Genomic DNA, 144,179 nt, shown 5'->3' with positions numbered 1-144,179 from the left:
CACCGATGTTTCGGTCGTCTTTGCAGTGGCCCTCTTCAAATTTACACTGGCTCACATTAGTGAGATATCCCTTTGGTTTGCCATTTTATTTCACTCTCTACATTTTCTTCCTCATCGTCACAGAAATGCTTTACACGTTATAATACACTTGTCCGTTACTTTAAACTATCAGTTCGTGTTCATTACATGATTTTTTTGTTTATAATTTCCTTTGCAAGACCTCAAGCTTTTACAGGCTGCAATTCATCGAAGCACATTCGTCGGTGTCGAGACATTTCGTATTATCGTGTCCTCTTTTTGGCGTTCCAAAAGACTCAGTTCTCATTGTTGTTAATATTTTTAAATCCGCCCTTTAGTACCGTCTTTATGTAATCCATTTTCCTGTATAGTCTAAATAAACGTCTTCAACTTCTTGATAGTTACAGTCCATTCAAGGAATTTTAGTCAGCGTTTGTTGTATGCTGTGAACTTGGTCTTTTCCAACGAAACACCAAACCTGTTCACATGACGATATATTCTTTTAAGTATTTAAGCAGTGGTTGTAGTAAGTTCAAATGCATTCTATTGAAGAAAGTATGATCTGTCCACAAACTTGAGTGCGAGCATGCGAGTTCCCACTCTCTCTACCCAACTTCGTCACCAGGGGTAACTACACGCTGCTTCACAAGTTATACCGGCCCACCCACAGCATGCCTTATACCATAAAATCAGTGGCGCCTGAGAGCGCAGACTCCCCAGAAGAGAGTTCATTTGCCAATAAATGCGTTAAATTACACGAAATACAGAACCTACGATAGCAAGCGACTACACCGCTGCATGGTAACCCAGTACTAGTAGCAGGCTGCCTATTTAACGGCTTCCAGGGGGCAAGAAAATTTTATTTTTGAATGTTTCGTGCAATTATGGAAGCAATTTAAAAATTTACAATGCTGGCGTAATGTTCCCTTAAGAGGCATAATCTTATGTTACAGGTTCGACACAGTAAAAAGCCTACTGTTACAGTTAGACATGTCTTCAGACAGCGCAGCTCACGGCGCACAAATACCTGGAATTTATTCATCCAGTATTTGGAAATGAGAGCACTTGGCGATTTCCAACAAAATTTAAGCATAATTTCAAATTCTTATGGAACTTTTACTCCCTGACATGCCCACCAAAATGATGAAAGGGAAAAAATTGATCGCTTACAACATTTTCGTGGTTTATGCTGTCAAACTTCGGCATCGGTTCAAAATGGTTCAAATGGCTCTAAGCACTATGGGACTTACATGTGAGGTCATCAGTCCCCTAGACTTAGAACTACTTAAACGTAACTAACCTAAGGACATCACACACATCCATGCCCGAGGCAGAATTCGAACCTTCGACTGTAGCAGCAGCGCGGTTCCGGACTGAAGCGCCTAGAACCGCTCGGCCACAGCGGCCTGCGGACCAGCAGTGCCTTGATGAACTTGTGGATAGTATGCCACGACGAATACAGGCATGCATCAATGCAAGAGGACATGCTACTGGGTATTAGAGGTACCGGTATCTACAGCAATCTGGAGCACCACGTATGAAGGTCTCGCTGTAGGGTGGTACAACATGCAAATTGTGGTTTTCATGAGCATTAAAAAGAGCGGAAATGATATTTATGTTGATCTCTATTCAAATTTTCTGTACAGGTTCCGGAACTCCAGGAACCGAGGTGATGCAAAACCTTTTTAAATGGGTGTATAAATAATACGCTCAACTACTTCTACTACTACAGAACGACATTAAACCCTTAACCAATTACCCAGCTACTAATCTGCTTTAAACACTTCCGAGTTTGTTCTCTTGTTGTTCATTTATTTTGGTGCATTTAACTTGTATATGTGTTGGCACCGCTACTGGATCCGCCCTCATACTACACCGGTCAACAGCCATAGTCTGCTGGATTTCTTGGGCGTCGGGCAGCACGTCAGCAGCATTTCCACTAGCAAGTAATTCCACGCACCACTGTTTCTTGCACCAGCGCGATGTAGATTCTAGGGACAGTACTTCACTCGGTGGTCGCTGACCGCAGCTATCCTCTCTCCATTTGCAGAGTATGTTGTCTAGCCTGGATGGCAGCGTGCTGGCTTAGCGCTAAATGCCTCGTGAAGTGTTCCTTGGCGTTCCTGGATACTGCGGCAGCAGTGTCGTCCAAGATGCGCTAGGTCGACTCGCTCCATAGCGCTGCTTTGGGATCCAATATCCTTAATACGTGACGTCCATTACCCGATGCATCTTTATAGAGCGTGCAGTCCAACAATGTGTGTTCTCGTGTGCCCACACTACCTCAGATATCATTCGTCTGCCTTCTGATTTTGTATAGATACGTGACATAAGGCCAGGGTCAGCCAGGTAATGTATGAATCCTCTCAGCGGGTTGAGAAATCTCATTTTTAATCCCTCCCTGATGTTGGGGAGAAATTCTTATGTTCTACTGCGTGTGCCTGAAGTGTCCCAGTCATTTTGCCACAGTTGTAATATAGGATCTGTTATTGCCTTTTTCAGATTGGCCTCAGTTCCTAGCAGCCTTCGTCCTTCCATTTTATTGCCTTTCTTTAACCAGTAGAGGTCTTTTTTTCTTTTTGACAACATAGTTGCGTGGAGATAGCAGCGATTGGTTTACTTATAATCAATCAAAATGACAGTCACAATCGCGTTATTTATTTTGTCGCCAACCGGTTTCAACCCGCGATGGGGTCATCTTCAGGGCAATTTACACTGTAAAGTTATAATATTAGTAGGTAATCATGTACGTAATCTACAAGCAATTAGTCAAAGTTACATAAATAAACAAATTTTTTTATACCCATTTGGTCGCTCGCTGGAGTCGTCACCCTGCCTGTGCACGGTTGGTAGCCATGCATGGTTGGCTCTCTGCATGAGCTTAAATAACGGCTAACACCACGTAATATCATGGATTGACAACAACATGGCGGAAGAATCGTTATGGTACGCCGTTACCATAACAACGAACGCCGCGCAAAGATGGTATTACAGCAGACTACCTATACGAAAATGGCTCTGAGCACTATGGGACTCAACTGCTGAAGTCATTAGTCCCCTAGAACTTAGAACTAGTTAAACCTAACTAACCTAAGGACATCACAAACATCCATGCCCGAGGCAGGATTCGAACCTGCTACCGTAGCGGTCTTGCGGTTCCAGACTGCAGCGCCTTTAACCGCACGGCCACTTCGGCCGGCACTACCTATACGAAGCGGCTACCATGACGACAGCGTTCCAACCACACAGGCTAGGGGGCGCTTGATATATGGTGCAGAGAACCAACCGTGCATAGCTACCAACCGTGCACAGGCAGGATGACAACTCCAGCGAGCGACCAAATGGGTATAAAAAAATTTGTTTATTTATGTAACTTTGACTAATTGCTTGTAGATTACGTAGATGATTACTTACTAATATTATAACTGTGCAGTGTAAAGTGCCCTGAAGATGACGCCATCGCGGGTTGAAATCGGTTGGCGACAAAATAAATAACGCGATTGTGACTGTCATTTTGATTGATTGATTATCAATAGAGGTCTCCCTTTTCCCTAATTTCCAACTCCAGTGGGCCTATTCCTAGAATTACCAACAAAGCGTCATTCGGGGAAGGGCAGTAGACGCCCGTTAATGTTAGTAGCACGCCTCGTTGAACTTTCTGACTTCAGTGGAAGCCGAAATTGCCTATTTGCAATGTTTATAATTTTATTCATCACGTTTGTACATTTTCTGCCTGCTTCCTCTACATCAGGGGTTCCCAAAAAAAATTTCTCGAGGACCCCCTCATCGAGCATGATTGGTACCTTGTCATATCACAGTATCAAGTACTTAAAAAGACAAGTTAAGAGTCTTTTTATACGTTTTCTATTTTTTGTTTTTAAAAAAAATTGACATTCATTATTGAAAAAATATTGAGCTTAAAACTTTTTCAATTTAGCAATCATTGTTATTGTTAAATTTTTGATTATTGCTCAAAATCTTTGTCTTCAGATCTGGGTGTTTAGTATACCAAACTCCTTAAAAAAATAAAAATTGAGTATGAACTGAAAATGACATGAAAAAATTAAAACTGAGTGTATTGGCCTCCAACTGTAGTACACTTGTGATTGCATTGAGTACACATGTGTGAAAAATAAGAAAACAGTAATTTTATACAAGGTATTATTTATTTGAAAAAATACAGTTACTACAGTTAGTTTTAATTTTCAATTCTTAATGGGATGAGTTCAATCTGACCTTTGAGTCAATTATTTCTGAAATATTAGGTTCCAAACTTGAAATTTACGCTCTGAAACCCTACAGCATGTCCAACCGATTCCTATATTTGTTTTTCATGAAATACATGGAAGAAAATGCTTGCTATCACCGATATGTGGTTGCAAATGGAAGGACCTTTTTCATTGCCTTACCTCCAAGTTTCTTGTAGTCCTTGCGTGCTGATGCGCTAGTGTGTGCTAGTGTCAGTTAGCGTTCGCTAAAGCTCTGCTCATGTAGGAAGCGGCCAAAACAAAAATCTGTTATCATACGAAATATATTTAATATATTTTTTATTCTAATAGCATCTTGCGGACCCCTCTGGCATAGCTCGCGGACCCCTGGGGGTCCGCGGACCCCCTGTTGGGAACCACTGCTCTACATGATCTGGTAAGCTACGACAATCGTCCAAAAATACCCAGAGATATCTCGCTACTGCGCGTCTCCTAATCGTTACATCATTTTACTTTATTTTAGGGTTTCTTATTGTCTATGTGTAAGGGAAATTTCTAAGTTGGCTTAGGAACGCTGAAAAACGGCATTTTTAAAGCTCACAAACAGTGACGTATGCCGTGTTCGAACCAGTCAGCATGGCCTTAGGTGTCAGCTTTGCCCTCCAGGGAGCAACATGAGAGTGGGCGTGGGGGAGGGGAGGGGGGCGAACTGTGGAAACTGGGACGTGTCGGAGGCAGACGGGGTCGTGGAGTGGAGTGGACTGGAGTGGAGTCCAGCAAGTGTGAGGCTTTGACAGCGGCGGCGGCTGCCCGCCACGTGGTGCTGGCGTATTGATCGCCAGCTTGCGCTGTGCGCTGCGCCCTGGCGCTCGGCCGGACACTGCAGCAGACGGCGCCGGCGGCTGCATTATTCACGGCGGCTCCCAGCCCTGCCCCTGCCCCTGCCCGTGTCTGCGTCTCTGTCTGCCCGTGTCTCTAATCTGGCCGCGAAGCCCACTCGCCGGCCTACCGCACCGCCACGGCCTAACCCCGCCCGCCTGTCCTACCGTAACCAGCCGAGCCGCCCGCGCTGTGCTCGCTTCCCGTGACTGCCGCAGTGCTACAGGGGCGTGTCGCTCGCTGTTCCCTAGTGGAGAGTGGCAGATGAACGTCACTTAAAAGGTGTAGTAAAATCCTCATTTACTCGAAAAAGGCCCAGACCGCACTGTGACTGGCAAGTAAAATTGGTGACGAGTTATCGAGAAAAATAATACGTCTATACAATAGGCTACAGACAGACATACCAGACAAAGGCACACACATCGAGACAATACAGATAATATACCGAGCGAGGTGGACGCCGACACGGTCAGAGGGTTTAGCTAGCCTCTGTAACAAACAAAAAAAAAAAAAAAAAAAAAAAAAAAAAAAAAAAAAAAAAAAAAAAAACACCCTGAGTGAACGAATCAACCTGAACAGGCGTCATCAAACGTCCGCCACGAACAAATTCAACGAACAATCTGGAACAAAATGAGATAAAAAAAAACGGTGGCGCAGTGGTTAGACACTGGACTCGCATTCGGGAGGACGACGGTTCAATCCCGCTTCCGGCCATCCTGATTTACGTTTTCCGTGATTTCCCTAAATCGCTCCAGGCAAATGCCGGGATGGTTCCTTTCAAAGGGCACGGCCGACTTCCTTCCCCGTCCTTCCCTAATCCGATGAGACCGATGACCTTGCTGTCTGGTCTCCTTCCCCCCAGCCGGCCGAAGTGGCCGTGCGGTTAAAGGCGCTGCAGTCTGGAACCGCAAGACCGCTACGGTCGCAGGTTCGAATCCTGCCTAGGGCATGGATGTTTGTGATGTCCTTAGGTTAGTTAGGTTTAATTAGTTCTAAGTTCTAGGGGACTAATGACCTCAGCAGTTGAGTCCCATAGTGCTCAGAGCCATTTGAACCATTTTGAATCCTTCCCCCAACAAACCAACCAATACAGATAATAAAGAAAGAAAGAAAGAAAACAGTCCGTATGCAATTTCATGGTAATACGTCCCAGCAAATCGGTAGGCATGCGATAGCGTGTTTACCAATGTGTTCGAAAACGCCGTGCGGAAAAACGTGATTTTCCGGTACTCATACCTCTGGTTCTGTTGGTGGTAGAAAGGTAGCATCAAATGTTTTGGTTACCTCTTTGGCAAGGGACCATTTGTATATCCAATAGAAAGATCGTCTTAGTGTCACCATCTTACAGTATAGGGTTAAAGTATGAATATTGTGTACGTTCTCCTGCTTAGGCAAATAGAGATAATCGGTTGGTCCTTTTTGTATCTGTTGGGACGTATCGAGGCACCATTAATTCATCTGCGGTTCCTCGAAAAACCCCACAAAACGATTTTTTACTATATTTTCTCCGTCACCAGGGGACCAAAATCCAGCCGAGGATTGCAAGACGGCTATGCATAGCAAATGGTTGAAATTTTTACGATGTGTTCCTAAGATCTCGGTCTCAAACAGCTTGAAAATTTTCTTAATATCTTCATCCGTTTCCGAAATACGGAGGTTCAAACTTATCTTACTCCTACACGTAAAATATAGTAAGAGACGAAATCTAATTAATAAATAACTGCAGCAAATAGCTGAAATTTTGATGGTATATTCTCTAGGAATTTATTCCTAAAATCCCAATCTCGAACAACCTTCAAAATTTTCTTCATATCTTTATCCGTTTCCGAAATACGAAGCGCCAGGCTTATCCAACTTCTACACGTAAAATATGGTAAGGGACGAAATCTAAATAATAAATAACTGCAGCAAATACCTCAAATTTTGACGATATATTCTCTAGAAATGTATCCCTAGAATCCCAATCTCGAACAACCTTGAAAATTTTCTTCATATCTTTATCCGTTTCTGAGACATAGAGGTTCCAATTTACGTTACTTGTACACTTAAAATACGCACGTAAAATCTGATGTGATGCATAAATGTAGTTTATAAAGTAACTTAACACGAAGAAATACGCTATCAAGTGTCCCCGTTATCATCTACAAACCCTGTTTTGATGTACTGAGGCACATGAAAAATTTTTTTGCACGTGAAATCTGGTCTGAGGTATACACTTAGTTTTGCTTTATTTAAATTTCACGTGAGTGGTACAAATGGTTCAAATGGCTCTAAGCACTATGGGACTTAACATCTGAGGTCATAAATACCCTAGACTTAGAACTACTTAAACTTAACTAACCTAAGGACATCACACACATCCACGCCCGAGGCAGGATTCGAACCTGCGACCGTAGCAGCAGCGCGGTTCCGGACTGAAGCGCCTAGAACCGCTCGGCCACAGCGGCCGGCTTCACGTAAGTAAAATGTCTACATTTTATTGACCAGTAAATTTCTTTTCATATGAGTTACATGCCCTGCTGCAGCAGGGAAAAGTAGAGAACCAGCGGAAACATGCTCCTATCTGACCACAAAAATAGCGATTATGTTCCTGTTTATTTAAAAGACACCGATTGAAATGTGGGGCTCCAGCTGTCTCATTCTACCGTCCTCACCACCTTTAAATATTTTCCCAGAAGTTTTAGCATGCGTATATACTCGTGCTTTTCTATGCTGACAGAGAAGAAGACAGCGGCAGTCTCAAAGAGACGGAAGAGTAATAAATACTAAAAGATAGTTAACAGTGGTTGTGTTATAGAAAGAGCGAAGGAGACAATAGCAGTATGAGAAAAAGAGAGGGATACATTGGCAGTAAAACGATGTTGACAGGGACATAACAGTGCTAGGACAAAAGTGAAGGAGACATTGCCTTTGGGGAGGAATAAAGAGAAAGAGAAAGTGGAAGTTGGCAAGAGCTAGTGATAATGAGAGGCAGAGTATATGAGAGCGACAAAGAAGAAGAGATAGTGACAGTGAGAAGAGGCATCAGCAGTAGGGAGGAATGAGATATTAGCAGTAAGAAAGACAGAGCAAGAGGGAGAGAGTGAGTCCGCAGCTTGTGGTTGTGCTTCGCACGCCCGGGTTCCCGGGTTCGATTCATGGTGGGGTCAGGGATTTTCTCTGCCTCGTGATGACTGGGTGTTGTGTGCTGTCCTTAGGTTAGTTAGGTTTAAGTAGTTCTAAGTTCTAGGGGACTGATGACCATAGATGTTAAGTCCCATAGTGCTCAGAGCCATTTTTGGAGAGAGTGACAGCGAGAGGTGACTGCAGCAGTAGGACAGAGCAAGTGGAACTGTGGCTATGACACAGGAGGCACTGATAGTGAGAGAGACACGGAGAGATAATGACAATGAGTTGCGCTCAATGAGTGAGTGAGTGAGAAATGGCACTGAGTACACTGTAAACGACTTACAGTGGTGGACTAGGTGGGGTGGGTTTGAGTCAGTAACAGATAGGGGAGCATGTTGGAGTTTTAGGCTGAGCCGCATGTTAAAAAAAAGCATAAGTATGTTCACATGCCAAAATCTTTCGGTAAATTTTTAAAGTTGTTAAGGAAGGTAGAATGAGGCAGCTGATACCCCACTTTTCCGTCAGTGTCTTTTAAATAAACAGGAATATATATATATATATATATATATATATATATATATATATATATATATATATATATGTATTCCTTTTTTTGCTCCAGTAGGAGAATTTTTCCTTTGGTAGAGAAATGTTTTAGAAACGCGTATGTTAGATATCGTTCCAAGTTAGCACTACACCGGCATTTCGAGCAGAAAGTAGGCAGTGAAGTGCAGATGACAAATTAGATGGATCTGTGGTATATACGGTTACTGTATTAACTGTGATAAGTATTACACCACATGACAAAAAAGTGAAGCATCCAAAAAGGAAGATGAAACGAACGTAACTTTCATGGGTGGAGAGGGTATATTACGTTATTTCAATGATTATAAAATAGAGTCGAATTGACAAAGAAATTGGTAGTATGGACCCACTTATTAGTTGACATCGCACATTTGTAGCCTGGATACATACCCTGATTCGATTGAGAAGCATGTCACAAAGCCGTTGAATTCTCTCCTGAGACAGACTGGACCACGTCTGTTGCAACTGGCTTGATATCATGGATACTGGCACTGGGACGGTTTTGAACTAGTGCCACACGTGTTCAGCCAGCGACAGGTCTGGGGGCTGGCCACAGGAATACTTCATCACGGCGCAGACAGTTCTTAAAGATTCCTGGCATATGTGGACGAGCATTGTCCTGTTGAGAAATGACATCATAATACTGTAGCTGGAGAGACAACATATTAGGACACTGGATGTCAGCATTATACCAATCAGCAATCACCGTTTGCTCAGCCACTACCACCCATAACCTGAAGTCATATTCAGTGGCTCCCCACACAATGATGCCAAGAGTAAAACTGCTGTTCCTCGAAAAGTTTGAAGATTGGGACCTCTCCACAGGTCGCCAAAATACTCGCCGAAACTAGTCATCCGAGATGGTGCAGAACTGCAACTCGTCGCTGAATACAGTGCGATGCCATTCGTTAACAGGCCATGCTTCTTACTCACGGCAACACTCCGAATGCAAAAATGGTTCAAATGGCTCTAAGCACTATGGGACTTAACATCTGAGGTCATCAGTCCCCTAGACTTAGAACTGCTTAAACTAATTAACCTAAGGACATCACACACATCCATGCCCGAGGCAGGATTCGAACCTGCGACCTTAGCAGCAGCGCGGTTCCCGACTGAAGCGCCTAGAATTGTAACTCTAATCATTTACATACCTGCCGAGGATGTATGCGTGTGTGACGTTACATTGACTGCTGACTGTCTTCTCTGTGCTTATTTTTTTTTTTTTTTTCCTTTGAGAGGTATTGTATATTGGCCACACTGGCCAATCTTTTAATGAAAGTTTAACGAACTACGCAACCATGTTATTAGACTGCCTCAGGGCTGCATTTGGTAGAGATCAGCCGTGCTTTAAATAACACTCCGTGTTCACCACAGAGTACCAAAAGGTCAAAGGCACAGTTTGTTGGAGGCGCTAAAAATTTACAAGTGTAAGAAGCAAGAGCCCGGTGCATCCATTACTTTGTTTGACAATCTCCTGCAATAACAGTTTAACATGTCTGTTTTCCATATACCTTCCTTGGTCATTACTTCGTGTAGAGCACATTATGTACATAATTCATTTTGTTATACTGCTCATTTCAGCCTCCTTTTTTATTGCTTCTTCTCCGTTTTACGATGTATTGCATTAGCTATGTGATCTCATTAATTGACTGGCACAGTAGTTTGTGACACTTCCCTTGACGCTATCTGTCTCGTGGTTTGAGAGGACCTCTGGCAGCTGCTCCTACAGTCAGTTCTTGCCTGTGATGCATTCTGGTAGCAATAACAACAGAAGTTGCTGATAACTTAGTTGACTCTCAAGTTTATTAATCTGCTATCTTTATTATTTGTTTTATCGTTTTTACGTAATCTATTAGTTCCTTAAATATAATGCATGGGTATATTATCACTATTAAATAAGTTACTCCTGTAGTTTTTCGACAACGTGTATTGTCACTCATCCTTTTCATTTTTAAACCATAATTTCATTTACCTCCTTTGATGTACCTCATTTTACCCTCTTCTTCAGAACCTTAACCGTTACCTGCGCAACTGTCTATGTCCAACCTAATTACCCCATCCCCTATGACTGCCACTGGTCTCAACATCCACACTAGATCCAGTGGTGGCGTCAGTTTACAGTCGCCGTCCATGGGTAGCATTAAATACACTACTGGCCATTAAAATTGCTACACCACGAAGATGACGTGCTACAGACGCGAAATTTAACCGACAGGAAGAAGATGCTGTGATATGCAAATGATTAGCTTTTCAGAGCATTCACACGAGGTTGGCGCCGGTGGCGACACCTACAACGTGCTGACATGAGGAAACTTTCCAACCGATTTCTCATACAAAAACAGCAGTTGACCGGCGTTGCCTGATGGAACGTTGTTGTGATTCCTCGTGTAAGGAGGAGAAATGCGTACCATCACTTTTCCAACTTTGATAAAGCTCGGATTGTAGCCTATCGCGGTTGCGGTTTATCGTATCGCGACATTGCTGCTCGCGTTGGTCGAGATCCAATGATTGTTAGCAGAATATGGAATCGGTGGGTTCAGGAGGGTAATACGGAACGCCGTGCTGGATCCCAACGGCCTCGTATCACTAGCAGTCGAGATGACAGGCATCTAATCCGCATGGCTGTAACGGATCGTGCAGCCACGTCTCGATCCCTGAGTCAACAGATGGGGATGTTTGCAAGACAACAACCACCTGCACGAACAGTTCGACGACGTTTGCAGCAGCATGGACTATCATCTCGGAGACCATGGCTGCGGTTACCCTTGACGCTGCATCACAGACAGGAGCGCCTGCGATGGTGTGCTCAACGACGAACCTGGGTGCACAAATGGCAAAACATCATTTTTTCGAATGAATCCAGGTTCTGTTTACAGCATCATCATAGTCGCATCCGTGTTTGGCGACATCGCGGTGAACGCACATTGGAAGTATGTATGCGTCATCGCCATACTGTCGTATCACCCGGCCTGATGGTATGGGGTGCCATTGGTTACACGTCTCGGTACCTCTTGTTCGCATTGACGGCACTTTGAACAATGGACGTTACATTTCAGATGTGTTACGACCCGTGGCTCTACCCTTCATTCGATCCCTGCGAAACCTTGCATTTCATCAGGATAATGGACGACCGCATTTTGCAGGTCCTGTACGGGCCTTTCTGGATACAGAAAATGTTCGACTGCTGCCCTGGCCAGTACATTCTCCAGATCTCTCACCAATTGAAAACGTCTGGTCAATGGTGGCCGAGCAACTGGCTCGTCACAATACGCCAGTACTACTCTTTATGAACTCTGGTATCGTGTTGAAGCTGTATGGGCAGCTGTACCTGTACGCGCCATCTAAGCTCTCTTTGACTCAATGCCCAGACGTGTCAAGGCCGTTATTACGGCCGGAGGTGATTGCTCTGGGTACTGATTTCTCAGGATCTATGCACCCAAATTGCGTGAAAATGTAATCACATGTCAGTTCTAGTATAATATATTTGTCCAATGCATACCCGTTTATCAACTGCATTTTTTCTTGGTGCAGCAATTTTAATGGCCGGTAGTGTATTACGGGTCGACGACTTGTTTGACGTGGCGTATTCTGTTTGTAGGCCAGTGCACGGAGTTAGGAATAAATGTCAGAGTACAACGTTAAGTAACTAAATGTCATCACTTTCATTACTTACGGGATGTAAGCGGTGCGCGGGAGGAAGTTTGTGTGAAAGCATGAATTTTTTGTGTTGCATGCTGAATTGGCGTCTGGAGTGATATCTCATGGCAATGATGGGACGGTATCGTGAAGTAAGTAGTATGTTTACAACCAGAGTTGATATTATGTTAGAACCATGGGTGTGCGTGTGTGCTGGCCGGGGTGGCCGAGGGGTTCTAGGCGCTACAGTCTGGAAACGCGCGACCGCTACGTTCGCAGGTTCGAATCCTGCCTCGGGCATGGATGTTGTGCTGTCTTTAGGTTAGTTAGGTTTAAGTAGTTCTAAGTTCTAGGGGACTGATGACCTCAGAAGTTAAGTCCCATAGTGCTCAGAGCCATTTGAACCGGTTTTTTTTTTTTTTTTTTTTTTTTTTTTTTTTTGTACGTGTGTGTGTGTGTGTGTGTGTGTGTGTGTGTGTGCGAGAGAGAGAGAGAGAGAGAGAGAGAGAGAGAGAGAGAGAGAGAGATGGAATTACTCAATATGTATCGAAGGCTGGGTGACGTGGCACAAATATAGGAAAAACACGGATTATGTACATTTGTAGCTCGTGTCACAGCACTCCTCTTGTGAAGCTTAGTACGCTCTATGATACGCTGCTGAGACTCGGTGCCGCAGTTCTTTGTCGTGGATTCTTTATGGTAGACTCTTTCGGTGTTCCACGTAAAGCATCGTGTCCACGTCTAGGTGTGTTTTCAGGAAGGCACGAAGCTGAAAGTTGATGATCTGCTGCGCTGTTGAAAGGACGTACTTTATTGAAACGAAACAAATGTGCTGAAGTAGTTTTTCTGATAAAGGTTTACTTGTAACGTAAAAAAAAATTGGTTTCACTTGTATTTTCGGTGTGCAATTGTTCTCAAACGACTGCCTGGGAATTATTGGTTAACAATATTTGATTATTTCAGTCTGAAAGTCTCACGTCACAGCTGGGTAGTGACACGGTTATCTTTCCGTTATTGGTCACATTTTTTGGGATACTTCAAAGCTGAGAGCAGTGAATTAAGAGTGCGAATTGTAATTGCTGATCTAAAGAAAGCAGAAATTTGCAGTCTGTAATCGTCGTCATATTTTGAAATGCATATCACCACACCATTGGGAGTTGAATTCTAGGTTAGAAGACAGAGTGGGGAAAAGTGACTCACACGGGACTGGATCCCACAACTGGTTGCCTTACGGCCACACACTCCTCTACTAGACCACCACACAGTTCCAAATAACATTCTGTTTGCTTCATTCTCGAGGTACTGCTACTCTCTTGATTTATGGCGGATGTTCGCTTGATGACCTTGGTATTGTTCCACATCTCAACTTTAATATACCATAATTCAAAAAAAATGTTACGAAATATTTGTAAGTTATATACAGAAACCTACCTCGTGGAACAGTGTGTGTGTTAGTCAAAACCACCTCAAAATCCCTATAGGGGTTGCTAAGATTAGACTGCAAATACAGAGGGACGTAAGCAAGCGACCTCAATTTATAGATGCAGAGATGAGTCGTTTTCTGTTTTAATCAGAGACCTTTCATAACATTTTTAAGCTCATATTTTCTATGTGTATGCAATTAGTACCTTTCATTATTTTATTTTATTGTTTTGGTATTTATTGTTTGCAAGATGTAGATTGTTTAGCGTTTGTATTTGGTTTCTCTCTTCCTGACAGATCTGAAGACGGTCATTATATTCCGACATCAGTAGTTTGACGGTAGTTTTCTTGAGTTCATTGACTGGAAATAAAGACAGAAATGCAGGAGCTGGTGGCTTGTATTAAAATTTTGATGAATTTTTTAAAATTAGTAATTCATTTAAATCATTTTATAGACTGATTTCGCGGCAAGTTGGAAGAATTAGAATTCGAGTAATCGTATCATAATGGTCCTGAGAAACCGGAGAACTATCTTCTCGGCTTCTAAGGAAATCATCTAAGATGGTGGACTGTTTATTTTAAAAGTTTTGTCAGTCTGGGACACGCCAGAGCACTCCCAAAAACTGTGTCGTGGAGGGATCTCCTAATGGTTTCTGTTGTAAAGAAAGCCGTGTGTGTCTCCCTAACAAACGCGTTTCTACTGCCGCCCGATCTCTTTCGTCGTTTCTACCATCCTCGGAAATCTGGGTCACTCCTGTTGTCCCTTAAGAAGAAATTAACTGTGCCACTTGTTACGACATGTTAGTTCTGATGACAATGGGGCATGGTGGAGGGGACGTCTTCTTAGTCAGTTAATAAAAGGGAGAATCTGATTTGATTCTTTCATTTGCTCGTTATCTCGTTAATCACTTGGGGCGCCGATAACATATATTCTGCGGACGTGATTTTGTCTTAGAACAGTATTAGACGCAAGGTCTTGGTGTTCCGAAATAGTAGAAGTAGCAGAAACGATCGTCGGTATCATATCGGAATGGTTTCCAGTTTATCACGATCGTGGTCTGCAGCTTTGGCCGCCGTACCCGAAATAATGCCGACGGATTCTTCAAGCCGGCCAAAGTGGCCGTGCGGTTAAAGGCGCTGCAGTCTGGAACCGCAAGACCGCTACGGTCGCAGGTTCGAATCCTGCCTCGGGCATGGATGTTTGTGATGTCCTTAGGTTAGTTAGGTTTAACTAGTTCTAAGTTCTAGGGGACTAATGACCTCAGCAGTTGAGTCCCATAGTGCTCAGAGCCATTTGAACCATTTTTGAATCTTCAAGAGGTAACAACACCGGCTTCTCTTTCTCTCGTAATTCTGTCTGCACAATCGCTTGCCCTTGTGGTTAATCGTTTGGTTTTCACACACTTTTTTCAGTTGCTCAGTGTATGTACGTATTGTACCAAATGTAATACCGAATCGGCAATGATGTATATTATCACATGTGTAATTAATATACAGGGTGTTACAAAAAGGTACGGCCAAACTTTCAGGAAACATTCCTCACACACAAATAAAGAAAAGATGTTATGTGGACATGTGTCCGGAAACGCTTAATTTCAATGTTAGAGCTCATTTTAGTTTCGTCAGTATGTACTGTACTTCCTCAATTCACCGCCAGTTGGCCCAATTGAAGGAAGGTACTGTTGACTTCGGTGCTTGTGTTGACATGCGACTCATTGCTCTACAGTACTAGCATCAAGCACATCAGTACGTAGCATCAACAGGTTAGTGTTCATCACGAACGTGATTTTGCAGTCAGTGCAATGTTTACAAATGCGGAGTTGGCAGATGCCCATTTGATGTATGGATTAGCACGGGGCAATAGCCGTGGCGCGGTACGTTTGTATCGAGAAAGATTTCCAGAACGAAGGTGTCCCGACAGGAAGACGTTCGAAGCAATTGATCGACGTCTTAGGGAGCACGGAACATTCCAGCCTATGACTCGCGACTGGGGAAGACCTAGAACGACGAGGACACCTGCAATGGACGAGGCAATTCTTCGTGCAGTTGACGATAACCCTAATGTCAGCGTCAGAGAAGTTGCTGCTGTACAAGGTAACGTTGACCACGTCACTGTATGGAGAGTGCTACGGGAGAACCAGTTGTTTCCGTACCATGTACAGCGTGTGCAGGCACTATCAGCGGCTGATTGGCCTCCACGGGTACACTTCTGCGAATGGTTCATCCAACAATGTGTCTGTTGTATCTAGACTAGACAGCCTAGACACAGTGAGAGGAAGCCGAAAGGCACGCGCTTAAACTCACGCAGGCTGGCGTGAGGTCTGAAACAGGATACGTAATGAATGCTATAAAGAAAAGTACGTAGCTTCTGGAATACTTAACTTTAATCCACATTTGTAGAACATCGCTCTTGATGATACATGTTATAACCACAATATATATAGCAAAGGATTATGGCGCCTTGCTAGGTCGTAGCAATTGTAGCTGAAGGCTATGCTAACTATCGTCTCGGCAAATGAGAGCGTAGTTGTCAGTGAACCATTGCTATGAACGTCGGCTGTACAACTGGGGCGAGTGCTAGTACGTCTCTCTAGACCTGCCGTGTGGTGGCGCTCGGTCTGCTATCACTGACAGTGGCGACACGCGGGTCCGACGTATACTAGCGGACCGCGGCCGATTTAAATGCTACCACCTAGCAAGTGTGGTGTCTGGCGGTGACACCACAGTGTCAATCTTCATTTCAGTGCAAATGTTCTCTTTACGGATGAGGCTTCATTCCAACGTGATTAAATTGTAAATTTTCACAATCAACATGTGTGGGCTGACGAGAATCCGCACGCAATTGAGCAATCACGTCATCAACACAGATTTTCTGTGAACGTTTGGGCAGGCATTGTTGGTGATGTCTTGATTGGGCCACCTACCCTCAATAGAGCACGTTATCGTGATTTCATACGGGATACTATACCTGTGCTGCTAGAACATGTGCCTTTACAAGTACGACACAACATGTGGTTCGTGCACGATGGAGCTCCTGCACATTTCAGTCGAAGTGTTCGTACGCTTCTCAACAACAGATTCGGTGACAGATGGATTCGTAGAGGCGGACCAATTCCATGGCCTCCGCGCTCTCCTGACCTCAACCCTCTTGACTTGCATTTGTGGGCGCATTTGAAAGCTCTTGTCTACGCAATCCCGGTACCAAATGTAGAGACTCTTCGTGCTCGTATTGTGGACGGCTGTGATACAATACGCCATTCTCCAGGGCTGCATCAGCGCATCAGGGATTCCATGCGACGGAGGGTGGATGCATGTATCCTCGCTAACGGAGGACATTTTGAACATTTCCTGTAACAAAGTGTTTGGAGTCACGCTGGTACGTTCTGTTGCTGTGTGTTTCCATTCCATGATTAATGTGATTTGAAGAGAAGTAATAAAATGAGCTCCAACATGGAAAGTAAGCGTTTCCGGACACATGTCCACGTAACATATTTTCTTTCTTTGTGTGTGAGGAATGTTTCCTGATAGTTTGGCCGTACTTTTATGTAACACCCTGTATATTCTTATTAATTCCTAACAACCCTGCAGTGTGTGATTTACAAGGAGACCACACAGCATTCTGATTTTTGTAATCTTTTATATTTGTGGTACGTGAAGTTCAGAATTCAAATGTCAGTCGCGCAAAGCCATTCGATGAAACTCTCAAAAATTCTCAGGAAAATCGACTTGGAAGTTCTCCAACTGTCTTTAACATGCTAAGGTAAGGTCAGATGCTCGACAAGCAGCGTGACTCTGTGGCAGAGTGCTCACGTGATACGAAGGGGCCCTTGGATCAATTTATGGCAGAATCAAATTTTTAAACAAAGGTGCTTGCTGGAAGAACACTTCCGTGAAGCGCAAAGTACATAAAGAGGGAAAGAAAAATCGGTGTCGCTCGAGACTGGTAATCGCTGGTTCGAGTCTCTTTTCGGTCATTATCTTATTCGTTTCTTCCGTTCAGTTTGAATATGGACTCATTTAGATATAAAATTCATCAAATATATTCGAACTCACATATAATTGTCATTTTTTAAACGCACTACTTATTTCTAGTTACACACAATATACAAGAATCCAGTTTTCGTTATCAGTGTAAATTCTTCATTACATTTCTTCTATAACAGATTGCTAAGAAATAGTGTTTAAATTGAAAAAAAAATTCCGTATCTACATATGTTACGCTTCATGGAAATGCTTGTAGAACAAACACCTTCGTTTAAAATTTTCATTCCGTCAGGAACCAAATCCAGACCCCCGCTTCTGCCAGGCGGTCCCTCACCAGAGAGCCACGCTGCTTGTCGAAAAATCGACCGTATTTTAGTATATTAAAGACAGTCGGAAAATTTCTAATTCGATTTTGTCTAGAATTTTTGAGAGTTGCGTCGATTTGGGAAACTGATATTTGAATTCTGAACTTCAAGTACCATAAATATAGAAAAATACTCAAATGTGATTGCCGTGCGGTTTCCTTTTTAGAGGTAATAGCTAACCTGTGTTCTCCGACTCACTGTAACGTAGGCTGTACTGAAACAAACAAACAAACAGCAATCAAAGAGATGTACTGGTGCCATTATTCGATTGTCGAGGTGTGATTTCCACCATCTGTATTTATTATATCCATTTCTGTTGTCACGGTTGCGGAACCAGTTTATTGACTTCTAACATCACGATCCCTTCCTGTTTCGGATTCGATGTCTAGTTTACCCTTGTATCAACTTCTGCATTGACTGACTACAATAATGCGATAATCACCCTTTTTCTAGCAACAAAGTCGATCCAAGGAGGGTCATAGTAGTTAATGGAGCTTGCCGTTAAACGATGCATGTTGACGGCTACCGGCCGTGCGTCCAACCGCATCCATGTGTGGTTCAAAAATAGCTCTGAGCACTGTGGGACTTAACTTCTGAGGTCATCAGTCCCCTAGAACTTAGAACTACTTAAACCTAACTAACCTAAGGACGTCACACACATCCATGCCCGAGGTAGGATTCAAACGTGCGACCGTAGCGGTCGCGCGGCTCCAGACCGCAGCGCCTAGAACCGTTCGGCTACTCCGGCCAGCCCATGTGTGGTTGCTGCAGGCCCAGACGCATGGGGTGGGGGGAGGTGTCCCGTACTCAGTATACCCAGCCATACAACGAAACATTTAGGTGCGACACGGCTGCTTCTGGGCTGTTTCGGAATAGAACAGAACAAAATAGAATCGATTCAAGATTAGTATCTTTGTTCGAAAGCTTGTGTGAAGTAGTTTACTTTGTAACCTTTTGTTACTTTCTTTGAATTTTTCGAGGTATTTGGCTTTCTACTGCGCGTACTGTGTGAGACTGATAGTTCAACAACACTGCTGTAAATCAGATAAATATTTATCTGGTAATTTTGTGGAAAATTGAGCTATTAAGACACCTATGTGTTATTTAAGGCAAATGAAAACACAAAATCAATTCTTGTCCGCCTGTCTGATTTTAAAAGCTTTAATCGAATCTGTTCTTATATTGTAATACAAAAAGTCACAGTACGTAAAACTGACTTTCCGATTGCCCCTCCCCCCGAAGTAGTGTATAATGCTGTGTGGGGGCGTGATCTCAGCGCGCACATGCTCAATGAATTTGCAGATTGCCCATGTTTCGGCTGTCCCTTGATGATAACTAGTGCATGGTAAACGGATACATTTATTAATGACGGACCGTGTTCCAGTAAATCAGTAATAACTTCCCAACTCCATTGACCGAAATAACTCGTCCATTTTCTCTTAAAACTTTACATGATCACATGGGATTTCCAAGGCGAGCTCGAGTACTTGACGATGCGCAGCCCTAGGCCGAAATATGTTATATGGACCTCACTTATAATTCCATTAGCATTTATAAATTTCATAGTGTATCTTCAATTAGACTACGAATTAGCGAAACTTTACGTTTGACGAAAGGAATAGCAGCGAATTGCATGAGGTACACACCCATAACATCATCTAAAGAAATTACAGCCTTCTCAGCAACAAAACTATGAAACTCATATGCACCAGGCTTCAATTACGATCAAAGCTGAAGTACTAAGTATCTCTTCTTGAAATCAACGACATCTTCGAGTAATATACATTAAAAAACAACTGCGCAGTAGCCTAATACTCAACGACCAATGCGCAAGCTTATCTTCCTGTCTGCAGCGCACAGCTCGGTGTCAACTCGTCCGTTCGTGACGAGGCTTCAAACCAGACTGCAATGTGGAATGCTTGAGCGTTTTGCATGCCTATCTTCTTTGCATCATTTCAGTGTTAGTATATATATCGCCGAAGCGTGAACAACACTGAGTCACTGTAGGTCTGCAGGTCAGCATAGTGTGTAGATACCAGAGCTTTTTGGTTAGCTTATTCGCATTCTGATGCCACCTAGTCTGTTGTTCATTTTGATACCTGTCAATTTTGTTTAGAATGTGTCTCTTGCTTTTTACTTCTAGTGGCTGAAAGTCCCTTTTATTTGCGTGAAATAAAGAAAAAAAACTGTAATATTTAGACAGTAAACATCTTTGATGAGAATACATTAACTCTTACGAAAGTTGCAACAACCGCAAAGAATGGCCCGAATGAATCATAACGCGAACAGTATACAAATTGGTGACCAGTAATGAATAATTAAGCTTATACGTGAATCGAGTAGCGTCCTCTCTTGTGGAACCAGGAAGGTCAATGTTAAGCCAGACTCAGCCGCCAAAGAGCCGTTAGACGACGCGGAAATGTCAGAGTAAATGCCAGTATGCTTCAGAGGGCGCAATGAGTTCTAACGAGGCGGAATAACAGGTTGCCAGGACACGGATTTATCGCACCATGGTATTTCGGCTAGTACAGAGCAGCGCTGTTACGACGGAGATACATGTGTAAAACTAATGAGTACATTAGGGTCATCCGTAGCAACAAAGGAGCATAGATGTTACAAAAAAGAACTTGTTTATAATGTGATTAAAGCAGTGGATGACCGCCACCTTGCTGCTTGATCGTTATGGACTTAACAGCGTAGCAGCCAGTGTTCGCACGATGATGGAACACTGATGTCTGCTTCGAGGGTACGATTCCGTCAGCTCCCAGTGTTCAGTTGTCTCAAACGCCTGAGACTGCAGTGCTCCCATGCACGCCTTTGGCCTTGTGGATGTACGGTGTGGCAAAATGTTGCTTATCTGGACGGTGCTCGTTTCCACCGTCTCTATTTGTATTTCATTACTGCATTTTGTTTTGAACGTCCACGTACTTTCCAGCAGCTGAACGCAATGTGCCGCACTTGAATACATCACGTTAATAATATATAATTAGTAAACAAACTTTTATGTTTTATAGCTACCTAAACAGCTACTGAATCGAATATATCTAGAGGAGTAATATATATATATATATATATATATATATATATATATTGTTAGAGTAATTATTACTTGCTAAAAAGAAGTCTGTTCCTTTTCTTTTCAGGAAACCACATTAATTCGCATATCAGCTTCTTTTCTACTACTATTTGTCCTTATCCAATATTCTTTCATCCTCATACTTTCATCCTTATTGGCCCTTCTGTCCTTGCTATTTTTTTTTCTGCGCCTAATTCTGTCGTGGACACCAATGGTAATTTGAAAGTCACTGTTTTTTAACCTCCTTAGTGCTGAGCTTTATATTTTATGAATGGATAGGTTGTGCTGGTAGCCGGCCGAAGTGGCCGTGCGGTTAAAGGCGCTGCAGTCTGGAACCGCAAGACCGCTACGGTCGCAGGTTCGAATCCTGCCTCGGGCATGGATGTTTGTGATGTCCTTAGGTTAGTTAGGTTTAACTAGTTCTAAGTTCTAGGGGACTAATGACCTCAGCAGTAGAGTCCCATAGTGCTCAGAGCCATTTGAGCCATTTTTGAGTTGTGCTGGTGGGCAATGCAATGTCGTGGGATAAAGTAAGCTAAAATAGAGTGGTACTGAGTACTATTTATGTTTGAGACTAATTGAAATCCGCGCAATATTCAGAAAACTCAATGTCAGTAACCTAAAAATTATGCGAAAAAACCACTTGAATGTGAAAGTGTATGTCGCTGCTGAATATAGACCCAGTGGCACGTCGAAGAAAACCAGCATATCACTGTTTTATTGTGACAAACTATAACTTATTCTGGACAGTATACTATATTTGCATATTACGGCGTATTGTAAACACATTCTAATCCAAAATTACGAAAGTGAAATAGAAATTTACTACTTTCTACAATCTACCCGTCTGGCAATAAGCCCACTCTGCCTTCCAAATTTAATTTTAGTCTTCATTACAATAATTACGTCTCCCACACCTGTCCATTCTCTGATCCAATTATGTTTTCCTATCTCTTCTAGTAATACCCAACACACACCTCACATCTCAATGATACACCCTCAGTTTTGTAATGGTTTCCGCATTAAATGTCCATGTTTAACCGCTGTAATTCAAAGCTGGTTATACACACTGATTGTAAACTTCGTTTCAGACACATCAAGATTTTGTCACTGTGTAAAGAAACGCCAGGGCAAGTAACAGACGAATGTAACAAATATTTAACCTAGACATCTTTGAAAGTCACATCCTGTACCTCAATGTTAACAATTTATGCTGTGATGACAAGTGACCACATGTACCTGTTCGAAGATTTCAATAGCTGGTTCATGAAGAAATAGATGATAAGGTTATTCAAGGGTTCGAGATGATGTGGACGTAAGATACGTCCTGTAAGTAGGCTTAATCTTTGCTAATAATTTGCTTGACAATCACTGACCGAGGTTACTTCCTATGCCACTGCCATTTCCCTCCTTTTTCTGTTCCAGTCGAGAATGATGCATTGAAAAAACGAATTTTGGTAAGCTCCCATATGATCTCCAGTTGCTTAATTTCACCCTGTTGGTCTTTTCGCAAGATAGACATAAGAGAAAGACAATTATCGGCTGAATCTTTTAGGAATGTTCACTCTCGGGATTTTCACAGGAAACAACATCGTGATGCACAGTGCCCCTCTTGCAATATCTGCCATTAGGATTCAATGCAGTTGTCCGTGACGCTTTCGCGGTTACTAAACGGAACTATAACGAAACGCGCTATTCTTCTTTGGATAATCCCTATTCCCTCTGCCAATCCTACCTGCTGCGAAAGCCAGACTGACGAACGGCATTCAAGTATTGGTCGAACGAGAGTTTTGTAAGCTACCTCGTTTGCAGGTGAACACGGCTTGAGGATTCTCTCAATGAGTCTCAGTCTGGCATCTGCCTTACCTGCGATTAGTTTTATGTAGTCATTCCACTTTAAATCGCTCCGTTCCTGTACTCCCAGATATTTAATTGGACCGATAGTTTTCAGTATTCAGCAAACGTGCGATAAATAAATAATAGATGTTTACGCCTATTTACGTACAACACGTTCCATTTGCTTATGCTGAGGATCGATAGCAAATACCCGCACAAAGCGTCTATTCTCTCCGAATCTTCCTGCATATCGCTACCATTTTCTAACGCAACGACTGCTCTATATTCAAGAGCATCGCCCGCGAACAGGCTAGTGGAGCTTCCACCATTATTACTACGGAATATATATGTACTGTCAAAAATAATGTTCCTTTAACATTACCTCGGAGCACGCCCGAAGTTACTGTTACGTATGAAAATTTCTATCCTTTCCTGGCTCGAAGATATATGTTTCTACAGAAAATCACAGTTTGTGGTCTCCGAGACTGAAACAGTACTTCAGATATTCGCTGTTTTCTTCCAAACTCTCCTGTCTATTCGCTGGGTTTGGTTCCAGTTTAGCATTCGATTTTACCTCCGGATAATTCGTCGCTTACCATCCAACAGATATGAGATTCACTGCAGGTACACTACTCCAGATTTATCAGCTCCTTACTGAGTCTCTCCTAACGCAAACAGATGACTGTCACGTCTTTCCGGTTATTAACCACTCATATAAGGGATGTCATAAGTATATGAACTTGTGTTGACACGTAGACTAATTTGTTATGAATGAGGTATCTGACCTTTTTTTTTTAAATCTTCAACCAAAAGAAAAGGTGTATTTCTGAAACTTTCTGTATTGACAGTACCAACAAAATCTGGTGACTTCCGTAGGACTGCCGGCCACCTTGATCCCTAATCTGATCAGACGCTCAATTTTTTTTCTTTTTCAGAGTTACCATATTGTATTTCCATCAGCAAAAGTTGTACACGCGTAGAAATGAATACCTAAACTACGGTAATTATTCTACTTTTTAGCTTACACAAAACGGAAGTGAACCCCCTAGGAATATGGAAGGACGTGCTTTTCAGAATTAACACAGCTCTTGTCGAAATGCCAGTCCGCAGCTTGTGGTCTGGTGGCTAGCGTTGCTACCTCCGGATCACGGGGTCCCGGGTTCGATTCCCGGCCGGGTTGGGGATTTTCTCTGCCCGGGGACTGTTTGCTTGTGTTGTCCTCATCCTTCCATCATCATTAATGAAAAGTGGCGTGATTGGACTGCGTTCAGATTAGGAATGTGTACGGGCGCTGATGATGGCGCAGTTGAGCTCCCCACAAACCAAACATCATCATCATCATCATCGAAATGCCACCATTTGCTATTGGTCGAGACGTAGTGAGAGAATCGAAACATTGCCTCATATCACTGAAGAAAATTCATACGCTACAAATTTTCTGTGTCATCACAGTACGAAGTGTGAAAAACAAGTTGGACATAGTGGCGAACATTGGCAATATGTCTTAGAGATTTGTGTCAGTTAATGTGCGTTGACCTCTGCCTTTACAATCTTGAAAACTGCCACTGATGTCCTGGAACCGCCAGAAAATTTTCTAGCGAGTTATCGTTCATTTCACAAATACAGAGGAGTAAACGGTGCTGCTTCAAAGAGTATTTTTTCTGCTCTTTTACACATGCCTGTTGTGCCTTTGTGGTTATTGTTCGGTGTCAGCAGCCAGAGTTGCCACTCACTGTCCAGGAAAAACAATTGCATGGCAGTATGCATCCAAGTTGTACACCCGAGCACAAATGATAAATGTCGGATGCGTCATTATTGGAAAACGTTATGAGACACTTTGCAGATGGTGCTGTTGCGTGCTCGAATGTGTTACTGCTGAGAGACTGGAGGCGGATGAATAATATAATTTCTGCTTGACGCGGTGAATGACAATTTCTTTCAGATATGGATAATCGGAAGTTACAGCATATAGTTAACAGAAACATTCTTGTAATTCTCGAATAAGATACTGGTGGCTGATTGATTCACGTTGGTCAAACATCTAGGAGTAAAGTTGTGAAACGACATTAAATGAAACGAACGCATAAAATCGATTTTCGGGAAGGTGCATAGTCGATCTACCTTTTTTTGGGGGTGAGGGATCTTGGGTAAGGGTAGTCCACCTACAAACAGAATGCTAAGGTGACTCATTCTTGAGTAGTGGTCTAGTGTTCCGGATTACCACCAAATCGGATTAGATGAAAACAACGAAGAAATGTAGGAGCGTGCTGCTATATTTGTTACCCGCCGATTTGATCAGTGCAAGAGTTTGAGCGTCTTTACCGGTTCACTGTCGATATGCCACCTTAATTGTTGTTACGACAACATTATCGGTCTTGTAATTCAGTGTTCGGAAAGGTTGATGAAATGAGTATTATGTTTAGGACAAGGAATGAACAATAAAGTAGTTTCAACGATAAGTGGAATGCTTTGCATATGATATTTGATTAGTAGAGGCACAAATTGAAATAAAGGCACACAAATAGATAATTTCAGCAATGATTAGAGAAAATCCGTAGATGCAGATTGTTCCCTTTGCGTCGCTTATTGTAGACCATCAAAAGGATTCTCGACTAGTGTGGATGGTATTGCAGACTCCTTGACACAATGAGACAATTAAAGAAGCATGATGCTGACGTATCAAGTTGAGCCGACGTGAATTGTGAGAAAGGAGAGAACGCACTGTGTAAAATTCGGTGCAAATAATCCATCTATTAAAAAGTGATATGAATATCAAAGATTCAGTAATCAACATTTTTTGAGATTCTCCCGTAAATTCCCAGTACGACGAGGACCAGCTTGCGTACTGAAAGTGATAGAACAAAATGCGAACATCAGGTAGTGATTTACAACGCTCCTTCAGAGGGACAACGGTGTCCAGACCCGGGCAATGGGCACTGCAACACTTGTCATTCAGAATATTATGATACACAGTAAACATTATGACTACCTATCCCCTGTAGAAATGAACACACCACATAACATCGATGGCACATGACGCAGTACGACAATGCAAAATACATACTGAGGATCCAAAGAAGTCATTTGGTACACGCCGTGTGTAGCTAAGTAGAGCGCTGTTCTATTGAGCAATCTTAAAGGACAGATCATGATGGTGGGCTCGAATATGACGACAGCACTGCCCGTCGCACATTATTGTAAATAACACACTGTAACGAAACTAAAATTACTTCGTAAGTGCAATGTTTTACCACTTTCTTGGGACTTAATAGAGGTATTACTATATAAAACTATACAGCGTTATCAGGAAAACTACTGTTATCTACTATCTCCAGGTTCCAAACATACGACTTTCCATCTTGTGGTTCACCGCTTCATTTCTCTTCCATAATTTTAATGAGATGTTCAGACAGACGATCCGACAAACCGCTTTCGGTAATGGTGCAATTTCGATCTAATCGATAGCAAAACTACACAAAAATTCGTGCGCGTTCTTGTCTGTGGTCAAAATTTCAGATATTTTTGTCATATAGCTAACATACCCAAAATTACAAGGTTTTTATAACATTAGCCAGAATACTATTCGATGGTAAAGATGAACAAAAGATTTGAGCAAAATAATGTTTACAGAATGATCTGCAAGCACCGTGAAAAATTATATGCAGCTCACTTGGGCAGACCTGTGGCAACTAAGATTGGTTCAATTTGAGAAGCTAGAGCCGTTATACATTTAACTTCTGCTATTGTTGTTCTGAATTTAGGCGAGCATCTAGAGCTCTATCGGCATCTACTGGCCCCCAAGAACCATAGAATTACTAATTTCACACCACGACTAACTGCAGCTACATTTCACGCAGAAAGCGGATCAACATGCTGTTCGGTGAGTGATCGGAAGTTTCGTGTTGGTGAAGTTAGAAATAACAGGAGATCACATAATCGTTAGAGACGGAGCACTAGCTCTGGGGGGACTGATGACCTTCGCTGTTTAGTCCCCCTTAAACATCCCAACAACCACCACCACTAGCTCTGGTTTGGGGGGAGGGGGGAGATTAGTACTGCCCCGCCTACCCACCTACTTAGAGGAACTACGGAAAACCTAGATCTGGATGACCGACGTCGATTTGACAAGCCTTCTCGAATGCGAGTCCAGTGTCCTTACTTCGCCCAGTTACAAATATGAGTCTCGAGGACATACCACTGAACGTTCGCAACTCCGTATACAGCATGGCGTATATGAACGTAAAGACCAGCTGTGTGGATCGACTAGATTGAAGATTATGCTTTCCTTCGTAATGCTGTCAACGATTGCTACAACATACTTCGGAAATTAACCAGACAACTTCGGGACCCAAATCACAGTTTTAGCAGTGCGTTTCTCCACAGACACGTGTGCTAGCCCAGTATATGAGTCAGCGCACGCCAAGAAAGTCGACAATAAATTGGTACCTGGCTACTACCTCCAACCTCAAATGAGCGTTCTATACAACCAGCCACTCCACGACGGAAACTCTGACACAGCTTCTCCAGATATATCGCATACCTCAAGGAATAAGGCACACATTGATTGTTGATGAAATTCAAAGGAACAGAGCTGGATCCTACCATTAGTAGAGCTCATAGTTGGATACAAGGAGAGTTGGACTACATGGAACTCTCTAAACCCACTTCGGTCTATATTGATAGATACAACGAAATCGGTACAACTCTGGTACCGATGACGTTTCAGCATCTTGCTAATATTATGCGACACAGACAGTTGAACATAATTACGTACGTCCTCTATGCAATGTTCCTGGAAAGACTTTTTATTTGCACTAAAAGTGTATAATGCGTGAAGCTATGGTCATACATTACTTGGAGTAATTAATTATAAAAAGCTTATTGCAATATGGCCTATCTCTCCATCCTCCTCGTAAGAATGTTCGTAATAAATACAGCTCGAAATAAAAAGTTCGTTCCTGTCAGTGTGAACTAGTTCTACAAGTTGCTTCCATAGCCGCTCTGAATTATCTGTAGTTTGTTAGAGTGGTAAGTAAATCTCATGTAGGTGCTGGCATCATTCTTTATAACCCAAGAGATTTTCATCTGAGAGACCCAGCTGAAGAGAGATGTTAGCGAACTGAGACTCGCCGCAAGAAGTGATGTAAAGGAAAGAAGAAGACCCGGCCATTTCACGACCTATAGTAGGCTTCGGAACTGAAGAACAGTCACAAAGTACGAAGCAAAATTGTACAAGATAATCGACCAAGTGAAAACATAAGCAAGTTAGAGGAGATTAAAAGGAGGAGTTCCAAGTGTGTTGGTACAGAAGGGTGTTATAACCAGAGAGCTCCGATAACGGACAAAATCTACATCTACATCTACATTTATACTCCGCAAGCCACCCAACGGTGTGTGGCGGAAAGCACTTTACGTGCCACTGTCATTACCTCCTTTTTCTGTTCCAGTCGCGTATGGTTCGCGGGAAGAACGACTGTCTGAAAGCCTCCGTGCGCGCTCGAATCTCTCTAATTTTACATTCGTGATCTCCTTGGGAGGTATAAGTAGGGGGAAGCAGTATATTCGATACCTCATCCAGAAACGCACTTTCTCGAAACCTGGCGAGGGCTATTGCAGGCAACAGGCATACGGAGAAAGATGTCGCTGTACTTTTGTATACAGTGCCCATTCGCTCCATCGAGGTCAACTTATAACTGCCACACGGTCTGGCCACCGCATTAATGCTGAGAGTTGTGGACAGAAATGGATCAGGTATGATTCCCCCTGGTTCTGTAATCTGGATTGCTGATCTACATATCTGGACTGCTGATCTACATCTCCATGGATACTCTGCAAATCACATTTAAGTGCCTGGCAGAGGGTTCATCGAACCACCTTACAATTCTCCATTATTCCACCCTCGTGTAGTGCGCGGAAAGAACGAACACCTATATCTTTCCGCACGAGCTTTGATTTCCCTTATTTTATCACGGTGATCGTTTCTTCCTATGTAGCTCGGCGTCAGCAAAATATTTTCGCATTCGGAGGAAACAGTAGGTGATTGGAATTTCGTGAGAAGATTCCTCCGCAACGGAAAACGCCATTGTCTTAATGGTGACCATCCCAAATCCTGTATCATTTCACTGACACTCTCTCCCCTATTTCGCTATAATACAAGACGTGCTGCCCTTCTTTGAACTTTTTCGATGTATTCCATCAATCCTATCCGGCAAGGATCCCACACCGCGCAGCAGTATTCTAAAAGAGGACGGACAAGCGTAGTGTTGGCAGTCTCCTTAGTAGATCTCTTACATTTTGTAAGTGTCCTGCCAATAAAACGCAATCTTTGGATAGCCTTCCCCACAACATTTTCTATGTGTTCTTTTCAATTTAAGTTGTTGGTAATTGTAATTCCTAGGTATTTAGTTGAATTTACGGCCTTTAGATGTGACTGATTTATCAAGTAATCAAAGTTTAACGGATTCCTTTTAGCACTCACACGGATGACCTCACAATTTTCGTTATTTAGTGTCAATTGCCATTTTTCGCACAATACAGATATATTTTCTAAATCGTTTTGCAATTTGTTTTGATCTTCTGATGACTTTACTAGTCGATAAAAGACAGCGTCATCTGCAAACAACCTAAGACGGCTGCTCAGATTGTCTCCCAAATCGTTTATATAGATAAGGAACAGCAAAGCGTCTGTAACAATATCTTGGGGAACGCCAGAAATCACTTTCCGTTAATTACTACGAACTGTGACCTCTCTGACAGGAAATCTCGAATCCAGTCACATAACTGAGAGGATATTCTATAAGCATGCAATTTCACTGCAAGACCCTTGTGTGGTACTGTGTCAAAAGCCTTCAGGAAATCCAGAAATACGGAATCAATTTGAAATCCCTTGTCAACAGCACTCAACACTTCATGTGAGGAAAGAGCTAGTTGTTTTTCACAAGAACGGTGTTTTCTAAATCCGTGTTGACTGTGTATCAAAAATGTTCAAATGTGTGTGAATTCCTAAGGGACCAAACTGCTGAGGTCATCGGTCCCTAGACTTACACACTACTTAAACTAACTTATGCTAAGAACAACACACATATCGATGCCTGAGGGAGGACTCGAGCCTCCGGCGGGAGGGACCGCGCAATCCGTGATATGGCGCCTCAAACCGCGCGGCCACTGTGTGTCAATTTTCTTCAAGGTAATTCATAATGTTCGAACGCAATATATGTTCCAAAATCCTGCTGCATATCGACTTTAATGATATGGGCCTGTAATTTGGTGGGTTACTCTTACTACCTTTTTTGAATATTGGTGTGACGTGTGCAACTTTCCACTCTTTGGTACGGATCTTTCTTCGAGCGAACGGCTGCATATAATTGTCAAGTATGGAGCTATTGCATCAGCACACTCTGAAAGGAACCTAGTTGGTATACAGTCTGTACCAGAAAACTTGAAGAAATGATTTAAGTTGCTTCACTACTCCGAGGATATCTACTTCTCCGTTACTCATGTTGGCAGCTCTTCTTGATTCAAATTCTGGAATATTTACTTCGTCTTCTTTTGTGAATGCATTTCGGAAGGCTGCGTCTGCTATCGCGCAGAGAAGGCATGATTGTGTCTTGCTGCTAGCATACTTCACATACGACGAGAATCTCTTTGGATTTTCTGCTAGGTTTCGAGACAAAGTTTCGTTGTGGAAAGTATTATAAGCTTCACGCATTGAAGTCCGCGCTAAATTTCGAGCTTCTGTAAAAGATCGCCAATTTTGGAGATTTTGCGTCTGTTTAAATTTGGCCTGTTTTTCTTTCGTTGATTCTGCAAGAGTGTCCTGACTTGTTTTGTGTTCCAAGGAGGATCAGCTCCATCGTTTGTTAATTTATTTGGTATAAATCTCTCAATTGCTGCCGATACTATTTCTTTGAATTGATGCCACACCTGGGCAGCACTTATATTATTAATTTGTAAGGAGTGGAGGTTGTCTCCCAGGAAAGTGTGAAGTGAATTTTTATCTGTTGTTTTGACTATGTGTATTTTTCGTTTATTTTTGGATGATTTGGGGTTACAACAACCGTTTACTGTTTGCGTGGGCTCAAGAACTAACTGCTCGAAATAATTCCCAGAGAATCCGCTTAGCAGAATTTCTGATGATGTTTTATGCGTACCTCCGGAATTAAACGTGTACTTTCGCTAACATATCGATGGTAAATTATAGTCAGCACCAAATGAGTCGGATACGTGTTGGAAACCCAAGTGAACTTTTCTTTGAACCCTCCAGCAATTGTATCATCTGAATTGGGAGTTCGGTAATAGGATCCATTATTATTTTCTTCCGATTGCCAGCAATGACCTTTGCCCATACTACTATGTACTTCAATTTCGTGACAAGAGAAACTAGTTCTAACAGCAAAAACATGCCACTGCCAACCGTGATTAGCCTGTCCTTTCGGTACACCGTTAGGTTCTTCGCAAAAATTTCGGCTGAGCTTATCTCCGGCTTTAGCCAGCTTTGAGCATCAATGCTTTCTTTTAGTGCTTGGAGCTGTGGTACTTTCCCAACACAGCTACGACAGTTTACAACTGTTATACCAATGGTTCCTGTATCTATGTTCTCTCTGTGTTTGGCTTGCACCTTTTGTGACTGAAGCCCTTTTTGTGTTTTCCCGAGACCCACTAACCTAGAAAACTGCCCAGTCCACACCACACTGCCCCTGCTACGCGTGTAGCCGCCTCCTGCATATAGTGGACTCCTGACCTATTCAGCGGAACCCGGAACCCAACCACCCTATGGCACAAGTCGAGGAATCTGCAGCCTACACGACCGCAGAACTGTCTGAGCCTCTGATTCAGTTCCTCCACTCGGCTCTGTACCAAAATCCGCAATCGGTCTTGCCGACTAAGCTGCTTTCATCTCGCAAGCAAGACTGGCAGCCTTGATCACTTCTGTTAGCTGCTCGAAACCAGAGAGAATCTCTTCCGATCGAAAGTGACACACATCATTGGTACCAACGTGAGCCACCACCTGCAGCTGGCTGCACCCTATGCCCCCTATGACATCTGGAATAACCCATTCCATGCATGGAATGACTCCACACTGTATGCACACAGAGTGCGCACTGGCTTTCTTCCCATTCTTGGCAGCCATGTCCCATGTCCCTAAAGGACACCATAAAGCGCCTAACGCTGGAGCTCCCAACTATCAATAATCCCACCCTCTATGATTTCCCGGATTTTGCAGGCTGAGAGATTTCCTCTGAAACAGGACAGGCGACGGCATCTGGCTGAGCGACAGTGTCAGCCACAGACAGCACCTGGAATCTGTTTGTCAGACTAACTGGGGAGGCCTTATGTGCGGCCCCCTGGGAAGTCTTTCTCTGCCTGCTATGCACTGTGGTGACCTCCTACTCAACCACAGGTGACGTGTCAATGGGGCTTGCCACTGGTGAGCACTGATCGGGGAACTCTCGCGTGCTGGGCGTCCGCTGGATCCCCACAGCTGGCCCCACAACAGTGGTGCCCATCCACTACAGCTTCAAGCTGTGTAACTGAAGCCAACACAGCCTGGAGCTGACAGCGGAGTGTCACCAACTTGGCTGGCATCCGCACACAATAATCACAGTCCCCATCCGTACATACTAAATACTGTGGAAAACTGCACTACCCAGACAAACGGGCTAGCAGCACGTGCTGCAGATCTCTACCGTAGACGCTGACGAAAACGCAGGAACTAAGTCTAATAACTTAGATTAATGTGCAGAGATTCAATAACCTAACTATCGAAGCACTCAGGTGAAACTAAATAATTCGCCCGCGATTAATTGTTACAAAATCGGTTTACTTTCCGAAGCAAACGAAAACGCGAGAATTGTGTTTATTAGACTCAAGAAACTAAACTACCAAAGCAGGCAGCTGATATTATACAATTCGCTTCTGGTTAGGATCTCATAAAAGTCACAAAATCGGTTTCTTCCATTGTTGCTGCGTCTGTCTCGGCCGGTTACTGCTGGCTGGCTGGCTGGCTGACTAACGCCAACAAACAGGCACAAGCTTTCAATACAAACAAACGACTATCGACTCGCGCTACGGAACTCTACTGTAGATGCTGATGGAAACGCAGGCACTGTGATAACACAGAAATGACGACAAAAATGTTTTAAAATGTGCTTAGGCAGGACGTAGTGCGCCTGGAAATTCTCTGACAGAGAATAATGCTAATATGACACTTTTCGTATATAATATATAGTGTAGTCAACTCTTCTCCTGTTTTCACCGAATGTAAATTACTCGGACTAACGAGAATTAATAACTAAATGAAATGACTCCCTGATTTCGATATAGAGTAGCCAAATATTGAATAAAAGTTGAATATAGACATAAGCGAAATAATACTCGTATTTTACATCCACCATCTAGTATCAAAACATTTGTGAAACGTGTGAATAAGCTTGAAGTTATCTCATCATTACTTCTCTGTATGCTTTTACGCCACCGACAAGATTTTTTCCTCCGTTCTGGTCTATACGTGACATTTTCATTACGTTTACAAGCTGTATTCTGCTAGAGCACATCGTTTATGGTGGCAATATTTCGGTATGAAATATCCAGTTTTAAAATTTGCTGCAAAATCAGTGAGCTGGGCGCCATAGATCCGCGATGCTGACACTAACATTTTACTTTTACAGTTTATAAACATACGATGATGTCTTTATGGCAAATTACATTTTTTTAACACACCATTTAAAAAATATTTTACAGCCTTCGTTTCTCTTTCCACTGTTTCTGAACACTTAAAGATCCTTTTCATGATTTAAAATGTTCATATTTTCGAACTTCTGCACTCCTTTATGTTGGAAAAGTATGTGGTTATCATTAGTAGGATGATGTAAGTAAAGTAAAGTCTCCACATAATTATATTTATAGTTTATCATGGCAGTTTGGATAAATATTACAATTTTGTTATAGACATAATTTCAACTGGCCAAATCTTATTTTTTTGTAACATGTACTTATTTGGAAATTTGGAACATCACAATGACTTAAGAATATTTTCTTTATAATGTTCAGAAAAAATGTCAACATGAGAGATGCAACTGAAGGAGCAGCAAATTACAGTTAACAGTGAAAATGGCGGCACATGCCAAAAAGCTGCATCTCTAGGAATTTGTATACTATTTCTTGATACAGATATTTCAATACATAGGAACATGGACTACATACCTATTCACAAAATAAAGGTTAGAATGTTTTGTACTACAGCACTGCAATAGATGCACATCACTGAAATTATTTGTTGTTCTTGAAAATATAAACATGTATCATAAAATATGTTTCGAAATTTTATCAAGTGGAGAGACTCCTATTCATTTAACTGATCTCCTTAGAGGATACTTATCATACGAGCGTCCCTTAACCAACTTTGCAGTACAAAATATATCACACAATTACTGGACAGCCTGGCCTTGCACACAGACGTTTACAATACAGCATTTAATGTTGGACAGCTTCTCTCCAGGCGGGTCTTTCTCGCAGCACTGGCAGATTTGTGTAGACGTGACTCAGTTTCTCGAAGCAGATTACAGGTACGTTATCAACCAGACTATTTTGGAATATTGTAATAGTTAAGCACATAACAGGTGTAGACAGAGTTTGCTATTCTGCAGAACGTTCCTTTACTTACTATAAGCAACAACACAGCAGATATAATAAATAAATGCAGGATAAGCCAAGACGGATTCATCACCACGATTTATAGTTTTTTTGGATGCGTTAGGCCGCTTTCAGACCAACGAGAGTGATTAGTGGGTAATATAGCATTATAAGCATGGAAGTATGCCAATGTAACCGTTTGTAGGCGCAAGAGATAGAGGTGGGGCAGTTGGAGAGTCTCGTATAATTTTAAAGACGAACACTGTGCTCGAGTATCTGGCCAGCTACACTCTTGGCAAGAATATGCGATTGTATTTCGCTTGTATAGCATAGAATAGTAACTCACACGTTACCTACACGTCGAATTCAGAGTTTTCGCGAAAAGGCTTTAGTGGCGTCGAGCCTCCCGGCTCGTACAGTGGTGCACCTGCAAGAGAACACGCACTGCATGCACGCTCCTCGCTGTCCACTCCCTGCCTACAGTCTTCAGCTTATTCTATATATTTATTTACACAAGCTATGTACACAATGTAATTATATTACAATCTGGGTGAATGGAGGACAACAACATCAAGTAGCGAAATGCACTCCTCTCAATTCGACCCGCGTCATCTGCATCCCAGATTTGCTTTTTTATACTCCGCAATAAATATTCGCGTTGTTCCGAATCCACTCGAAACTTTTGTTTGCTTTTGATGATAAGCGAAATTTTACCGCCTCTACTTTTGTCACTAGTTTAGTGTGGAACCCCGAATTTTCAGCCCCGTGCACTACGTAAGGCGCTGAATTAGACTAGCTCAAATTTTTTATGTATTCGTTTCCTGAGCTGTGTCTCCGAAAATGTTTTCCGCAGCGAAACTGTTTGAAGGCGCCACCGGCGGAAACGAGGACAAGTATTGATTCCGCGGACGTGTGACGCAGCAGAAATCCCCGCGTCATTGATTTATACGTTTGGAGGCGCAGATGCCGGCGTAGGGGATACACGTGGGAGGCAAGAAGCACCTCGTTAAGGTGTAGAGGACGACATGCCGCGAAGTTGCGGAGCGAGCTCGAAAAGTTTTGAGGCCCCTAGGACAGTAGAAGGAAAGGCGGACGCGTCACTAGAGGTGATCGTAGTCGCACAGCGCACGTATATGAGTGGCGACACAGCTATTCTGGTGAGGCTTAGAGAACGGGGCCGGTCTGGGATCACTGAAGAGACGAGAGGACACGGGCGGCAGCGGACGCCCAGCCGCCGGGAATGTATCGACCCGAGTAAGCCTATCGCTCGAGGGCGCGCCTGCACACCGCCGGCGGCAGGTACGTCGGAAGGGAAGGAAAGTGTCGGAGAAAAGGGAAGAGAGAGAGAGAGAGAGAGAGAGAGAGAGAGAGAGAGAGAGAGAGAGAGAGGTGCGAGTGGAGGCGAGCGTCCTGGAGAGGCGCCTATGTCGCTACTCGCTGCAGGGCGGCGGCTGCCGTCGCGACGACCAAGACGACGCTGGCGGCGGACGACCCGGCGGCGCTGCCTCCATCACCGTTGGAGGTTCCCTCCGCGCCGCGTCCCTTCTTGGCGCCCTCGGGCTCCTCCTCTTTCTTGAGCGACGACTGCGCGCCTCCGGCGGTTCCCTCGTCCGAAGGCCACTTGGCCACTTCGTTGTCCGCGGAGCCCTCCGGATCGTCCGGCTTGGGCTTCTTGCCCTTCTTCTCCGGCGCCGGGGTCGTCGTCGTGGTGGTTGTGGTGGTCGTGGTGGTGCTGGTGGTGGTCGTGGTGGTGGTGGGCACCAAGCTGTTGTTGGCCAGGAAGTAGACGTCGCTGAACTCCGCGCGCACGTCGCGCAGCTCGACGTCGCTCAGCACGCCCTGCAGAGGCCGCGCCAGCGTCTCGCCGTCGCTGTACGACGCCACCAGCGTCGCCTCGTACGGCGTCTCCTCCTCCGTCAGGTTGCCCAGCAGCGTCACGTTCACGGCCGTGCCCGGCTCCAGCTCGTACTCGGCGCTGCGGGCAAACGACACCGGCGCACAGTCAACACCACGCCATTCCAAATCGGCAACAGAGCCTTACCAAAAATGGGTTCCAGTGGCTCTGAGCACTTTGGGACTTAACTTCAGAGGTCATCAGTACCCTAGAACTTAGAACTACTTAAACCTAACTAACATAAGGACGTCACACACATCCGTGCCCGAGGCAGGATTCGAACCTGCGACCGTAGCGGTCGTGCGGTTCCAGACTGTAGCGCCTAGAACCGGTCGGCCAGAGCCTTACCCCAAGCGATATCGAGTGCACAAAAACGGTATCTGATTTAACATTGACACACTCTTTGCTGACTCATATGCGCAACTCTATCAGAGACAGCAACGGAATGGACAGTGTCTCGAAAAGAGGATATAAGATGAACATCAACAAAAGCAAAACGAGGATAACGGAATGTAGTCGAATTAAGCTGGGTGATGCTGAGGGAATTAGATTAGGAAATGAGACACTTAAAGTAGTAAAGGAGTTTTGCCATTTGGGGAGCAAAATAACTAATCATGGTAGAAATAGAGAGGACATCTTCAACTTTTGTAGACCTGTCTTCCTCAGTTGCGTGTAATATTACGGTATATTGATAGTTTTTACTTATGGACCGTCTGACAGCAACTGAATAAAACACAATTTTAGTGCCATACTCGTTTCGCCTTTATTTTCTGCAAGGCATCATCAGTGGCAGGTTGCGTGGACAATTTCTTACATATTACGCTCCTGTTGCATTTTTGGTGTTGTTCTTCTTCTTATGAATGCCAATTTGCGTTTTTTTTCCCCCCACATTCCACAGCACTATGAACTGAACTCTTGTTTGAAGTAGAGAGGATATAAAATGTGGACTGGCAATGGCAAGGAAAGCGTTTCTGAAGAAGACAAATTTGTTAACATCGAGTATAGATTTAAGTGTCAGGAAGTCGTTTCTGAAAGTATTTGTATGGAGTGTAGCCATGTATGGAAGTGAAACGTGGACGATAAATAGTTTGGACAAGAAGAGAATAGAAGCTTTCGAAATGTGGTGCTACAGAATAATGCTGAAGATTAGATGGGTAGATCACATAACTAATGAGGAGGTATTGAATAGAATTTGGGAGAAGAGGAGTTTGTGGCACAACTTGACAAGAAGAAAGGACCGGTTGGTAGGACATGTTCTGAGGCATCAAGGCATCACAATTTTAGCATTGGAGGGCAGCGTGGAGGTTAAAAATCGTAGAGGGAGACCAAGAGATGAATACACCAAGCAGATTCAGAAGGATGTAGGTTGCAGTAAGTACTGGGAGATGAAGAAGCTTGCACAGGGTAGAGTAGCATGGAGAGCTGCATCAAACCAGTCTCAGGACTGAAGACCCAATAATTTTTAGGGTTTCCTATCTCAGCTGGTAAAAATAGAAACCTTACAGGAGCACTTTGACGTCCATCTGTGTGCCTACCTGTCCGTCTGTTAACACATACACTGAAGCGCCAAAGAAACTCGTATATGAATGCGTATTCAAATACAGAGATATGTAAACAAGCAGAATACGACGCTGCGGTCGGCAAACCCTATGTAAGACAACAAGTGTTTGGCGCAGTTGTTAGATCGGTTACAGCTGCTACAATGGCAAGCTATCATTATTTGACTGAGTCTGATCGTGTTGGGTCACAGCGTTTCCGAGGCAGCGATGAAGAGTGGATTTTCCCGTGCGCCCATTTCAAGAATGTGCCGTGAATATGAGGAATCTGGCTAAACATCAAATCTCCGACATCGCTGCGGCCAGAAAAAGATACCGCAAGAATGGGACCAACGACACTGAAGAGCATCGTTCGTGGCGGAAGTGCAACCCTTCCGTAAATTGCTCCAGATTTCATTGCTGGGCCATCAACAAGTGTCAGCGCGCGAACCATTCAAAGAAACATCATCGGTATGGGCTTTCGGAGCCGAAGGCCCACTCGTGTACCCTTGATGGCTGCGCGGCACAGAGCTTTACGCCTCGCTGTGGCCCGTCAACACCGACATTGGACTGTTGACGACTCGGAACCTGTTGCCTGGTGGGACGAGTCTCGTTTCAAATAGTATGGAGCTGGTATGGAGACAGCCTCATGAATCCATGGGTCCTGCATGTCAGCAGGGAACTGTTCAAGCTGGTGGAGGTGTGTAATGGTGTGGAGCGAGTGCAATCGGAGTGATATGGGGCCCTGATACGTCTAGATACGCCTCTGACAGTTGTCACGTACGCAAGCATCCCGTCTGACCACCTTTATCCATTCATGTCCATTGTGGATTCCGACGGACTTGGACAATTCCGGCAGCATAATACGACATCCCACACTGCTACAGAGTGGCTGCAGGAACACTCTTCTGAGTTAAAACACTTCCGCTGGCCACCAAACTCCCCATACTTGAACATTATTGAGCATATCTGGGGATGCGTTGCAACGTGCTGTTCAGAAGAGATCTCTATCTCCTCGTACTCTTACGGATTAATGGGCAGCCCTGCAGGATTCAATTATTTCCAGCACTACTTCAGACATCAGCCTAGTCCATGCCACGTCGTGTTGCGGCACTTCTACGCGCCCACGGTGGCCCTACACTGTATTGGGCAGGTGTACCAGTTTCTTTGGCTCTTCAGTGTATTTTTCTCAGGACCAGGTAAGAGGTGTCTGGTTGACGTTTATGCCATGTACTAAGTAAATTCTCTGGTCCCGTGACGCTGTAAAAACTCTTAAGCTTCTAAGTCAATGCACTGAAAATATACGGCCGTTTATTTCATATGTTCTGATACACGCAAACTCACTATTCAAGACCTGAAAATGAACTTTCTATATACTTGTCGGGCCCCATGGCCTAGCGGGTTAGTGTTTGTGTGGAAACCGACAGGCCGCGATATCGAATGTTGGTCGGACTTCAGATTTTCGGTCTTCGTTCTTTCACCTCTCAACGATTTGAGCAGTCGTCAGACACAACACATTATTCAGCTTCCACGTCCCCTTTACCCGGTTGGATAATTGCGGTAGGTTAGGCAAACGCAAGTCGCCGAAGTGGCGCCCAATAGAAAGACTTGCACTAGGCCATTGAGCTACACGAAATTTTTGTTTTTATCTGTATACATCATTAAAGTTGATATCGCCACAGGCGGACCCGACAGTATAAAACGAGGCGAGGAGTATTGTGTTGTCAGTAGAGAAGCAGTAAGAAGAGTCGGTCCGAAGACCTCAGTGACTTCGAATGTGCGCAAGTTTGTGGATGTCACTTGACCAACAGATCCATCAGGGACATCAGAACTCTTTTATAGCTGCCCAAGTTGACTGGTGGTGATGAGAAGTAGTGCCAAAGTGAATATCCTATCCAGAGCCAGTAAAAGTATTACGACCGATCGAGAACTAATTCGATGTTTTTGTGGTCCGACATTTATTGAGTGAGTTGCTAAACCACGCTGGTACCTGATCGGTATTTCATTCGGCAGTTGAACTTAGGTAGACAGCATTATCGCTTACGAAATTCTTTTATTGTATATCTCAGCGTCGGGCGCACAAATAGTATCTTCTTAGGAAGACATCATCAAATGTTTTGATGTTTTTACATAGTATCTGAACAGGCCAAGAGAGGCGCTCACTGTGGGTAAATCTGTATCATTTTCATTAAGGCATCTTAACCAACATGTCACGCTTAGTAGCAGAGAAACGATGCTAACGTGTGGCACGCTTGATATGACCGTGAAGGAGAGAGAATGCGGGGGACACTGCAGAATAGATCAGGGAAAGGTGGGAAGAGGAGTTTGCTGCCTCTGTCTGCTGTCTGGCGTTCCTGGCGCCAACAGGTTGCAGCACGGCTCTTGCATTGCATTGTTGATGTGCCAAGAGGCGTGAAGTGCAAAGCGACACTCGGACGTTGCCAAGGTCACCGCGTCGCTTCGTAGTCGTTATAGTTGGTGCGCGGCTCGCCAGCGGAAGAGCTAACTGGTGCGTGACACTCTTCATTATTCAGTTAGGGAGAGTTGATTCAACCTCAAACTGAAAGAGACACCTAAGAATAAGGAAGGAGGCGTAAGGTACGCAAATAAAGTGTATTGTAAAACAAGATGGAGGACATTGCGAAAGCTTCCGCGGCCAGGATCAGTTGACATAAAAGTGTTGTACCGCGTCATAGTGTCCAGTAATCCCAGAAAAAGGCCACAGTAACCGTTGGCCGAAATGTTGGTTTCTCCAATATATTTTTTTCTATTATGCGCGGCACTAAGCTTAGAATTACGTTAAGATGAAGGGTAGTTACATTTTCAGATAGTGGACCCAGCTTCTTAGAAGCCTGTGGGACAGGGGAAGTAAAAAAGTTCAGAGAAACATAGATCCGTAAATGTTTAGTTACGGAATTACGGCTAATAAAAGATTTTGCCTGAAATTTAGCAACTGTACCTGGACAGACACATTGTCTTCGAGCTATATAGCAATTGTTTATGAGTTGTAATTGGATTTTTCAGTCACAGCTGTGAGAAGATATATACGTGATGAAGATCGTTTTCGACCGTAGGAGGCCATCCACACATCTCGACTCACTGGTTACAGTGTAACATCTGACATTCGCTGTCGCGGAACGGCGCTTACATACGGCAGTTGTGTACGCGTAACAATAAAAGGTGAGAGAAAACATCAGGAAACCTACTGCGACTTGGGGTCTCAAACAGAATAATTATCTTGAAACTACAATGAAATGAACAACCTTAGCTGCTTACAGGCGTTGACATACGTCAATGGGGACAGATGAAAATGTGTGCCCCGGCCGGGACTCGAACCCGGGATCTCCTGCTGACATGGCAGACGCTCTATCCATCTGAGCCACCGAGGACACAGAGGACAGCGCGACTGCAGGGATTTATCTCTGGCACGTCTCCCGCGAAACCCACATTCTCAACATATTGTCCCGCACTACATTCGTAGTGCCCCCGCCCATTATACTCATTACTCGCGGCGCGTTGCCGATTCCCGTAAGAGTTCGGGCACTGTTTGTGCATTCGCACAGAAGAAGAAGAAGATAGTCAAGTGGCCGGTGAGCCTTATATATATATATATATATATATATATATATATATATATATATATATATATATATATATATATATATATATATTAAGATGGTGTCTGTTCTTTCGGACATGTGCGGGACAATACGTTGAGAATGTGGGTTTCACGGGAGGCGTGCTAGAGATAAGTCCCTGCAGTCGCGCTATTCTCTGTGTCCTCGGTGGCTCAGATGGATAGAGCGTTTGCCATGTAAGCAGGAGATCCCCGTTCGAGTCCCGGTCGGGGCACACATTTTCATCTGTCCCCGTTGACATATGTCAACGCCTGTAAGCAGCTATGGGTGTTCATTTCATTGTAATTTCATTCTAACGAGCTGCATGGTTACCGATGGTATCTGTTCTTTCGGACATGTCCGAAAGAACAGATACCATCTTAGTATATATAGAATAATTATCACTCTTCGTGTAAGCATATTCCGAGACTGTGGGATGCCAGCTGTCACTAAGGTTTTACGATATTGAAGTGCCTATGATGTTTAGAAGGTCGGTTGCGAGCCACAGGAAATTGGCACTGCGACTACTACAGCCGGTATCAGAATACATAAAATGTATTCACAGTCGCGAATACCGACAACCATCAACTGTATAATGTTGACAACAACCAAAATTTGTGCTGGATAGGGAATCGAACCCGGATACATGGCTGACAACATATAGATATTTGGGGGTGACCGGGAACCCGCTCGCGATAAGCGGGAAATCCGGTGATGATGATGACGATGATGATGATGATTGGTCTGTGAGGCGCTCAACTGCGCGGTTATCAGCGCCCGTACAAATTCCGAACCTTTGCTCAGCCCAATCTCGCCAGTTCCATGATGATGATGAAATTATGACGACAACACAAACACCCAGTCATCTCGAGGCAGGTGAAAATCCCTGACCCCGCCAGGAATCGAACCCGGGACCCCGTGCTCGGGAAGCGAGAACGCAACCGCGAGACCACGAGCTGCGGACGGGAAATCCGGGTTTGGTTCCCGGTACGGCACAAATTTTCACTGTCGTCATTCCATTATTCAGCTGACAGTTGTCCGTATTCGCAACGGCGAATACGTCTCACTTTGGTTTTAGATGAGTATGAATGAATTCTTCAGTCGTATTTAAAGGTCTTACGGACATCGACTGTCGCCTGTCGAGATGCATTGGGCGGTTACCCCCGTCTTACGAATGACTGTCCGGTGTTTTCATAGAGGAGCTTGAAAATGGTGTATTGAGGGATTCATTCATACTCAAATAAAAAAAAAATAATTATCAAGTTTCCAGCAGCTGTATTTAATCGCTCACACGCGTGAGCTTTAGAGGTCCGCTAGAGTTGCTGGCAAGGTTAAACCGTAAAGAGACGTCCAGAGGGGACAGAAAATGTTGGACAGCAATGATAGGAAGAGAGATTTCAGCTCTGGCGACGCCGACGTCTGCGCAGCGCCTAGCGAGCTGGCGGCCAGGGGCGCTCGATACGGGAACGTGGTCACGCTTGACAGAGCAGTGCAGCGACTCAGCAAACACCTGCTCTGGGCGGCCGCACTCACTCCGAGAGCCAGTTCGTTTGATTTGCAAAGCAGGGTGCCGTGCTTTGCCTACCCTCCACGGGGGCGCGCCGCCTCCTAGGCACGTCGCCAACTAAAGGTGTCGCCGCGGCGCCAACTCGCACCTCTGCCAACATATGCGCGACTTGTTTTTTTAGTGTGTGGTTCGTTTGCTGTCAATGCTGCACGAGCGTACACCACGTAAGATCGCCTCGAAAGTGCAATGGCTCGTGCATCTACGCTTCCCAGGAGGTCAGTCTCCCATGAGCCATCTGAAAACAAATTTCGCGAGTAAATGTCCAAACGATCGAGGTTCTGCCAGTTCATGGGAGTTTAGCACTCGTGTTGATCACCTCTTACGAAGCTTCGGACATATTGAAATTCTCAGATTAAATCCACTCCCATTCCCCGCCGCCCCCCCCCCCCCCTCCATGTAATTCGCTGCACATCACAAGGAGCAAGGCTACCAATTAGGACAATTTATTTATTTATTTATTTTTTAGAGAGAACGGTTGTGCCCAAAACCAACTACGACAGTCAAGGCTGCTTCCCTTTCTACCGCCCTCATCACTTATTAATGATTATGGACCCCCACATCCTCTCTGTCTCCCGCAGATAAACCAATGAATTAATAAATTTCCAAAAATTACGCTTTTTGCTCTATACGCACAGCGAGGTGGCAGAATGGTTGAGGGGCTGGACTCGATTCCGGGAGGAGCGAGATTCAAGTGGGTCTGGGTTTTTTTTAGACTTTCCCAAGTACTGAAAGCGAGGGTGAGGTGGTTACGTAATTAACGGAATATTAAACATTGGATCAATCTCATATAATTAGCCGCGCGGGATTAGCCGAGCGGCCTGGGCGCTGCAGCCTTGGACTGTGCGGCTGATCCCGGCGGAGGTTCGAGTCCTCACTCGGGCATGGGTGTGTGTGTTTGTCCTTAGGATAATTTAGGTTAAGTAGTGTGTAAGCTTAGGGACTGATGACCTTAGCAGTTAAGTCCCATAAGATTTCACACACATTTGAACATTTTTTTCATATAATTAGGATTAATCACATGTGGTTGTGGTGGTGGTTTTTGGGGGAAGGAGACCAGACAGCGAGGTCATCGGTCTCATCGGATTGGGGAAGGACGGGGAAGGAAGTCGGCCGCGCCCTTTGAAAGGAACCATCCCGGCATTTGCCTGGAGCGATTTAGGGAAATCACGGAAAACCTAAATCAGGATGGCCGGACGCGGGATTGAACCGTCGTCCTCCCGAATGCGAGTCCAGTGTCTAACCACTGCGCCACCTCGCTCGGTAATCACATGTCAAACGGCTCCTGTCCAGAAGCAAATTCTCATCCTCGGGTTAAATACCCAAGAAGATGCAAGTATTAAAAGTTAAAAAAATGACTATCAAGTCATTTTTTTAAAATACTGAAGACCACGTCCCACACTCATGTTTTGAGCCATGGCGAAAAGAACCTCTGATCGAAATTCATATTCACTACAACTAACATTTGATATTCAAATTTGTTGGTTTGGCCAACTCAAAACGAAACCTACATTCCAAAAGTCACATAGAAATAAATCAAATATTGTCCGTATGAATTATCAGTATGCAGCGCAGTGTGAGATGTTATAAAACTTCCTGCCAAATCAAAACAATGTGCCAGACCCAGACTTGAACTTTCGCGGACTGTGGTCTTGCCGTGTGAGCTATCTGAACACGACTTAACCTTTACTTCCGTTATTACCTTTTTCATACTTACAAAACTTCATGTAAGCTCTCCTGCATACCTTGCAGGACTAGAATTCCTGAAAAAGAGGATATTGTGGAGAAATAGCTTACTGACGGCATGGGGGTATAGTTTAAACTACCAGAAAGTATCAAAAACGCTCAGGCTCCACTCCAGAGTGAAAGACTTATTGTCTAACAATCCCCCAGTTTGTGGCTGAACCATTTCTCCTCAATGTCCTGTCTTCCAGGACTGATAGTCTGGCAATGTGCGCAGAACTTCTGTGATTTTTGATCCTAATGGAAGTAAGACTACAAGGGCAGCTCACGACTCGTGCTGGCGTAACTCAGCTGGTAAGAGCATCGCCTGCGAAAGCCAAGGTTCTGTGGATTAGAGTCGCGGTACAGTACCCTGTTTCGATTTGCCAGGAAGTTTGAAGATTTTCAGTGTTCTGTTCTACCTCTACACATGTATGACATCACAGCACACCAAATATCATTGCATCACAAGTCAGAGTAGAATTGCAGTATCGCTAGGTCCATCTCACCCTTCACTCCTCAATCGCATCTCAAAGCTGTCACAGGTGTTCCTATGACAGAATCATTAGATACCATCACAGGGAATCTACTCTGGGCGCAGAAATAGATTAAAATAGTTCCAGTCCTCCAGTTCACCGAGCAGGGTGGCGGAGTGGTTAGACACTGGACTCGCATTCGGGAGGACGACGGTTCAATCCCGCGTCCGACCATCCTGATTTAGGTTTTCCGTGATTTCCCTAAATCGCTCCAGGCAAATGCCGGGATGGTTCCTTTCAAAGGGCACGGCCGACTTCCTTCCCTGTCCTTCCCTAATCCAATGAGACCGATGACCACGCTGTCTGGTCTCCTTCCCCAACCAAACAACCAACCAACCTCCAGTTCAACAAAGGTTTTGGAGAGACTTACCTTGGTGATCCCACAGTCCAACAAAGGGGTTGCCTTGATCATGGAAGGTCCCCTTGATCATCTTCTTTCTAAACCAAAGTTTTGGTTGGGTTTCCCTTGGTCAGTCACCAGTCAAATCAAGGGTTTGTGGAGAAGTTTCCCTTGGCTGTACCCCAGACCAACCAAGCTTTTGATAGGTTCCCTCCCTTGGTCTTCTCCCAGTCCAGTCAAGGTGTTGGGGAGGTTTCTTTGGTGATCCCCTGATCCAAACAAGGTTTTGAGGTGGTTTTCATTTTGTCATTAGGTGAATGCCAGAACTGGGAAACCTCTTCCCAAAGATTCCCAATTGGGACCCTCTGCCTCATTACCAGCCTGTGAGGATATGTGGCTGAAGAGGACGAAGTCTTACAACAGCCCATCGTGCTCTCATGAGTTGGGAATGAAGAGATAAAAAAAAGCCCTCTACTCGGCCCCTTTACCCAGCGCAAGCAGTACTCACGTGAATAGCTTCGGCATGGAGACGGGGTCGTTAAGTCCCCATCGGATGTTGTCGATGACGGAGCCGTCCTCGGCGCGGACGGTGGTTTCGAGGCCCTTGATGATGCCGCGGCCCTGCCCCCAGTAGCGCGTGTGCTCGTACTGGTAGGCCAGCTCCGAGTCGACGCGCATGCGCACGGTGCCGGCGCCGTTGCGCAGCACGGAGTTCGCCAGCACGCGCACCTCGCGCTTGGGGAAGCGTCGCCGCCGCAGCTGCAGCTTCACGTTGCTCAGCTCGTAGCTGACCGGCTCCAGCTCCACCAGCACGTCGCCTTCCGCGTATTCGCGTTCCTCGCCGTCCTGCACAAAAGTCGTCCCTTTCGTAACGCTGCGCTCGCCACAAGTCGCCAGCGCAGGCGCCAACACAGGTGGAAACGACAGAGGCCTAGCGTACCATCCACATCTAGAGGTGTTTCTGTGTGTGTGTGTGTGTGTGTGTGTGTGTGTGTGTGTGTGTGTGTGTGTTTTGAGGACGCCCAACACCGCAAATCAAGGGTTTGTGGAGAAGTTTCCCTTGGCCATACCCTAGACCAACCAAGCTTTTTTCTCTTGGTCATCTCCCAGTCCAATCAAGGGGTTGGGGAGGTTTCTTTGGTGATCCCCTGATCCAAACAAGGTTTTGAGGTGGTTTCCATTTTGTCATCAGGTGAATGCCAGAACTGGGAAATCTCCTCTCAAAGATTCACAATTGGAAGTCCATGTGTTTGTAAAGGGAGGGGGGGGGGTCTTAGGGTCAGAACTACATGATCAGTAAACTCCCTGGCAGATTAAAACTGTGTGCTGCACCGAGACTCGAACTTGGGACCTTTGCCTATCGCGGACAAGTGCTCTACCATCTGAGCTACCTAAGCACGAGTCACGCCCCGTCCTCACACCTTTACTTCTGCCAGTACCTCGTCTCATACCTTCCAAACTTTACAGAAGCTCTCCTGCGAACAAAGGTCCCGAGTTCGAGTCTCGGTCCGGCACACAGTTTTAATCTACCAGGAAGTTTCATATCAGCGCACACTCCGCCGCAGAGTGAAAATCTCATTCTATGTGAGCAGTAGTTTCAATCTTTTTCATTTTCACCTCGAGAGATTAAAGTTATCTGTAATTAATTTTTCTTTGTTTGCAGGTATGTGTGTACAATCCTGATATACCATGAAATACTCGTGCTACAGGAGCACGCTGCTAGAGGAGTCAAAACAAAAGATCACAGCTTTTCTCCGCGTAATAAATGCGCTGCACCGTTTCGTTATGGCTGTGCCAAAGTGCTGTGGCCTGGGTACCTCGATGTGTGCCAGAACTGTAAACATATACCTACAAACGGAAACAAAATTAATTACGTAATTTTTTTTGATGTGATAATTAAAACTCTACGACTGCCGTCTCATACAGATCGGAAACTGAGTACTTTTAGACCAGGAACTAACTGTCGAAAGTGAATATTTTGCTGATTTACGTGTGTTTCATTTTTACGCTGAAGGGTAGAGGCCCAGTTTCCCATTGACGACCCCACATATTTTCAGCCAAATACAGCTTGAAGAAAATAAAACTGGCTTGGAAGGTATTTCATTCACCTTCAGACAGCCAACCCAACCTAATCACCCGCCCTTGGAAAATATTTCACGTACCCAACTGACACCGCTCATTCCTGCACTGGATGAAACGAGTTGGGTTCCCTGCCGCGAGAAGCATGAAATATTTTTCAGGCCAGTTTTATTTTGTCCATCGTGTAGCAGGAAAAGTGGTAATGTATTTGAGAGGGTACTTCCTCTTAAAGAATGTGCTTTACAGGGAAGAAAAACCTCAAGAAGAGAGTTGGTCGGAACCAGCGGATCAGAGTTAGAAATTTTCTTTTTCGATGACAATACGTTTTAGTTTACAAAGTGTGATTGTACAGGTGATGTAACATGACAAGGAAAGGTGCCTGTGATCATTGGAGAGTGCCACAGGGTATCCTAAATTACTCACAACCCACACCTGTTGTGTTAATCCACATAAGTCCACTTGATGGTGGGGGTTTTAACCTCTGAAACGTAAGCTGGAAATAAATAAATGCGTATCCAATAGCCTTCTCTATGGAGTTGGGCCACGAACAGTTACTGTAGTATTAGATAAGAAACTGGAGGCGTCTGAAATGTGTCTTTATCGAAGAATATTATGGATACCACGGACAGATCAAGTCGCAAATGGGAAAGTACTGCAGCGTATGAAGAAATATTTAGAAATACTCTATATTTTCATGGAAATAAATAAATGTGTGTTCAGTATCGTACCCTGTGGGGTTGTGTCATGGACACTTACCGCAGTATTAGGTAAGAAATTGAACGAGTTTGAGATTTGAGTGTATCGAAGGGTATTAAGGATACCATTGAGAGATCAAGTCACAAATGTGGCAATAATGCGGCGTACGAAGAAAGATTTAGAAATTCTCTGTATAATGAAGAGGAAAAAATAACTCGAAAATTTGGGCATATAACGCAAACAACGAATACAACCTCTTGCAACTAATATTTCAAGGAAAGATTGATAGCAGATGTGGTCCAGGGCGGAGAATAGTAACCTGGCTAAAGAACTTAAGCCAGTGGTTCGGACGGAGTACCGAATTGCTGTTCAGAAAAGCCATGGCAAGCAACCTTCCATGCTACTGGTCGTCAGTGTTCTTGCAGGTCAAGGCACTTGAAGAAGAAGAAGGTAAACTTGTTGTTTCATTCGATACTCAGTACGTCACAGACATAAATACGAAGGCCCAGGAAGAGCTTGTGCATCTTTGTGTGTAAGGGAGTAAAGTCGATAACTTCTTGAATATGTGCTGTGCACCTTTCATGACACAAACAACTTGCTTTATTGCAACAGCTATATGTAGTGCAACAAAATGATAGCGACGAATTAGAGGGAATGTAGCGGGTGTCTTGAGGAACAAATAGAGAACAGGAAGAAGACATGTCTGGAAACGGCATCCAACGACACAACAGATCGTCGATATTTCAAGAGTCCTCGCAATGGGCCTGACAGAATTCTGGTTGTCGGTTGATATCGGGGCGTGAGCTCGTGTCACAGCAACACCGGAGAGACCGCTAAGTGTAATAGCGCTAAATCACCTCGAAGTTTGTCAGCATCGTTTTCTTACACGCTGTACACACAGAATGCGGAACAATAACATGAAATTTGGTTTTCATTATTTCATATAAGTATTGACCGAATTTAAAAATTTAAAATGTTACAATGATCTGTTCACTAAGAGATGTAATCCTACGTTAAAAGTTTAACACTATAAATCAAGTGTTAAAATTAGAAATTATATAGATGCCGTGAGGGAAGATAACTTACGGCGCGCAAATTACCCACACTATATGCCTCCAGTATTCCAGAATGAGAGCATTTAGTGACTTTATACACAATTTCAAATCTTTTCGAAAATAATGAAACGAACAAGTTTATCGCTTACTAGATTTTAACTGTTGATGCGGTAAAAGTTCAGCATCAGGCATGACGTTTTAATTTATTATTTCGTTACTACTGACTCTGTTCGCAACATAGTTCGCACCTATTATCCACATACATCACTGGATATAGGCCTACCTGCAAAATTATACCACTGTGCGACGCATAAGATATATGACAGCTTTTCTTAAAACAAATTATCCAGCGTATAGACGAGGACATAAGCTGACTATTGAAATTTTTAACATGATCGTGGTGTTTTCCGATGATCACTGAATATTCTCGGAAACAAACCTATTGTCAAACAGGTCCCATGATCACCTCTTTGTTTCACTGTAAAACTTTGTGTGCCACCTAACGTGTTTCTTGGAAGTGAATATTTCACACTTACTTCGCTTACTAGCCTTAGAATCACAGAGAATTACAAAACTGGAACTATCCGCGAAGTCTGAATTTTTCTATTGTTCCCTTCGTATTATTTTCGTCACATTTATGTCCTGGCGTCTCCATTTTCTGCCTTTTAACGGAAAAAACCGTAAAAATTTAAGTTTTTGTGCTGTCTGTTTTGTGCGTTAAAACCGAAATTGCTTCATCCTATACAAACCGAAGATACTCCTACGATAATTTAACATTACCACTGTTATTACTTGGGTTAGACATTGCCACAGCCTGCAATATACTAAACATTGTCAGTTGTATATAAAGATACAGCGAAAATGTAGTGGTTTTTTTATGTTAACCGGGGACCTAGAAACGACGGAGAGGCTCCGTCGCAGCCGCAGTGGTCCGCAACCCCACGACGACTACCGCAGTCCACTTCACCCCTCCGCCGCCCCACACGGAACCCAGGGTTATTGTGCGATTGGGCCCCCAGTTGACACCCAGGGAACGTCTCACACCAGACGAGTGTAGCCCCTATGTTTGCGTGGGAGAGTGATGGTGTGCGCGTACGTGGAGAACTTGTTTGCGCAACAATCGTCGGCATAGTGTAGCTGAGGCGGAATAAGGGGAACCAGCCCGCATTCGCCGAGGCAGATGGAAAACCGCCTAAAAACCATCCACAGACTGGCCGGTTCACCAGACCTCGACACAGATCCGCCGGGCGCACTCGTGCCGGGGACCAGGCGCTCCTTCCCGCCCGAAAAGCCGTGCGTTAGACCGCTCGGCCAACCGGGCGGGCAAATTTAGTGTTACTTGCAAACATAACACAACACTCGAAAACTAAATTCGTGCATTAGACAAGTCACTAGGAAGAGGTGACTTATTGTTACTCAGAAACACAGTAGTGTTTTGATTCAAAACCGCGTTAAAGGTCCTTTTCCTCCATAGTTCAAAATGCAGTGGTGCGACCGACAGGTGCTATCTCTTGTGCTAGGATTTGGAAACAGCTCCTGTTGTCAGATACAATGAGCTGGCTACCCGACATTTCCCCAATATAGGGTTATTCATAAACAGCGATGTGCTTTCAAATCACGACTGCGCGAAAACTCAAAAGGTACAGAAAAAATACAGGTACAAATTGACACACACGCTTGGAATGACATGGGGTTTTATTAGAACCAAAAAAAAAAGTTCACAAAATGTCCGACAGATGGCGCTGGGCAGCAGAACTGCTACCATGATGGGTGAGAGGTAAGCCGAAATGTTACAGAATCGCATCATCCCCAGCCTGGCTGATAAACACCTGCTGGAACGTACGATGTTTATGGAGGATGGCGCTCCATCCCACATCGCTATACGCGTGAAAGATCTCTTGCGCGCGTCGTTTGGTGATGATCGTGTGCTCAGCCGCCACTTTCGTCATGCTTAGCCTCCCAGAACCCCAGACCTCAGTCCGTGCAATTATTGGCTCTGGGGTTACCTGAAGTCGTAAGTGTATCGTGATCGACCGACATCTCTAGGTATGCTGAAAGACAACATCCGACGCAATGCCTCACCATAACTCCGGGCATGCTTTACAGAGCTGTTCACAACATTATTCCTCGACTACAGCTATTGTTGGTGGACATATTGAGTATTTCCTGTTAAGAACATCATATTTGCTTTGTCTTACTTTGTTATGCTAATTATTGCTATTCTGATCAGATGAAGCGCCATCTGTTGGACATTTTTTGAACTTTTGTAATTTTTTTTTTTTTTTGGTACTAATAAAACCCCATGTCATTCCAAGCATGTGTGTCAATTTGTACATCTCTATCTACATTATTCCGTGACTTATTTAGTTTTCAAATTTATACTGGCTTTTTGATCACCCGGTACACATAGGTGGGTAGAGCACCTCTCCAAGTTTTTAACTCACATTATAAGTGCTTATTATGGGCACGCGGCGAACGTTAAGACGAGCAAAAGAGCACTTTCATTTTATTGAAATCCCTGCTGTTGGTACCCGGCAGGCGCAGCGACAGCAACCCGGTTTGGAGAGCTGTTCATCGAGTTGCGTATCTACAGGCGCGAACTAATTCGGTACGGCACTTCGGAGCAGATGATTTGTCTACATGTCCCGAGACGCCTGCTCCCTAGTGGTGCTCTCTGCAACTACACACGGCGCGTATTACGAAAGGAAACTTGGAGAGAGGTGTCCACCGTAGTTTTCGCGTAGTCGTCTTGTAAAGCCACGGAGGTACTTAGGAGTAGCCCGGCAGCGTTGGGCGAGGCCGGTACCGACCGTGCCCACGACGGTGATGCGGCCGCTGATGCCGGAGACGGCGGCCTTGCCGAGCAGCGCGCGGTCGTCGCCGTGCGGCGGGGCGCGCGCCACGTAGGTGTCGGGGGCGGCGGCGACGGTGCCGGCGGGGGGCGGCACGGTGAACTTGTTCCAGGGCCGCCACACGAGCCGCGCGCCGCCGCCCACCGCCTGCAGCAGCTGGTGGCGCGCCTCCTGGCGCACCTCGCCCAGCAGAGAGACGCGGCAGCGCCCGCCAGACGCCTCGCCGCACACCCACACGCCGTTCACGTTGGCCCGGCACACGCGGCCCGCGCCGCCGTGCTGCTGCTCCTGCCCGGGGTCTGCGGGCACACATTCGTAAACACTGTGAATGCGCCGCGAGAACTGACAATTTGTACCGCGTCGTGGCTCCAGTTTGGAGACACTTTTTCCCAGTAGTCGCCTTATCTATTAGCCATTCTACACTACTGGTCATTAAAATTGCTACACCAAAAAGAAATGCAGATGATAAACATGTGTTCATTGGACAAATACCAGAACTGGCATGTGATTACATTTTCGCGCAATTTTGCTGCATAGATCCTGAGAAATCAGTACCCAGAACAACTACCTCTGGCCGTAATAACGGCCTTGATACGCATGGGCATTGAGACAAACAGAGCTTGGATGGCGTGTACAGCTACAGCTGCCCAAGCAGCTTCAACACGATACCAGATTTCATCAAGAGTAGTGACTGGCGTATTGTGACGAGCCAGTTGCTCGGCCACCATTGACCAGACGTTTACAATTGGTGAGAGATCTGGAGAATGTGCTGGCGAGGGCAGCAGTCGAACATTTTCTGTATCCAGTAAGGCCCGTACAGGATCTGTAACATGCGGTCGTGCATTATCCTGCTGAAATGTAGGGTTTCGCAGGGATCGAATGAAGGGTAGAGCCGCGGGTCGTAACACGTATGAAACGTAACGTCCACTGTTCAAAGTGCCGTCAATGTGAACAAGAGGTGACCGAGACGTGTAACCAGGGGCACCCCATACCATCACGTCGGGTGATAAGCCAGTATGGCGATGACGAATACATGCTTCCAATGTGCGTTCACCGCGATGTCGCCAAACACGGTTGCGACCATCAATGGTGACCTGTATTCATCCGAAAAAATGACTTTTTCCCATTCGTGCACCCAGGTTCGTCGTTGAGTACACCATCGCAGGCGCTCCTGTCTGTGATGCAGCGTCAAGGGTAACCGCAGCCATGGTCTCCGAGCTGATAGTCCGTGCTGCTGCAAACGCCGTCGAACTGTTCGTGCAGATGGTTGTTGTCTTGCAAACGCCGAGACGTGGCTGCACGATCCGTTACAGCCATGCGGATAAGGTGCCTGTCATCTCGACTGCTAGTGATACGAGTCCGTCGGGATCCATCACGGCGTTCCGTATTACCCTCCTGAACCCACCGATTCCATATTCTGCTAACAGTCACTGGATCTCGACCAACGCGAGCAGCAATGTCGCGATACGATAAACCGCAGTCGCGATAGGCTACAGTCCGACCTTTATCAACGTCGGAAACGGGATAGTACGCATTTCTCCTCCTTAGACGAGGAATCACAACAACGTTTCACCAGACAACGCCGGTCAACTGCCGTTTGTGTATGAGAAATCGGTTGGAAACTTTCCTCATGTCAGCAAGTTGTAGGTGTCGCCACCGGCGCCAAACTTGTGTGAATGTTCTGAAAAGCTAATCATTTGCATATCACAGCATATTCTTCCTGTCGGTTAAATTTCGCGTCTGTAGCACGTCATCTTCGTGGTGTAGCAATTTGAATGGCCAGTAGTGTAGGTTCGATAGGAAGTGTCAACGACCATCTGTGGTAAGCCCTTTACTCGTCTGTGTAGGTTTCTCGTAAAAAGAACCCAAGGGAAAGGTACTGTAATTTGGCACTGTTCAACAGAGAAATCAGCGTACTGCTGACAAATACTTAAAATCATAGTTGAAATGAGCATCAATACGAAGCCCCAGATGACGGTCCCTTAGAAATACAAAAAGACTCAAATTCAGCTAAAGGAAGATATCTTGAACAGACTTCGATATCTCAAATGGTTCAAATGGCTCTGAGCACTATGGGACTTAACTTCTGTGGTCATCAGTCCCCTAGAACTTAGAACTACTTAAACCTAACTAACCTAAGGACATCACACACATCCATGCCCCAGGCAGGATTCGAACCTGCGACCGTAGCTGTCCCGCGGTTCCGGACTGCGCGCCTAGAACCACTAGACCACCGCGGCCGGCCTCGATATCTCAAATATATTCTTCGGTTCTTCTATCTGCCGGGCAAGTTGTCGAGTTCAGACAGGACGATTAATGGACCGACCACTCCTCCATATTTTATTATTATTATTATTATTATTTACACAAACTTCACAAGGGCCAGTTCACAGGGGGACACCGGCTTCAAAACGCCCGAAGGAGAGACTTACGGCTGTAGGCCTCCGAAATCGTAGACAAAATCTCAGTGACGATGGAACTTTAAGTGAGCCTTTGAGGCGTGTTAACCTGCCGTAACGGATAAGGCGACTGACAGCAAAAATCAGGGCATCCAAGCTCGACTCATGATGTGCAACAAATTTTGAATTGACATTACACCAAACAGTTCAGATATTCACTTTTATTGTTTACTGTCAATGCAACTTCATTTATTTCATCCTCATTGATCCATACTTTTCATTTCACTGCATTTAAGGGAAACGACGCCAACAGACGTCACTCTTGACAGGGACACCTAGAACGTTGCGGTATTATACGTTGTATTTATTAATCTCTAGTAGTTCAGTTAATACAAAAACTTGTCTACGAGATGAATTTTCAGTGCACATTTATTGTATGCTAACGTTATCTCCGGCATCATGCCTGCAATACCACTCAAACTGTCACAGACTTCTCTTTACTGCCGCAGAAATGTATTTTGCCTCACATCGTGTAGTTTGTAGTATTAATGAGGAAATAACAAAAATTTATTTCCCATAACCATTATATTAGGTGAAATAAATCATTTCCTGATCATTATTGCTCTTATTTCCTCGAAACCACAAGGTATGAGGCATAACGTACTTCTAAGAATGTTGAGACAAGCCAGTCACAATTTGAGTGATATAAGTCTAATGCCCCAAATAACGCTTCCGAAAAGTAAATGTGCACTCAAAATTCAATCGTAGACGAATTATTGTAATAATTAAACTATCATAAATAAATAGAAACAATTTATAATACTGCTTTAGTTAATATTATTACACTGTTGGCATAAACCTACCTAGGCCAGGGTCTTACCACTGCGCCATATTATTCGATAGTACATTAGACGCCACAGGTGTACGAAGTTTGAGGTTTCATCCCTTGTAGTCAAACCATTTCGTATCGAAACTGGAAATATCCTACACCCAAAAAGTGCATGATGAATCCATAGAGTTTAATACTCACGGTTGGTCCTGGCAAGTCAACCCGAATGTTCGGTGTAACAGTACAGTGCATTACTAGACTTGGTCCTATTGGGAGTGACCTGCCCTTTTCGTCCTCAGATCTTTGAACTTATCTAGACTGTCTTGTGGGAAACTACAGTTTGCAACTTTACGTTACTCGCGTACAGAAACCATTGCCACGGAAGAAAGAAGCAATATGTGTTAAAAAGTTCTAGAACCCACTGAGGATTGATCTCTGGTCCTTTGGAGTTTCAGTGTGGCACACAGCGATAGAATCATAATCAAAGTCAAAACTTTGCGTCCGCGTAGGACCCGAAACCATCAAGAGTTCGTTTTCTGAAGCATTCCAATACATCACACGCCCCAATTCATGTGTTCGACCTGTCGCGACCTTTCTTACTTTTGTTAATTCCTCAGGGGCCCTCATTTGTACAAAATACTAGTAATCCATGTAGAACTAACTCACTCATTGTCTTGTGAATGAATCTGGAATTAACCCCAGTGCGAATTTCCGTTGACGGCATATTTAAAATACTGCCAGAATTACCATACTTTGATGAGCTGGAAAAAATAGCAAGACGCACCGGAATCTTCAAATCATAAACCACACATTTAGCCTTTTCTTTCTTGTGTTTTTTTTTATTTCATTTTTTTATGCTCTTGGTGCATAGAAACGACAGGTACAAACACCAGGAAGTCACAATTGTACATCTTTCGTGCTACATACAAATACAGTCATTGCTATTTATGACATACTGTATTTGAAATGACTGTACTCAAGACAAACTGAGTAGGCGCATCTAGATCCAGTATTATACTTCAAAGGGTCAGAATTTCATAAAACCGTTTCTTCAGGCACTGAAACTATTGTACCGAGTCCTCACGGCATCATATGAGAAACGGAGGACATATTGCCCGTCCGCTTGGAAACTGTGTACAGTACAAACACGAATGATATGACCGTTCATGGGATCAAAGAGGCCACGTTTGAAGAGAAAACGTGACACGCTGTGAAATATTCACAAATATACGCCCTTGTGGTATTTACACTGTGGTGTTTGTGTGTATGGAAACAGAGGTATTGCTTCAGCAGACTGGATGGGAAATTGATCGTATTTTGTTTGGAGAGGTTTCATTTTGCCCGTCAGTCACGTTCTGCAGAGCGTGCTGGAGGGACGTGGCATATTTTTCTGCTATAATTATCAAAATTTGTTTCAGTGCCTTAGCAGTAGAGAGCACAGGTGCTTAACAGAACTGGAATCTCTGAAATCCAGCAAACAACTATCCATTTGCAAGAGCTTTTTTCCTCTTCTGACAGTCTAATCGGTACGTGCAGGAAAAAGCCTCAATGCAAACGGTTAGTACCACACATAAAATTGGTGCGATCTTTAGAAACTGGGACTATTATGGATCTCTAAAATATTTAGATCGTTACATAGAAACACTGGATGTTAAACCCTCGCACACAGTCCAGAGTAAGTGCCGAGGAAAGAGCACAGTGCAAAAAATTCAACACTAAGAAAAATATTGTTGTGTTTAGAGGGCGTAACTCCCACCCGGTTATTGTTACGAACGAACTACCTTTTCCCCACTACAGCTGTGAATGGTAATATGTACGAGGCTCATTCTAAGTCATGGCAATTATGGTATATCTTGCGATAATATGGCAACATGAGAATTCCACGATGTGCACTGAACCGGTAATGCAGTGTGTATCTGAATGCCAACGTAAATAGGGTTCCACTACAGGAGGTCATGGCACACGATGAAATGAAACACGCGCATTGGAACTCTGTGTAAATTTGTTGTGCTCGAGTACAAATGGAAAAAAAGTTCCCCAATGCGTTGGCAACGATGGGAAAGGCGATGACTGCCATTAGCATTGCCATCAGTGTGTGCCACTTGTCGCCGAATTGCCGTGAGGATATCCACCCTGTCTGCAAAGCGCCTCCCACGCAATGGTTTCTTCAGTTGTGAAATGATATCGATTCGCATGGACTGAGGTCTGGTGATTAGCGTGGATGGGGGAGGATATCCCACCCCCAACGTTGTGCACAATTATTGATTACGCCTGTAGTTTTCGACGAAGTATAAATCGCAGATGGTACAGCAGAAAGTTGCGGTAGCATTGGGCATTGATAGCGTGGCCGTCCCTAACAGGGTGACGCTCCAAAATACCGCGGCTGTCATACACCAAAATGAACATGACATTTGGGGGTGATGGCCCATCAACCACAGCTGCTCGTAATTCCGTATGACACTGAGTAGCATTTCTGCCAGCGAGAACGGCAATTTTCACGTATGCTCGCTGTTCCACTCTGCTTATATCCGTCTTGTAAAATGGCCAAGCTCACACTAAGTGTTTCAGGCGCTGGTACCGAGCCATCCTCGCATGCGGTCGCGTTCAGTCGGTTGCTTTCGGTACTGTTTGCCGCGGGCTTTCAAATGGTTCAAATGGCTCTGAGCACTATGGGACTCAACTTCTGAGGTCATTAGTCGCCTAGAACTTAGAACTAGTTAAACCTAACTAACCTAAGGACATCACACACATCCATGCCCGAGGCAGGATTCGAACCTGCGATCGTAGCGGTCTCGCGGTTCCAAACTGCAGCGCTTAGAACCGCACGGCCACTTCGGCCGGCCCCGCGGGCTTTTCAATGTATGTAGTCTGATAACGGCGATACCACATGTTCGCACGATATACCACGGTGTTATGACTTATGAAATTCGTATAAATAACACGTCAGTGAAAAACTGGAAGCCGCTGTTCCCCATAAAATCTGAAACAACCAAGAATTGGTGTTCATTGTAATGCTTTGTTTACAGCAGCCTTTAGTAGAGAATTGTGTTCCGAAAGGCATCGTGCTCATCTAATAGCAGAGGGACACTCATTTATTTGGAGGGTTGACTTTTGTGCACAGTAGTTTTCGTGCTTGGTCGCTCCGTATACCGCGTACAGCGGAAGCCCTACGCCGTGGGTAGTCTTGACCGACGCGCCTGCCATCTACCGTTGCTGGTCGTTTTATTGTCTCGTGCTGGGGCCGGCTTTTTGTAAGCAGCCTGGACGACGCACAGCAGGAAGTTTCCTGCTCCACCGGCGGTCCCCCCTACGGCGAGCTGTTGTTTTGTTTTGGTTTACTTATTTATTTTTTTCTCGTTCTACCTAGGATGTGGTTACCTCAGTGCTTACTTTTTTGTTCGCAATGGCGAAAATGACCGGTCTTATCCCGAGCTCTTTGCCGCCTGCTCTTTGTTGCTTCCATTACAGAACACGAGTAGCGATGCGGAACAACTTCAAACGTTTTGTAGGCTGAGAGAGTACTTGCGGCGAGGTGTCCCGTTATTACGGCGTCCTCTTACTTAGGCCGGTTCCGCGGCGCGGTTGAAACAGCCCATCATTTAGCAGTACACGTGTTACGGTGTCCAGTACAGATGAAAGGGCAAATCGCAGACTGTTAGGGTCAACTTATTCTGATGACGCAATAACAGCTTACATTTCACGTTTATGGCTCGGTGCCTGTCAGACTACAAATCCAGAGGTTTGGGATCGTAGTACCGATGCTTCTAGTGATAAAGTTTGCGCGAGTACTCGGGTACTTTCACTGCGCCTCTCTGGTTGAAGAGAAGCGGACCGACGCCATAAAGGTCTTCCGTGGTGGCCATCCGCAAACCGTGACTGTTGTTCGATCCTCCTCCCCCAGTCATTTCAGACGTTTAACCGGCCGTTACTCACACAGCAGGCAGCCTCTAGAGGCAGTGCTGTTCTGCCAACTACCGTCTCTTTGTTCTTTCAGCTTTTTGGCAGCACTCACCAGACTCACAGCTTAGCCTTATGAGATTTCGAATGCGCCTTTATTCAGATCTGGAAGCTTTGGAGTATTGGTGTTTTGTACTGTATGGCGCAGTGCCTATGTGTCAGACTGCATATCTAAAAGTGTGTAGTTAAAATCTTGATCATCATTAGGATCTTTTATGTCCTTTATCAGTTGTTTCAGTTCTGACAATGATATGTATATGTGAAAAATGACAGGTTGGTCTGTAGTTTGGCGTCAGTGTTTAAGTGTAGGCCTGCCTGGGGTATTCCAGCAGTACCATGCCTTCCCAAGCACTACAGTGTTTTAACCAACTTCAGGTTGGGGACAGCTTTATGTTTATTACATGCTTACATGTGATTCATTTCCACTGTTAAGTAGTAAGACCATTGTCCTCACACGTGACTGATATGCGGATGCGACGTGGTCCAAGAAGAATTATTATCTGCACAATTTTTCTTCGTCGCCTGTAGGAGGCTGTAATGGGAGAGGAGATAGTTCACTACTGGTCTAAGGGGAACGGTAATTGTCAGTTCCTCCCACTAAAACTGAAATTGTTCACCTAATAGCAACTTTGGCTGACTCTTACACAGAAGATTACAGCAACCACCACTCTTTATAATGCTATTTATTTACTTAAATAGTACCGTTACTGGTTTCGAACAGATAGTTTCATCTTCAGACGGCTAGTTCACATTTTACATTACATTTTGAGTTTTGTTCCCACATCTTACGAAACTTCCTTGGGGTGGTGATGCCAATGAAGAATCTGCGCCATTACGTTCCACTGCAGGTTGTTTATCATCTTGCAACATCGGAAACTGTATAATGCACTTTTTTGTAACGCACCACACACACACTTGGTATCACCACATCGAAGAAGTTTCGTCAGATGAGGAAACAAAACTCAAAATGTAAAGTAAAACGTGAACTAGCCGTATGAAGATGAACCTGTCAGTTCGAAACCGGTAACGGCGCTAAGCGCTATGTAATTAAATAAATAGCACTATAAAAAGAGGCTGGTTGCTGTAATCTTCTGTATACGAGTCAACCTATATTTTGTACACAGTCACGGGCTCAATATGCCAGTTTTTGACAAAATAACAACAAACAAACTACTGCGCTCATTATCAAAATACACTGTTTGCCAGAGGTAACATTTCTACCAGGAATCGCGAAGGTGAAAGTTGTGTACAAACTTGTAGGACGGACGCAGAGTCAGTTCGAGAACATTACTTCACACAAGCGACATATCATTTGTCACCTCTCTCCAATCAAATGGACTTTGGCGCCAGCTTAGTGAGTATCGCTTGTACGCCGGAATAAATTGACAGACAACAGACAGAAATAGTGCACCGTCAACGATGAAATCATCGTATTGCATTGTTGGTCGGAAGACTCCTTCTGGGATAGTTCCACCACCTCTTTCTACTTGATGCCACTTCGGCGACTTGCTCATCTTTTCGTTAAATATGAGATGAAATAATTAGGACAACTTAAACACCTAGTCCCCGAGCAAAATAAGCCTTCGACTCGGGAGGGAATCGAACCCAGGACCCCGCGATCTAGAAGCAGCGGCGCTCATAACTAGATCACAAGCTGTGAAGTATACGAGTAGTGTGTTTAATTGCACATCAAAGGTGTATCATGTCTTGTCTGTTTGGTGGTATGCAGAGGTGGGATGACGGAGACATCATGCTTCAAAACAATCTCAACAGAGATAGCGGTAATTTGATATACTGCCTGAAGTCGCGTTCATTTGAGTGGAATGACGTTCTGAACGCAGTGAAGCTAAATCTGTAGCCAAATGCAGTGTCACACCATATGGAGATTGTGCTCGCTTCAGAGGTACGACATTCGACTGTCAAACAGAACTTCATCATTCGCATTTGTGACTGGCGTGTGGAGCAGAGGCGTCCGTGTACAATTCTTAAGTCACCAAACTAAGAGTATTATACTGGGTTAAAGGAGTGAAAATATCTGCACAGTGTACTCGAAGTGGGGACATGCGACGCTCTTAGATGGTTAAGCATAGTGTATTCCATTTAGTTTCATTAAACTTTTCTGCACGTATAGTTAATACAGTCGTCCAAACGACACTCGTTTTGGAACACTACGATGAGGAAAGAAGACAGGCCGCACTTCATTATATCTAATTAGCAGTTACGACAATGGAGTATAACATTAGGGATCGATGTGCTAGTTTCAAAGACATTTGTAGCAAACTGATTTTCGGCGCTCTCTTTTCTGGTTTTCTTTGGTACATAAGATACAGTCCAAATAAGCATTACAAAGCTTGGCAATGTCAGTCATTAAAATGGGTTCTTATTACCCTCTTAACAGTCTTAAGTCGTGAAAAGAACTAACGTTGAATATGGTTTCACATACAAACCACCTCACACAACCCTCGCGTCTCTGTAGTTGGAATCGCTAACGCACGCCTGGGCTGTGGCGCTCGACTCGGAGGTAAGTGTCTTCGAATCTTGGTGGTGAAAAGTTTTCACTGCCAGTAATTGGGTGACAAGGGGATGAGAGTTGGTGGCGTGAAGTTCCTGATCACCAGTCTTTGCGCCAATGTCTCATGAAGTGAGGGCATGTGAACTGTTGATAGTGGTCCGTCCGTTGGATGTGGTTGGTTGGTTGATTTGGGGGAGGGGAACAAATGGCAAGGTCATCGGTCCCATCGGATTGGGGAATGGCGAGGAAGGAATTCGGCCATGCCCTTTCAAAGGACCCATCTCGGCATTTGCCTGAAGCGATTTAGGGAAATCACGGAAAACCTAGATCAGGACGGCCGCATGCAGGCTTGAAACGTCGTCCTGCCGAATGCGAGTCCAGTGTGCTAACCACTGCGCCACTTCGATCGGTGATGGATGTGGACTCCAAGCTCGGTGGCCTGCTTGGTGCTATCCGAGAGTAGTAGGCTATGTACTGGCACCGGCTTCAACCCTCTCCCTTCCCTGCACCACTATAACACAAACCCAAAACTGAACTGTACAAGCACAGGACGCAGATACAACTTGACTCTTATGACAGGTAGAAGCGAGGCAACGGTGACCCACGTCCACAGGACCAAACCAAGAGCAGCGATGTAGGTTTCCTGCATGTGCTCCTCTACGCCCATTTCCTGAGTATGGGGCGCATTTGAATCTTTGACAACCTCAAACCCCTATTCCTTCCACCTTCCCCCAACTCGTAAAAAAAGAAACATTCTCATGTTTAAAATGAGGCTCTTTGGAACTTGTAGATAGCTGTCTCGTGAACACCGCGGCCACGCTACACTGTTCGTTAGTGATAGTACTCAGTATCATGAGCTTAGCAGTGACAGTCGCTACTCACGGACTACGGGGCTGTTCTCTGCGCTGATGGTGTAGTTGGGCATCTTGGAGCCGGTGGCAGGGATCCAGTGCAGGGTGGACGAGGTGACCATCTGCAGGCCGAACTTGCTGTAGAGCAGCACGCTGTCCTCTGCAGACGCCAGCGCCAGGGCCGACAGCAGCGGTAGCAGCCACCGGAACCTGTCACCAAACACACAACCCTGCAGCCCAGCTGGTCCACTTAAAGCAGCGCAAAGCTTGCAAGCCTAATAAATGCAGTAACATCATAAATTTAATAAAAGCATTAAACTGATTCACATTTGGAATGAAGCTGATGGGAATAAAGTTTTGCCTTTCATGTTGTAATGTCAGTAGCTGTGAATTGTAGACAGGGTTCCTTTGTAATACAGTACACATCAGATACCATCCTGCTTAAGCACGGCCGATCGACAATTAGAACTCTCTGGAAGTCCGTCGTTATATGGGATGGTTGAGGGACTTTGGCTGTTCAGTATGAAACGTCAAATCAAAAACGCCTTCAGCCGCCCAAATTTCAAATTTTATTTTACTTATGTGACCAGTTTCGGCTTTTCACTTCCCCATGTTCGGGCCCGTGTGTAAAGACAATAATAATAACAACAGTGAATACTGCATACCAAAAGAGGTGGTGTGAAATTTGAGTAATGTATTACACGCAGTGGTAATATGTAATAAATATTTAACAAAAACCAAACTATATAGGGTATGACATCCAAGTCAGTGATATACTGCGTATGCATTGCAGTACTTTTCTTTAGACTAGCTTTAAATTTTGCTGGCCACGGTGGCCGAACGGTTCTAGGCGGTTCCGTCCGGAACCGCGCGACTGCTACGGTCGCAGGTTCGAATCCTGCCTCGGGCATGGATGTGTGTGATGTCCTTAGGTTAGTTAGGTTTAAGTAGTTCTAAGTTCTAGGGGACTGATGACCTCAGATGTTACGTCCCATAGTGCTTAGAGCCATTTAAACCATTTTTCACTTCAAAGTTTACAGTTTGCTGTATTACCTAGCTACACGCCTGCCTTGCAGCAGACTTTCCATTTGTTAACGTTAACTATGACTTCTTTCACATGATATTTCAACACTTCCTATTTAGTAGGATTTCGTTACGGTGTATTACATTAGCCTTCACAGTTTAGTTGATTACAAATGTTTGTAGCCGACCGGGGTGGCCGAGCGGTTCTAGGCGCTACAGTCTGGAACCCCGCGACCGCTACAGCCGCAGGTTCGAATCCTGCCTCGGGCATGGGTGTGTGCAATGTCCTTAGGTTAGTTAGGTTTAAGTAGTTCTAAGTTCTAGGGGACTGATGACCTCAGATGTTAAGTCCCATAGTGCTCAGAGCCATTTGAATCATTTTTTGAAATGTTTGTATGAAACAGGTGGCACCTTATGAATCTGTGAATGATAGATTGTATTTACGTAACATTATATTCTTGTTTTATTAGGTTCTTATTACTATATGGCACATGGTGATACAGGTAGTTAACGTGGGGTTGACCTCCAATATGTGGTTTCACATTTCACTTTTATATAGCAACATTTAAAGATTGTGCTCATCTGTACATAATTGAGATTGTTTTGCTTCAGTTGTTTCACGAGCATTGACGTTAGCGTTACATACTAGTTGTTTGTCAATCTGTGCACCGCAGTTATGTATGTATAGCATGTAATTTTGACTTCCCAGTTGTAGGTTCGCATTACTATTATGCGGTATATACAGTTTGTCCCTAGTTTATATTCATAAAGTGTGCAACTGTTCTCTTGTTTTATTCCTTATTTGTCTTTGAGTTTGATATCACTCCCTGTACAGTTTGGTTTTTGTTAGTTGTTTACTAAAAATTACCGCTGTCTATAATTGATTCCTTAAATTTTACACCGCCCCTTTGTTGCGGAGTGCGCATGGTTATTATTTTTGTCTTTACATAGAGACCTGAAGCAGGCATATTAAAACACCGAAACTGATCGCATAATTAAAATAAAAATTGAAATTTAGACTAGTGAAAGTGTTTTCGATTTGACGTTTTTGTCAATACGAAGTGACAAAGCATTAACGTAGCTGGTAGGTAGAACTTACAGTGACTGCAAACCATATTATTACGGTCACTCACGTGGCAAAACGGATGACGTCCCATTACTAGCGTAGTTTAAATAATGGACAATTCATAGGTAGTTCTGTTTAGAAAAAGGGAAAGAAAAAGATGACTTATTTATTCTGACGCACTATGTTGTTTATGAGTATTATTATTCGGGCACTGAAATAACTTGTGATTGTTGAAATAGATGCTGAGTGGCAATAGCAAGAATTCGTCTAGACTGTAGCTTTTACAGAAGTCGACCGGCTGGGGTGGCCGAGCGGTTCTAGGCGCTACAATCCGGAACCGCGCGACCGCTACGGTCGCAGGTTCGAATCCTGCCTCGGGTATGTCCTTAGGTTAGTTAGGTTTAAGTAGTTCTAAGTTCTAGGGGACTGATGACCTCAGAAGTTTAAGTCCCGTAGTGCTCAGAGCCATTTCAACCATTTTTTAAGGAAGTCGAACGTGGACAGGAAACGATCGAGAGTAGAAGAGAGTAGAAGCTTTTGAAATTTGTTGCTACAGAAGAACGCTGAATATTAGATTGGTAGGCCAAGTAACTAATGTGTGTGTGGTGTGTGTGTGTGTGTGTGTGTGTGTGTGTGTGTGTGTGTGTGTGTGTGTGTGTGCGTGCGTGCGTGAAGGAATAACAATCGTAGAGGGAGATCTAGGCTCGAATATAGTCAGCAAAGGCAAGTGATTGCTGGCTGGACTAGTTATGCAGCTATAAGTAGACATGTACATGATAGACAAGCGTAGAGACCTGTGCCTCTACCCGTTCTTCGGACTGAAGATCGCAACAACAGTGTTGTTTTAGTAGACAGCTTAGAAAGTCAAACATAGGTATCGTTGTTAGAACGTAAGTCGTCAATTCAGAAGCGGGTCAAGGGCCACCGTGGAGAAGCCCCGGGCCTGCACTGCTAGAGGCGGCGGTGAGTCACGCTGCCCCCTGCCCACGGGCCGAGCCAGTTACGGCAGCCGGCGCTTCCCGGTCTTTAAACCGCCGCCCACCAAGCCTGGCCTTGCTAGCGTCCTGCCGGAATGGCTTTCCGATGACGAAGGAGAAAAGGGGAAACCGCTCCGCTGAGTAGTTTTCGTGGTGTCCGGGCTTCCTCGTGCGGAACCGAGACAACTTCCGCGAGCGCAGAGGTTGCGGGGATCCGTGACGCAGCCTTCCCCGTTTGGTGCTGCTATTTTGGTTCGTGTACGCGTGCTGTGGTCAAGAACTTAACTCCATTCAAGAGAGCAGCAACCTGACTAAATGCTTTCCTGCACTATCATCGCCTGATCTCTGATATTATCATTATACGACGAGACGCTGCAAATGAAACGCAGAAGAAAAAGCATGTCACCATCCACGGTCCATACTGTGCCCACTGTTACAGGCTTTTATGCGGTTCCTATCGCGTGCAAACCAAATACCGCTGCAATGTGGCAATGTACCACGAGTCTCACGTGGTTAATTAGATCCACACCTTCCGTTTTCAGTGAAGCGTGACATTGTCGGGAAGGAGACAGCGGCCTTAATGTAAATTATTGAATAAAAACATTTTAATGTTAAAAAACTTTGTATGCCGAGGCCGCAATTTTCGGTATACAGTTAAAACACGATGACTAGTTTCAATTGTTTTCTACAATCATCTTCAGATCAGTCAAATCGTAAAAATGCGGTCAACATGCATTGAAGAACATTATACGCGAGTTACTTTTGGCGTGTCTTGCCAAGCAGGTCGGTCTCGCGCCATTTTATTTTTAAATTTCCATTTGTGCACATTTTATATAGATGGCTATTTTATACGCCATGCTGGATCAGTCCGTGTAAGCCAGACTGTGGAACAGCTGACAACTCTTGTACAATTGAAAATCACAGGTATGTCTTGCAAGTTTTACTAATGCAACTGCCAACTTTCCTTCTTCATTACCGTAATCTTGCGAGGTTACCGTTTACAACCTGGCTCGCCCACGACATACTATCATAATCTTGTTGGCCCATAATACGAATGCATTTCGTTGCATGACTAAAGCTAATTGTGTTTTTCAATGCATATTCACCGATTTTCTGCAATTTGAGCAATCCGAAGACGGTTGTAGAAAACAGCCGAAACTAGTCATCGTGCTTTAATTTTATACTGAAAATTGCGGTGTACGCATAAAAGGCTTTTTACTTTTTATTTTATTTTATGAACTTTCGTTTTCAATATCCACTGGCTTTTAACTTCTGTTAGTTAATGTGATTTTCACCTCTGGGAATACTTTCGCGAATTTGAAAAACGTCAAATGGCACTGCCATCTGTATTTCACCACACTGTAGATATCTCTTTCTCCTGGGTGGATGAGAGGATCCTCAGATCAGTGAAGCACAGGTGCACACGACTTCGACTGTGGTCGGGCACATCGAAGTAATGTGATGTTCATTCCTTATTTCTCATAAGAACTATTTTATTCTTTCTTTTCTTACACAGCTACGTATTTCAAGTGCTGCGTCCGTGTGGCAGTTCACGATCACAGCTGGCAAGATCCGTGCTTCGCGTTAACCACATTCCTCTCAAACCACAATACGCTTAGAACGTAGTTTCTCATCGTCAACTGGTCAGATGAAGTTCTGTTCGTCTACATTGATCGCGCCGCGCGGGGTTGCCGATCGGTCTGGAGCGTCTTGTCATGGTCCCCGCGGCTGCCCCAGTCGTAGGTTCGAGTCCTCCCTCGGGAATGGGAGAGTGTGTTGTCCTCAGCGTAAGTTAGTTTAAGTAAGATTAAGTAGTGTGTAAGCTTAGGCACCGATGACCTCAGCAGTTTGGTACCGTAAGACCTTACCACAAATTTCCAAATTTTTACATTGATCGCTGCTACACGCCGTTAATGTTTTAAATCGTGGTTAGTAGTTTTAATAAAAGCCCAAAGAAGATAATAATATATTTTTATTCGTTACTATTCGTCTAGGTAACACGTTGTAGTTGTTGAAAATACGAGACCAGATCGTTAACTTTTGCATGCAGGTTTAAAGAGGTCAACAGGTCCCTGTCACAGCAGGCGACCTTTTCTCAATCGTGACAGTTTATAATGAAAAACAACTAGTCTTCTGCAACTTCTCTTTGATAAGTGGTACTTATACTTAAACTGAATCGCCACGGACGGCGCCGTGAATATCACCAGGTTCGTGGAAACCGTCCTAACGATCATACAATATTTTTAATATATTTCCGAAAATCAGCAAAATGGCATCACAAGTTTTCATTTCGTTTCAGTCTATTACATGTGCGAGCAGCAGCGGAAAAATTCTCGCTAGATGTTGTTATAGTCATTGCTCCCCTGAAGATGCCCAGCTCTTTTTTTCCGCCCTGGAAACATTCATAAACTGTACCACAACGTTACTAATAGCCTACACCTCGCTACCGTGGTTGCGTTTGTGCTTGTTCGGATACTCAGGAAATTTATACATAACTCGAGTGTTTGCCCAGGATGCTGTTCCAACGGAAACGTGGTACCGTCTGTGCTGCTCCTACTGGTAGATTCTGTCGACGATCATCACGATGTCACCTTTCGATTTGCAGGTCGGCGCAATTTCCATAACATAACGATCTGCGGAGATGGCGTGGAAATTGCCTCCCCCTTTCGTGTCGTGTTCTGTCGATAGCCCTGCTCTCGTCACGACTGGCTCGTCACCAACTGCTGACTCCGTCGCCCAGACACGTACAACATTCGCGCGGTCGGCGCTGAAATGGACTCGACCAGCAGTATATTCGAAGAACTTTCAGCATGCAGATGTAATCTTCGCTAAGTAATTTAGCCACAACTTACAGTTTAGTTTACAACCAGCTGTGAATTAGTTCCGTCTTTTCTCTTCGAAGCGTCGGAAGGAATAGTCAACCGTAATTGAGAAGCTACAGTCTGAGATTTCGCCACAACGCTGTCGTTCGAAGAAGAGTAGGGGAACTGAAAGCCTAACTCAGAGTACTTTAAGCGGAATTCAAACTCCATCCCTATTGACTACGAATCCAGCGTCTTCACTATTGCACAAATTTCTTTCACGAAACTGGAAGACGCATTCCTTTCAAAATCAAAAGCGAGAAGAGGAACATTGTGTAGAAGAGAGTGCAGCATTAAAATCCATTGTGTGGTTGTAAGTTGAGAGACATGCAAACTATTTTGAAATAGAAACTGCTTCGCATCAACCTCGTTAAGTCTCAAGTTTTCTTCAGAAGCAAGTTTAGCTTTCCTCAGTTTCAGTGCTAACGATAAGAACAAACTTCGTGCGAGTGCTCTGAACCCTCTGAAACCTGTACATGGAATTGAAAAGTTTTTGAGACAAACTTGTCTTGGGGAACACCTTCTGTTGGAGATGAGATGTTCGCTGACGCTACCCGTAGAGGCTAGGCGTCGTTTAAGACTGATTATGCCCCTGTGAGGTGGCAGGGCGTAGGCACTCTGCAGCACTCGTATGCATTGTATGTTGACTACAATTCAGTCATCTACTGCGCTTGAAAGGCAATAGGCCGAGCAAAACTGAAATTCCTGTTTCCCTTCTAAAACAACTTTATCTGTGTAGAGAAACTCATTGTTGGGTCTTTTTAAATAATTCTATTACTTTACTGGGGTAAATAATACGCAGCACACCTGGTCAGTAGAGTCTGCTAGTTCGGTGAAGTCTCGTCACCCCAGGACCGGCGAATACCAAAGGACACCTAGCGTCGCTGGGAAATGTCAGCAAACATTTTTCGTCTCTACTGAAGGTTGTTCACGATGACTTGATCTATCACCCCTAGATGTTTGTAGCGTTGTAACAACCTGTATAAGTACATTGCAAGAGAATGGGCCTCGATTTGCTCTGACTTGCACAATCTTCCGAGCAGGAAGATATTAACTTGGAATGAACCACATTTGGTGTCTTTCCTTCTTTACATATTATCCAGTGAGGGACTACAAAATTATTGTGTCTGTAAGGTATGCGTTTGATCCATAAAAACATTTCTTTGAACGACCGAATACCACCCATTAAATTTCTACGTTTTACAGGTCATAACTTAGTCACCGCGATATACTGCTGATTTATTATGAATGTGCGAGAAATTTTACTGCGTCGTGCCAATTCCAGTGAGGTAGATCAGTTACGTCAGTTCGCTTGTAGGGTACGCTAGAGACTTGCACGTTACTGCTTTGATTTAGTCTCGATTATTCAACCATAAGGCAGCGCAAAAGATCCCTTATAAATAGATCTCGTAACTCTTTCCGTTATTCTCTCTCTCTCTCTCTCTCTCCCCTTTTCTCTCTCTCTCTCTCTCTCTCTCTCTCTCTCTCTCTCTCTCTCTCTCTCTCTATTTCAACTTGTGCCTTTAGAATATTCAAAACATACATATATATTATTAGTAAACACAGCTAATCAGCTGTTTTTATTTATTATCATATTTGCGTTATGTTATCGATGTCAGAGCTGTTCAACTCCATCCCCAGACGTCCAATGCCCATATGAATAGTGTGACACAGTAATCACCTGTTCCTCTAACATTTGCGTGGTGGGCCATCTGTTGTCATGCAGTGTATTTCACTAATACGTAGCCTGCAATGAAACGTAACGGCCGGCCGAAGTGGCCATGCGGTTAAAGGCGCTGCAGTCTGGAACCGCAAGACCGCTACGGTCGCAGGTTCGAATCCTGCCTCGGGCATGGATGTTTGTGATGTCCTTGGGTTAGTTAGGTTTAACTAGTTCTAAGTTCTAGGGGACTAATGACCTCAGCAGTTGAGTCCCATAGTGCTCAGAGCCATTTTTTGAAACGTAACGTGTTGGGTGTTTGAAAAAGATCCATGCGATCTGACGAGACTATATCTTCTGTCGGCTGAGCAGGCCTTCACGTCCACCTCGCCCTGGACTGCGCTACGGTGTGCCGAGTCCTGGAAACAGCGGCGCCCTCGCGTGCTGTGGCCCTGTTACGGACGGTGGGCAATGCCCCTCCAGGGAGAGCGGCTTGCCCTTCAGAGCCCGTGAGAAATCGCTCCGCCGGTCGTTTCCGGACCACGTGGCTGCATTCCAATTACGCGGAGTGCTCCAGCGTCCAGGTATCGCGCGGCTCAGTGGTGAGCTGTAGGCGGGCTGCTCTTGCAAATTCCGATGCTAATTAAGACAGGCGGAAGATATCGAAGCGAATGTAGCGTCCTTTCTGACACAAAAATAACTATAGTAGCTACTTTTAGAAAGAGAACTCACATTGCAACCATGGTGTATACTGTATCTTTAGATTTTTATAAATTGCTAAGGGCACAGTTTTGGACAAAAGCATTGAACCTCGTAAATGAATCGTCGGGACCATACGGCATTGCCACTGGGGCAACAGCTTACTATAAACGCCAATTATTAAATGTTCACGCTGCTATGAAATGCAGCCAGATTTGCTGCCCTGAAGCTGAAGAAATAGACGTTTCATGTTCTCCTCATCTACTAACTGTCATGAAAGATCTATCTAACATGATAGGAGATTTTCTTGAAGATATATGGAAGAAGGATATCTGGCGTCTATAACTTTGCTGGAGTAGTGGTTAGTGAAACTTCCTGTGCAGATTAACACTGTGTGCCGGACCGAGACTCGAACTCGGGACCTTTGCCTTTCGCGGGCAAATGATCTACTGTCTGAGCTACCCAAGTACGACTCACGCCCCCTCCTCACAGCTTTACTTCTGCCAGTATCTCGTCTCCTACCTTCCAAACTTTACAGAAGCTCTAAAGACTGTGTGCTGGTTAGTACCTGCGGAACTATTGGCGCCGCTGGCGCAGATTAATGCCTTGTTAAATGAACTGTTGAATGTTAAGTCGCAGGCTACTTGACCTCAGTTCTTGCAGTCGCTTCTTTGCCCTTAATTATATTTATTTTCTGCAAAAGTAGATGACATCTTTTCAAATTAACAGCACAGTAGGCTTATCTTTCTCATTCTACAGTATAATTCCATACATCAATAGAACCAGAAGCGCCAAGCCGTGTTGTTGCTGTCGATCGCACGAAACCAGAAAGGTGAGCAAACAGGGTTCCCATTTTAAGTGCCTGGCAGAGGGTTCATCGAACTATCTTCACAATAATTCCGTGTTACTCCAGTCTCGAACAGCACGAAAAAAAAAAGGAACGAACACCTATATCTTTCGGTGCAAGCTCTGATTTCCCTTATTTTATTATGATGGTCGTTTCTCCCTATGTAGGTTGGCGTTAACAATATTTTCGCATTCGCAGGAGAAAGTTGGTGATTAAAATTTCGTGAGAAGCTTCCGCCGCAACGAAAAACGCCTTTGTTTTAATGATGCCCTTCGCATATCCTGTATGATGTCAGTGACACTCTCTCGCCTATTCCTAGTTAATACAAAACATGCTTCTACTCCTCAAACTTTTTCTTTGTTCTCCGTTAATCCTATTTGGTAATAATCCCAGACCGCGCAGCAGTAATCCAAAAGAGGACGGACAAACGTAGCCTAGACAGTCTCTTTAGTAGATAGGTTACATTTTCTAAGTGTTCTGCCGATAAGACTTAGTTTTAGCGTGCTTTCTGTATTACTACCATCATTGTAGTAATTCTAATTTTGTCCATAGTTGTCGCTTTCTGTTAAATGCTGATGCTCTAGAACTACGTAGTAGCTTTACCCAATAAGAATACACAATAGCTGGCGATTGAAGCTGCTAATGTTATTAATAAATATAACTGAAAGTAACTGGTTACTATATCTACTCATCAGTCACTTCAGTTAAGCACATTTTACATGGCAGCCACCTACTTATTACTCTTATAAATAACGGTGGCTATGACGAATGCAGACTTGCACAAATTGCCTAAGACAACAAATCCTCTTTCCGACAAATTTGCTTACTTCAGCTTGTAAAAAGTGCTGTAAATTTAGAAGAAAAATGAGTGTAAAGAAAATTGTTCGAAACAAAGAGATTGTATCTACACTTTATGTATCAAAACGCTGGATAATGTGAGGCGGTAGCACCGAAAGAGGCGGAGCAGTGCTAGAACATCGGACTCGCATTCCAGAATATGATGGTTTAAATTCACGTCCGGTCGTCAAGATTTAAGGTTTACATGGTTTCTGTAAATCGTTAAAGGAAGAAAAAATCACGACCGATTTCCTTCCTGTCTGTCCAATATTAGCATGGTCCGCTATTGAACTAACAGCACACAGAACGTTAACTCATAATTTTCCTTCCTTCGAAGAGCCTGTAATGGCACTTGAATTACGTAACAATTACGGCACCTCGCCTCAGCCTCCCGATACCAGCAATATTCTACTGTGTTTCTGTAAAGTAGTTAACATATTTCTGTGACAACATTCAGATTTGATTTCATTAATGTAGAGGTACTTTGATACATCGATATGTTTATATTGCAATGATATTATTCTTATGTGTATTCTTTCTTTTGTCACTATGATCTTTGTCGTACTTGTAACTCTGATTTTTGAGCGCGTAAGCGATTATTAGAGTGTCAAGTCTTGGTCGTCATGTTGAAAAGACGCAAATTGTAGTCAGTTTATGAAATGTGAACTTTAACAGTGAGGAAGATATTTTCAAATATGTTCTATGAAAATGAAGTTTAACTTAAATTCGGAGTGCTGATTACTTTTTTACATCACCATTGTGCTAACCTGCAAAAGTTTAATCTTCAAGAATGGTTTATGAAACACATCTATAAAAGTTCTGAATATCGCAGAATAACACCTAGGTCTCTTTGCATCCGAGCTTGGAATCATCACTACCTAGATTTTCGACGATTGAGCCATGAGTTCACAACGAGACCAGCGTGGGAAACACGAAAAGATGAGTGCCTAGTTTATCCATTATTTCATGAAATGACTTTATTAACTGTGCTCTAATGACACCTGCCACATAATATAACTTTGTTGCTGCCCGAAAATGCAATATTTAGCAGCGTGAGCAACACTACAAATCATAATTAATTTTTGACCTTTGTTGTGGTAGGGTTGTTAGAAGCCAGAGCACTAAGTTGGCGAGAAATACTGAATCTCGGTTACATATACGTGTGCTAAGGCACTGGTAGAACACTGATGACGATATTTAAGTGTATCCGTTGCTGCATCCCGGGTAGAGTTTTACGCACACGCCCGAACAGAAAGTAATTTTGGGCAGCTTCTGCCAGACTAATCTGACGCAAGGCGCTGCACGCGGACTTCAGAAGGACATATAGACAGAACTGAGGACGCTGCTTCAGCTCTGGAATGCACCGGCGAGACGCTGCACGTTTCCAGTTCCAGCTCTCGGAGGCCGTTGAATGGCAGCTAACGGTCTGCGTGACCTTGCGGCGGTCACCACCCGGCCCGCGGCGTCGCCTTCCCGGTCAAGGGCAGCACAGCGCAGGGAATTACAGGACACCGCCTCGCTCGTTAACGAGTCGACGCGTGCGACAACCGGTTGTTTACCTGGGCACCAGGTTCTCACCCGCCTCCCGATCACGAATCGACAAAAACTATCAGATTCCTTTCGCACGCCATCGCCACATTTTCCGTGCTTTTTGCCGCACATGCGGCAACTGGATTCGACTAAAGACCTCCTTGATGTACAATAATTAAAAAATTTAAGCAAAAACTGCCTTCAGATTACTGGTTTTTATTATTAATTAAATTGGATCTAGCTGCTACCTGCTTAGAACTACACACGTTGATGCGCTTGATAGTTGCTGTAATTAAATTTTAATTATGTTTTTAAGTCTGTTACCTCAATACTGTCGTGATACGAGGCGTGTTTTTTAAGTAGGTACCGTACTGAAATTTAAAAAAAAAGACGTGCTAAGATATCTCAATAATTTTATTTGTACATGAAAGCCTATACCTTAATCTACTTTTCTACATAATTTCCGTCAATATTGAGGCACTTGTCACAACGTTGTACCAGTTTCTGAATACCCTCCTCATAGAAGTCTGCCGCCTGACTTGTTTACCACTGCACTGTTTTGACTTCGTGATCGTCTTGAAGACGCTGACCGCCCAGGTGTTTCTTCAAGTGCAAGAACAGATGGTAGTCACTGAGCGCAAGATCGGGGCTGTACGGAGGATGATCTAGAGTTTCCCATTGAAAAGATGTGATGAGATCTTTGGTCTGATTCGCCACATGCGGACGGGCATTGTCTTGCAGCAAAATGATGCCCTTGCTCAACTTCCATGGACCGTTGCTTTGAGACGTAAGCCACCCATGTTTCATCGCCCGTAACAATTTAGCATAAGAAATCATCACCGTCGTTGTGGTACCGCTCAAGGAAAGTCAATGCACTGTCTAAACGCTTGGTTTTGTGCACCTCCGTCAACATTTTCAGTACCCAACGTGTGCACAATTTTCGGTAATTCAAGTGCTCGGCCACAGTGCCATACAAAACACTACGAGAAACATTAGGAAAGTGTATCCCGCAAGGAGGAAATCGTAAAGCGTCTGTTTTCTCTCACATTATTGTCCGCTTCCTGCACCAAACTTTCATTAACGACCGAAGGACGCCCACTCCGTTGTTCATCATGCACATTTGTGCGGCCATCTTTAAATGCTCTCACCCACTTTCTTACCATTCCATAACTCATAATGTTTTCTCCCAAATCAGTAAGGGCATATTTTTACGCAGTTTGAAACGAAAACTAGTTAGTGACTGTGTGAGAGTAAATAATAATAAATCTTATTAGTATTATTCAATGTTGTCTGAAGACACTCATTTTTGCAAATCATTAAGGCTTATATTTTTGTTCAGTTACAATTCGTAGCTACTTTGTCAAAACCTGGTGGCTATTGTTCATAATTAACTGTAGAACTTTACATCTCCTCACCTACGACTTGGCGCGTGGTGTGAATACACTATAGTATAGGTCGTTTTCGTAGGCCGGTATGAGACTGTGTCCCGGCTTGATGAAACATAAGTGTCGTACACCAATTTTCTCGTGTCGACTTCACCTGGGCGGCTGTGGTATGTTGTAAACAGTGTTTACATCCTCTATTGCACCACATTTCAAAAGCTTCTATTCACTCTTGCCTGAACTGCTTATCTCCCACGTTTCACTTCCGTACAAGTACATACAGTGTCATAATATCGTCAGCGTATGCTAAACGTACAGGAACATGTGCGAAAGGTTTGTGCAATGCTTAATCCTCCTTGGGTATATGACGACAGTGGCTCGCCTTAGCAAGCCAGTACGGCTTAATTGCGCACAGGCCTTTTGTGGCAAACGCCGGAACGAAAAGGCGTTCGAGTGTGAAAAATCTCACGGCAGCGTAGGGTCGGCCCCTTGGTGAGGGGGCACACGCGGGCCTCTTGATGGCAGGATTAATGGGCCGTCACTTGGTCGCATTACCGTACTTCCCGGACATCGCCTCTTAGGAGCGCCTCGTTAAGGGCCCCTACCCACCCAAAGCCGTACCGAGCTTCCATACGTTCTCTGATAATGGAAAACAGCCTTAAGTAGCGCCGCCTCGGAAACGGCCGTCGGAACAGGTCTGCGGCCACCGATACGCGGAATTACTTTCACCGCTGCTTCTGGTGATAGAGGCGGCACTGGTTCTCGAGTGGTTCCCCGTGTTCCACTGCTCCGAGAGAAGCGGGCAGGCGCCGTAAAGGACTTCCCCGGTGGCCATCAATAAACCGTGATTGCTGTCCGGCCCTTCTCTGCCGTTTCCCTAGGATGCGTGGCCAGCCATTACTTCCACAAAAGGCGGCCTCCAGAGATAGTGCTCGTCTGTGAATTCCCGCCCAGCGGTTCTCATATTTCTAGATTCTCGAAAAGCGTGTGACAGGCTAGCCCACTGCACACTGTTAACGAAGGTGCGAGCATACGGAATAGGTTTCCAGATACGTGAGTGGCTCGAAGACTTCTTCCCAGTATATTGTCCTCGACGGCGAGTGTTCATCAGAGGGACGGGTATTGCCAGGAGTGCCCCAGCGAACTGTGATAAGACTATCATTATTTTCTACGTAAATAAGTGACTTGGTGGATAGGATGGGCAGCAGTCTGCAGTTATTTGCTAACGATGCTGTGATGTGCGTGAAGGTATCGAAGTTGAGTGACTGTAGGAGGATACACGATGACTTGGGCAAAATTTCTAGTTGGTGCAGCTATGAGTAGGAAAAACAACCCGTTATGTTAGAATACAGCATTAGCAGTGTGCTGCTTGACACAGTCAAGTCTTTAAATATCTGCGTGTAACTTTGCAGAGCGATATGAAATGGAAAGGGCATGTGAGGATTGTCGTAGGAAAGGTGAACGGTCGATTCCGGTATATTTGGAGAATTATGGGAAAATGTGGCCCATTTGTAGAGACCGCATATATCACGTTAGTGCGACCTGTTCTTGAGTACTGCTCTAGTGTTTGGGACCCACACCAGGTCGGATTAAAGGAAGATATCAGAGCAGTTCAAACGCAGAGTGCTAGACATGTTACTGATAGGTTCGAACAACACTCAAGTGTTACGGAGATGCTTCGGGAACTTGATCGGGAATCCCTGGAGGGGAGGCGACGTTCTTTTCGAGGAACACTATTGAGAAAATGTAGAGAACCAGCATTTGAAGCTGACTGCAGAACGATTCTCCTGTCTCTACATTTTACACGATGATAAGATACGAGAAATCAGAGCGCATTCGGTTGCATATTGACAGTTCTCCTCCTCTCTCTCTGTCTGCGACTAGTTGTGGTACAAGGTACCCTCCGTCACTCACAGTACTGTGACTCGCGAAGTATGTATGTAGATATAGATGTAAGGCCTTCTTATTCTTATTTGCAAGCAGTCTGTTGTACTCTCGAATATCTAATTTTTAGTAACAGAGGAATCACAAGGCACGGCCCGTCAGACTCTTAGCTTAGCTTAGCTTTATGACTGTTTTATAATCACCTGGATGGTAACACACTCGTAGTTTTTTGTTTGCAGTTGTTAAGACCTAAATGTGTCGTGGTTGCATCAGATCCCTGCAAGCTCTGTTAATTTACAAGCAAAATGTGTATCTCCTATCTAGCTGAATGCCTAAATAAATAAACGGGTGAAATAGCGCTATAGTAAGGCACTGGATTCAGTTCTAATCGTCGTTCGGCAATCCAGATTTAGGTTTCACGTGGTTTCCCTAAAATATTTCAGGTGAATGCGGGGATGATTCCTTTGAAAAGGATGTAGTCGATTTCCTTCCCCATTGGAGTTTTAGTTCCGTGTCTAATGACCTCGTCATCGACGGCTGATAAAGAATTATCTTCCTTCCCTCCCATATAAATCGTGCAACCCCTCTGTTATATGTTCCGGCCCCAGAAGAGGTATGCCGACAGAAGGCCTGATTTTGGAATGGAGCGTAAGAGCATTTCTGATCACGCAGTCGTTGCACCAACTGGTGCTAACTTTAAAGTGTCTTTAACTTTCGTAGCTATAGAATTAAAGTGCTACTGGTCATTAATATGTACGTCACATTGACATACAATAAAATTTCCCATAGTGCCAGCTTAACTGAGCCCTTATCGCGCAGTGTAGAATACGATGTCAAAGCAGACCCTTAGGGTAACGCGGCTGCAGCACTCTTGAATGTAATCCACGGAAAACTTACTCCTCGCCAGGCACAAGTCAGTCGCGTGGATCTTGTGTCGTGAAATGTCTAACTGGTGGAATGAGAGCTTATCGATGTATTGGCTGACTAAATGAGTTGAATGACATAGGATCGAAGATCCAGTAGTCGTTCACGACTACTGGAAAGCATGTTTTGTCGTATAATACTTGTTTGGGACGTACATCAGAAACTTAAGTCACGGCATTTGGATTATCGACTGAAAACAGACCTACTCGTACAGGAGAACCGTTGGTACGCAACTTAGTTTGGACAGGCGTTGAGTTGACTACCGCAACCAAACTAAATGGCAGTGTGTCAGCGCAGTAGTACACTTGAGGCTAGTTGACCGTGGCGTATCAGAACAGGAGAGCTGAGTAAACAAAGCCGAGGAAGAGCCTGTGGCCCGCGTCTGCAGAGAATGTTAACAGAGTGCCCACCCTGATCCAGTGAGTGCGTCATCGAACGCTCGTAGCCTCATAATAGCCGTCCAGGCACGCCGTTTTATCCGTTACCTGCTGATTCGCAACGCGAAGCGTGTTCGAGCTGTTGCCGTCGGCTCGGGTAAATACGGCCGGATCCTCTGGCGCACGGGCACTGCTGCATTTCTGGAAAAGCGTAGTATTTCAAACACACTCTTTCGTAAAGATTCACTCATAATTCGTTCCCTCTATTCTGTCGTTTGTTGTGCGAATGATATTTTCGCTGTATAGTCAAACCATACACCTTCTGTTTTTTTTTTTTTTTTCTAAAAGCGTCGACGGGTGCATTAAAGTAAACTCCATTTGTAAACAGTTTCGTACGATTATTATGCATGTGTATTTCGTAGACTTTTTCTCAGAGAAAAACCAACGAAACTACACTGTATCTTACATTCACAATTACGAGAAGGTATCGGCCATAGCGTATTTAAGGCACACATACCGGCTTTGGTCTGGAATTATTGAAACTCAAATCAGTGTGGCAAAATCCGGCGAACAAGCTGTTTCCTCTTTCCATAAGAACTTTTGTACTTTCCAGCTCATTTTCGGGATGTACAATAAGAATATCACTACTAAATAGAGACAGTGATATGAAGTCTCGTAAGTACCCTATCCCAGCCATTTTCCATTGCAATACTGATTTTTAAGCGATATTTTTGTTGCATCTTGAACTCGTATGGGAATACTCTCTTTCTCGCAAACCTGACAAACATGAAATCACTTGTGTTACAGACGAGATTCAAGTGTGTGTGTGTGTGTGTGTGTGTGTGTGTGTGTGTGTGTGTGTGTGTGTGTGTGTGTCCTTAAGTAGATGTGGAAATATTTTATTTCTTTAGGTAATTAAAGTTCATTCTACTCATATTCGCCCAACAGCGAAATACCACGAAGTGGTTGAAAAAAGCTATGCGGAAAAAAAATTTGTAAATCCAAAGTTTGTTTATTTCATCTCTAGGTCAAGGACTTAGGGGGAGTATGGGGTAATCGTTAGGAAACGCAGGAAAAATCGGCGTTAACAGCCACAAAATAGAGGTTCATTTGAAACTTCTGCTGGAGCTTATATTTGAGTAAAAACTAGCGCAGCCTATCTAAAGCGCGATACACTCCAGAATTTTCTAAATATGTAATTACGTCGTTGGCACTTCTCAAATGGCCCTGAGAACTATGGGACTTAACATCTGAGGCCATCAGTGCCCTAGAACGTAGCGGTCGCGTGGTTTCAGACTGAAGCGCATAGAAACGCTCGGCCACATCGGCCGGCGCACTTCTCAAGACTGGACACTGTTCCCATGATACGATTTCCCCAGTCCTCACATCTTATATCTGATTGCCATGGTGACTTGTTAGTTATTGCATAATTGGAGATGACGCGCCTTCCTGACAGTCAGGGGCTCGAGTCCAAGACCTTTGGGTCACTTTTGAGCTATACGAAACTGAGCTGCACTCTCATATTATGAGTAATACCTATTATTAGCCGGCCGTTGTGGCCGAGCGGTTCTAGGCGCTTCAGTCTGGAACCGCGCGACCGCTACGGTAAGTTCTAGGGGACTGATGACCTCAGTGTGCTCAGAGCCATTTGAACCATTTTAACCTATTATTACTGTCCACGACAAACAAGATACCTACAGTGATCTGGATCAATTTGAACGCTATCTATAAGGTCGAAAATGACGATAGCCGCTTTCAGTTTCAGAGATCAAACAGCTACTTCGTCTCTTCCTTTGATGTGGAACACATTTTAGCCGACATGTGCCCACTACCCTCACTGAGACTTCCTGCTTCTTCTGTCAGACGAATACAGGATGTCGGAGAAAGGTTTGCAGGAAGCGCAGTCTTCAGGCCTGCTCCTTCCCGCCCCTCTGTAGCGAGTTCTGCCAGCGTGTAGCGCAGTGGGGCTGGCAGTGGTCTTTTAATGACGGCCACACCACCCTCAGGTAATTGGACGGCCGCACCCCTCGCGGTTTCTACGCAGCAGCGACGCAAAAATTGCGCGCAGCCCCTGTCTGTCACGTCAACGTGCACCAACGGCCGTGTATGAGAGCGATTCAGCCAGTAGCCAAACACAATACGTGGGGTTTTCTCCCTCTTTGGCAGCAAACATTCGACGAGCCCTCCCCGTCTCGCGCTGCCTGTCGTGTTTATATTGGATAGAGCAGGTCCTACCGCGACCGCGGCAGCTGCCAAGGGGAGCCGGTGTTCCCATCTCTCCCCTGCCGGGACGGAGCTGTCGCAGGCGGAACACTTTCCTCTCTAGCTACACGAGGAGTATCACTGCAGAATACCCAGCACAATACTGATTCAGAAGGTGGTTGTTGGTGACCGCGCGAAGAGGTACAGTGGGTAAGATCGTGGACTCCCATTCGGGAGACCGGCGATTCAAAGCTCCATTCAGTCACCAGAATTCAGTTTCCTTCGGAAAGGATACAGTCGATTTCCTTGCACGTCATTCCGAAATCCGAGCTTGCGCTCTGTCTCAAATGCCTTCGTTGTAGGCAGGATGTTAAACACTAAGAGAAACAACTCGTTAATTTTTGATGCTCTTCATCTCCTGTCCTCGGTTAGCTGATTGCTGTACTTACACAGCCGACGTTTCAACCTCTTTTGTGGGGCCTTCTTCAGGATCTTCTGGTGTCCACAACTGTTCAGCTCATTGAGGACATCAGAAGATCCCCAGACAGGGATCGAAATGTCGATTATGTAAGATGGGGTTTAATTAACACTTTTCGTCTCCTTATGCGAATTTGTGTTGACGGTCAGCCTGCAGTTTTGCACTGATACAGATCATCTACAAATGCATTTTGTAATTATTGCTCGTGGAGCAATTTGTCAGCGACCTGAATTCTCCCTACTCACGATTTACGACATGTCCTCAGTAAGGACAGCGATCCAGGAAATATTTCTTTGGTTATAAGTCGAGTCATGGATCACAAAAATTTTATGTATCTGGTACTTAATTGCGGTCATCGATGACAATCTTCAGATCTTAATGAATCCAGTACATTACATAATTCGTGCCATTGAGCATGTAGATAGTACAGTCACATTAGCCACCGGGGAAAATTGTATAACGAAGCATTTATGGCTGATTAATGTGACTATACCATCTATATACACAATGACACGCATTATGTAATGTACTTGATTCACTAAAATATGAAGATGGTCACAGCTGACCGAAATTAGTTACCTGATTGATAAAATATTTGTGATCCATGACTCGATTTATAACAAAACAAACCTCTGGTCAGCTGTATCGTCAGCAAGTAGTCACGTAAAGCCATAAACTTTTCCGCCCAGTGGCGACAGACAGATCATTAGCAGTGTCGTATGTTTTCAGCTCACGAGGTATTGCGCCGAGGTTTGAGGTTTAGTCCGGGACATTAACGTGCCGTGTAGTAACAGAAAAACTTAATACCCGTTCCCAAGAGCACCGTCACCAACATTAACACAACCTCCCTGAGCTACAGGGCGTAATCTTTTTCTTTTGTCTTAATCCCGTATCCACACGAGGTCGGCAAGTTAATTATCGAATCTGGTATTGTTAATGTTATAAGACCGCCGCATGTCATTCCCCTAGCCATCGCCTTACCCCCAGGGACGCAACTTTTGTACCCCATCTGCCTGCGTCTTAGCTTTAGTCGTGTGAATGTCTGCCAACGTTTTCTAACTGTTTGCAGCGATTGTGAAACTGAGGCGAGACTTGGGTACGAGCCCGGGATTCACATAGTATGATGTGGGAAACCGCCTAAAATCCTCATCGAGTCTGGCCAGGAGATTGGCCCTCGTCGTTAACTCCTTTCCTTGCCAATTACTTCGACAAAATCCGTGCCCAAGCGATTGCAGACGGCGTGTGCAGAGCGGGCTAGTGTGTCACGAGACAAAATCGCTATACAAGCCGACATGCAGATACCTGCTGTGTAGCTACACGCTTGTTTGTTTCCCGTGTTAATGATCTTATGGACGTTAATACTAATGGAATTCTATTGGTTAAAAACCGTCTTGGTTGCAATTTTAGTTTTTTTATTTTTCAACTACGCGTTTCGCCTTATGTAGGCATCTTCAGGTTATCTTAATTTGGTATTTCTTAAAAGGATACTTTAGTCACTGTAGCCAAAGGGTATCGTCGAATATATCAGGCCAACATCGCCTTCGTTAAACTCAGTCCATCTAGAAAAGTTTTTACTGAGTTTAACGAAGGCGATGTTGGCCTGATATATTCGATCTGAAGATGCCTAAATAAAGCGAAACGCGTAGTTGAAAAATAAAAAACTAAAATTGCAACCAAGACTGTTTTTAACCAATACTGTTAAGCACTGGTTTGCTGTATACCACATATGGATTGGAAGAATTTCTAATGGAATTCTTTTTCCTTTTTAATTTGTGTTTTTGTGGTACAATATTTTAACAATACTGCAAAAGTAAATATAAAGCTTGCCATGAAAATTCTTTCTATCTTTTGGACTGTACCTGCCGGTAGAACGCAATGCCCTTGGCCGCGGGGACGGACGACCATCTTTCTCTGAGAAGAGAAAAATCTCAATCGGCAGCCACTTTGCTTTCTGGGAAGAATAGCAAGAACGCACCGCGTTTGTGATTCAGGCGCTGTCTCCCGGGTAACGGTCCCCCGTCTCCACCCTGGCGGCCAGTCGCGCAATATCTCGGCCCACCGTGTTTTGGTAATGCTGGCCGCGCACATCGCGATGGTCTCCCGACCGCCACGCCGCCGTGTCGCGGCTTGGCCCGGCCAGTTCCTGGAACCGAGGCGTTCCTCGGATCGCGCATCGACATTCGCTCCGAGGACCAGGCGGGCGAACGCGGCGGTGAGGCGTGGGATCGCCTTATTTGGACGGCTTTCCTCGGAATTCCGACTCCCGCCGGCCGGTGGGAGCTTTCGGAGAACGCTACGTGTCCGCGGATTCCTTTCCGTTCCGAAGCCAAGGCCGACCTGACGCACTGTTAGCGCTTTTCAAATCTCTCTCTCTCTCTCTCTCTCTCTCTCTCTCTCTCTCTCTCTCGAGGAATAAATTGCGGCATCTGGCAAGTAAGGACTCATGCTTTGGAAATGGAGGGCTGTGTTAAGCATTCCGTAGTGCTGCGCAAAGTCTTGTCGCGCCCATTTCCTTCAGGCCGATTTTTCTAATACTCTCTATTTATAGTAGACAATACAGGAAAAAACCTACTATGCAAGCCCTACTTTTTTTTACTGATACGTTTCGGAATAAATGTGGAACAATAAACGGATGTCTAAAAAATAAGAAGAGGAAAGAACAAGATTTAAATTTTCTAAGGCAGTGGCAGTTGCATTGCTTGTTTGTCAAAGTGAATCGTGAGTTATAAGTAAACGTCAAGAAATTCGCATACAAGCAACAGATATGAGATTTCTAAGTGCAGTAACGCCTAAAATGATGCACAAGAGCCGACAGATTTCCATATTCGGAAGAGGCAAGAGCTGAATGTACTTAACGTCCTCGATAAATTATTAGAAACTAGGATAACTGGAATGAACATCTCGAAAGAATGAATGGAGAAAGATTATTTCTCCAGATAATATGAATTAAGGCATTGGAAGTAGTAGTGAAGGAAGAGCGAGGAAGCGACGGGTACCATACTGATATGACATGTGATTTATGTATATATAATTCACATGTCCCATGTCAACTGCAGAACACAACAGGGATACTTGAACAAGATATGCACTTATTCTTAAAAAGATTTTCCTAGATCTAACTCAGGATGAGACTTACGACAGTGCTAAAGAGGTCGCTAAAAGGAACTGGGCGCTTGCTGTTCAATTTTTTATGATTATATTAACGTGTTTCGCACGCAGTCTGTCATTACAGTGTCAAAAAGAAAAGTAAGTCTTGCTACAAAGTATAGAGTCACATGTGTCTATCCTCTGCATCAGCACTCAGCTCAGTTGACTGTTCGAGTGTTTGGGATTCCCAACACTTCGGATTAAAGAAAGATACTGAAGCATTTCAGAGACGTGCTGCAAGATTTGTTACCCGTAGGATGTATCAGCACGGAAGTATTACGCAGATGCTTCGTGACCTAAAATGGGAATCTCTGGAGGGACTATTGGAGAAACCGGCATTTGGGGCTGACTGCAGAATTTCGCGTAAGGGCCACGAAGATAAGACGAAATAAACATATAGGTAGTTGTTTTTCCCTCGCTCGTTTGCAAGTCGAACAGTAAAGAAAATCACGAGCCATGCACCGTATGGTGGCTTACGGAGTACGTAAATGTAAATGTACATGTAGAATCCATCCTCAACACGAACACTTTTCTTTTCGACGCTCTAGTGTTGGTCTCCCCCCGAAACGCGTCAGTGAAAAAATAAATAAATAAAAAATCAACAATAATTGACGAGTTCATTCTAGCCACCTATTAAACGTTGACATAACACTCCTCAAGTTTACGGCAAGATCACAGGCCTCCTGCCCGACTTTCCGTCACTCTTAAAGTTACGACGGGATGGTGGTATCTAATGGTCGTGCAGTGGATCTCCAGTGTGTTTTCATTCCTATAATGGGATAAATTTTCGTAATAGTGGTTGATCTCAGACACCCCAGTGCAATACGTCCGGTTTCATTAACAGTCACACCTACTTGTCTGGCGTGGGTGGAGTTTTTCCAACCCGGTGCTGCATATTATGTAGCTCGCAAGCACAGTGCTGATGTGAGGACGTGAGGCTGCGCACCCCAGCTAGTTCCGCCCCCATAAAACGAGTCCAGTGTCTTATCACCTCGCTCGGTCGTTACCAGTTAAACAGCACAGGGTCTCCGCCGTTGTCGTGTCTGCTCTGTGCTGCGTTCCCCGCCTGCGTCGCTGCTATCTTATTAGCACCACAGTGGCAACTAGAAATTCGTAGCCATTTCTTGCAGCCGCTTTTGTGATTGTCCCACTCTGGAGAGGAGGAAGAGTGAGCCCAGCCTTGGACGTTTCTTCGACCGCGGCACTGTGCCCTTGAGATTTCCTTTTTGTTGCCGGCGCCGCTTCTGTGAGGCGACCCGATCATATGCATTCCCGGCCCGTAATGGTATCCGTGTGGCGCCACTTAACACAGTAGTGTAATTACAGGCTGGCCTTGCGCCGCCGCGTCACAACAAAAGAAGCCGCGGCAACATACACGCAACACTGTGGCTGGACCTTGATGCCTCGCAATTTCTTCATTTTATTCACATTAGAAAGGCAGTGCCGGCTGCCTGCAACCGAATCTGCAGGTAGGAAAGTCGACATATAACGTCTTTCAGTTATAAACAGATTTCAGAACATATATCATGATCCATTCTGACAGCATGTAGCCATTATACAGAATATATTTTAGATGTATTATCAGAATATTTTCAGTGCCAGACGATAAACATTCGCTACCATTGTGCTTTCTTGGCACACACGTGAAATATGTGAAATCATGTTTGCAGGAAGTTTTTGTACAGCTACATACATGGTGATTTTACTGAATAGTGACAAGCTGGAGGCAATAATGCCTGAGAGGATAAGGAGGAAGAAAGGTCATTTGGACGTTTGGCCAGAAATGTGTTCCGAGGGACGTACACACACTTGAAGGCAGCGATAAAAGATTTTTGGCTGTAGGCTTTACTGATTGAAAGCACACGCGAGAACACACCAAGCCAAGTGGAAATATTTTGTCTGTACTTGTCTTTTAGCTCCTCATTCAAGAGGGCAGCGAACTGGAGTACCGTCATGTAGTAACCACGTTACCCTATCAACAATGGCACGTCTTCCAGTAGAGGACTCAGGGTCACCCGCAAAAATATAGATATCTCTCGCCTGTAAGGCATTCTGGAAGGGTGACTGGTTCCACGAGGCAATCTCAGCCGAAGTGGTGTTGATGGTTCGCTGCCACCATACTATGAGGAGTCTGCGTAGCCCACACGTGGATGTTGTGAAGGCTGGCGACATCGCTACTAGCAAACGACGCCTCATTTGTGAATAGGATGGATGACAGAAACCCCAGAACCGTGTTGGCCTTTGTCATGAACCAGCGAAAAAACCGTCGCCACGGAAGCAAGTCCGTAGGTAATAACGTCTGCACGCGTTGTAAGTGATATGAATAGTGACAGTTATCGTGGGGATTGTTCCATGCGGTCGTCTGACGCACGTCTTGCTGACAGACAACGTGCCTGTTGTGATACCGAGCTCATCGTCACAGATCTTTCACCTCCACCTTCAAGTGGGTGTACCTCTTATGGAACGCATTTTTGGCCAAGTGTATATACCGTCCTTTTTGTTCCTTATTGTCTCAGGGATCGTTTCTTGCAGGTTGTACTCGTTTAGCAAAATCACCCTGGATATACTTCGCACGTCACTGTATTCTACATACCGCAGGTTACTCCAAAACCAATATTACGAGTAGTTTGGGGCGTTAAAAAAATTACGATCGGTATGCCTCCAAGAACACACAAATCTCTCTCAAAGTATTCTCACAAACCTTGCTCGAGATATGCGATGGAAGCAACGCAATTATAGCACAGTACCGACTTTGCTGGACATTTCTGTTACTCTTGTGTACATGCGGTACAGACGTGTTACGATGTTGGCAGCGCGTCATTGCCGGCTGTCGCTCTACCTGATGACTGCAAACACAGGAGAAGGTGCCTGTATACGAGAGCTTCTCGTTATAGATACACTGTCCTTTCCCTTAACCTTAAAAAAAATCAGTCTTCCATTTGCCTTCCGCACTGTTAACATTACATGTTGGACTCATTTCTTACCAGTTATTAGCATTACTTCTAAGTATTTAAACTGTTCCGAAGTATGCAAAATTTACTAGTGATTTTGTAAAATGACATTAACGCGTTCTTTCTCTTGCTCATGAGAAGTATCTTAAGTTTATCGTGATTCGCTACCCGACTCTTGACTATAGGATTCCTGTTCAGAAGAGAAGCAGAAGACTGAATAAATTATTTCGTCACAAGTAGCTGCGAAGAGGCGACGAAATATACGTGCAAGACTAACTAAATAGACGATTTAATCATCGGCATTTGCTGTTAGTTCAGAATAAAACCAATAAGTCTTGTTTCCGCCCGTTTGTGAATAGGCAACGGATGAAAACAGCTTCAGACGAGAAAAGCAGCTGAACTTTTTTACGCGGCTGTGAAGTCAAGAATCGTGAGAATGTAACTTGAGCTTGAATCAAAGCTAGTTCCTCGTCTATAAACGGTATTGCTTTCTCAACGAAATGAATGAGTCACCGCCTCTCGCCTGGCTGGACCTTCCACAACGTTTCCGTTTCTGTTCTGCGAAGCAGATACGCCACGTAAGCGTTACCAGAAGCGGTGTGAGAGTGGCGCGGACGGACGGCACCTGCTAGCTGCACGCCCGGATTCCGCTCCGCCTGACGCAGTGCTGTCGGCGCCAGTGTTCGAGGCCCCGCGAGCGTTGCGTCAGCTTCCGCTGCAGCGCGGAGTTTAGCACTGCGCCGTGACAAATGGTCCGCACACTCCCGACTGTAAACTCCGAACGCGGCCCCCTTGGATAGGGGGACGGGGTACACTACTGCGTTTCCCGTGAACCTTCAAAACTGATGAACGAAGGTGAAAGTCGGAATGGATCAACACGCCGAAACCACAACCTGAGCAGTGATCATTTGATTATAACTCCACTTTAATAAGTAAGTTTTCTTATCATATTGGGTAAGTTTCAGTCATCTTCCTATTCGGTACTGGCAAAATGTACACCTGCTACTACAGTGGTTATCAAACAGGTCACTGCAAAGCAATTGTGTACGTACTCATTCCTTCCCCCTACCTCTCTCTCTCTCTCTTTTTTTTTCTTTTTTTTTTTTTACAAACTTTTGTTATGCTGTAACTTTTCTTCATTCTTTATAAGCATTAATCAATTTATCACTTTTTCAGTTTCGTCTTTGAGAATGGAATTTGTTTATCATGTTCTTTACTCAATTTTCTGTTACCTTGTTAAATTGAAGTTTGGTTTGTGTGTATAAAACTGGTGATAGTTGTTGGAAGAATCCTCGGAAAATGCAATGCATTTGTAAAGGCGACCGAATAGAAGGTAGGAGGCGAGGTACTGGCGTAATTGAAGCTGTGAGGACGGGTCGTGAGTCGTGCTTGGGTAACTCAGTCGGTAGAGGACTTGCCCACGAAAGGCAAAGGTTTCGAGTTCGAGTCTCAGTCCGCCACATAGTTGTAATCTGCCAGGAAGTTTCGTATCAGCGCACACTCCGCTGCAGAGTGAAACTATCATTCTGGATTAACGACTTCGAAGACTCTCTGCTATGGTTGTGAAAAATGTTGACAGCCATATTCTGAGAACTTAAATGGGTATCTTTGAAAGGAAGGTAATGTTGTTGTTGCGAATTCCTATGTGTTACATATAAAATACTGGCATCTGGGGAGGACAGTGTTTTAGTCCTCCTGCTTCCGTCCTATATTTCGCGTATGGATCGTGACAATAAAATCAGTAGTAAGCGTGCCGAGTACATAGCTCGAGACGGAAGTATAGGACGGAAAGTCGTCAATGTTGGCACGATATACTGTCGGCTGTGCATTGTACAGTTACTTGCAGAATACATTTGTAGATGAGTTCCTCAACTCTATAGTCGTCCATTTCTCGCATTCTCGTCTTGAATAACATGCGACTCGCATTCGGGAGGGACGACGGTTCAATCCCGCGTCCGGCCATCCTGATTTAGGTTTCCCGTGATTTCCCTAAATCGCACCAGGCAAATGCTGGGATGGTTAAAAAAATGGTTCAAATGGCTCTGAGCACTATGGGGCTCAACTGCTGTGGTCATAAGTCCCCTAGAACTTAGAACTACTTAAACCTAACTAACCTAAAGTCATCACACACATCCATGCCCGAGGCAGGATTCGAACCTGCGACCGTAGCGGTCGTGCGGTTCCAGACTGTAGCGCCTTTAACCGCTCGGCCACTTCGGCCGGCTGGGATGGTTCCTTTGAAAGGGCACGGCCGACTTCCTTCCCCAGCCTTCCCTAATCCGATGAGACCGATGACCTCGCTGTTTGGTCTCTTCCCCCAAACAACCCAACCCAAACGAAGAACATGCGAAAAGGTGCAGCGTCTTTAAACGTTTTTATCGTCAGAATTCACGCACGACGTGCTGTCTTACTTTTAAGATCAGTAGAATTCTCTCTTACGGGTGTCTTTAACCAATTACCTGGAGACTATCAGTCTTTACGGAATATTTCACTTAGCGGTAATATCTGCGCCACAGGAAGTCTTCAGCCTTTCATCAGATCTGTATGGTGGACTAGGTCTCGAAAGAACGAAAGCAAGCCGGGCAGCTAGTTGCGGAGAAGTGATCGCCCTAAAGCAGAATACTTGTACGTATACACTCCGCAAAGTAGTGTAAAATTTATTGCGATCACTATGTAAGTACGTGCGTTATTGTCACGCTAACGTGTATGGGTTCTAGAACTTTTTAAATTATATTGATTAGATTAAGCATATGAAGAGATTAGAATTTAGATCACTGTAGTCCCCTCTTGCCAATTTTTCCAGTAGATTTTTCATTCTTGACGTCATACTGCAGCCGCACCACACAGTTCTTTCACTTAAGAAATCGTAGCACCCTTTTACCACAACTGTTATTGAAACTTCTATTGCAATGTCAGCGCCGTTGTAAATATCCCTTTATGCGGCCTCTGTGGCTTCTTGCAGACCACACTTTACTACAGTCTTTAACCATACAATAGTGCTGTTTATCGGAAGCTTTTCCCATATAACTAACAGGTTCATAACGTTCTCCCAACCGAGCGAGTCTGAAGTGTTACTGAGAACTGCCGTGCAGTCTGCCGACCCAGCAGATAGATGATGGGGAGAGAGATAGAGAGAGAGAGAGAGAGAGAGAGAGAGAGAGAGAGAGAGCGTGTTTCTTGTGGCTATTATGAAGTTGTGTGCTTTGCCTCTCAGCTCGCCCCGTGTCCCGTTATCAATGAAGGCGCCTAGCCCATTAATATGGAGAGGCCGGCAGAGCATTATTCAGACCAGTCGCCTCACTCCGTTTCCCCCAGCGAGAGAAAAATAACAAGAAAGCGAGGGAAAAAAACTGGGTGATTCACGAGCCGCGTTCCGAAGCGGTACCATCCCAGTCCGTTATTTCTTTAATAACCTGAAATAACTAATATCTCAGCACCCAAAAAATAAATATCAGATTCGACAAGTGACGCACATCCACAACGTCCGTACTGTCGTTTCTGCAGTGGATCCTATGAATCTGCAACTCTTCAAGCAGGGATCGAGTATCACCGCTGCGCGAAATGGAACGAAACAAAGAAGTTAAAGAAGAACTAAATGGAAACTGTGCTTGAAACTTCACAAGTGTCGTCCATAAACAGTTCGAATTTCTTTTCTTCTCTCTTTCCAAACAATTACGGTACAAAGAAATGGTCGATTATCACAAATCACATATAATTACTTGTCAGAAGACAACGACGACGATACACGTTGGAAACGAGTATGTCTCGTTTAACCTAAGAATTGACAAAATTTAAAAAAATCCTTTACGTTCTTTACACTATTCAAAGTGTCTTATTGCCGCATAAATGTACAAATACTCAGCGAGGAATGAAAAAAGACTAAAAATTTATTAGAAGACTAAGATGACATATATTCAGACAATGACCGGCGGGTACAAAACTCTTTTTCGGTTCGAATTTGGGTGCAATACCAATTATGTAGTATGTTTCCCAGACAGGCTGATTGATTCGCAAATTGTTTGCTTACTTAGCGCGATGACGTTTCCATGTACCAAAGTCGAATCGGATGGGAGATGATGTAAGAAAAGGAACTTGGAACATTGTGAGAATGACTTCAGTTTCCCTCAGCATACGTCTGACACAGATTGACATAACGAGTATTACGGTATAGTCGGCGGACATGTGATGACGGTCATTCTGTTTTCGTTCAGTCCACGAATACATTATATATTTGCTGGTAACATTCAGAAAGAAACGCAGGTGATTTGGAGAGCAGAGGATCTGAGCTATCTAGTCGTAACCGAATGACTTGCAAAGCAGTGAAGAGAAAGAGACAGCGAGGGTTAAGCGTAAAACATTTGCTCCATATAGCATGGAAGATACTGTAAAGATACCCTAGTATGTCATTAAATGTAGTAAGCCTCGTTGCCACGAGCACAGCATCCTATTTCGCATTAGAATGCACTACGTAATGTAGAGATCCGAGCACTGCGGCACTATTCTGGCTGACAGGGAGGGGGGTAATCCAGCCATCGTTATTCCGCTAATGTCAGTCATTTGCAGGCGCGTAATACAAGTAACCGCTGTTAGTCAAGGTCAGGGAAATTAATGCCGCTGACTCTTACGTAAGACTTCGCCATTTTAAGACGTAGCGTTGCCTTCAACTTGCGCTCAAATGGCATGTTGCGCCACTAACACAACATGGCTGCAATTCGGGACAAAGGAGTGACTATTCTTATTCGATGCCCCATATTAAATTAAATGGCTTAATCTCTTCTAGTTCAATTCAACGAGTGTCAGGCGCTTAGATTTTAGATGTCAAAAGGACATTATTGAGTGAACTTAGGGAAGGACTTGCATCGTCTTTCCTTATTGCCATCATTAAGTATTTGTGTACCAGTACTATTGACATACTAAAGTATCACAACATGAGAAACAGTACGAAAAACGAAACAAACTGTTCTCCTAAACGTTTTATTTATTTGATGTCGTAATCGTAAATTTCCATCAAACAGTTTCAGAAGTTACAGTTTTTCGTAACATTTCGTAAGGAAGCTAAAATGCAAACTTTGTATGTCTAGTACAGTCAGTCAGTCTCTATTGAGAGACTTCTAAATCTTTGTCACACCTGGGTAACTGTGTTAGTAGCAAAATACGAAACGATGGATATTTGGAGAAACTTTCTCAGCTTGTAAGTCGTCGAACTACTGGAGAAACTGTCGAAAAGTTGTGTCGAGGAGTGCTGTCGAAGATTAACACCCTACCGAGATCACGGTCTCTGTAAATAGCACCCTAACGAAAATAGGAAAGAATAGGGGAGGGAATTGCCGGCGACGTTGCGCCACCTCGTTAGTCTGCAGTTAGGGGTATATTTGCTCACCAAATCTGTACTGGCCGCAAATTATGTTACACAATGTAACTTTGAAAGTGAACATTTTCAATTAGATTTTAGGGTGACTGTCACAGCTTATTTTATTTCCGCAACGAGTTTCCGATTTTTAAACCTTCTTCATCGAGTGGATTTATGTGAATTAAAGTCGTACTCACGACATATGCATGTCTTATTAACTCACATAAACCAATCTGATGAAGGTTTAAAACTGGAAATAAATGAATTGTACACAACGTATTTTCCCTTTTGATAAGTGGTACTGTAATTACGATTTTATTTGTTTTCGGAAGTATTTGACTCTCATGGATCCAACGCCTGGAAAGCGATCGTGTATCTTCTTGTGGGAATTTTTTTAACCTGCCAGGTAGTACTGTTCGTATCAGGAAAACTTCACATTGCCCTAAAATGGTGCCGGACGTCCTGATTGCCATATATCTGCAGACAAGCGAATTACTTCATTTTTGTTACGCTGAAACTGCCTGCGTCTTCCATAAACAGAACGGAAATAGGAAATCGCAGCACTGATATTGAAACCATTTATGCCATTGCCCGGTGCAGCCAACGTAATGAATAATACGTAGCGCTCGCAACTGATTCTATTACTGTACTAGTGGATCGGAAACATTTGAACAAGACGTAAAAGACACTGATAACGCTGTCGGTTCATCTCAGTTTGGCTTTCCCGTGTGCATTAAATCACTGGTGCATCAGTCAGTATTTGGCGATAATCCCTCTTCAGCATTTTCCTAGTTGAATTGTGATGTCTTCCCAGTTATTTCCGTCGTAGCTTGACGACCATGAGAAAAAAGTCATACAGTTTAAAAGTTGTATTGGTTATGGAAAACAGCAATTCAATCTAAGACAGAAGATGCATATTATCTAGCATTCTTCAAAAATGGCTCTGAGCACTATGGGACTTAACTTCTGAGGTCATCAGTCCGCTAGAACTGAGAACTACTTAAACCTAACTAACCTAAGGACATCACACACATCCATGCCCGAGGCAAGATTCGAACCTGCGACCGTAGCGGTCGCGCGGTTCCAGACTGTAGCGCCTAGAACCGCTCGGCCACTCCGGCCGGCTTAGCATTTTTCCTTTTTTCTTTTCAGGAATAGATGTTTCATACGTAGTGGGCTCATTACACACTTTCAGTGCCATCTAAGCTTGTATCCAAATTTAGGACGAAATCCGCCAAGTCATCACATGGAGTAATTTCCGAAAACTAAGTTAAGTTTGCATTGAAATGGCGGATCCTAGATGTGGATGTCAGTGTCTGGATTATGTGTTTAATAAATTTTGTCATTAATGTCTACCTCAGACGAAGGTGTCACATGGGTGAATTATTTCTAAGGCTTGATCGTAGCTTCCCTGGAATGCAGGTCCTTGATCGTTGTACATGCCAATCTTTCATGCCTGGGTATTTTACTGGTATGAGCCTCCAGCTATTACTGCCAGCTAGTGCCGGAACGCGCCACGGCGAGGTTTTGGCGCACCCCAGCAAGGCAGAAGCTGTAGGTCACGTGTAGGCGGCGCGCGGGCAGCCACCCCGGCGGGCGGCTTGTGCCGTCTCCATGGCAACCCCCTCCGCGCGGCACGTGTCCCCCCCCCCCCCTCCCCAGCGCCGCGGCGCGCCGCACTTGTTTATGCCGTGGGCGCGGTGCAGCGGCGAGGCCTCTAACGACCGCTTAATTGGCGGCGAGCGCAGCATCTGCTGCCTCCGACACCGTCGCCGCTCGTGGCCGCACAGTCTCCCCACAGGCTTTTCTTGCGCTTCGTGTAAACAGTGACAAAGATACAACTTCAATAAGAAATACGCCTACTTTTTTTTAATCAAATTTCTCAGGGGAAACCACTCGCAATACTTTATTTCGTTGCCTAGTAGCGGAACTTGTTGACAGATCGCTGCTAGAGACCCGAATCAGATTCGCGTGTCCCACCAACGTCCCATTGGCGGGAAGAGAATCAGAGATCTAGTTCGAGATACGCCGAGTGTGGCGTGATGCAAAACCGTATTGGTTCTAGGCAGCTATTGAAATAACCATAGCTTGTTGTATATTGGTTTTAGTCACAAAAAAAGAAAGGCAGGAAGATCAGCGTTTCACATCCTATCGGCAGTGAGAAAGGGAACATTCAAAGTAACCATCACACCTTTTGTCTCAAGCGATTTAGAGAAATAACGTGATATCTGAAACTGGATAGTCGAATGCGGACTTGAAGCACAGTCGCCCCGAATGCGAATTCACTGTCTTACCTTTGCGCCACCTTGTTCAGTGGAGTTCAGTCTCGTTTAACTGATGATGATGATGATGGTGGTGGTATGTGGGGCGCTCAACATCGTGGTCATCAGCACCCGTTCCCAGTCTTTCGACTTGATGATGAGAACAATACGAACACTCAGTCCCGGAGTGGAGGAAATCCGCAACCCGCCGGGAATCGAACCCGGGAGCCCGTGATCCAAAGGTAGCAACGCTAGGCCGGCCGGAGTGGCCGAGCGGTTCTAGGCGCTACAGTCTGGAACCGCGCGACCGCTACGGTCGCAGGTTCGAATCCTGCCTCGGGCATGGATGTGTGTGATGTCCTTAGGTAAGTTAGTTTTAAGTAGTTCTATGTTATAGGGGACTGATGACCTCAGAAGTTAAGTCCCGTAGTGCTCAGAGCCATTTGAACCATTTAGCATTTTCCCGCTAGATCACGAGCTGCGGACGCGTATAACTGACAATTATACTGCTCGTCAAGTGCTGAGCTGCTTTGCTACTTCACAGTTACTTATGACGAATCGCACAGGCGACCACAGTAACAACAGAGTAACTTTGTCCTCCTCTGTCTCTCTTGTTTCAACTGATCTGCTCTACCTCAGAACCACTATATAGCGTTCCTCGGATTCAAATTAAGGGAATGATTGGGTATGGCTTCCGTTTTAGTCGTAGTGTGTCGAGTTGTTCTGTGGATGTGACAGACGTTTGAGCTTTGTAGGGGCAATTTATGTTGATGATAATGGAAAGAAAAGGAAAGGAGTCGCCTTGAGGGCACATAGCCTACTTCTCTGGAACAACCTCAAAAAACACTCTGAAGTTTACGTCGCCAGCTGCTGGACTAGTTACCTCCCTCACTCTAAGAAACACTGTAGATACGTTTGCCTTTTGATCCAGAATCTGGCCGAGTGAATTTTCTCATCTTGAATCTGAGAATCATTTTTTAATCAGAATTCTACCTGTTACCTCGCCGCCTAACTTCACTGCCCTTCAGTACAATCGCGACCTCTTTTACTAAGATGGGTCGTGTTGATGTTTATACTTTTACTGTACCTAAAAACTGCCGTCGTAAAACGTTTGGAACTGACAAGGGAAGTTCCCCATCGCACCCCTCCCCCCTCAGATTTAGTTATAAGTTGGCACAGTAGATAGGCCTTGAAAAACTGAACAAAGATCATTCGAGAAAACAGGAAGAAGTTGTGTGGAACTATGAAAAAAATAAGCAAAATATACAAACTGAGTAGTCCATGCGCAAGATAGGCAACATCAAGGACAATGTGAGCTCAGTAGCGCCGTGGTCCCGTGGTTAGCGTGAGCAGCTGCGGAACGAGAGGTCCTTGGTTCAAGTCTTCCCTCGAGTGAAAAGTTTACTTTCTTTATTTTCGCAAAGTTATGATCTGTCCGTTCGTTCATTGACGTCTCTCGTCACTGTAATATGTTCAGTGTCTGTGTTTTTCGACCGCACCGCAAAACCGTGTGATTAGTAGACGAAAGGACGTGCCTCTCCAATGGGAACCGAAAACATTTGATCACAAGGTCATAGGTCAACCGATTCCTCCACAGCTAAACACGTCTGATATATTCTATACGACACTGGTGAAGGCATGTGCGTCACAGGACAGGAATATGTTGTCGACCCACCTAACTTGTACACTTTGTGAATGGGTAAAAAGATTCTTCTACCTTGCCCGATTTAGGTTTTCTTGTGGATGTGGTAAACACTCCCAAAAAAGTGATGAAAACGTAAGAGTTTGTCACATAAACTGCAACAAATGAATGCAACAGTTTTCCCCGTGCTCTGTCAAAACAAATGTTTTAAACGTTTTCAAATTTTTCCGTGTGTAGACCGTCAAATCCTGCATCTGTCCAAGCAAATCTGAACATGTCCTGGAATTTTGGAGAGCGAAGTTGATTATGTGTGAGTGCCTGAACTTTGATAATTGTCTGAAAATAAAAAATTAAACATTTCACTCGAGGAAAGACTTGAACCAAGAACCTCTCGTTCCGCAACTGCTCACGTTAACCACGGGACCACGGCGCTCCTAGGCTCACGCTATCCTTGATGTTGCCTATGTTGTACATGGACTACTCAGTTTGTATATTTTGCTTATTTTTTTCATAGTTCCACACAATTTCTTCCTGTTTTCTCGATTGATCTGTGTTCAGTTTTTCAAGGCCTATCCACTGCGCCAACTTATAACTAAATCTGAGGGGGGTGCGATGGGGAGGTTCTCTTGTGAGTGTAGAGGAGTGGTGCGAACCCTACGATTGGCGTAGGATATGAGCCGGGTATATCGGAGGAATGACTCGTCACTGAGGCCGAGTACCGCCAGCGCACAGACGAAGAGAGACCAACGATCCGCGGAAAAGTGCCACGTCACTGGAGTTTGTTTCCGGCGCGGGTGATCCGTGGCGCTGAATCAGGCGGCCGGTAACGCCCGCGGCCGCCGGCGACCTTGCCCCGGGCCCGGGCGCCGCGTTGCACAACCGCGGCCCACAACCCGGCCTGTCGGCTTACTGGGCGTACGGCGGACGCCGCCTTTGTGCGCGCTTCCTGCTGTCGCCGGTGTGCACTTGTCGCAGTGACCTCACCTCCGCTCGCGGCCTCGGCGCCATTACCTCCCGCCGTTTATTCACGCCGACGTGCCGTTGTTTGCACTTCTTCACCCGCAGACTTCACTGCAAAGAAAATAATGCGGCGTTCCGTCTGAAGAAACCGGAATTGCTTGTTGTGTAAGCAGTACATATTACAGTCCGTTCTCGCGTAAAAGGTCACATACTTGTTCGTGACGGACACTGCTTCGCTCTTAATCCTAGAACCACCAAGCACGGGCAAAAACCAGCCGTGCATTTTTCTTTTCTTAAAAGAGTCATAACAAATAGCCTGCTACGTTTATGTGGCTTTTTCTGTTTTCATCTATAATGTTCATTTGTATGACTAAAATTTTAAAAATTGGAAATAAAAAACACAACTGTTGCCCTCAAGGACATATCGGGTGATCAAAAAGTCAGTATAAATAATGTAGATAGAGAGGTAAAAATTGACACACACGCTTGGAATGACATGGGGTTTTATTAGAACAAAAAAAAAGTTTACCAAATGTTCGACAGATGGCGCTGGACAGCAAAACTGCTACGTGACGGGCGAGAAGTACGCCGATATGTTACAGAATCGCATCATCCCCAGCCTGGCTGATAAACACCTGCTGGAACGTACAATGTTTATGCAGGATGGCGCTCCATCCCATATTGCTAGACGCGTGAAAGATCTCTTGTGCACGTCGTTTGGTGATGATCGTGTGCTCAGCCGCCACTTTCGTCATGCTTGGCCTCCCAGGTCCCCAGACCTCAGTCCGTGCGATTATTGGCTTTGGGGTTACCTGAAGTCCCAAGTGTATCGTGATCGACCGACATCTCTAGGGATGCTGAAAGACAACATCCGACTCCAATGCCTCACCATAACTCTGGACATGCTTTACAGTGCTGTTCACAACATTGTTCCTCAACTACAGCTATTGTTGAGGAATGATGGTGGACATATTGAGCATTTCCTGTAAAGAACATCATCTTTGCTTTGTCTTACTTTGTTATGAAGCGCCATCTGTCGGACATTTTTTGAACTTTTGTATTTTTTTGGTTCCAATAAAACCCCATGTCATTCCAAGCATGTGTGTCAATTTGTACCTCCCTATCTACAGTATTCCATGATTTATTCAGTTTTCAAATTTATACCGGCATTTGATCGCCCGGTATTTTCCTCTGTCTTAGTACAACCTGACACCCTAATTCAAACTATGTCTAGATTTCATTTCGGAACCTTGGCATGCAGTAACTGCTGTAATTCATCCAGAAAACTGCTGTTCCTTCAAGTAAATTTATCGCTACTTCTTTATTACCTTTACGTACTACATTTGTTTACTCATATACACAAACCTCCCCGGATGTCGAGTTTGTCGCCACGTGTGTAAGAGTCATTCAGAATCGACTATTTTATGTGCAGGGGGCAAATGTCATCTCTAAATGGTAGTATTCTCTCCAACTGAAGAGTGTTTCTTGAAGACCCTCAATATGCCATAAACGGCATTTGTGCAAGTGTTTTTATTTCTCTCTTCGAAACTTCTCGTCAACGACAAAAACGTGTAATTCAGGTATTACATCGAAGAGTGTATAGATATTTTGGATATCCTGTATATTCATGTACTGCCAGCAAGAAATGTCCTCGATTGTTCTGCTGTTTTCCCTGATACGGTTTTTATAGTGCGTCTTCCCCAACAATTTACAAATTATGATGCGGAATTATATGGCATTCTGATGGCACTGGAGATGATCCACAGAAATCACCATTCAAGGTTTCTTGTCTGTTCTGTCTCGCTTTGTGCTATGCAAACACTTCAACAAATGTATGCAGTAGGCCAGCTGATTCAATTCATCCATCACAATTCAGTTCATCCAACACAATAGTAAGGAGGTGATCTTTTGCTGGGTACACCGGCCGGTGTGGCCGTGTGGTTCTAGTCGCTTCAGTCTGGAACCGCGTGACCACTACGGGGGCAGGTTCGAATCCTGCCTCGGGCATGGATGTGTGTGATGTCCTTAGGTTAGTTAGGTTTAAGTAGTTCTAAGTTCTAGGGGACTGATGACCACAGTTGTTAAGTCCCATAGTGCTCAGAGCCATTTGAACCATTTGTTTTGCTGGGTACCTGGCCACATTGGGATACTGGGAAACGGCTTGGCCGACACGGATCTCACATTGGAAGCACAATCACGTAAATTACGTATTACAAGTTTTACAGCCTATCGTAACAGAGCAAATATAGCCCTTGGTTGGTGTTTCATATGACCTAAATTTCGCGAAATCTCCAACGTACAGCAATAAGATTTTCCGCCCAATAATAGTAAGCGAAGAAACGAGTGTTTTTCTATATAGTTACACTTGTAAAAATGTTATTCATCGTATAACTAAAGTAACTATAGTCTATTACATTGACGATGAGTTTGTTTTACGTCAGTTCATAACCGAAGTCAATGTTCACGGATCAGATTGATCCCCTCGTGCTACCTTTGGTAACAGACTTAGCACATTTTCCACTTATTTTGTGAAAAGTTTCGTTATAACACTACACTTCTGAATGTATGAGCCGTCGAACGTAGTAAAACAAAATACACAGTGCTATTAAAGAAAATACAGTTCTTTCACTGTCCCGATAAAAAAAAAATTACGAGTGTTATCATGCAGAGCAATACTCACCCCCTCTGCGTACCACGACTTTCCGAAAACCTTATTTCGGCGTCTTGAACCCGTTCTATAGTAGTTGGAAGCAATAGGGCTCCAATCATCGTTCAGCCTCATGATTCAGATTTTATGGAGAAATAATCCGATGGCCCATTTCCTTCTTTTTCATTAAACCAAACTAGAGGATTCGAATGTTCGAGGTCTCGACGGGAGTTACGACATAAACCTGCCTCCTCTTCTGCATTTTCATATTAAAATTTGTTTTCTATCGAGTAATATCTGCAAGTAAACTGAATACCTGCGAAAGCTTGTCGGTTCAGTACAGCACTCGACGTGGGGCGTTTGTTTGTATATGTAACGAAATCTCACTAGCCGGCTGGATGCAAACCACTCTCGTTGTGAGGGCGATTTTACAGCGCAGCGTATCGACATGCAACTCTGCACGGGACTCGGTCCCCTCGCCGCTGTTGCAGGGTGCGTTGCAATCCTCGACCGCCCTCTCCCCCACCCCACCCACGCCGTCCTGTCGTAAACCGCGTCCACCCTCACGTTCCGCCACCCTCCTGCTCGCCCCCGCGTTCTTTACCCTCCCTTCCCTTGCTGCTACGTTCTCTCCCGACAAGCGAACTTTCTCGTTATGGTTGCCGCTTCTGCAACGGAGAGGGGAAAGGAAGGAAAGGTTACCCGCAGCTGTAAAGCCGTTAGTGCTTAACTATTAATTAGCGCCTCCACTTTTCCTATTTCTTCGCTCTCGCACAGTACTGCGTAATACAAAACATTCGTGGAGCTTAAAGAGGGTTGCGTGCAGTACCACGACATTTCAGGAATGAAGTTCCTATTATTTGGTGACTTAATTCATTTCTCTGACCTTTTTCGCGGTGAAAATGAGTTCTGCAGATCTATGATCAAAACCAACGATTTCATTATTCCAGAATGAGATTTTCACTCTGCAGCGCAGTGTGCGCTGATATGAAACTTTCTGGCAGATTAAAACTGTGTGCCGGACCGAGACTCGAACTCGGGACCTTTACCTTTCGCGGGCAAGTGCTCTACCATCTGAGCACGACTCACGCCCCGTCCTCAGAGCTTTACTTCTGCCAGCACCTCGTCCCCTACCTTCCAGACTTTACAGAAGCTCTCCTGCGAACCTTGCAGAACTATTAATTATTTCCAAATAGTGCTCTTTCGCTGTTGTGCCGTCGACGTGTCAGCCACATGGAGGGTTCTAGTACGGTTCGTGACTCAGCCTTGTTTGCTGTCTGACAGCGGGACAAGCAGCTTCGTGGTTGGAGTATCGGTTCCGGTATGGAAAGCTTATCTTTACTGTCGGAATAGTGATAGTCTGCGTTCGCGCTTCCCCAGTAATGCTTGTGTATTAACATCGCTAACTATCCACTGCCAGTCCTTTGTGCTTGTCTGCCTGCCAGAGCCTTGACGACATACGACAGTTTAAAGCGAGAGACTGCAAGCACGTTGCGTAGACGGAACATGCTGAGGAATTGCCCGTGTTTCCGGACCCACTTTCCGCTGCACCCTCTCTGGATGCCTGCCTAACTCCCGAGCTTCGTCTTCTCACCTCGCACCATCCACAAACACACCTCCCTTCCCACCGTTTATCTCACACCTTCCGCCTGGCTTAAACAACTTCCCGTTCCGGAGCGCTTAAGAGAGATACAGCCGTGGACAGGAGGTTGGCAACATGTCACGGGAAAGCAGTACCTGCACCCTCCGTTCCTCCTGAGCAGCCGGTCACGGTGGCCGGCGGTTCTAGGCGCTTCAGTCTGGAGCCGCGCGATCGCTACGGTCGCAGGTTCGAATCGTGCCTCGGGCATGGATGTGTGTGATGTCCTTAGGTTAGTTAGGTTTTAGTAGTTCTAAGTTCTAGGGGACTGATGACCTTAGATGTTAAGTCTCATAGTACTCAGAGCCATTCGAATCATTTGATCCTGAGCAATTTCCGCTTGGTGGCACTCACTCCAAAAAAACTACATAGACAGAAAGACCGGATACACAGTCAGCCGAGATGTTTCGTAACACGTCGAAATTGAAAAAAAATGTGACGTTACATTACTGCCGTTGCAATTAACTTAGGAATGCTCTGTATCTGAAATTTTTTTGCCCGAGCAGGCGCATTGTTCTTTCTTCGTTTTCTTCCCAGCGCCCGTGGAGTATAAACGTCGCTCGTGTTTAGTAGTCACACAAATTGCGCTACAGTTATCAGTGCTCCACCGTCTCTAGTGATTTAGTAGCGGTACTGATTTAGTTGCGCTACCCTCTAAACCATACACAATGCAATTTATGGCCACAATTACGCTCAAAAATGGTTCAAATGGGTCTGAACACTATGGGACTTAACTTCCGAGGTCATCAGTCCCCTAGAACTTAGAACTACTTAAACCTAACTAACCTAAGGACATCACACACATCCATGCCCGAGGCAGGATTCGAACCTGCGACCGTATCGGTCGCGCGGTTCCAGACTGTAGCGACTAGAACCGCTCGACCACCCCGGCCGGCAATTACGCTCATCTGTCGCCGAAAGATATAGCCAAAAATGAAGCATATAGAGCATATGCTGGAACGCTCTGAAGGACTTTAACCACAGTCTTTAAACTGTTTCTTTTAATCCACCAGCTGCAAAACACAGTGTTTCTTTTTTTTTTTTCTCAAACATGTTTCGACACCTGTTTGTATTCTTCGGTCTGTAAATTATTACGCCAAACGTTTGATTGGTTGTCAACTACGGGGCAAAAAATCTATAAAAAAGTTTAGTATAGTTTTGTACATAAATAAAATGAGACAAACAGAAGACGTCATGTCGATGTCGAAACACGTTCCAGTGAAGAATAAAAAAGGAAAAACGTTATGTTTTCCAGAAGGCGGAGCTGTAAAAACCAAAATTTAATATGCAAACATGGAAAAATGGCAGCAGGAGCTTACAACCCCAGTAAGATGAGTCTGCATAACGGCCGCTCTTATCATCTACTGACAGTTCAGTATTTGTGACACGTGTGAAGGCAGAAAACAAGGACGTGAACTGCGGAGCATGTCTTTCTAAGTGCTTGGAATAACTGCGCTGTTGATCGATACCTGAGTGGCGCAACTCTGCCGCGTTCACCTGAATTCCTGTCATACGTTACGAAAGGCAACAAGTCTGTGGAAAAACACCAAACGATTGTAAAATTCCAAGTGAGGAATCTTACTAACTTAAGCAACAAAGATTATGGGCCGATTGCGAGAGAAAAAAATGATGACGCCGAAGGACACCGACAGCGGCTTCCTAGAAAAATATCGCGGCCGTTCCGGAAAGTTCTGTGCAACTTAAGAGTCCCTGTCTGTCTCGAGCGAAAAACACTTGAAGGTTGTGCAAGTGCGCGTTGCGAAGTCCTCTGGACGCCACTACCGCACCGCCGACCGCAACGACGCTGTTCGTCGTGCTGTGATGAGCAGAGTGCCTATATCCTGGCTCCAGCTGCGTTACCTCTATTTTTAGACTCCCCTGGTTCTTATCTCTTTAACACAGAGGTGGTAATCAGTGAGTTCACCGGTGACAAATATTGTATTCAACACAATTTTTAAACTTATACCCAGCTCAGAGGAATGTCATTTTCTGCTTGTGTAGTCTGTAGTAATAGTAGTCAGATGCCTGAGGATTATCGAGTCAGAGAGTCATACCATATGACTGGAAATAGGTGATTTTGGCCCATTCAGTTGTTTAACCCGGGCAAATTGCTCTTTTCGTAGGCCCTCTCTGTTGAAAATTTTCACTTGGGTGTTCTACGCATTCTTAGCATTCCAAAACACTTTCACTGCATGAGATGCAACAGACGATACTGCTGTTTGCTTTTTACTTTTTTGATCTAAACATATTCCATGTTTGTTCAGTCTGGACTATATGATGGTTGCAGTCAGAGTATCGTATTGTGAATAGTAGTCAATACTGGCGAGAATCTTGATCGCCCGTCACAGAGCCACTAACGTCTAGATTATGATAGCGAATGACTGTTAGATGACATTTTTTCAAATATATACAAGTAAGATTCACAAGTTTTATTACTGGAAAAGTTATTTGTGTCCTATGTTTTGACATCAAACTCTATCTTTTATGGCCGAGCGGTTCTAGGCGCTTCAGTCCGGGACTGCGCGAGTGCTACGGTCGCAGGTTCGAGTCCTACCTCGGGCATGGATGTATGTGATGTCCTTAGGTTAGTTAGGTTTAAGCACTTCTAAGTTCTGTGGGACTGATGACATCAGACGTTAAATCCCATAGTGCTCAGAGCCATTTGCATCATTTTTTTTGCATCTTTTGTTGTACAAAACGAGTCAGTGGAACGTTGTTTTTAAAGATTTGGCATCTCGAAATTATTGTCTCTTAGATGTATCAAACTGTCTGCATGCTCTCGAGCAAAGGAGAACGAGGCAGTATTTCATGTCCTTCTCTATTCTTTTACTTTCGGATTGTGCGAGGTGTTGTTCTGCTTGAGTGAAAAGCGGAAAACATTCAGGTCCATTTGGGGCGTCGAGGTAGATATATTAGTAGAAGCTTGACTTGTTGATGTTACAGGTAGTGTTCACAGGCTGTCTTCGACATACATCGTGACTAATTCTGCGCTTCTCAGATTCCTTCACAAATGCATTACTGCGAAGATGAAAACACCTGGTAGCCGCACAACTGTTTATTTTCACAGAAAACACGTTGCCATTCTTCCGTGTTTAGCACAATGTCGTGCCAGAAGAAAAAAGCCACTGCCCAGCGAGGAGAAGTTACAGCAAAAATAAAAAAAATAAAAAAAAACAAGAACGATGCTTGCATGACAGGGAATAATACTTCTGAAAAAAGCAGACGTAATATTTTTGATAGCCGGTAGATTTTCGGGAAAAGCTAGGGGTCAGTAAATATGAGCAAAGCATAATCTAGAGTGTTGGCCGTTAGCGTTTTCGTCCACGCTAGACAAAAAATAAAAGTTAATTACCATATAGTACAATGGCACGGAGAACGCTGTCGCTTCTGATATATCGTACGTTACAGCGGAGTTTTTACCACGGGAGCTAAGGCTTGGTAATGGTTATCTGTTTCCGAAAAAAATGTGGGAGACAACTATGGTACTTCTCGAATTCGAGCGAGAGTTGTTTTCTTGCGTGACAGCTTGAGACTTGCTCTCTTGCATGCGCCCAAACCGTTTTTAAACGAATTCCGGCCGCCCTGCCGTCCCATGACGTGGTGGTATCAATTCAGTAGGAAATATAAGGTATTAAGAGGATAGGGGGAGGGGGGATAGAGAACGCGCGGGTGGCGGTGTGGGGGAGGGGAGGGGTGTTTGGCGTTGACAAGTGTCGGCTGCGTGCCGCCACGAGCTGTGTAGGGGCGGCGCGTGCGACAGCAGTAAACACGCGAGCGTGCGCTCGCATATTTTAGCTCCGGAATGGCGGCGTAGGCCCTGCCGCAGTCTATCCCAGCTGGAGGGCCGATGGCTGATTCACGGGGTTAGTAAAGCATCTCTTAACTCTTTGACGACTAACTTTATTTTTAAAAAATGTTCAAATGTGTGTGAAATCTTATGGGACTTAACTGCTCAGGTCATCAGTCCCTAAGCTTAGACACTACTCAACCTAAATCATCCTAAGGACAAACACACACACCCATGCCCGAGGGAGGACTCGAACCACCGCTGGGACCAGCCGCACAGTCCATGACTGCAGCGCCCAAGACCGCTCGGCTAATCCCGTGCGGCTACTTTATTTCAGAAACATTAATGAACGGTTATTTTAATTGATATCTTAATAGGAAGTAACAATATGAAAAGAATATTTCCCTCCATTTCATTTTCTATGGGGGTTGGCGGGGTGGGAGATTGGACATACAACATTATTCATAATTACCTCCATGGTTTCAGAAGACGACTGCGCAAAACAGACATACTGAAAACGGACACACATCAGTGGAAAGAGCATCCATCCAGGTTTGTAACTCTCACTACAGGTGCTCAATATGAGCTAGTTTGTGATTTGGCAACCGTCATTTTTGCGGTGCAAGCCGTTGGCGTGAAGTGTCCAGGACGGTGAGAAAGCAGCCTCCTTTGCAAATCTGCTAATTGGATTGGCTATCTGCAGATGCCAACTAATTCGAAGTGACAATACGGAGACGAGGATTAACAATGGAGCTTGAGGACACCAGAACCTACAGGTGCAGTCTGTAATTATAAGGATTCTGCCAACTATTAGCAGACTTCCCATTACTAGTGGGATACTGATACATAGCAATAACTTGCAGCAAATTCCAATTGGTTATCCGATAACCCATTGTGGGACACATATGTGCCGATGGTAGTCAAAGGGTTAAAAGACGAGCATTCATAAACAAAGAGCTGCTCAAATACTTTGAGACCGTTCCCAGGTCAAATTAAATCTTCTGACCTCATTCTCGACCGGATGTTAAACCATTGCCCTCCATTCTTCGCTGTAATGTGGACCATATCGATAGGTTTACAAGTATTATACATTTTTTCTCTGGTCATTTACAAAACTGGATTTCCACTTTAATCTTAATTTACAATGCAATTGCATGAAAGCTAATCGACAAAGGTATTATCTATTCACAAATTCACCTGTATCAAGCAGATATTTTTCAAAAATTGTTTTCATTATCTGCCACCACTTCTCAATGGATATGGTCGAAAATCTTATAGCCACATTACACCGAAAATCTCCTCTGTAGGTACCAACGATCTTGTGGAGCCCAGCTCCCTCCGTTCGTCCACGAGACCCAGAAAGCAGTAGATAACGACGCCCAGGTACATGCCGTGTGCGTTGCCTTCCGGAGAGACATCGATACAGTTCTGCACTGCCACCAAATGAACAAAAGACCGGCGTACGGAATATCAGATCAGCTGTGTGATTCGCCTGAAGATTCTCTAGCACACGGAACACAGCATGTGATTCTCAATGGAGACAAATCTCCAGACGTAAAACTAACGTCGGGCGTACCTCAAAGGAGTGCTGTAGGCACATTACTTTTCACAGTACATATACATGATCTAGTTCATAACATCTGAAGGCTATTTGCGGATGATGCCGTTATATACAAAGAAGTCGCAACGCTAGTAAATTGTACCAGAATGCAGGTAGAATAGTAGAGCCTCGGTTCTTGGTGCACTGATTGACAGTTGACCATCATTACACCTAACATTCCGAGGAGAAACTAATTTACGTTAAGCGACCTATTTCTTTTACGGCCGACTGGCCGCACCCCGTTTGATCCTTTTGTGTTATACTGAGGCAGTTAGTAGTTTGTCAGAGACTCACCACTTGCCCCCATTTGTACAGTGATGCACTGCACGTTTGGCAAATCTTTCTCAGTGACGTCGCGAGACGATGACTCAGTAAAACTCTAGAGAGAGTGAGTGAGAGAGAGAGAGAGAGAGAGAGAGAGAGAGAGAGAGGAGAGGCAGCATATTTAGTTTCAACGACACAGCATAAGAATTTCAATGGTTATCTCAAGCCATTGCTGACAGATGCTGGGACGCTTCGACACAGAATGTTAAGACCAATTGCTTCTCACATCGTTATCAGAATTTTTCTCCCCCTCTCTGATAACCTCCTCCTCTTTCGGACGTTATACTTAAGACAAAAAGTTCTCCCTCGTTCACATGTAGAGTCCACTGTGGGTCTCATGAACTGTGCCTGGGTGGATGGATGTGTAACGAACACAATATTTCATAGGAAATACGGTGGGATTCAAAAGTGGAAGTAATTTCGACTGTATCAAGACATGTAATTTAAGTGCCGCCTGGGTCGTAGTGGTTAATGGACTCGGAGGTCTCGTGATCGGTTCCCGATGACCGGATATCGGGAATCGATCCACTGAGCCTCGTGTTCTCAAATGAGAAGGGTAAACTAGTAAGTTCAGCAATTATCACAATTGGCAAGGCGTGCATCAGACTGAGGACCACAAGAAATCTGTCTTTACCAAGTTTAGTAAAAATGTTCAAATGTGTGTGAAATCTTATGGGACTTAACTGCTAAGGTATTCAGTCCCTAAGCTTACACACTACTTAACCTAAACTATCCTAAGGACAAACACACACACCCATGCCCAAGGGAGGACTCGAACCTCCGCCGGGACCAGCCGCACAGTCCATGACTGCAGCGCGCTCGGCTAATCCCGCGCTGCCACGTTTAGTATTCTTTGCACATGCTACCAAGTGAATTTTCGTTTAGCCGCTAACATAAAAGTGTCCGTTCAGGAGCTAATGAACACATTTTATTTAATTTCTCTGTTTTAAATTTCGGTAGCCGTATCTAATGCAAGAGCTAAAATTTTACGCGGATACATGTTGTAGACGCGTGTGCTGCATACTCCAAGTAATTATTTGAACGTGAGTGGAGAGCAGGAGATTCAGAAACCTCTGCCGGCTAATTTCTGATGCTGCAATGATGGTCTTCGCACAACATAACTGCAAGTAAGTGGGATCTGTCTTCATTCCATTTCTTCTTGCGTTTTTGCGGTAATGTTCCTCGTACTGCTTTAAACACGGCAGGTTGTATTTTCTTCGACAATGTTATAGCAGGAATCTCTCGCGAACAGTCCATCGGAAAGTAGGGTACGCCTTAATCTGGTCCCTGGTTTGGACGGAGCCCAGGATCTCCAAGGCGGGCACGACGAGAAAGGCAAACAGGAAGTGCTAATTACTTGTCCTGGAGGAGCGTACAAAAAGAAGTCCTCTCCTATTGCCGGCTCGGTCCGTCCCCAGGGGCCAGCGAAGAAACACGACCGAGCGAACAACGGTCGTTCAGAGCTGCAACCGTGAAAGCTACAGTTCGGTATGACTTTTAACAATAACTCGTTTCGGAACTGTGGCCGACCCCACAAACGTTTTATTTTCTCTTTGTCGTAGCAAGCAAAAAATTCCGGTAACTTTCCTCTCCCTCGTTTATGTTTTTTACCGAGGAACTACGGAAATATTGCGTCTGCGTGCTTCAGAGTTTGTTGTGGAGAGCGTAGGGTGTCCTGCGCAGAATCTGTTTGTACCGAGCTTTATTTTTCTCACAGTGTGCGTCGCTGGAGGGTGTTTCCTGGTTAATTAACCCCTCCCCCCCTCTTCCTCTCTTTACTTTAGTGTAGGGATTTCTTCCAAGTAAAAGTTGGGTAACTGGTTCGTTAACGAGAACACGAAAATAAATGCACTGCTATAAAAGTGTTACTTCACTGCGTGCTTAATTTCTCTCTCTCTCTCTCTCTCTCTCTCTCTCGGTGCTTGAACTTTCCGAACATGCGTGGTAAACAGTGAGTTGCGAACGAACATTTGGTTGTTTTTGTGAAACCTGAAATTCTGAACCAAGATGTTGGTTTGTATCCGCTACTCTCAATATTAATGTATACAGATAACACTAAATTCTGTACACCATTGACAAAAGTCGTGCATGGGGTCAGTTGCTATTTCTGTCGTATTGTAGCAGCAACGTACTGCATACTGCCAGCCAGAATGCTTCAGAGCCACAACAGTACACTTCAGGATAATGCCTTCGAGCAGAGTTCACTTTACTAGTACTACGTCCCTGATGATTTAGATATCTACGATACGTAACACCTTGGATAAAAATGCATTGTTCTGACTGGATTGTTGCTATAAATGAGAAACTGTAACACACATTATTTTGCAATCATGAGACCAGCTAAAATTAACCGGGTTCGAAAATCAAAGTAAAGTGATGGAACAGATGACGGCTATCGCGGAAAGCTTCAAAGGAGCTTCTCAGGAACTTCTGCCTGTCCTGAGTAACTTGTGAGCTATGACATCTCCTACATTGTCTACCAGGGTGTCCGTATCAAACAACAGAAAACGAAAAATTGGAACTAGCTAAAACGTTGTTTCAAGGAATAGCTGTAAAACTTAAGTGGAAATATGAAATAAAACACGTAGAGTTTATGTAAGTTAAGTAGTAATAGAAGTTGTGGGTAACCTATTGTAACATGAAGAAGTGTCATACAACAGAACTGCTAATTTCACAGTGAAGGCAGTGAGCAGAAGCTAAAATTAGAGGGTAACAGAAACAAATTGAAGAATGTAATACAGGTTACAAAATACACTAGGCGCAGCACGTAGATTAAGGTAAAGACGTTAAGACATCATAGAAACAAGCGGATGACAGCCTCAGAGCAATCTCTATATAATCGACTCTGAAATACATATCGCCCAGGTCTGCTACATTGAACAGTAGTAGAAGCACCGCAATTGTGCCATTCACTGTGTTCGCCACTTGTTCAAGAGGAAATTGCAAGGAAACGCCTGCCGACGTCAGTGCGAGGAGAAAAGGCGAAACCGTGTCCGTAATTGAATAACCGCAGCGGGTCGGCGGGACACGGCTGTGCTGGGTAATGGTGCTCGGCCTTTACGAGCTTAAACGGCAGTAGCTACTGTTAGATTAAAGTGCGGCGGGGAACAGGTGGAGCAACCGCATCGGGAATCGATGGTCCCGACCTTGCCCTCTGGCTGTTGCTAGGCAACAAGTAGTCCGGGCTGGGGGAGGGACCAGGTGTGGCGGGCAGATGCCGCGTGACAGCTGCTTTGTCCCTCCCTCGGGTAGCAGCTGCTGCTCGCTACCTAAATAATGCCCGCAGGTATCCAGTGGCATCTGTTGATTAATGCGCTAGCTTTCCTTAATTTCGTGTGGTGCGCGATTGGATATATTAACTGTTTCACTTTTATTGCTAGAATAAATGCAGCCACTACTTTTAATAGCTTTCTTTACGCCAAGACGCATTTCGGACTGTCCACATCCACAGTTGATGTATAAACTTCTCAGTACCTGGGTGGGTATTGTTAACTTTAATTTATCCATGTTAACGTTCGCTGAACTCCGTTTTTGGGGATCGAATTAGTTGTACGACACAGAATGAGATAGCCCAATGATAAGGCAACAAGGTCCCTGTTAGGTCCCGCAGAATTAAGTTTTTTGTGGTTCCCCAAAAACCGCTCAAGGCAAATTATGGGATGGCTTCTCCGAGAGACCACGGCCAATTTCTATTCTCATTCCTTCCCAATGGCGTCTGTGATGACTTCGTTGTCGAGTCTCCTGTAGCCAACAAAAGTATTCTCGTCAGGTGTGTGTGTGTGTGTGTGTGTGTGTGTGTGTGTGTGTGTGTGTGTGTGCGCGCGCCTTTGCTAACCTCGATACCTGAAAATACTCAAAACTCAAAAAAGAGTGCAGTGGTACGAAAATACAACGTTAACGAAATGGAAGAACAGACTGGAAAACGATAGTAATTATTTGGATGGAAACGTTGTGCAACAATTGGAGTCGCTGGGTCTGATTTTTTGTAACCAACAAGACGTAGAAAACTGTGGAAGTTTATTCATAATTAAAACTATGAACTGTGACTAGAATACCGTCACCTCTATTATGTAAAAACCGAAAAAAATTACCAGTTTTATGCCAGTCGCTGTAGGAACGATTCTGTGAAGCAGCTAGATACCAAACAAGTCAGGACGTACAAAAACTATTTGGAATATTCCTGCTCGCTTCCAACACACCGATATTACAAAAAAAAAAAAAAAAAAAAAAATGGTTCAAATGGCTCTGAGCACTATGGGACTTAACTTCTGAGGTCATCAGTCCCCTATAACTTCGAACTACTTAAACTACTTAAACCTAACTAACCTAAGGACATCACACACATCCATGCCCGAGGCAGGATTCGAACCTGCGACCGTAGCGGTCGCGCGGTTCCAGACTGTAGCGCCTAGAACTGCTCAGCCACTCCGGCCGGCCCGATATTACACACAAATAGCAACTGAATTATCTGGAAGTTGGTATCACGTTACATTCCGTTTCGAATAGGCGATAATTGTTAATATAAGCTTGATAAGATATTGCGTTGAAATACATTGTAATCCGCCTTAACGTTTGACGGCCATGAATGCAAATATTGGATCAGAATAGGTCGTGAGAATATTCCAATTATGTTGAATTTCATCAGCATGTTTCTGTTTAGTGCGAAGGCTATTCATGTACCTGGCAGTCATCAGATTTGCCTGACCTAATTTTGTTTCGAAGAGATCTGCAGAACAGTGACAGCCGTTATTGAAAATAAACGAAGTTTCTTGAGCCAATTTTTAGATTCCTGAATATAATTACAGAGCAGATGCTCAGGGAACTTGTTGACGTCGATATAGGAGAGAGAAATTTTTCGCTTTGATATCAGGATGTCAGGACTTGAATAGCGTTGGTTATGAATTCCACATGCACTCACTGAAACAAATGTACTTGAAACGGAATACCGGAAGCGATGGAAATACTAGCTGATCCTCGATGCCATGCGCAGTATTGTTATGAATGTCTCAATGCAGCCGACGCAGTCGTTAGTATGAAGCATTCTGTTGCTGTGGTCACAGTCGCCAGTTGTCGGAATTGTATGCTAACGAGGCCTACCTGCCGGACGGGGCGATTTAAATCTGGCGGAGCGTGGGGAAAAGGCTCGCGCGATGCGAAAAATTCCTGAGGAAGAACTATTGTGCCGCGCAGAACCTGCCTCAACAAAGCAGAGCCGTTTTTGCCCTCGTCTGCAGTTCCACTGACTGAGACGATCTGAAAGACAGTGGAATGTGCGCAGATTACAGACTGATCAGAAAAGAATCGGCTGCTCTTTTTTTTTCCACCATAAAGTACAGACTTCACGTGTAACAACATCCAGTCGATCCCGATATCCTTACAGCATTATGATTATCGTGTTCATTAATTTCTCTATCGTATCACATACCTGAAAGAATTGTCGTCGTTCGGGTGCGGCAAACGTGCTGTGAGACAAGAACCTACATAATTTTAAAATCCACGCTAGATGACTGCACATACGCAGTTCCGGGAAAGTATTATGCGTTCTTGTTGAGTGTGTGGAAGCATAAAGGTTGGATGCAGTGATGAAATGGATGCAGCGTCGGTATAGCATTTTTCCTTTAATGCTTGTCTTTTAGTGGAGGTCATGCGTAATATTCTGAATACTGAATAGGCACAGGCCTCGCAAAGCAGCAGTTCGTATGTTTCTCCAAATATTATAGAAAAATGTTTCTTTCATTATTTTCTCTTGATGACAGGAAATGTCATGGTATGAGGTATGGAGCACAGCGATTGATGCAGATCGGACGTGGTTCGTGGGAAGGTCGCGGATTTATTTCCAGTGTGGTCAAATTCTCGAGTGAGTCCTTCAGATTTTTTTGTCCCCTTCAGTTACGTCTCAGTAAGTTTTTTTTAGCAGTTGCGAAAACCGCCGACATGCATCTCACGTAGTGACAGTAAAAAAGTCTTAAATAACGCGCTTTATCAAGAAAACGCTCTTAGCAAGCAAGAAATTTCTTAGCATCTGAAAGTAACGACACAAGTTTCGCAATCTTATGTCTTCTAACAGCACGTGAAACACCCGCTAGATGATACTTAGGTTACCGTGTTCTAGGGCACTCTCGCGAGACGTTTACAAACTTAGCAAACCCGTACTACTGTGGATAGGACTGCCAACGCCAGAAACAAAAATGTATCTTTTAATACTGCCAAAACAATAGTATTAAAAGTCGATTAATAACGCATCAGTGGATAATAGAGAGATACAGAGACAGGAATTCGAGAGAAGATTCGGCCACTCTGACGATTCGCCGTCTTCGAACGTGAAAAATCATGCGGAAGTTAGTAGCCTCCCCTGGGTTTAAGGACTTGAGACTTCAAAGAAAACAAACCTGTGACAGGTTTACTCCATAGAAGCCGCGCTACCCCCACCCCCAAACCTCTGCTACAGGTAGCTAACTAGCTAGCATCTCGAGACTCAACCTAAAGACTAGTTACTACCTGTCCGCTAAACGTCGCTCGATATGAATAGTTCTGCAGAGGTTGACTGTAGCCAATACAATACTGAAATATACAGGGTGTTACAAAAAGGTACGGCCAAACTTTCAGGAAACATTCCTCACACACAAAGAAAGAAAATATGTTATGTAGACATGTGTCCGGAGACGCTTACTTTCCATGTTAAGAGCTCATTTTATTACTTCTCTTCAAATCACATTAATCATGGAATGGAAACACACAGCAACAGAACGCACCGGCGTGACTTCAAACACTTTGTTACAGGAAATGTTCAAAATGTCCTCCGTTAGCGAGGATACATGCATCCACCCTCCGTCGCATGGAGTCCCTGATGCGCTAGTGCAGCCCTGGAGAATGGCGTATTGTATCACAGCCGCCCACAATACGAGCACGAAGAGTCTCTACATTTGGTACCGGGGTTGCGTAGACAAGAGCTTTCAAATGCGCCCATAAATGAAAGTCAAGAGCGTTGAGGTCAGGAGAGCGTGGAAGCCATGGAATTGGTCCGCCTCTACCAATCCATCGGTCACCGAATCTGTTGTTGAGAAGCGTACGAACACTTCGACTGAAATGTGCAGGAGCTCCATCGTGCATGAACCACATGTTGTGTCGTACATGTAAAGGCACTTGTTCTAGCAGCAGAGGTAGAGTATCCCGTATGAAATCATGATAACGTGCTCCATTGAGCGTAGATGGAAGAAGATGGGGTCCAATCAAGGCATCACCAACAATGCCTACCCAAACGTTCACAGAAAATCTGTGTTGATGACGTGATTGCACAATTTCGTGCGGATTCTCGTCAGCCCAGACATGTTGATTGTAAAAATTTACAATTTGATCACGTTGGAATGAAGCCTCATCCGTGAAGAGAACATTTGCACTGAAATGAGGATTGACACATTGTTGGATGAACCATTCGCAGAAGTGTACCCGTGGAGGCCAATCAGCTGCTGATAATGCCTGCACACGCTTTACATGGTACGGAAACAATTGGTTCTCCCGTAGCACTCTTGATACAGTGACGTGGTCAACGTTACCTTGTACAGCAGCAACTACTCTGACGCTGACATTACGGTTATCATCAACTGCACGTAGAACTGCCTCGTCCATTGCAGGTGTCCTCGTCGTTCTAGGTCTTCCTCAGTCGCTAGTCATAGGCTGGAATGTTCCGTGCTCCCTAAGACGCCGATCAATTGCTTCGAACGTCTTCCTGGCGGGACACCTTCGTTCTGGAAATCTGTCTCGATACAAACGTACCGCGCCACGGCTATTGCCCCGTGCTAATCCATACATCAAATGGGCATCTGCCAACTCCGCTTTTGTAAACATTGCACTGACTGCAAAACCACGTTCGTGATGAAAACTAACCTGTTGATGCTACGTACTGATGTGCTTGATGCTAGTACTGTAGAGCAATGAGTCGCATGTCAACACAAGCACCGAAGTCAACATTACCTTCCTTCAATTGGGCCAACTGGCGGTGAATTGAGGAAGTACAGTACATACTGACGAAACTAAAATGAGCTCTAACATGGAAATTAAGGGTTTCCGGACACATGTCCACATAACATCTTTTCTGTATTTGTGTGTGAGGAATGTTTCCTGAAAGTTTGGCCGTACCTTCTTTGTAACACTCTGTATATTGTAACGTGTCTTTTTGGGAGGCTCCGCCACAGAGCCTTTAACTACGTGCTGCCCGTGGCACAGGTGGACTGTAGCGCCCCCTGTACAGTAGTTCCAGGTCTGCAGCATTCCTCGGCAAAAGACGGTAGCGCCCGTGCGTGGCGCGAAGACGGCCGTGGGAGTAGGGTAGCTGGCGGCGGCGGCGGCGGCGGCGGCGGCGGCGACCTTGACACTGGCGGTGTGTGTCGGTACGCGGCCGAGAATCACGCCAGCCGGGTCCCACTCTCTCGCAGAAGGCTGCTTTCTGCTCCCACGCACCGTTTCCCGCAGTCGGTCGCAAGGCCGAAAATATTTTCTCCCAGAAGTTCTGCTCGCGTGAAACTCCCGCCCCACTGCACCTTTGTAGCCTGTCGATCCGGCGTGCCAACTTTGCTTCCCCTCTCTTCCCACGCGACTCAGAGAGAAACAGTCCTCGGCTCGAACAGCAAAAGACAACCTTGAAATCTTTACCCAGCTGCCATAAACAGACCTTAAGTTCTTCAGCTGCAACGACACATGAAACTATAAATAATCACACACACAGCGAGAGGGACGGAGTAATACTTCTGTAGTTACGTAAGCACTCACTTCAAAGAATTAATCTGGCTTGACCGAGCGAGGTGGCGACACTGGACTCGCATTCGGGAGGACGACGGTTCAATCTCGCGTCCGGCCATCCTGATTTAGGTTTTCCGTGATTCCCTAAATCGCTCCAGGCAAATGCCGGGATGGTTCCTTTCAAAGGGCACGGCCGACTTCCTTCCCCGTCCTTCCCTAATCCGATGAGATCGATGACCTCGCTGTCTGGTCTCCTTCCCCAAAACAACCAACCATTAATCTGGCTTAGTGTCCTTAGGTTGCCAAAGAGGTTCTGAGATAACCGATTTATATATTTGTACGTACCAGAGCATTCACTATGCGCTGGAGGACTTCTTTGATGAGATAATTAGCGCCAGGGCCCGAACAGACCGAGCACAAAACTTAATTAGATATCCTTCACGAGACTTAAACATTTTCCAAAGCTTTAAAGCACTCCGTCATCAGGCCACAAGTGGCCCATCGGGACCATCCGACCGCCATGTCATCCTCAGCTGAGGATGCGGATAGGAGGGGCGTGTGGTCAGTACACCGCTCTCCCGGTCGTTACTATGGTTTTCTTTGACCGGAGCCGCTACTAGTCGGTCGAGTAGCTCCTCAATTGGCATCACGAGGCTGAGTGCACCCTTTCCAAAGCTTTACGTGTGTGATAAATGACAAACCCTTCCTACGTCAAAATAAGCTGTCAGTCCTGCTACGACACTCTCAACAGCAAACATACCAAGTCGCAGGAACAACAATATTTTACATCCGCTGTAGGTTCATCGAGCCTATTGGCACAATAATTAAAAACGCTGTTATGCAATTTCAACATTTTGTTGATGCAGGATAAGCAATCCTTTTTTTTTTTCATGAAGAGTTTACGAGACATCTGTCACAGTTTAGTACACACATTATTGCTATCATTTTGGAACTGCCTGATCATTCTCAAGCCACACCTACTGAGACTGCACTCAAAGTGCCTAGCCTTAAAGATAATCGTCTAAAACTGACAATACGTACAGCACACAGTGACGGTAGATAAATGTCACAATACACAAATAATCAGTATGCAAGTTTTATTCTGACTTGTATAGTGAGCACATGCATATTGTGACACGTACCGTCGCTGTCTGATGTATATTTTGTCTATTTTAGTTGGTTGTCATTAACATCCGTCAGTTTCAGTGCAGCCCCGGTAGGTGTGGCTTGAGAATGAACTAGTCGGTTCGAAACTAGTGGCCGAAATGCATGTTCTGCAACTGTGAAAAATGTGTATAAAACTCTTCATAAAAGTACTGTATATTTCAGAAGACCTGGATGTAGATCTGGAACGAAGCATTAAAATTTGCCTTTTCGGATATATTCCTAAATAACTGAAGGCAATACGATTTCAGCGACAAGGCCACAGTATATACTTTCGTCCAACTTTCTCAAACTGAGAAAGTACTCCGACTAGTGACGTCCATAGAGGCGAGGCATTTACTGAAAGGTTCGTTAATTTCACTTTTGTTTTCTCGTGATAACACATTTTCTTGAGAACCACTTTACTGATTAATGACTGCTACACTTTTAAGCAGATGATCATTTCTGAAGGAAAAAAGAAAACTTTGTAACCCAAAAATATTGTTTAGAATATGACATTACACCCAAAGCTATGTAGCACAGAGGCTACCTGTCAAAGCTTTCTCTAAGTCTGTAAATGCTATAATGTAAGGTTGTCTGTCTTTAACCTATGTTCTAAGGTAAGTCGTGGGGTCAGAAGTGTCACGTAGGTTTAGTAAGATATCAAAATGTCATTCACATCTTTATGATTCCCCATAAATTGAAAGAGTTTATCCAGGCTAAAAAGGAGGTAGCGACTCTTAGAAGTTGAATTATTAATTACTTCCAACGCATCCACTGAAGGCGGTTATTCCTCTTTTTGAGTTAGGTTTCAGTTACATAAGAAGTGTCGTATATTATTTATCAGTACAGTCGTCACCGGAGCTCGATATGCACTTAGGGTACACAGGTAGTCACTTGGAAGTTCGTCTTTAGCTTCATTTAACGCACGTGGTTCGTTTGCTACTTGTATGTTATCAGGCAGCAACGAACACTATGCTTCTATCTCGCAAGAAAAGTCATCGCTTTGACGGTAACGACTTCGCGTCGTGCGGGGTCGAGTATGTGCAGTACACGTTGGTAGTGAGAAACGTGGCACCAAGAAAGGCAGCTTCGTCCCATTAACTAGCGGCGAGAGCTCGTAAAGCAGTCTCCACCTTTTAAAGTACGCAATTAGCGGCCGATGCGGTGAGTTATGTAGATTCGCCCCGCGCCATTAGTCATACGTATTAGGGCAAGTGTCGACCAGCTGTGATTCACGGCACGCCCGCCCAATTAACTGTGAAACGCGGACATTACACGCCGATGCCACAAACATGTCGCCGCTTTGGTTACTTGAGAGGCAATGGGGGACTTCAGATTCGCGACAGCGGTCTGGGCGAACGGAGAGAAATGCCTCCTAGTTCGTGGACTCGACTGCTTTTGTCATCCGGAAATGAGAACTGTCGAAAGTTTACGTTAATCGGACAACAACTGGAGTAGTGAAGCGAAGGGTAAGTATGTCAAATTTTTTTTAAGATAGAGTGATCTGCGTCGACGGCGTCAATGCCCAAAACAGGCGTCCGGTTTTAGCATCATAAAGGCTTTTCCTACATCTGCCAAATCTTAGTGGTTCTTTGGGGAAACAGTCGTGTTCTCCAGAATGTGTACCTTTTATTTTTGCAGGCTTCACTAAACAGTTCATTAGTCGTTAATACATTATCAAACAAAGATAGGGATTAAAGTCGAGTGGCGGCGAGATCAGTAAAGGAAGGTCGGATAGTAAAAGACTAAAGAAGGAAATCGAACAAAGGAACCATCTGTGCATTCGCATAAAATTATTTAGGAAAAACCCAACGAATCCTAAATGTGGATGCATGGAGTAGGATTTCCGCCCTCATACGGAATAAGAGACCTGTTTCCAAGCCACTGCATCGCTTCACTCGGTTTAGCATGTCACAGATGTCGAAATAAGCAAGTAATTATCTTTTTCGTAATGGGCGAAACTTTGTAGGTGCTAAAAGAATTGTCAAATTGTTGACCGATTTATACTAGTACATATGAAGGATATATCATCAAATGTCGTATCTGCTGTTTCTAAACAGCTGATTGGTTGGGTCTAAATACTCAGTTCTCTAAGAAACCAAACCTGAAAAAGATTTCCGCGGCCCACGTCAGTTTCAGTAAAATACTTCTTTGCGCACTGTGTCGCGTCATCCCATGAAATAATATACTGAAATAATCGTTTTTGCTGTGCCGTAGTTGTCTTCAAGGCTTAGGCTAATTTCATTCGGAAGCCAAGAAATCTGACGTTGGTTGTTTTATGACACAGTCAGAATCACAGTATATTGCAGCACACGCTGCTCAGATAAATTAGTGGACGTTCTAGGGAAGGCCGCTGCAACACGGCCGAGATGCCGTTCATTTTACTATTGTAACATTTTAATTATTTTATAACATGACGTGGCAGCACACGCAGAAATTTTTTTATGAGGAAACAACCGAAAATTGTAGTATTTTTTTCTTTTTTCGGGATGTATTTTACAAACAACACCTCAATGAAAGTGTCTTGTAACTTCATCGGTTCCGAATGTTCTTTTTCGCTCCATTTACTTGCTTACTGGCTATGCAGGGCTGTCCGCAAATCCGTAAGAGTACGAGGGAGTGGGGATCTCTTCTGAACAGGACGTTGCAAGGCATGCCAGATATACTTAATGGTGTTCATGTCTGGGGAGATTGGTGGCCAGCGGAAGTGTTTCAGGGCCACTTTGTAGAAATTCTTCCGTACTTGTGGAGTGTCGCATTGTCCTGCTGGAATTGCGCAAGTCCGTCAGAATGCACAATGGACATGAATGGCTGCAGATGATCAGACAGGATGCTTACGTACGTGTCACCTGTCGAAGTCGTATCACTCCAACTGCACATGCCCCCCACCATAACATAGCCTCCACCAGCTTGAACAGTTCCCTGTTGACACACAGGGTCCATGGGTTCATGAGGTTTTCTCCATATCCGTAGACGTCCATCCGCTCGATATAATTTGAAACGAGAGGTACACAAATCTATCCCTGTCAGGATTTCTTTCTGGCGTTAACTCTGACTTTGGCATTACGTTTGGCTGAATACTCCAGTCAGAGGCAGGCAAGAAAAATGCCAGCTACAACTGCAGCATACGTATTAACTATCCTGCAATAAACTGGCCTGGACGAAAGCGGTTTTAGTTTCTTACTTAGGCAGACCAAGGGTTTCTCTACAAGAAGTAAATCACTTCTAATATGATATTAATTTCAAAGAAAGCGATGAAAGGTTTGTGAAACTAAATATCACGTTTGGTTTGAATAGACACGTTCCTACCCTTGCCTTCAACCTCCCTGTGATGAAATTTAACCTATGCATGGCGTTGATTCCGAATAAATTTCAGTAACCAGTTACAATTCATTCCAAGTACTGGAGTTACGAGGTGTATTCCATATTGCTATTTACGCCGATACGGCAAGCCTAATCCATACTGTCCCATTACGTAAAATTAAATTCGTATCAAGCTGAAGTAAAGCGGCTGCAATTTCCTGCCGCTCCATCCATTTAACATCGTAGAATACCCGTGGGAAAAAACATAGAACTGTACTCAAAATTATTAAATAAAGATTCAAATGTTCACTTTAATTTTAAACTTTAATGATGACCTAATTTAACTGTAGAAACGCAAGTCGTATTGAGATACTCTTGTACATTGCTTCTGTTTGCTGGAAATACATCATCTCTGTATAGATGGTAGGCGACTGAACTGAAGTTGTGGTGCTTTGGCCGTGTGCAAGTGTTCTAGCTGCTGAGTCGGAGACAGCTTCCTCATTCGCTAGAAGTGGTCCGCGAGTGGTTGTGCCGGAATGTCCTCGCGGCAGTTATTGAAACATTCCGTTTCGGGTCACCGACCGCGTCAGCGGCTGCAGATATCAATGTGTCAGTCATGCAATATGAGGCTGCATGCTCTTGCAGACTGTCATGGTGACATAGTAGCGTTGCTGTTGACTATGCTCGCCATCTCTTTGGAATCAGTCTCGCTCTTTGCACAGTAGAAAGTCGATCCAGGCGCTAAGAAATGATACAGCAGCCATATTTGTTGTAACTACGTCTGCCATTAACCTACGGGTGAGGGAGCGGAGTATAAACTGTTCATTTCTGGCATGCAGGTGATAAGAAAAAGGAATGTCCTTAACACGTTGGAATTTATGAGGAACATTCGGATGTTTTGGTCAAAGCTGTAGAGAGTGCAGTGGCGATGTAGGTACTGCTGCGAATACATATCTACTATCATCCGACCCTTGTTCCCAGGATAACAGGCAGTGGCAAAAATGAAAACGCGTGAGCTCTACCCCGACTTCACGAGAATTCCGTGAAAATAGTAGAGTGCTTTACAGATTATTATACGGTGATTGTGTGGGTCGGTTAGGCTGTTTTCCAGTATTATTTAGTCGAGCTTCTTCCTGGTACCCCTACTTCAGTGCGATATACACAGAAGGAAATACAAAAATGGATTACAGCTTATACATTATTTGAACGGATATCTTAAATGTCGAAACGCATCTTAGAATAAACCAATATTGGGGCAACGGCATGGACATCGGACACTGGACTTGAAGGGTTAGTGCAGTATCTCGTTTACTTCCGAGAGTAACGCTGATGATAAGGAGGAGGCTTCCGTATATGCACAAGCTTGCGATGCATTCTTCTGTTCCGTCGTCTCGTAAGTCTACGAAACAGCCTCTGTAAGCTCGTAGCAACATAGCGGCATAGAAAAAATGGGGAGGGACTCGCCTGCTCAGTCTTCAACCCGCTAACAGACCTTACTCGTGCATGTAAGAGTGAAGAGAGAAATGGAAGAAATTGTATTTTCCTCAAGAAGGAACCGTCAAGAATATTTATTGTTCAGGTAAACGCATATAGTCAGCCTCTGCGAAGACATTGATCTCTGTCTATTAGAAGTGCTTGAGGTAAATAAGCATGTATCTGATAACCTCCACCTAATTCTATATGATCAGTTACACCTAGGGACATGCCTACTCTAATGCGTCACGTGATCCAGCTAACGAGCCACGCACTCCCTGACCTCAATCCCAGTTTTCACATTCATCTACAACGTTTACCACAGTATAATTGTCATTGACTGTTGCTTTGTAAAATGCCTGTAAAATGAACAGCGAGCAGAGCTTCAGGATAGTGAAGTGACCTTACAGGGAAGAAGACCACAACTACCGTACACGAACACCAAGAATCAGTCCCCGTCTAGCAGTGCTGTGAAGAATCGTTAGTATGAATTCTTTTCCCTTTTATTACTTTCGTTACTAATTCTATGTTTCATATAAATTTACCGCAATTAGTGAAAAATAAATACTCTCTAGACTTCTCTGTGCATTTCATCGACAGTGATTTAAAAGGCGCACGTTGTGAAACAGCGTGTAGGTGCTTCGGACAGACGTTATTCACGACTGTCTGTTGTTTCTTGACGATGTCACAATAAGCTGAAAACTTGTTAGAAATAAGCCAACAATAGTATATAAAAAGGCAGTTTTTCAAATGGTTCAAATGGCTCTGAGCACTATGGAACTTAACATCGGAGATCATTAGTCCCCTAGAACTTAGAACTACTTAAACCTAACTAACCTAAGGACATCACACACATCCATGCCCGAGGCAGGATTTGAATCTGCGACCGTAGCGGTCGCGCGTTTCCAGATTGAAGCGCCTAGAACCGCTCGGCCACACCGGCCGGCCAAAGGCAGTTTGTCTGTTTTTCAACCTTAAATATGAAATCGTTCTATCAAGAAGTGACGGACGAGTATGTTAAATACACTGAAGCGCCCAAGAAACTGGGATAGGCGTGCATATTCAATCAGGCAGAATACAGCGCTGCGGTCGGCAACGCCTATATAAGACAACAAGGGTCTGGCGCAGTTGTCAGGTCAGCTACTGCTGATAAAATGGCAAGTTATCAAGATTTTAAGTGAGTTTGAACCTGGTGTTGTAGTCGTTGCACGAACGATGGCTCATAGCACCTCCGAGGTAACGATGAAGTGGGGATTTTCCCGAACGACCGTTTCACGAATGTACCGTGAATATCAGGAATCCAATAAAACATCTCCGACATAGCTGCGGCCGAAAAAAGACCCTGCAAGAACGGGACCAACAACGACTGAAGAGAATAGTTCAACGTGACAGAAGCACAGCCCTTTCGCAAATTGTTGCAGGTTTCAATGCTGGGCCATCGACAAGTGTCAGTGTGCGAACCATTCAACGAAACATCATCGATATGGGCTTTCGGAGCCGAAAGCCCACTCGTGCACCATTTATAACTACACGACACAAGTCTTTACGTCTCGCCTGGGCACAACAAGACCGACATTGATGACTGGAAAGCTGGCCGATGTGGCCCAGCAGTTCTAGGCGCTTCAGTCTGGAACTGCGCAGGTTCAAATCCTGCCTCGGGCATGGATGTGTGTTATGCCCTTAGGTTAGTTAGGTTTAAGTAGTTCTAAGTTCTAGGGGACTGATGACCTCAGATATTAAGACCCATAGTGCTCAGACCCATTTGAACCATTTGATGACAGGAAACATGTTGCCTGGTCGGACGAGTCTCGTTTCAAATTGTATTGAGCGGATGGGCGTGTACGGGTATGGAGACGACCTCTTGAATCCACGAATCCTGCATGTCAGCAGAGGACTGTTCAAGTTGGTGGAGGCTCTCTAATGGTGTGAGGCGTGTGCAGTTGGAGTGATATGGGACCCCTGATACGTCGAGATACGACAATGGCAGGTGACACGTACGCAAACATCCCGTCTGACCACCTGCATCCATTCATGTCCATTGTGCATTCCGACGGACTTGTGCAATTTCAGCAGGACAGGCGACACCCCACACGTTAAGAATTGCTACAGAGTGGCTCCAGGAACACTCTACTGAGTTTATAAATTTCCGCTGGCCACCAGACTCCCCAGACATCAACATTGTTGAGCATATCTGCGATGCCTTGCAACGTGCTATTCAGAAGAGATATCCACCCCTCGCCCCTTACGGATTTATGGACAGCCCTGCTGGATTAATGGTGTCAATTCCCTCCAGCACTACTCAGACATTAGTCGAGTCCATGCCAAGTCGTGTTGCGGCACTTCTGCGTGCTCGATATTAGGCAGGTGTATCAGTTTCTTTGGCTCTTCAGCGTTTAAAGCAAGAGAAATTTTCTGCCACTGGAGAGGCCACTATTGGAGATCCCCGTGGCGATTGCAGTCGGATATGGACCAGGATGCTGACAGGAGCAATCGGAGTTGCCGATAGCATCTGTGTTGGCCAGCAGTGGAATCGCGCCACACAGGTTTGTTGGGTGAGCACGCACGCAGGTCTCTACCCGCCAGCCACCCCTCCTCGCGGCAGGGGGCCTCCCTTAACGGTCGCCTCCACCCCGGGGCTGCAGCTGGCGTACAGGCAGAGCCAGCGTCTGCGGATGTCGCTGCCAGAGCCTGCCTGCCTGCCTGCCTGCCTCTCCCTCGCTCCTACCTTTAATTAGCTCCGCCGCCCTCTGCAACACGGGGAGGGCCGCGTGGCGTCCCGTTAGCTGCGGGAGGTTTCCGCTCAGGATCTGCGCTCCGCTTTCTCGACTTCCGCAAGCAACAGCTCGAGGCTTCCCGAGCGCTGCTCTCGCTCTGTTCTGCCTCGGGCGTAATTAATGCTGCCATCGCGGCGGAATTCTCGCCGTCGCCCTGCAGGCGTCCCATTACCAACCAAGAGGCGGTGCGCCCCTTATTACAACTGCGGTTAGGCAACCGGGTGACACACGTTAGCAGTTAACGCTCGCATTCTGCTGCTAAGATTTGCGTTCTACGTGTTCCTACAGCTGCATTTCATGGAGTCGCATTCCTCAGTAGTTACTCTCTATGTAGCAAAGAGTGGCAACTGTCAAACCACTCTGCGGTTCTTCTAAAACGATCAAGTAATTCCAGTTATTCACTTTTAACCTTTTTTTTTTTTTTGCTGCATATCGGTATTTAATTTCGCAGGCGCTTTTAGACCTCTACGTGAGAGGTAACTCCGTATCAAGTAAACAAACAGTTATTCGATAAAAACCTGCCACACTTTTCATGCTGACCATGTTAACAGATCACCGGAATATCCGTGAAAGTGTTCAAACTGTAAACACAGCAAATACTGGAACGACAGGAAAATGGAAACTTTCCAAGTGAACAACTGTAAAATTTTCATAAATGGTGAGAAAGTACGTCTTACAATCTGTGACTACATGGGAACTACTGGTCCGAGAACAGACAAAAAAATAAGCAGCAGTCACTAAGAATGCCTGTCGTATAAGTAGCGTAAACCAGCTGGGAGATATTACAACTAATATTCTTGCTAGAAAGAGAGGTTTTGTGTAGAAATGAATATCTATAAAGTTGGTGCGGAAAAGAGAGGCTCCAGAAGAATTGCAAATAAAATCTTGGCTGTGATGTGTTTGGCAACAGTTAAATTACATGCAAACAAATTTCAGTACGTAGACATGCTACAGCTTAGAGCTTAGGGTGGTGGGGAAGGGGATTAATAACGACTATATATATATATTTTGCTTTTTGATACTAATGTTTCCAACAGTCTTAAACAATTTGTCATATAAGGCCAGCTGCACAACAAGATTGTTCGATGACGATGTCGTTGTCTAAAAGGTATTCTTGTCGTTGATCGATAGTGGGGGAATGCAGAAAGACAAGGGCACGATTTCTGCTCGTCGTAATGACTTTATGAGTCAGAAACAAAATAGTATCCGATTATAAGATTAGCGATAAACCTCTGAGGTAGGTCACTCCATTTAAACACTCAGGGGTAATAGAAGGAAACGATGTGAAATGGGACAAAGACGGAAGATCTGTAGTATGGGAAGTAACCATAATACATAGACTGCTCCTGCACCACTGTATTCTTCAAAGTGCTGCTGTTACTTACGCAAGGTTCTTACTGGTGAATCTTCTTCGAATACCACCTCCTCAAGATCTACTCCGTGAACACTTCTTCCTCGAGAACCTTGCCCATCTGTGTCTGGCTTTAACGATTCAGTTTCTTGTAACTTGCTATCCAAGGCGATAATTTTTTTCAATTACCGTGATTCCTGATTTCAGACTTTCTCTCTTCATTCGTTCGACTTTCTGCCTCTCCATTATACTCCACTGTAAATACATATCTGTAAGTTCCTGAAACGAGTAATGTGACCAGTCAGAAACTGTAAAATGAGGTTAGTCCAGCGTCTACTCATCTCGGACAAAGGCAGTGCCAACCAACGTCAACGAGACTTTCAGTTGTTTAGTATGAAAGATAAGCAGTTTACAAAGATGTGTCTCCGATGTGTTGCTCATTTCAAGACTTCGTAGCGGCTTAAATATTCATTTCGAACCTTTTACTCCACTTTTTAAAATACGCAGTTTACGACCCTCTAATGTCGGCTTAATTTTAATGGATTGGGGCGTCCTGTTGGTGCTTGTTGAAGGTCGACTGCAGAAACAAGAAATAAAAAGATTGTAGACAACGACTTGGAACAGTAGCTGTCTAGTGAAGCTACCCCTTTCGTTTAAAGAACAGACCTCCCTCATCGACGCTGTGTATTTTTTAACTGCATCATATTTATAGATTGCCCGAAAATATCCGACTTATATGTAACACAAGATATTGACGGGGCGAAGCTACGTGTTAACTGGGCGTAATGTATAAATCGGGTATTACCTTGCTGCAGTCTGTAAGTTTGATGCAGTTAATGTATAACGTTGATATGGTTTTAGTAAAGTAACATTCAGGTTATTCTCCAAAATTGTGATTTTACAGAAATGTGTAAAAGCTGTAAATCATCACCGTTTTTGTCAGTACCCAAACATGATTCGGCAACACTGTGCCATCATCAGTGGGTTTTCGTTTTTATTTATACTGTAATGTGAACATTTTTCTTAGACGATTATAAAATTATGTGCATTTTTAGTTCAAAGAACAGATCGTTTCTTTTTGTAAATACCTTTACATTTGGTGAGCATGAATTATTTGGACCACTTTTGTGTTAATTATGAAAGGTAGCTTGTCATCTGCAACCAAACGACTTTTTTTTCTTTTTTTTTTTGTCGAGAGTTAACCTATCTTCTAGAGTGTAATTTAGTTTTTCGCGATGTTTTCGCGCCTATTTTCGTATTTACTCACGTTTTCGTGTGGAAAGCACTTCCATTCTCCGCATCATGCTGAGATGCACGTATGCATCACAACATCTCAGCATGATGCGGAAAATGGAAGTGCTTGCCACACGAAAACGTAAGTAAATACGAAAATAGGCGCGAAAACATCGCGAAGAACTAAATTACACTCTAGAAGATAGGTTAACTCTCAGCAAAAAAAAAAAAAAAAAAACCTTTTTCATCAACATCGTTTGGTTGCAGATGACAAGCTACCTGTAGTAATTAAAAATTAAAAACAAAAGTGGTCCAGAAAATTCATGCTCACCAAATGTAAAGGTATTTACAAAAAGAAACGATCTGTTGTTTGAACTGAAAATGCACATAATTTTATTATCATGTAACAAAAATGTTCACATTTCAGAATAAATAAAAACGAAAACCCACTGATGATGGCACAGTGGCGCCGAAACATGTTTGGGTACTGAGAAAAACGGTGTTTTGCGTAACTGGCGGACCTCAAATCCCAAAATTCTAACTGCAAACACCGCCAATATAAGGAGCTGCAAATCAAAAGATGGCTGTAACACCTTCTCATTATAAAACAGATTCATGTCGCAGAAGTGCACAGCACTAGAATAACGTCAGCGGGTGAAATCTTCCAGTTGGGTGGTGAGATAGATTTATACTTGTATTACGGGCGACAATGACGAAAGCTTAAATTCCAACTACAGCGTCACCGTTACTTGAAGCAATTGAGTGGTAATTTTTATGACGGTGCGGCCGCTGGTGCAACACTTGGGGCTGACGCACCTCCAGACCGCTGCGCCCTTGAAGAGTGGCCGGGCGGGCGCTGACGCATCGGAACGCCGCGCGCGGCTGGACTAGACTCGTGGAGCCTGCTGTACCCTCCGGCGTCCCCGTATCTGCGGAGACCCCTCGCAAGGTACTGAATGAGCCAGCCAGCCAGGCAGGCAGGCTAAGCTCGCCGGGCTGGTTCCCCCCACGGCAGGTATTGATCGCATCGCAGCACGCGTGTCTGCGCTTCGCCCCTGCGGGACCGGCGACTGCCGGCCGTGTCGTTCGACACAACCCCAGACGCTGCTACGGGCAGCTGTCGCGCCTGCCGACTGAGCTCTGCTGCCGTCCTCGGCTTCCCCACAAACCGGGCTGTCCATCGGCATTCCCCTTGTGGCCGCAGCTGCTACGTACACCAATTTAATTTAAAACATGCTGTTGTACACGAGGGGGGATCCAAATGTAACGACAATTTTTCTCTGCAGCTAAAACACTAGTTCCAAATTCTTCCGCAACGTGCCATAACTGGACACCATAGCATACACTACTAGCCATTAAAATTGCTACACCACGAAGATGACGTGCTACAGACGAGAAATTTAACCGACAGGAAGAAGATGCAGCGATATGCAAATGATTAGCTTTTCGGAGCATTCACACAAGTTTGCCGCCGGTGGCGACACCTACAACGTGCTGACATGAGGAAAGTTTCCAACCGATTTCTCATACACAAACAGCAGTTGACCGGCGTTGCCTGGTGAAACGTTGTTGTGATGCCTCGTGTACGGAGGAGAAATTCATACCATCACGTTTCCGACTTTGACTAAGGTCGGATTGTAGCCTATCGCGATTGCGGTTTATCGTATCGCGACATTGCTGCTCCCGTTGGTCGAGATCCAATGACTGTTAGCAGAATATGGAATCGGTGGGTTCAGGAGGGTAATACGGAACGCCGTGCTGGATCCCAACGGCCTCGTATCACTAGCAGTCGAGATGACAGGCATCTTATCCGCATGGCTGTAACGGATCGTGCAACCACATCTCGATCCCTGAGTCAACAGATAGGGGCGTTTGCAAGACAACAACCATCTGCACGAACAATTCGACGACGTTTGCAGCAGTATGCACTATCAGCTTGGAGAGCTGATAGTGCCAGGTTCTGTTCACAGCATCATGATGGTCGCATCCGTGTTTGGCGACATCGCGGTGAACGCACATTGGAAGCGTGTACTCGTCATCGCCATACTGGCGTATCACCCGGTGTGATGGTACGGGGTGCCCTTGGTTACACGTCTCGGTCACCTCTTGTTCGCATTGACGGCACTTTGAACAGTGGACGTTAAATTAAGATGTGTTACGACCCGTGGCTCTACCCTTCATTCGATCCCTGCGAAACCCTACATTTCAACAGGATAATGCACGACCGCATCGACGACAGTGACGCTTGCCATTCGGCTACGGAGTCGCTGTAAATTAATTTCAGGAAATGCAGATGCCAGCCCGATTCACTAGACGAACCCTCAGCACGTGTAGTCCGCCACATGAAGGAGGTACCTTACAAACCGCTCCTTCGCCCACTTCTCGAATATTGCTCATCAGTGTGGCCGAAAAAGAGCAGCGCATTTCGTTACAGGTTCGTTTGATAAGGGCGACTACGTCACGAAGGTGCTTTCCCAACCCCAGTAGCGGATGCATTGTACATTAAGGCGTGGTTTATCGTTAAAATTCCGAGAGCATACTCTGTTAGAAGAGTGTACCAATATGTTACTCCTTCGTACTCGTATATTTATGTTTATCGACATTAGGCCGGACACCAACAAAGCGAAAAATACACACGTAGTTGCGCCAATGACAAGTATTCTGACTTTTTGCTGCCTGGAGCGAGGAATGGCTCTCCCTTAGTCCGTCTTAACACACACTAGGTTGCGATAAATCATTTCGTAAATTTATCTGAGTGTTGTTACAATGTACGTCTCAAAGCTACTCACCTTAACGTCTGCGCCGAGACGAAAATTATCATCTGATTGCTTCAAATAACGGCAGTGGCTAAGCTGAAGCTGTTAGTGTAACGTAAGCTGCAATCACTGTCACCCTGATAAAAATTATTTTCAATGCCCAACTAGCAGATATTATTCTCGTGAAGAGCGTTTAAGCAGATTATCAAAAAGTATTAGAAAATATGTGGAAGGCATTTTTCCCGTTTTGCACGCTAGGTTTCCAAGCGTAACGTAAAGTTTTCTACGTTAATGCATGAAAAAGATAAGCCATTAACTTTGAGAAATATTCATTTCCGTCTGCACTAACAGATCTTCACTTTACCGGCCAGGGTGGCCGAGCGGTTCTAGGCGCTGCAGTCTGGAACCGAGCGACCGCTACGGTCGCAGGTTCGAATCCTGCCTCGGGCATGGATGTGTGTGATATCCTTAGGTTAGTTAGGTTTAAGTAGTTCTAAGTTCTTGGGGTCTGAAGACCTCAGATGTTAAGTCCCATAGTGCTCAGAGCCATTTGAACCATTTTTGAGATCTTCATTTTCTGTACTACGCAGACAATTCCAGTAAAATCGGAGAAATATAATTTTGCTGTTCGTCTTCATTTGATTTTTATTAGCGGAAAAACACATCTACAACAGCTGGGGGATTGTAGTAACGAGTAAAACAAAGAAATAAATTTTTGGAATGGCGATAGAAGGTACTGGGAAAGCAGGTAGTTACTCGTACTTTCTGGTCCCGTTTCCAGCTATGCTCGGCGCGGAGAAACTGCGCGTCCTGTAGACAATGAGTTACCAGCTACAAAATTTCGTGCCAGTAAGTAACAGTTCGCTGTGAGAAATTACAGCTTGGGCAAATGAGCCAGGGGGACAACTCTGCAAGTAGTGGTCAATTACGTTGCGCTAGAGCGTTGACTTTGTCTCCGTTCACTGACCCCCGACAGTGGTCTCTACTTTGCGGCAATTCCGCCGGCCGTGATTTAATATTTCGCGCACGTCTGACTGTTAGTGTTCGAAACGAATGAGGCTGCTGTGCAAATAACGGCGGGACTGGCGCCCACTTGGCGCGGCTAGCTTTCTGCAGTCCCTCATTATCCGCCAAGGAACGACGTGATGCGGCGAAATCGAACTGCAGCAGGTAGGAAGGGGAAAAAAAAGGGCACTCGATCCGAGGCGGCTTTCGTAGCGGAACGGAACGGGACAGCACGGACGCCAGCACAGAGACCGTCGTACGTTTTTCGCGTTGCGGAAATCGACGTCGCTAACGGTACACAGGCAGGCGGTAGCGGTGGCGTCTGAGGAAGAACGGGATCCTCCCGCCGCTGACCGGCCACAGCTGCAGCTGCGCGCGTTGCAAAGGTTACCATCCCACTCTCGGCGCCAACACCATTGTCTCGTAAGGCTGGTTCACAACAGGCCACTACTGAAGTAGATGGCGAGCGGTTTAATAAACAAACGCGTGTGGGAACATCGTTTAGTCAAGCAGTTTATACACTACTGGCCATTAAAATTGCTACACCACGAAGATGACGTGCTACCGACAGGAAGAAGAGGCTGTGATATGCAAATGATTAGCTTCTCAGAGCATTCACGCACCGTTGGCACCGGTGGCGACACCTACAACGTGCTGACATGAGGAAAGTTTCCAACCGATTTCTTATACACAAACAGCAGTTGACAGGCGTTGCCTGGTGAAACATTGTTGTGATGCCTCGTGTAAGGAGGAGAAATGCGTACCATCACGTTTCTGACTTTGATAAAGGTCGGATTGTAGCCTATCGCGATTGCGGTTTATCGTATCGGGTCATTGCTGCTCGCGTTGGTAGAGATCCAATGACTGTTAGGAGAATATGGAATCGGTGGGTTCAGGAGGGCAATACGGAACGCCGTGCTGGATCCCAACGGCCTCGTATCACAAGTTCTTGGCTGTCCTTACTGCTTTGTGAGTTCATGACGCAAGAGAAAAAGTGGACTTATGTAAGTCTGTACCGTCAGCAGAATAACGCAACATGACTCAGCTAATTTCTCGTTCGCGAACATAAATGGCAAATGGTTCAAATGGCTCTGAGCACTATGGGCGTTAACTTCTGAGGTCATCAGTCCCCTAGAACTTAGAACTACTTAAACCTAACTAACCTAAGGACATCACACACATCCATGCCCGAAGCAGGATTCGAGGATTCGAACCTCCGACCGTAGCGGTCGCGTGGTTCCAGACTGTAGCGCGTAGAACCGCTCGGCCGCCGCGGCTGTGAAACTCCTCACTGTATGACCATCCTGGAATTAAGCTGACCTGTGTGGGAGTCATACCAAATAGCACTATCGCCAGCGTCGCCAAGATGCCGAAAAACCTGAACTGGCAGACGCTTTACGTTTTTGCCACAATTCCGTGAAAGTGTATTTCTTAATTAATTGGGATGGATATACCGGGTGATCAAAAAGTCAGTATAAATTTGAAAACTGAATAAATCACGGAATAATGTAGATAGAGAGGTACAGATTGACACACATGCTTGGAATGACATTGGGTTTTATTTGAACCCCAAAAAGATACAAAATTTCAAAAAATTTCCGACAGATGGCGCTTCAACTGATCAGAATAGCAATAATTAGCATAACAAAGTAAGACAAAGCAAAGATGATGTTCTTTACAGGAAATGCTCAATATGTCCACCATCATTCCTCAACAATAGGTGTAGTCGAGGAATTATGTTGTGAACAGAACTGTAAAGCATGTCCGGAGTTATGGTGAGGCATTGGCATCGGTTGTTGTCTTTCAGCATCCTTAGAGATGTCGGACGATTGCGATACACTTGCGACTTCAGGTAACCCAAAGCCAATAATCGCACGGACTGACGTCTGGGGACCTGGGAGGCCAAGCATGACGAAAGTGGCGGCTGAGCAAATGATCATCACCAAACGACGCGCGCAAGAGATCTTTCACGCGTCTAGAAATATGGGGTGTTTTTTTGGGTTCTAATAAAACCCCACGTCATTCGAAGCATGTGTGTCAATTTTTACATCTCTATCTACATTATTCCATGGTTTATTAAGTTTTAAAATTTATACTGACTTTTTGATCACCCGGTAAATAGCCCATCTCAACAGCGGAATGTCATATGCAACAATACTAAAGTAAGGACGGCACAACACCCAGCCCCGGAGCGGAGAAAATCTCTGACAGGATCGGGGATCGAAGCCGGGCCCTTTCGGTTAGCAATCCGCCGTCCTGACCACACGGCTACCGAGGCAGACAGTACTTAAAAGTTTAAATAGCCAGTGTTGAGTGAGAAATGCACTGGAGCAGTGTACGTATCGCAGTCTTAGGGACTGCGAAGACATAATTAGACCTATTAGCACACAGATGCGGTTAAGTAAGTGTTCTTCCCACGCTGCATAGTTGAATAGAATAGGAAGAAGCGCTGGTAAATGGGCCAGTGGGAGGCACCATCTACCGTGGACTTTACAGTGGTGTGCAGAGTATAGGTAGAGCAGTGATTGGCAGAATGTAGGTTTGATAGTCACGTATGTTAACAGTACTCAGTATATTTGGCTGCTTCGAGTAAAACGGGTTTGAGAAAGTCGTGTCGGCCAGTATAGGCGCCGGGCGGGTGTATGGCTCCCAGCTGCGGTCGTCCGCGCGGCGTGCGACACGGGCTTTAACTGCAGCGCCACCGCGGCGCGCGGCGCAGCACGGCTCGGCTGTGTTTTCCGGGCGCTTTAGCAGGTTGCCCGGCAACCGAACACCGCTGCGGCTTGGCCGGCCAAGCGGCGCCCGCCACCAGAACCTGAGCCCACGCCGGCCGCCGGCTCCCGTTTCACGGGCAGCGCAGCCGGTCTCGGCGCCAACCTGGCACACTCGCCTTTTGTAACACGGCAGCGCGCTCTCCTGGCGACACGTTTCCGCAAGCGCCGAGCGGATATCCCAGCCAGCCCACTGCCCAGGGAGTCGAGTTTCGATACCGCGGGCCGCACGTGGCGCGGCGCGTGGGCCGCTAGTCGCACTCGCGTGCCGTCTGACGATGGCTTGTCCCACCCAAGCTGATCACCAGGAATCACCACCCACGCCTACCGCTGTTTCAGTACACGACTTGCAGCAGTATGACATTTCCCCGAGTCTTACGACGCCAGACGCGGATCCGAGCTGGTAGGTTGAGGGCGGGGGTGGGAGGAGTTGAACCTCCACCCTCTCTCACCATCCAAAACACACAAATCGGTAAATGCGGTTATACTTTTACAGATACCAATTTCCAAAATTCACAACTAACTTTCGGAGAGTAAAGTAGCATGAAAAAGAAGCGTTTCAAAAATGGCAAAGAATTCTATAAATTATTAGCTTCATGTAAGACAGTATACGTTGAGAAGTTGCTTATGGTGCCCTCGTGAATGGGACTACGACCTGACCCGTAACATCGTGTCTTGATAAAGGCGCACTTTCCCAGCCTCACCGTAGCCGCACAGTGACTCACATAATTATTCAGACACTCGTTAATAACTAGCCTTTGCGACGCAAAGAAAACAGTGTACACGCAAACTAGTTGTTAATATTCCTATTCGACCGATTCAACGCCACGGTAAAATGTGTACGTTTAAGATACAGGGGAGAAGCAATGACCCTGGAACCTCCAAATGCCGGTAGCGTGCGTTAACAAAGTTATTCGGACGTACTCAGTTGGGCCGGCGTAGTGGCCGAGCGGTTCTAGGCGCTACAGTCTGGAACCGCGGGACCCCTACGGTCGCAGGTTCGAATCCTGCCTCGGGCATGGATGTGTGTGATGTCCTTAGGTTAGTTAGGTTTAAGTAGTTCTAAGTTCTAGGGGACTGACGACCTCATAAGTTAAGTGCCATAGTGCTCAGAGCCATTTGAACCACTCAGTTGTCCTGCAGAGGTCGTGTGTAGAGGAGCCGCGGACGGTGTGGACGTAACCATTCATCGAGGTAATGTGCTGTGTACTGCTGAGGTAATGACGGGCCGCAGAAGAAGAGAGAGCACATTCGGACAGAGGCAGCTACTAATTTTTCACCATAGTATAGGCAAAAGTTGTCGTAAAATTGCTGAAATGTTAGAAATGAAGAAAAGTACACTTTCCGATATAATGAGAACATTCCGGGAGGATGACAGGATTGACAATCCACCGCATACGAGATGTCAAAGAAAGTTTGCTATGTGAGGAGAGTGTTACATCATCGGACAAACGAAAAAGGACCGCAGGTTAAGTGCTACAAAACTCACCACTGAGATTCCCAAAGACATCGGAAAGGAAGGGCATCCCGAAACGATACGGAGGATACTCAGAAGAGATAACTTTAACGAGCGTATTGCAAGGAGGGAGCACTTCATAAGTAAAATAAATCAAAGAAATAGAATCCTGTTCGCCAAATAGCATGTTAGTGCCGACAATATGTGGTGGAATGACGTTACATTTGCTGACGAGAGTAAATTTAACATATTTCAGTCTGACGGGAGGATAACGGTTTGACAGTGACCTAATACTGAGAGTCAAGAGAAATATTTCAAAGCAATGTGAAGTATGGCGCTGGACATGTAATGGTGTGAGGGTGCAGGTCGGCGAATGGAATTGGTGAAGTGCTTTTTAATGAGCGTAAAATGGACCAATTCCAGTTCCTCAGAATACTGAGGGAGAATTTGCAAAAGAACGTCGAAAACACGAGGACTGAGGAACATTTTAAGTTTTATCAAGCTAACGAGCTGAAACGTACGGACAGTACGTGAGGATGTGATTATTGCTTAACTGTTGGAAGGTACTTCATCTGCCCCCTCAATCACAAGACTTGAATGTGATTGAGTATCTTTGGGGCAAACTTGATGACGAAATAAGGAAAACACCAATCGCATCTAGGGAACAGCTGGAAAACAGATTGCAAGAAGAGTGGCAGAAAATGTCTCCCGAGTAACACGGAAATTAGTGGAGAGCATTCCAAGTCGTGTCAGAGAACTAATTAAGATGAAAGTAATGCCTATCAGATACTGAACTTTTGGACCATAAGTAGAAAGAAAGGTGTCCGAATAATTCTGAGCAATATTGGTAGTGTTTTTGATTGTGTTTGTTAATTCTTATGCTTGTGTTTGCAGTGTTCTTTACAAGTTTGATGGACATTTAGTTTTCATGTTCCTTACAGGAATTTCTGTTTGGTTTATACCAGTGTTTTATTATTACAGAAATCACTTATAAGAAGGGAAATATAATACATCATGTCTGTCCGAATAATTATGTGAGTCGCTGTGTCAACAAAAAATCCGTCACGCTTCGGAAGTCTACAGGTGAAACATTCGAAAGACTGACATCCTATACGTAGGTGGAAACGACTGAAGCAAACATTCCCGTCATTTACACTCTCTCATAGTCGTCACAGTTTCAGCGCTAACTGAAACACTGATAATGGGGAGTGCACATTTCGATTTTATAGTGCGTGAATTTTAGGACGTTTGTCAGAGTTGTGAGAGTTTGTAACGGTTGTAGTTGCTAAATTAACTGTAAGACCCATATTGACCTGAAATTTTCGGACGAGTGCTTTTGAAATGCTATCAGGGCCGGTTTAAGGCCCAAGCGACGCAAGCCGCCACTTGGTGCTGACAAAGACGCCAGTGGCGCCACAGCTGCAGGGTTTTCTGTACAGGATGTGTCAGAGTTAGTAGCGGCCGCTAGGGGCGCCGAGCTGACAGAGGTCGTCACGGGCGCCCTAGTGCAAAAATTGGGTACAGTGCGTGTCAAAATTAGTAGCGAAAACTCACTCGGGTGAAGGTGTATGAGCGAAAAGGGGGGCTTCAAATGGTAAGTCACTTTATGGAAAAATGTTGCCGGCCGGGGTGGCCGAGCGGTTCTAGGCGCTTCAGTCCGGAACCGCGCGACTGTTACGGTCGCAGGTTCGAATCCTGCCTCGGGTATGGATGTGTGTGATGTCCTTAGGTTAATTAGTTTTAAGTAGTTCTAAGTTCTAGGGGACTGATGACCTCAGATGTTAAGTCCCATAGCGCTCAGAGCCATTTTTTTGAAAAACGTTCTCGATCCAGTCCTGAGTGCTATATGCACTACAGCAATTGCTTAGATGTTGTGCTACAGCGATGTACTAAGTACCACTGTAAACAAATTATTATAGGAGGGGAGGGAGGAGGAGAAAGTAACAAAGAGTGACTCTCACCCCAAAAATCGAAACCTGGATCCGCGCCTGTACCACACGGTAGTGTATAATTGCAATCTCTATGAAATTTGTCCAGTTGGTGCAAGCGATATATTTCGAAAAATACATTCTTATTCAAAACCATCGTGGCCACAGTGGATGAACTCATATAACAATTTACTGGTTTCAACCCTCTGTGAGTCGTCGTCATCAGAAACAGCACCTTGTAACAAAGGTACCACGTTGACCAGTCAAATAGCGCTAATCTTGGTCACTTCACATTATCTCAAGTTAAGGGACTAACATAGGCGCCATGTGATTGTGTTATTTTTGTAACAACATGCTGGGTCTGATGATGAGTCATAAAAGTCGAAACCAGTAAACTGGTGTCAGTCAATCAAAAGCGACCAAAACATTTCCAAATTAAAAAAGGAGCTGCAGGCACCCGTATTATGATCAATACACGTAACTCAGTTTCATCCATTGCCGACATTATTTGCCACTGTAAAGAAGTTACATAAATGACCTACGCCGACAGCGTCTGCATATATATATATATTCAGGAATCCACTTTTCAGTGGATGACGGAACGTAATTTGTTGCAATACTACCGACTTCCCGTTCTATTCCATTGACATATTGAACAACGGAAGAACTGTCGTCTCAATGTCTATGCTTGTGCCCTAATCTCTCTGATTCTCCCTACGCGAGATAAACTACGGTGGCAGCTTAATGGACACTCTTCTCTTCTTCGAATACACGTTCTTTAAATGTACTCGGTAGCGCTTCGTCAGAAGTAAGCCGATTTTCATTTAAGTTCTCCAGTCGTCTCTGTTGGACTTTCGTTTGGACTTTGCCGCCCTGTTATTCTAGCAGTGCGTCTCTGAATTCGAAGTCTGTTGTCATGTACAGTGGATAAGAGTTCCAGACACTACTTAATTACTCCCATTAGCCTTCAGTTCCGTTTCCTTTACAGATACGCTACACTTCTCCAGTGTCCTTCCACCAAACTCAAGTCTTGCACTTTCTTTTCCTTCCAGTGAATGCACTTCTTACTGCTATGTGACGGACTTGAAAAGTTCACCACTAATCTTTTAATGGAAAACAGTCGGTAATTTTTTTGTCACGGGCATTATCTTGCATCCACACTAATTTCAAGAAAGCCGTCAGTCATTACAGCAAGAGGGAAACTCTGTCCAAGACCTTCTGCATTTTCTTTCGATCGACCAACGACCATACTTTCCTGCTGACAACAGCGTCGTCAGAGACCAACCTGATATTGCTGTGACAACACACAGCGAAAAGTAGGCCGAAGAGCGGCCGGTTTGTTGTGTGGTGGAACTTCCCATATACAGTTCACCAATCTATATGGGCATAAGCGGAACACTTAGTGAACTAGCGGTATCAGTCAGTCTGTATCCGCTTTAGGATTAACTTCAGCCCTATGACAAAGGTAGCAAATATCTGATCTTTTACATCAAGGCGGTATATCAAATCACGTGTTTCATTTACCTCACGCAGCTCAATTCAGACATAAACTCGGAGACCGTATGAAAGATGGGGACCTTAATTACTGGGGGGGGGGGGGGGGGGAGGGGCTGGTATATGGAACAATTCAAAGACCTTTCACATCTGCGTCTCTACACCTTCCGTCACTACTGGGTGTGTGTCTGGACGAAAATGGTTTATCATTCTCCGTACAAGTGGCTGGCAGAGTAAATCGGTTCGCAGGTAAGTGGAAAGCAACGCCATGGGGCCTGCAATAGGACCACGCCTAATAAGGCACTTTCGTACTAGATGACCTTTTTACACTATCGTAAACCGTCAGTTCACAGCAAGGTCAGCAAAACGGAACACTTGCTCTGGGCGACAATCGAGCACAAAGGTTTTTGTGCTTGCTCACTGGGGGGGAATTATCAGAGAATTCGCTTGATGTCAATCAAGACCGTTTCCCACCATTCCTGATACCATACCGTGACGACTGTGGCACTTTATTCGGTGGCGAAATTTCAAGGCAGCTGCCTTTCTCGTGGCCACACTTAAATAACTGCTGAACGTACATTAGAGCATATCTGCCCTTAGCACTTTTTCCCTTTATTGAACTCAGTTTTAAATCGTATCAGCAGATTGCAGCAGATACGTTGTCGAGTAGTAGCGTGTGGTGTTGACAGGCATTGTTGCTGCGACAGAGATGATATCGGACTCAAAGGTCTGTGCTTTATGTCAGAACGTTTTGGCGTTCGTCTTTAGCGGCTCCAGCTGCGCTTGCAGTAGGTTTCATTTCGGCCTGCGTCACAAACGTCTGCCTCAAAGGAGAAACGCACACCAGATTTCAGACACATTGCAGTGCAAGCTGTTTCAGGCAGATGTCACCTGCAGCTGAAACTATCACGGGGTCGTTTAAAAGTACCGTAGTCCTTCGGGAACGTACAGTACTGCAGCTGGCGAAATTATAAGCATCGAAGACTTCCATCTCCACGTATTTCTAGAGGAGAAAATTAAATTTAAAAAAATGTGAGTGAAGAATAAACATTTCCACCCCGCCCACCACCATGACAGGTAAAACCGGTAACGTATTTAACACTAAAGACGACGCGGAGCCTCTCTGAAGACCGGTTGTTGTATTTTTCGATACCGGTTGTGTTGTTAATAGTCCACATACTAGGGAATGGTATAAGAATCAAAGTTATAAGATTGTTAACTTTCTCAGCTCTGGAATCAACGAAGTTCTCTTACAGAATTGTTATTACTCGCAGAATCGAAGCCACATCCATATATCGGTGTTTTATGTGAAAAGTGTCACGCTGCAACGTGGTTCGGATTCCACTTTAGACTACAGATCGCCCTATAACTGGTTAGATCACTCAGTTTTCACGGCACAACCTCCAGTAGGAAGTAATATTTCCTCCAAAAGTACTGTGGCTTTCAGACTTCGCACTGAGACCACCTGTACGTTATTTAAATGCTAGAATTTATAGCGGTAGGCGGAAAATTAACTTCAGATTACGCGATCAGAATTGTGGCTGTAGGAGTCTGCTCGGTCTATATATGTTAAGATATTTACACTGGTCGCTGAATTTCCGAGGGCGGGGTTACAACTTCGCAGCAGTGACAGTGTAAACTGCGAAAGGCGTCATCACGATATTATTTGGAACTTTTAGACCAAGACAGTTACATGCGCTATTCCGGTATAGTGCCTACGTCATTTATAAATGTTTTGGCCTGCAACATTCATCTCTGATGAATGCTGAAGAGATGCCGCTTACCATTCAACGACCGAAGTGATAAAAGAGTATACGCGCGAGAGCTGAGACACGTTTCAGCTGATCTACGGACTCGCTAAGCCCGGCACATTATTTAACATTTTGTGTTCGTAGTACTTTATTTACTTTATGACCAATGTAATAGTTTTAAAACGTCCTCACCTTGCGTCTCCGTTGTAAGGCGCCAGTGCAGAGGGTTGCTTCTGCCCCCCAAAAAATATGCGAGCTTTTGCAGTTTTAGTTTATAAATGAAACCAAACTCATTTATGCTAATTGAAAGCTTTTATACCAAAAACTGTTTAGGGAGCGGTACCAACAGCAGTTCTTTCTGTGAGAAAACAGTTATTTTTTTGACGAGTTGTTATTAACCTCACGTGCCGGCAGGGCGACAGGCTAACCTGTTTAAAATTTCCGTTACGGCGTCAGGTACGCATAGATAACGAGGCGCCCCTGTCTGCCAGTGCGCGGGCGACCGGCGTCGAAACCTGCAATTTCATTTACTGTGCGTTCTCCGTAACGCCAAACCAGAATGTCTCTTCGCGGACTAGCTTTCTAGAAGTAGTGACAGTAACGAAGTTTTTTCGGCACCTCTTGCTATTCATATGAAGTCTGTTCGTCAAAGTTTTATGAAGGTGTAGTTCGAAATCTATTTGTGTCTGAACAACAAGTATACTCTTTGCTCAGTCTTGTCGAAAAGGGTGGCAAGTGTCGGATTTCCTCATCAGTAAAGGGTAGAAAAATTTGCGCCGATCAATTAGTGCGGTGTCTACCTGGAATAACTGAAGTTTCGAAATACATTTGGTCCGCACCAGACGTATGTCTGCACGGAAAAGTCGGAGAGAGCGGCACGGCCATCGCCGGCGTACCGGCGACTTACCTTGCTATACCCATTGCTAGCGTAATCACAAAGCGCACTCCGTTTGACACTTCACTCCTACACAGACTGTACACTTGCTCGCTCTCCGCCCTCGACTGCTTTCTGCTGCGTCGAGCTTCCAACTGGAGAACCGGCCTCGGGCCGCGGCCCGCGGAGGACCCGCTCCGGCGCGGGACCGCCGCCGCAGCCCATTGGTCGCCGGCTCCGCCAATGGCAGCTGCCCGCTGGGTGACGTCACCTGGCCGGCTTGGCACCGCGTCAACGTTCGAATTCTGCATCGGCGAGAGGTCGTTTTGTTCGCAATGTTTGTTTAGCTACAGGCAGAAGGCCGTGTTCTCTTTATTAGTGTCAGTCAGTATATCTTTCAGCCGATGCTCCTACTGTTAGGTACACCTATATCTTTTTTATGATGTTATTTATTTACTTACGAGGACTCGGTAGAGCGTGCGAGCCAAAGCAACTTGCTCATGGGACGAGTCACCACATAGTTTACAGAACGCTGGTTAGAAAATTTGTGAACGAAAGAAACTAAAGAATTAATAAAACGCGAAAAAATCATGAGGGAGCAAACTAACGAATAACACAGACAGAAGTTCTCAACTACTGCGAAGATAACCTCTACAGAAGAGTCGTCAACAGATGTACAAGTAATTTTAGGTGTGCCCCACGGATGTTTACTCTGGACCTTGCTGACTGTTCTACACTATTTGATCAAAAGTATCCGGACACCCCCAAAAACATACGTTTTTAATATTAGGTGCATTGTGCTGCAACCTACTGCCAGGTACTCCAAAACTATGACGTCAGTAGTCACCGTGAGAGAGCTGAATCGGGCGCTCTGCAGAACTCACGCACTTCGAACGTGGTCAGGTGATTTGGTTTCACTTGTCTCATAATGTCTGTACACGAGTTTCCACACCCCTAAACAACCCTGGGTCCACTGTTTCTGATGTGATAGTGAAGTGGAAATGCGAAGGGACACATACAGCACTAAAGTGTACAGGCCGACCTCGTCTGTTGACTGAAGGAGACCGCAGACAATTGAAGAAGATCGTAATGTTTAATAGGCAGACATCTATCCAGACCGCCACACACAATTACAAACTGCATCAGGATCCACTGCAAGTACTATGACAGTTAGGCGGGAGGTGAGAAAACTTGGATTTCACGGTCGAGCGGTTGCTCGTAAGCCACACATCACGCCGGTTAATGGCAAACGACGCCTCACTTTGTGTAAAGAGCGTGTACATTGGACGATTGAACAGCGGAAAAAAACATTGTGTGGAGTGACGAATCACGGTACACAATGTGGCGATCCGATGGCAGGGTTTCGGTAAGGCGAACGCACGGTGAACGTCATCTGTCAGCGTGTGTAGTGCCAACAGTAAAATTCGGAGGCAGTGGTTTAATGGTGTGGTCGTGTTTTTCGTGGAGGGGGCTTGCACCCCTTGTTGTTTTGCGTGGCACTATCGCAGCATAGGCCTACACTGGTGTTTTAAGAACCTTCTTGCTTCCTACTATTGAACAACAATTTGGGGATGGCGATTGCATCTTTCAATAGTATCGAGCAACTGTTAATAATGCACGGCCTGTGGCGGTTACACGACAATAACACCCCAGTAATGGACTGACCTGCACAGAGTCCTGACCTGAATCCTATAGAACACCTTTGGGATGTTTTGGAACGCCGGCTTCGTGCCAGGTCTCGCCGACCGACATCGATACCTCTCCACAGTGCAGCACTCCGTGAAGAATGGGCTACCATTTCCCAAGGAACCTTCCAGCACCTGATTGAACGTATGCCTTCGAGAGTGGAAGCTGTCCCCAAGGTGGGGCAACACCATACTGAATTCC

The 144,179-nt window shown here is 44.8% G+C and overlaps 1 protein-coding gene and 1 non-coding gene across 2 annotated transcripts; both read right to left on the bottom strand.

The window, feature by feature from the left end:
- Nucleotides 1-34,007: 34,007 nt before the first annotated feature.
- Nucleotides 34,008-142,436, bottom strand: LOC124797908 (protein unzipped). Its single transcript, XM_047261029.1, has 5 exons — nt 142,326-142,436; nt 63,218-63,396; nt 52,597-52,937; nt 46,465-46,802; nt 34,008-36,723 (listed from the first exon to the last, which is right to left on the bottom strand). The coding sequence occupies exons 1-5, from the start codon at nt 142,337-142,339 to the stop codon at nt 36,171-36,173; spliced, it is 1,425 nt and encodes a 474-aa protein (XP_047116985.1). The 5' UTR covers nt 142,340-142,436; the 3' UTR covers nt 34,008-36,170.
- Trnat-ugu lies at nt 41,493-41,566 on the bottom strand. The gene has a single exon. It is a non-coding gene; the product is annotated as a tRNA-Thr (tRNA).
- Nucleotides 142,437-144,179: the final 1,743 nt, after the last annotated feature.

This window comes from Schistocerca piceifrons, chromosome 5 (genome assembly GCF_021461385.2).
Source record: "Schistocerca piceifrons isolate TAMUIC-IGC-003096 chromosome 5, iqSchPice1.1, whole genome shotgun sequence".
Lineage (NCBI taxonomy): Eukaryota > Metazoa > Arthropoda > Insecta > Orthoptera > Acrididae > Schistocerca > Schistocerca piceifrons.
This window is presented reverse-complemented; position numbering and strand designations above follow the sequence as displayed.

Excerpts from the sequence above, each read along its gene's own strand:
- LOC124797908 (XM_047261029.1), bottom strand. Across the intron at positions 52,938-63,217 it reads AGAGAACAGCCCCGTAGTCC|ACCCCGGGCAGGAGCAGCAG; the intron begins GTGAGTAGCGAC and ends GTGTGCCCGCAG. Across the intron at positions 46,803-52,596 it reads GCATCACCGTCGTGGGCACG|GACGGCGAGGAACGCGAATA; the intron begins GTCGGTACCGGC and ends ACTTTTGTGCAG.